The following is a 144179-nucleotide window of genomic DNA, read 5'->3' as shown; positions in this document are numbered from 1 at the left end:
AATAATGGTGAATGTGCCTTAGTTATGAGGTGTAGGAGGTAAAGGGTAACATCACTAATTACCTTGCTTAAACCGACTGCGGGCATCAGAAATGCCAATACCTGCCATCTCTGGTTCCAAAAGGTGCAGCTCTTCTCACTCTTCACAGCCAGACCCCAGTTTGCCTACACTTAATGGGAGAGCACAATGTGTCCCTGGGTGGATGGAATGGATACTTGTAGAGACAGCAGTTTCCCTGTCTGGAGTACATATTACCAATACTTTTAAGCTGAGGGGATTATTCATGTATACAGGCAGTGGTTTATCCCAAAAAATAAACAATGTTTAATAGGATTACTTTTTTTTTAAATGAACATTTTGATACTATACAGGTACCACTTCTGAAATTAATATTCACCTGGTGCAATGAGTGATCCTTGCAGGCCCTCTCCCCATAGCTGGAGTGCCGTGTAATAGGGAGTAGCAAACACTGAGGGCAGAGAGGAGCAGGTCACAATAACGCCTCTCTTCAATACAAAGTAGGAGACGTGGGGCATGGGTGCAGGACTGTGCATACAAGAAGGTGCTCTATTGAAAACTGGAGATACTCAACTGACTCATTTTCCTATTTTTTCCACCATACTAAGAGAGTGTTTTTCTAATTGAACTGCACCTAGCATAATGTATTATGGGGGGGTTGCGGCTACAAGCAAGAGTGTGCCTCTGAACCACACCTTGGAGATGTTGAAAAAGGCTCTTCATGAGCAGGAAAGACCCCCTGCATCAGTTTGTGCCAGTGGCATGCACCACACTTTGATTAGAATTTCGTCATAATAATATGCGAGAAGCATTTCAGCACCTGAAATGGTCCATTCTACCCCACAGTAAGTGATGGATTATGGGGCTGAATCACAGCTACTATTCAGTTGTTGGAGAATGGGGCTCTCTATCACTTATTCATCAATCATAAGCCCCATGTACAGGTTGATGGATCTTTGATGTCAACAGAGAGGTAAGGAGCTGAAGTCAATATGAAGCGTTATCAATTATCATTTCTTTTAGATCAGCGGGCAAAGAGAGTTAGTGTGAGTTAAAGCGTTTTATTTTCAAATCTTTTATTATGTCATTTTAATTAAGGTATTATTTTCCATGTCCCATCATTAGAAGTATAGAACCAATCAATCGATATTTCATAATGAGGTAAATCAATATATTAATCAATAATGCAATCGCTACAATAATAATACAACAAGCATTTTTCATGAAGAAACTCCCCTAGTCTGAATAAATCAAAATTAAATGCGAGAAGGAATAAAGGTGTCAGTTCAGATACCCATGACAGGTTCTGATGAGAGAATCAAGCATAAGCATGAAGCTTTAGCATATTAAGCTCGAAAGTATTCTCAGATCAAATAACAAAAATCAACAGACCAAGAAATATGCTATTACTACTCATGAAGAAATGTCTAAGAAACCCAGTAAAGAGTCTCCTCTCAGAGAGTCTGTGATAAGGTTCGAAATCTAAATCAATCTCTGCTCACTCTGCTCCTAGTCACGCACTAATATAAATACACATGTTCTACATTGCTGCATCAATATTCTTTCTTCTTCATGTTGACCATTAAGCTTTCAGCACGCTCCTGAGAACAGGTTTACTTCCCATCTTTTCACCGGAGCACAATCATCTTTTAACCATGTGTCCTTGAGTGCTTTGTTTTCAAAACGTCTTCCCAGGAATCATTCTCCCTGTCTTCTGCATTTTTTGCAGTGAGAACCTTACTAATAGTCATCTCGTACAATAGGTGCATATTCATTAGCTAATAAACAGTAGCTTCTGAAATTGCAACATCTGCAGCAAAGAGAAGACAAACATTTTGCACAAACAACTATTCAAGGTAGAAAACAGGCCTTTCAATATTAATATATTCCCTTAGTCATTCATGGCATCTTCGGTTATGTAAAGTTAAGAACTCCTTCTTTTTTATGCTACAGGCCTAAAGTTTTAAAGAAAGGTTGCCTACTACAGATTTTGCATTTAACACATTTCATTTTTAAACATAAGCTCTGCACAATATTTTTTATGAGGATTTGGCAAATGCCTATGGGCCACATGTAAGACAGGTTTTAGAGGTTACAAACGGAGAATCGGGTCATTTGTGACCGCTATAGAGCTTTCTGCCATTTACTAACTCTATTTTGCGAGTTAGTAACCTAATACTGACACGTAAAATAGGGTTTGCAAGTCGTTATTAGGAAGGGGTGTGTCAAGGGTGTCCTTTCCTAATAGTCAGTCGCATGGGGATGTAAGAATGCTTTGCGAGCGGAATGCGGTTGCAAAACATTTGAAGTTTACCACCTACTTAAAGTAGATAGTAAGCCAGTCGCAAATGGGAAGGGCTCCCCAGGTCACCCCTTCCACTTTGTGAATGTCAGCAAAAATGTTTTTTAAGAGCAGGTAGTGATACCAGAGACCACTGCTTACTCTTAAAAATTGAAACTAAAACATTTTTCTTTTTGAAACGCATCTCGTTTTCCTCTAAGGAAATTGGGCTGCATTTAAAAAAAAAGTTGCTTTATTTAGACGCTAACACAGACATGGTGGTCTTCTGTCCCCAGCAGTCCACCATCCGTGTGCTTTTTGCGATTCCCGATGAATCAAAAATTGCGACCTATCTCATGAATATTGATGAGGTAGATCAATTACTACCCCATTTGGCGGTGCAAAATGAGTCTGAGACGCATTTATACATCGCATTTTGTGAGTTCCTAATTGCGAGTCACAACATTGTCAATTAGGGACTTGCAAAATGATTCATGTGACCCTAGATTCACTATAGCAGTTCCCCTCTCTTATGGTTGAATAACCATCACAATTCTTTGCAAATGAATTTTTAGAGTACACTCTCACTCTCTGTTTCCATAGTTCTTTCAATTTCTTATATTATCTATTCTTTTTCTCTTCAATTTCTAACTCTCTCCTACTTTCTTTGTTTTTTTTCTCTAGTCTTTCTTCTGTTTAGACAGCATTTAATTATTTTGTATACAGAGTATATAGTTACCAAACAAATGCCAATGATTAGGACAGGTTTCAGACTGACTCTAAAAGGTCCTCCTCCTAGTGTTGCAAACCAATTACCAAAAGCAGAAGCTTCTTTATCTACATTTCTCACACCAGTAGTCTCTAATGGGTCTATTTCAGGTTTTAGTTCAGAAATGTTCTTTGCAAATTCCTCTATTTTTCTTCTTTTGTCTGGTATATACGAGCAGCAAATGTGAACCTTCAGAATCTTGAAGACTCTGCCTTTATCTGTCTGCAAAATATCAAAAACTTATCAATCTTGTAAAACCATTAATCTGATAGCCACTAACTCTGTGTTAAGAGCCAGAGAAGCACCGGGTGTATTAGTTGCCAATGTATCCACTGCTGTTGACAGATTTCTAATCTTCTCATCATTAAGAACTACTCCTACAGGTGGTATGAGTGCTCCAAAAATGCCTGTCTCAGTACTTGTGTTTCATCATAAACACTTTGTGTATGTCTATGAGACTGTGTCATATTCCCCGGAATAACTGCTTGTTCCCCTCTTGGAATTTGAACAGATCCTCCCAAATCTTCAAATGTGTATTCACAAGTACTAATCTAATGTGCCTTTGTCTAAATTGGTTCTACATTTTTAAACACATAACCTTGCTTTTTGTCATCTATCTGATTTCAATTTTGGATTGACCATTTTCTTTTCATGTTCAACTTCCTTCCAAATATTTTTAAAAACACCCTCTTTGAATTTGCCATGGAAAAATTGAGCTCTCCTTTGCTCTAAAGCCGAATTATACATTGTTTCAAATGGTCTCGTTAAACAGGTGAAATTCTTTTCCTAGGCCATGACATAACTGTAACTGTGGGTGATGTAAAGAAAGAAAACATTATTGATTTTTTGCATGTTTTTGAAGATTCATACTTTTCTGAAGAGAAACTTTTGAAAGAATCATGTTGTAATTGAAAAAAGAATATTTGATGCTTTCCTGTCTATATGATAAGCTAAGCCGAATGCTATATGTACTTGCATATGATAATCAGATGTGGTGATAGGTCACTGCATCTGCAGCTGAATAAGGTATGTGTGCACACACATACCAATCCTTAGCATCTAAAGCTTGTGTGTATTCCTGAGCGAGTCTAGAATAAAAGCTAGTGAAAAGCTCTTCTTTTGAATAATATACAACTGAAGTTTAAATTTTATTCCATTGATTATGTGTGCAGGTGTTGTGGTTGCAGGCGTAAATACAGGCATCTCTATCTCTGGTATGAAACTTAGACCAACTAATTGTGTTATGTTGCCTTATACAACAATTAAAGTGAAGCCTACAATGATCCACATCTAGCTTGGGTAAGGAAACATATGTTTGTCTACAGTCAGACCTTCAGTAGAATTGTGCAGCATTCAAATTTAATTCTCTGCCTTAACATTTACTTGTGCAAAAAAGAGCAAAATGTTTTGAAATTCGACTTGCAGTTATTTAATTCAGCATATATACAATAATCTTCTTGTGTAATCCCTATCCCTACTCTGTGTTATTCTAAATGTGCTATCTCTACTCTTTTACTGCAGGCTTAGCCCTAGAGGATTCTTCTTAATTTGTTTTGTTTTTAATAATCATTTTATTATTAATTGCATTCATTTCAGTCTCTTTTACTTCTTGACTTTAACACAGTTAATCACTTGTTGAAGATGCTTTCAGTCTCAAGTTCAAATAATAACGTTCTTTAAGCTCTCAATTGTAATATTTGTTTAATCAATGCTGTTGATCAGTGGCGCATGTCATGGAGGTTCAAATAACTCAGAGCTCAATTCATTTGGACTCTGATTTGAACCATTTGGCACATTTCTAGCATTGTAAGTTTAATCACGTGTTGAGTACCTTCAACAAGGTACTCTTGCTCTCTTAAATCTATTTTGTGTCTGCTGATCTTCTACATTCCACTTAAACCTCTAGATTCTGTTTATTTGATGATTGTGTGGGGTATACATTCAACTAACACACTTGATCTTAATGGCCTCCTACCACTTGGCCTTTCAAATCTCCTTTTTTGTCTTTCTCTCCTCACACACATTTCCTTCATCTGGGTCATTCAATTGTTATTCTGATGCTCAAACAGTTTCCCTTTATGGGTGCTTGCGTCTTGTGCTTTGGTAGCATAGTAGACTCTTCTTTTAGGATTTTACTGTTGGGGGTACGGTACCCCGGGTATTGGCCACGACTCCGGCAGGTCCTGGGGCCTCCAAAATTGGTGGAGAGACAGAGCTGATCCTCTGGAGCCGTTGTACCTCTTCTTGCTTTGGTGCTGTATCGAGGTCATAGGGAAGCAGCAAGTCGACAAACCAGACTTCCCGGGATTGGTGTCTGTGGGGTGCATGGGTGATACCTTCACTCCAAGGGAGCTTCTCAGTGATTTCTTGAAGGTTGAAGGTGCTTCAGGGTTCTTGGAGTCCTTGCAGGTTCAGGACGACACAGCAGTCAGCGATTGTTGAGTCCTTGGTGCAACTGACAGGGTTTGGCGTCTCTTTCTTCTGTAGCAGGGCTTCAGTTCGCGTGCAGCAGGCCATCTTTGTCCTGGTCTTCTTTTGTCCGATGAATCAGATGTTCAGGTATCGCTGAGCCACCTAAATACTGATTTTGGGGGCTTTACATGGGGAGACAGGTAGTAGCCAATTTGCTACTTACCTTTTAGTGTGCCTGCACACTTTAGTGACCACTTCCTGTGGGAGGAGAAACTACCCTATCCCTAATTGGAGGTTTTCTTAACATCGCAAGATAATGGAATTTCAGGAGAAGGGTTCACCTTGTATGCTCCGCCCTATGTGTGGTGCAGGCTAAGGGAGGACCCTCCTCCTCATGTAACAAATGTTCCCACCTTTCCTTCCACCAAAAGTGGAACAGCAAAGGGTGCTTGGCCTACCCCACTATCTGCTGTTGTGGATTTCAAAGGTAGTATTGCCTTTGAAGTTTCCCGCCCTGGAAGGCCATCCTGTCCTGAAGGAGGTTTGAAACACACCCATCCAGAGCAGGTGTTATTTCTGTACTCTATGAGTGCTGGCTCTTGTCCCATGAGTTCAGAACCTTGCCTGGTGGTGGCAGGCTGACAATAACTATTCAGGAACCACACCAGTGTTTGGTAGGTTTTCAGGGGACCCTCTAAAAGAGTCTCCTGTGTGAATTTATTAATAAATCTAACACTGGTATCACTGAGGATTTATTAAGACAAGATGTTTGGTACCAAACATCTTAGAAATCAGTGAAGCCAGCATGGAGCTAGGCAACTTGTGTTGACAAGTATTCAGCCTGTGTACTCTTTATGGCCTCCTTGTTCACTTACAATATCCCACAATAGACTGAACATTGTAGGGGCATATTTGCTCATGCTGATATGTCCTTACATAGGCTACAGGTGACCCTGCCTTAGGGCTAAAGGCCTGCAGTAGGGGTGACTTACCTATATCTTATGCAGTGCAGGGGTGGCATGGTGCACAGGGCTGTGTTCCATGGCAACTCTTCTGATTTCTCTGCACCAACGCATGCAGCCTTCATTGGCAGAGTACATAGCCTTGATAAGGGGTCTCTAGGGTGGCACAACTAGTGCTGCAGCCCCAAAGGACCCTCTTTAGTACCCATGCCCTAGGTACCAAGTGTACCATTTACTAGGGACTTACATGGGTAACTTAAGTTGTGCCAATTGTATACATTTTTTTAGGGAAAGAACACTGGTATTGGGAACCTGTTTAGTAGGGGACCAGTACACATCAGTCAAAGTTGGGTACTACAATAGACGCCCAGTTTCTCACCCACCACATTTGCCACACCTTTGCAGTAATCGAGGATCATGTCATCTGTAATGTTCACAAGTGAATTTGCAGATACAGCAGGAAGTCTCTCTGCATGACCCTTGTGGATTTCATGAGGCGATTATCTTGTTCTCTTGTCAGAAGTACTTCAAAGACTCATCAGAACCAATGGTGAAGCATCTCGCCATTTCAGAGAAGTGAAAGCACAAACATTTACCAATCGTGCCTTCAAGGTTCAATTTAATTCCTCCACTACCCCCAAAGCTTCAAGCCAATAGCTACAATGTAATCTCTCCTCCACTTGAAGAGCCACATAAATCATTCTAAAGATCTACTTATTAAAATGAGTCCCTTGGTCTGACCCCAGAGAAACCGGAACCATGTACCATGTTATGAATTCATGCAACAGCAGTTTAAGCACAGTGAGACTGTCATTTCTCCATGTTGGGTATCCTTTCACCCATGTAGAGAAAATGCACACTATAATTGGGAGGTATAGCGGCCTGTTCCATATAAGCATCCCGAAAATGTCCAACTGCATTCTCATAAATGGTCCACCTGATCTTCCTACTTGACTCATGGTTACTGGTGTTCTCCTTCCTACATTCATCTGTTGACACGATACACATCTGTTGCACAATTCTTCTGCTAGAGCTCTGAATCAGTGATTGAATCAATTTTGCCTAAACAACCTAACCACTGCATCCCTTCCATTGTGTGCAGGACCATGGAAATGTTGTGTCATAGGAAACAATAAACGGTCTGCCAACACTGTTCGTCCATCAGCTGAAATCCAAATCTCATTTTCTTCCTTAACACAACCTGCTCTGTTCCCAAACTAGTTATTCTGCTTCTGAAACCTCTTCTTGAAATGTTTTAATCTCTTCCCAAATGGCAGCTACTGACAAAAACATAGAAAAAACATATCCTCATATCCACAATTGCACAATATGTGGCAACTTCATCTGCAGATTGATTTCCAACTGAGACTTAATCGTTGCCGGTGCTGTGTGCCGTACACTTACCCACTTCAAATTCCTGGTGCAGCTGCAAAGCTTCCAGCTTATTTTTTCCCATTTTTCACATTTCTAATGGGTGATCCAGATGATGTCATCAACCCCCTTGTGACCATAACTTTCCAAAGTCATGGACCACACTAAGTTTATACTGACTATCTAAATAATGTAGACATTCATTTGTGCTGAAAGGCAATATGCTCTCAAAAGGGCAATCAATTCTGCCACTTGAGCAGAGGCCATACTGTTATGTGCCCTGGTTAGGCCCAAGTAATGGAGCTACACATTTTCTTACATTGTCCTAATTTTGTACAATAACATTTCTACTGTGACGTTTTACACATATTTGCATGTTCAACAATGTTGGATTACTTTCTCTGAAACTACTTTGTTTTTCACATCTAGCTTCGCACAACATTATCATACCTTGAACACCATGTACATGGCCATTTTATGCACTATGTACAAATGTCGTTCTATCTTTATCCACGAGGCAACAGTGCTATTGTAGTGTAGTCCCAAAAAGTACCCTGTAATGCCGAACCTACAACGATTATGAATAACATATACTGTGGGTCTGGTGGCAGACTGACACTATGTACACCCCTGCCGAATATATTAATTAGCCATGGTTCAAAATTGGCTAGCTTGCAGTGCCACTAGAATCTCCTGTTATCATAAAGATTAGTTTGTGCAACTTTAGAACACAATAACCTCAGACTCGTGAAAACAATATGTTACTTTTCACCCAGTCACTCGTGCTCGCTTGTTTTTATTCTCAGAGAGATACAGAGAAGAAACAGTCTAGCGTGTTTACAATAAGAATTTATTGTACAGTAGGTCTTCTCATGTAGAATAAGTGCGCTGTTATGACAGTAACACAGTAACAGATATATAGAGCAGGCAGTACAGTGAATAAGAAGAAATAGTATTGTTCTACCATTTTGCAATGGTCACGAACCTTTACATGTATATAGAATGCATTTATAAAATAAAGTGCGTACTCCTAAGATGCCTGTCTAGAGGTACCTAAGTGTACCTAGCATGTAAGTAGGTGTGAACGATCTAGTGAGCCTAATAGCCTTGAATCTAAGAGCCAAGAATCCCACTAGGATTTAGTCCACCCCCATACCTGAATAGTGAGATTGTGGGACTCCGTCCAGGTCTTGAGTTGGATACCCTGCAAGGGATGGTTAGACCACTGTCAGCTGGAGCGATGACATGCCGGAGCCTCATGTCTCTGGTCAGTGTGTCAGCTTTGAAGTCTCAGGTCCCTCCTGCTTCCTGAAAGCAAGAGGTGCTGTATTTATACAGTCTATGTATGTGTGTTACCCATTGTTCAGTATGAGGATGATGTTTGGGGATTAAACCTTGCTTGTCGATGGGAGAGGTGAAGTGTAACTCCTGGAGAGTGTACTCATTAATTGTTCATATGTGCTAAGGATGATGTCTTAGCAGTATTGAGGCATTATGTCCATACAAAGTAGTCTTTCCTTATTTGGAGTAATGTGCTTATAAGGGTTGTTAATATGAAAGGACGGGAGCTGATGGAGGAAAAGTGTTTGATGTTCCCTGGACCTATATTAGGGTCCCAATATCGAACATAACACTATCTACATATCTATAACATCGCTAATCTATGCGTATATCACAAAGGCTGAAGTAAGAACTGTGATCTTATGGTCTACTTTGTGATAGTCTTTCATTTATGTGGATAGTAACTACTGAGATGCTCCTACTGCTGATTTTAAAATCAGACAAATTTAGTTTTTTTAACAGCCATTTTTTAACTGTACTGCATTGTTTTGCACCCACCTTTGCTGCTATTCACAGTTGGAGAAGCTCCCGCCCTGTTTCTGCCACAGCTGGTGTGCCGATTGCACGTAGGGTGTTGTGACACTGACCTCACCTGATTTCACAAAGGTCTGCACACACCTCCGGTCGTGAGCGGTCCATTCGTTCCGCAGTCCAATACTAGTTCAATTCATGATGGTGCGGCCACACTGCAGGCGCGCCAGCGGGAAGCCCATTCTCACCCATCCATGCCTGGACCAGGCCTAGAGCCAGGAACTGATGTCCATTAAAACTCGAGCTTGTGAGGTACACAGGTAAGGAACTTCAAGATCTCGCACATGCCAACGCGAGGTGCTGTATCCTTACTCTGAGTACAGATCAACCACACGATAAGCAAATATGTGAGTTTGGATTCTCATTCCCAGCGCAACAGATGGTTAGGGCACTAGAAACAATCATAAGGAGAAGCTTTAAGAATCCCCAGGTCTTACAGCGGCACATTGTGGCCTAATCAATGTCAGATCGCTTGCTAAACACAACTATGAAATAGCAGACATTACATCCCTTTATGAATTAGATGTTCTGTTCCTTACGGAAACATGGGCCGATGCAGCCTCAGACACAGACTTTGTGATAGCAGCCCCTCAGGGTTTTCTGTCTTTTAGGGTAAACAGGCCTTCAAGATGGAAGGTAGAATGGCTGCAATTTACAGGGAGCAGATCGAAGCCACCTTCTCCCCAAACACCACTCCCTACTATAAAGCACTTTACTTCGCACCTGAACTAAATACAGAAAAAACCCTTTAGGGGCGTACTTTCACTAATAACCTAGATGTTCTCATGTAGCGAATTCTCTCCAACAATGAATTTAGTATTCTGGGCGATTTTAATGAATACCTAGAGGATACGGGGATAAAGAGACTGTCTCTCTCCAAGAGACTCTAGGGACATTAGGCTTATCTCAGATGGTGCACAAGCCTACACACAAGGCAGGACACACACTTGATAGCATTCTCGCATCTGTACTGGGCCTGACAGTAAAAGACATCCACCCTCTTATGTGGTCAGACCACACTTTAATCCTATTCGATTACACAATCCCAAAAGTTCAGAAGGGACTATAAACCTATAAAGATTGGAACAAGGTGATAAAGCCATTCTTCAATCCCAATTGGACAGGACACGACCAATTCTAAATGTTCCCTTGACTTAGCAGTCACCAAATACACAAATTGGTTAAATGAGTCCATTAGGGCCACAGTACCCATTGGTAAACATTTCTGGGCCCGTAACTTACCATTGGCCCCCTGGTGTACAGAGGCCCTGCGACAGGAAAAACAAAAATGCTGCAGACTTAAAAGACGTTGGAGAGCTAAATATGTCAAAGAAGACAGAAGCATCTATAAATCTGCACTGACTCAATGCAAAAACCTGCTGATTTAAAAAAAAGGCCTTTTTTACAAGGCAGATTGAGAGAGCCAAGAATGTGTCCAAAGAACTTGTTTGGGTTAGTAGAGAAGCTTTCGTCTGTACCTAAGAAAAATGCACCAAGAACAACCAAAGCTTTTGTGATGTTATTGCAGAGACCTTTAAAACCAAAGTTAAAGACATCTATGACTCCTTTGAAGCTACCACCACTTGCTTTCCTACTGAAATTTCAGATCTCAATGGAAAGAGTTTTCACTGCTTCTCACAGATTTCTACTGATCTAGTGGAAAAACATGTCAGAGAAATCAAGTCTGGATCCCATTAGACCCCTGTCGGCCCGCATTTCTGAAAGATATAGCAAGGGAGGTGAGCCCTGTGTTCACAGAAATTTTCAATAACATGTTCACATCTGATATCTTTCCAGCTCCATAGAAGGATGCGTCCATACTTCCATTGATAAAAAAACACCAATCTGGATGTATCTAACCCTAACAACTATCGCCCGATAGCTAGGCTGCCACTCCCAGCCAAGATAGTGGAGAAAATCATGAAAAAACAGTTAGCTCACTTTATACAAGAAAATGATTTACTCAATCCCTCCCAATTCGGTGTTCGACCAGAGCACATTGCAGAAACAGCATTAATCAAGGCCACCACAGAGATCAGGACTGTGATGGACAGAGGGGGCACTGCCGCCTTTGTCCTCCTCGATCTGTCAGCGGCTTTTAACACTGTGGATCATAACCTACTACAACTGCGACTGGAAACTTTAGGGGTTAAGGGTATGGCACTGGCCCTGCTATCTTCCTTCCTAAAGGAAAGTAGACAAAGAGCGACACTGGACAAGTTTAAATCAGCACCCTACCTCCTTCCATGCAGAGTTCCACAGGACTCATTGCTTAGCCCATCACTTTTTAACGTTTATGTATCAGAACTTGCCCCTCTGATCCAAGATTTCGGCTTCAGTCTCACTTCATATGCCGACGACACCCAGTTTGTGGTGGCAGAGTATAAAGACCAAGCCTCCCCAACATGGCAGTTTCAAAACTGTATGATGGAAATGAACCTGCGTATGGGAAAGCACTGTCTCAAACTTAACTCTGAGAAAACCGAAGTAGTGATCTTTGGGAATCTGCTAACCAGATGGGACAACCTTTGGTGGCTGGCGGAGATGGGGGAACTGCCAAATCCAAGTTCAAAAGGCGAAAAAACCTGGGTGTGCTGATTGATAACAAACTAACCTTATCTCAACAAACCAATGCTATTGTGTCCGCCGCCCATTTTCTGATTAAGAGTTTGAAGAAAATTCTACCTTAGATCCCCATCGACTCCAGAAGGACGGTAGTGACTACACTCGTCCAGTCAAAATTAGACTACTGCAATGGACTCTATCTGAATATGCAGAAGCAATACCAAAAAGAGCTTCAGATGGTATAAAATGCAGCCACTAGACTACAACTGAATGTCCTTAACTACGAGTCAGTAGCTAAGGAAATTCGAAGAGTCCACTGGCTTGAGGTGGCTCATCGTATCAAATTTAAGTCGCTATGCCTTGCATACAAGGTCCTGAACAACAGCGGACCAATGGTTCCTAAAAACGTCTTCTCTTGGTACCATCCAGCCAGACAGTTACGTTCCACAAGCGCCAGACTTATGAGGGTTCCAAGGATCCAGACCTCAAGTTGGGGAGGCCGAAGCATCTCATATGGCACAGCAAAATTATGGAACACTCTCCCAATTGATCTCAGAAGAACTATCTCACTTACCTCCTTCACAAACGGTCTCAAAACACGTCTATTTCAGAACTAGATGCTCCTTCCTGGGCCTACCACAGTCTTAGCGCCAAGACATCTCCAGGTATTTGTGCGCTCAATAAGTTTTATTATCATAACATGATTTCTATTATAAATAATGAGCATCCCAAAAGATTAGCAAAGGAGGCACTTTAGCTGACACCAAGGGTCCCTGCTGAGACTTCATCATGCAGTGGAGTGGCATCTTGTGAGGGGTGTCCAGTTCATGACCAAGTTGGGCTCCTACATTCTATCCTGCCAGGTAATGAGGTACAATCAGAGTAGGGTTTTCATATTAGGAGTACACCTGATTACTGCCTTGTTTATCTGCCTGCATATATACACTGTTTTAGCACCATGGTAGACCTATATCTACTATTCACTCTTTTGGTGCTTGTAATCAATTTCATCTGCTTCTACCTACTGATTATCGCAGCACATGTATTTTACACAAGAATAACATTGGTTCAATAAATCAATTGAAAACATCACACGGTGTATTCTCTGTATATTTCTCTGAGCACAAGTAAGCATGAGTGACTGAGCAAAAGGTTCCGATCTGTAACCACGATCCCTGATGGGTAAGGGTTGTCATGTTCAGTGATAGTAAGAAACCATTAATTCCCTTGTAAGTTTAGGTGGGCTTATGATGGCACTAAGAGCTAGCTGGTCTCTAGGCCAACATATCCTGCAGGGGTGCCCGGAATCATTCTAAGCACCTCACCCAAACTTTGTGTTGTCCAACAAATGCGCAGGTAGATTGATGTAATCAATACCAATTGTATTAGTAAATTAATTAATTTTTCTGTTATACAATTTGTGTTATATCCAAGTCAGGCGGTTACAGAGAACAATTTTGTTGTTAAAAACAGCGCAAACTGTAGCTTCCCGACAGAACCTACTTTACCTTAGAGTTCATACTTTGTCAGTCTGCTGTTCGTCAAATTTTGTGTTTTCACTCAAATGAGCAAAATCTCCCACAGAATGAGCAACTATCATTGTAAGTGGATGTCCTATCATTATGCTCTACCATTTATCAATACTGACACCAATGGCTGCAACCTCTTTAAGGCAGCCAGGAAATCCTGGGGCAACCCGGTCAAGAGTAGTAAAAAAATATACCACAGGTCTTTGTGAATCTCCATGTATCTGAGTAAGCACTTAGATAGTTTAGCCCTCCCTCTCACTGCAAAACCATGTGAACATGTTATTGTAATCAGGCATTCCTAGTGCCAGGGCATGACAGAGAGTTTCTCTTAGTTCTAGGGAAGCTTTCAAGCAATCGTTGTCCCATGGAAAAAGATCAGGTACATCTTTGTGCGTCTGCCTCTGTAAAGCCTTGGTGACTAGGGAAACGTTTGGTATCCACTGTCTACAGTAGCCAACCATTCCCACAAACATCCTAACTTCTTCCTGAGTTCTTGGTGGATTCATTATTCAGATGGTTTCAACTCTTTCCTGTGATACCTTTCTCATTCCCGTCTCAATTATGTGTCCCAAATATGGGAATTCTTTTTTGCAATATCGAAGCTTGCTTGGAGACACCTTATTCCTATTCTCAGCTAAATGATTTAGTAAAGCAAGTGCATCTTGTTTACAATCTTCTTGTGTATTTGATGCCGCAAGTGGTTTATCAATGTACTGCACGAGAACTGAATTACAAGGCAGCTACAGGATTCTTTTTCAAGATCTGATAAAAGATTTATGGACTCTCTGTATACACTTGTGGAACTCGGCTCCATGCCAAAATGTTATCTCTAAACACAAATGAGAACAATAATTGACTTCCCTCATGCAACAGAATAGAGAAGAAAGCTGACAGAGATACACAACTGTAAATCACTCTGTAGTGCAAAAAATCTGACTAAGTATTGTTGCTGGATTTAGTACCACGGCACAACATGGAACAAATATGTTGCTAATGTTTCAAAGATCCTGTACAATTCTGTATCTCCCATTGGGTTCTGTAAACCCATAGTAGGAGAATTGCTAGGGCTTCCAACAATCTCTTTTAAAGATCCCTGTTTTAGCATGTTTTCAATCACTGGTGTTATTCCTGCTACTGTCACTTGTGTTAAATTATAAGGTAGAGTCCTGTTTGGCTTTTCTGTAATTCAGGATGGTTCTAAACCTTTGAATAGTCTGATGTCCTTTCCTGAAAAGTCTCATACCTGTGAGTTTACTGTATCTTTACTTTTGCTTTCAAATCAGGAGGTAAATCATGTACTGTTCTAGCTAGATACAGTCCTATAGCTGTTCCTTGTCTGGCTATTTGAAATTCAACAATGTCATCATACATTTGCATTTGAAATTCAACACCAGCCAGTGTGCAGTAAATAGTGCAAATTAACTTGCACAAAAGATCTCTTTCCAACAGATTCACAACACTTGAATCACATATCACAAACCAATGGTGTTCATCAAATGAGCTTGTTTTTACAGGCACTTTTCCTGAAACTGGGCTTGTACAATTTGCTTATTTGGATCGGGTAGCTCCAGTGTCAATAAGAAATGGCACTTGGTGGCTATTACCTTCTCCTTCTACAAATGGGCCTCTTTGTTCTACTGCTAAGACTGTACCAGGCACGCCATTTCCCACCCGCAACAGACACCTTCATTGGGATTTGGCAGTGTTAAAACTCGTTTTCCGACAAGAGTAACTGTTGGCATTGGTTCTGTTGTTTGGATTTGTTCTTGGTACTTGATTAATATTGAACCTAGGAATTTCCATATTCTGTGATGCCATTGGAGATTTTGGAACCTGCATCATAGGAATTTGTGATTATACCTGCATTTGCATTAATTGTGCAGGCACCTGAACTGGAACATTCTGTATCTGCATTTGGGTTACACCTGTATTTGCTTATCGACATTCACTCTATTCAGATTCTGCCTACGCTCCCTCTTCCAATGTCCCATCTTGTTACCAAAATTATAAGGATTTGACTTCTTCAATGCTGCAATGTCTAGCCCAGAACTCAGGTCAATTGTAACACTTCTACCTCTACCCTATGAGATACCAACTACTCCGTGAGTAACCTGACCTCCAGCTTGAAAACCAACACCTTGCATTCCATGACGGTTTCTTACAATTGACTGGTTCTGCAATCCTTTGTGAGCTAGTTCTGTCTTTACAAGCATAATCTTTTCTGATTCATTTCTTGCTCATCACTACCGTATTTTACATCTCGTCTTAACGTCTTGTCTGCCAGCAAATCACATTATGCTGTCTGCGCATGCTGATCTCTGGTTGCAACCCAAGAACAAACTGTGACACAAAACTGCCATATCACTTTTCTTAGAATTTTCTTGTCCACTGTGCTGTTTAAACACCTGTAACAATTGTTCATAGTAAGTGTGCACTGATCTTTTGAGTAGTTCCATTGATTTTAAGCCAATCAATGTCTTTCACTGGAACTTTATCTGTTTGAACAGCTTCAATTGAAGCAGTAACACCTAGAGTTATTACAGTATGAGCTGCTTCAACAGGTGCAATTTAAAGTACTGTACATGGCTGTACCCCTGTTGCACTAGAAGTAGTATCACTATCAGTAGCTGTTATAGGGACCACATCTAGCGGTGGACGCAAAACAAATAAAGCATCCAGAATACCATCCCCACATTATTTTTTCATAAGCATTTTGCAAATTTCTTAATTCACGTTAGCACGATCATTCTCACCACTTTACAGATCCAAATAAAAATGCCTTTGTTGAAGAGGTGGGGACAGTGACATCTACACTCTGACTGGGCAGCAATCGGATAAGGGGTGGACATACGTATAAATCTCTGCAAAATCCTTTCTCTAATCTTGTGTGATGTAACCCAGGGTTTGCCTGCAATGCACTACAATGAGCATAAAAAGCTTACTGCCTCCAGTAGCGATCTGCAGGCACCATCTAGCCCGGAGTGTGTAATTATTACTACAGAGTGGACGAAACAGTTTTTGAACTATGAAGAACAAAATACTGTTCAACCCAAGCTCCAGCAATTTCGGCCCTCCTATTCCTCTTTCCACTACCATCAAAAACAAGTTTTCAAATCTTAACTAAGATGTATTTCCTTATATTGACTACGTGTTAGTGGCTTAACCTTCAAGAGAAAGTGGAAGGCTTAGTGTAGATAAATGAGCAGAGGAAGAAGTACAGATATTGTGACATTAGGATCTTGTTATGTGATTTCAGGATACCCTATTGTAAAGAACGGTTGCTTCTATGAGAATTTGCTGAAGGACATTTAGGAATACGGAGAAGTATTCTGGAAAGCAAGTTGGGTTGAGAAAATGACCTTTAAAGTATTGAACATTTAACTTTGAACATTACCACATACTTATAAATTGTTGTATTTAAACTTGGGGCTGAACCTGTGAAAGAGCAGGAAGAATTCAGGCAAGATTATGTTGCACATGAAATGTTCATACAATATGCGTCATAGGCGTCATATGCGTGGGAGAATGCCCAATTACAATGGTTAATCTGTATAATTTTGTAATTGAACTACCCAAAATTGCTTGAAATTTTGCACGGTAGAATTTTGCATAAATGTTTACATGTGAAAGACTCATTCACATAGAAACGATATCACAAAGAGACATTTTTTGCTCTAACTGGTCTCCTGCCAGTGTCTCATCAGACTTGTATGCCTGTAGTGCATGCTCACTTGAAAAAGGTCAGACAAGATACTGGAAAACCCCATTTCACTCTGAAAGTTTAATTTTGCAAATTTTTATAGAATGTTGTGAAATTTTAATGGATCAATTTCCATGATTTTAATTACTTGTAATTTAATAAGTTACTATATTTCTTAGTAAATATATGAACTGGCAATGATAGGAAACACAGAATAGTAATGTCTGATCAAGACTATATAATAAAAAAGTACTCTAAGAGTAATACGTGGAAATATGTGTTCTTTTCTATCCCTATTGTGTTAAATGTGTTAAGTGTAAGAATTATAATATTTTCAAAGGACAAAGCCTCATGCACCTAAAAGGATGGAATGCTTCACCATAGGGCTCCTCCCACATTGTTAAAGTTATGTACACATGTCGGCTGCTATCCTTATTGAAGGGGAGCTCTTAATGCCCTATGTGTGTGTTCTGTGTCCTGGAGATGTCCATAATGCAACAACAATAAATCCACACTTATGGACATTAAGAGCTCCCCTTCAAAAGGTAATGAGTGCTGGCTTACTAAATTATTATTTTTTTCACACATAACACATTAGGGATAGAAGGAGTGATGTTTGCCTCTTATTGTTCCTGGAGTACTTCTTGATGTATAGTCATGCATAAAGATACTCATGTCTTGTTATACTTCAGTTTCAGAATCACAGATTGTTGGTTACAGCTAAGGTATATCCTTGTGGAAAAAGGTAGGGCTGATGACCTTTTTCAGAGTTGCCCGGCGTTAACCGCCTCTATACCCACTCAAGTTACCAAACAAAGAGGCAGGCGCTGGAGACTGGAAGGCAGGAAACAAAAGTTTTATTCCGACGGAGCAGAACACATCAAATCAGACAACAGGGTATCTTCTCGAGGTGCTCTAACCGCATCTCCGAGGCCTGGCCTCTTATACACGAGTTTATTGCTTTATTACGTCAAACACATCTCTGTCATTACTTTGATGTAAGGAAAGACATCCTCGGAATCCCCGCTTCAGGCCCGTTCCCACACACATTTACAGTTGAAGCCCCCACCCCGGTCACAACAGGTGATGATTATCGCGCAGCTGGACATTCCGCCGATTCACGGAATGTATGAGGTCGATCGGATCTCATGGGGTGGGGGCTTTGATCAACTCATGGATCCTTTGATGGGGGAAGCTTCCTACTGTACAGGAGGGGGGGGGCAATAACAGTATCCGCAGGGCCAGGTGGCGGCCTGGGAACGAGTAAGACAAACGGTGCACAAAGGAAAGGGGGTTTTATCAAAGGATCCGGGACCATGAAAGGAATGGAGGGAGGTGTCACGCTGGGAACAGGATGGGGTTCCGAGGCAGAGCTGCGTGGAGAGGGGTTTATGACCCAAGGCATGTGAGAGCGGGGGCTGTCAGCGTGCGGGGGATGCTTTGCGAGGTCAGGAGAGAGAGAGAGAGACGCGCTGGCTATCAACGATGGGCAGAGGGGCCATGGTACTCAAAATGGCTGCCGCTCACGCGCATGAATGGGCTCGAAAAGGGGGCAAGATGGCGCCGATAATGTTGATGCTGCAGCCTAAGTTTTAACAGTCCTCCCTTTTCAACATATCTAGTAGCTTGCCTACTCAATATCGATCTTCATTAAATTCCTGACCTCGGCATCATATAATGCTCCCATGCGTTCATTTCCAAAGTCCACAGTCTTAGGGCAAATACAATTTGTACATAATGAACACAGAGGTGGCAGGCATTGAATTCCTAAGCATAGACCGCATATTACAACTACAGGAATCAGGATAATGGTAAACAGTCTCCAGCCCCAGTTCTTAACAGTACTCCAGAACCATCCACCAAGTGACCATTCTTCCTGCTCCTGGTGGACTTCTGAAGAGAGTCTGTGGAGATGTTCGGTGGCTTTGTACACTGAGGGTGAATTGTCCGGTATGTATGTACAGCAGCTGGACCCAATAATGCGGCATGCTCCACCATGGTCCGCAAGAACCACATCTAGGACAAGGCGGTTCTGGAGTGCCACCAAGCGGACCGCTTGAAGCTCGGCAGTGTTGTTAGCAAGGATACCAGCTGTGATGTTCATTGTTGTCTCAACTGCCTGAGTCAGATGTCGGATGGCACGGCTGTTTGCCATCGGGCCCCAGAGCGGAACAAGTCCCTTCATAGCATCGAGGAACTGTGCTCCTGTTGAGTCGGCTTGTTCAATGTCCTTGGCTCGTTTTTGTCTATGGTGATTCGCTGGAGCCACATAAGTCGGAGGAAGGATGAAGGAGATGAAACAAGTGCCCCCCCAGCCTTTGGGGAGCCAGGTGTAAGCCTTTGTGCCGCAGACGAAGTACATGTTTGGGGACGATACAAAGGAAGGTGGATCAGTGGAGTCCAAAGTTCTTGTAAAACGGCAAGCACTGCGGCCTACCAACTGTGTCCCAAGCCCTTCTATGCACATGTGGCCTGTGACGTTGATGACAGATAGAGCCACAGTCAGGGTGGCAGCCGTTCGTTTCCGTAGGTAGGAGAAGGTGGGTCTGGTTGGATTGTTGAACACCTGCATTTCAATTCGTTCTTTAGCAGGGATGTCCATGTGGATAGAGTCGTTGGAGGTCTGCGGGCAGAAGTGAGTCTTGGTTTTGTTTCGCCAGACCTCGTGGAAGAAATGCGTTATGGTTTTGCTGGAGGTGGCATTGTCCTTATAGCTTTCTTGCAGGAGGATCAGCCAAGCAAGGCAGGAGCTGTGAATTGAGAAGGGCGAAGGGATGAAAGGTATTGAATGTCCAGTGGCGTGGGGTAGCAACCCACAGATCCAACAGTTGGTGGCATTGGTGGCAAGATTGTGCTGGTGCAGCAGCTGTACAAAGGAGTTATTCCAAAACTCCTTTCGCCTCTCTCTGAGTTGAGGAGAGAGCGAAATCAGATAATGTTCCTTCATGGTGGTAGGCTGAGCAGTGGTCAGGAATGTTTCATGAGCAGGTGTATTTTCTTCCACAATCCAGAGTGTGGCCATGAGGAGAAAGCAGAAAAGGATTGTGATGAAAAGTGCAATTGTCTTTGAGCTGTGGAGTCTGTCTGTTTTTGGGTTTCTGTAGTGGGTATTTCCCGTTGCTTCCATCATCTTCTTATTTGGCGCTTCCATCATCTTCTTATCTGGCGCTTCCATCATCTTCGAGGTGCTCGGTAGCGGGCAGAACCACAGACTTCGTTTAGCTTCTCTCCGGGTGACCCTTGGTGGTGTTCAGGTCACCGTTCTGAGATTTAACTTAGTCCGTGGTCCCTCCTTTCGACGCAGGAAATACCCTTCTCTGGATGGCACAGTGGGATCAGAGAATTTTGTAAGTTCAAGTGCCTCGGTATCAGGATAGCAGGTTAGTGACGGTCGGTCCTTGTTCAGGAGCTCTTCTTGGTTGTCGATGCTTTCTGTTGTGGCCAAGGTCGAGGAGACCTTTTTGCAGTGGTGTGCGTGCAGCCAGTGCCGTTTCCCCTCCACTCGAAGAGCCGTCCGGGTGGTGATCAGTACTTGCCAGGGGCCCGTCCACCGGGGTTCCAGACTCTTCGCCCGCTGAAATTTCCGGATCAAAACATAATCCCCCGGTTGGATGTCGTGGCCCGGACCCCTGGAAGCATCGGTGATGGCCTGCTGCACCTGCTGATGAATGACAGACAGAGTTTCAGTCAATTTATACAGATAATCAGACATTAGGACGTCTGGGACGTCATGAATGGAAGTCGGTTTTGGTGCAGACCAGACGCTCATGGGTCGGCCGAAAACGACCTCGTAAGGTGTCAAGTGGTGCTTGGTGGGGGTGGAACGCATCGATAGCAATGCCAGGGGGAGAGCGTCTGGCCATTTCAGTCCTGTGGTAGCTACTATCTTGGCTAATTTTAATTTTGATGTGGCATTGTGTCGTTCGACAAGTCCGGCAGACTGGGGGTGGAAGACTGCGTGGAACTTCTGCTTGATACCCAGCCCCTTTAAGATAAGCTGGATGACTTTGGCTATGAAGTGGGGGCCATTGTCGCTCCATAAAATTCGACAAAGGCCGTAGCGAGGGAAGAATTCCTTTAACAGTACTTTTGCAGTGGCCATAGCAGTGTTGTCACGGGTTGGGTATGCCTCCACCCACTTGCTAAATGCACACACCACAACAAGTACGTATTTCAGGCCTTGGCATCTGTCTAGCTGGATGTAGTCCATCTACAGGACTTCAAACGGGTGATTTGAGACCCCAAACCCTCCCCGGGGAACTACAGTTCCTTTCCCGAGGTTGTGTTGCAGGCATATCAAGCTTTGTTGGACCAGACGTTTGGCGGAGTCTGTGATTTTATCATTGTGCCAAACTCTGGAGACAAGTTCAATCATGGGGGCTGATCCTATGTGGGCAGGGGAGTGTGCCATAGTCAGTATGGGAATCAGGTATGAGTCAGGTAGCAACCATTTGTTTGTGTCTTTTGTCCGCCAGCAGCCTTCGTCGTCTTTTAATCCCACCCGTGCCCATTCAGTCAATTCGTGTTGTGTGCTAGCCATTTGAATGTCTCTAATAGTGTCCCTAGCGTCAGTCCATTTTTCTGCTTGTGACCTGGTCATGTACATACGTGTTGTCGTCCTATTTTCAGCTGTCGTTCGAGCAGTGATGTCGGCTAGTGCATTTCCCTGTCCAATAATGTCTGTCACTTTCTTGTGTGCCTGGCATTTGATGACCGCAAGTCTTTTGGGGAGAAGGACAGCTTCGATCAAGGCGGAGACTAGATCTCCATGTAAGATGGGGGTGCCGTGTGAGGTCAAGAATCCCCTTTCCCTCCAAAGGAGCCCAAAATTGTGAACCACCCCGAAGGCGTACTGGCTGTCGGTGTAAATGTTCGCTGTGGTTCCTGCTGCTAGAATGCAGGCTCGTGTCAGGGCAATCAGTTCCGCTGCCTGAGCAGATCGTTGCGGGATGCGGGCTGTCTCGACTACAGTTCGAGCCGTGGTGACTGCATAGGCAGCTGAAGTGGTGCCATCGGGGAGTTTGATGCAAGAGCCGTCCACCCACAGCTCTCCGTCGGGGTCAGGAAAAGCTGTGTCTCTGAGGTCAATTCTACTTCTAGTCTGTTCGTCCGTAAGGGTCACACAGTCATGCACAGGGGGCGCATCGGGATCATTCTCTGGTAGGGGTAACAGAGTTGCTGGGTTCAGGGTGGTGCATCTTTTCAGGGTGATATGGGGTGCAAGCAGAGTCAACTCGTATCCAGTCAGTCGTGCACTCGTCAGGTGTTGGGTCTTGGGCTGGTTCAGAAGGGTGTCAACTGCATGGGGTACTAGTACCGTGAGGGAATTCGAGAGTACGATCCCCTCACTCTGTCGGATAGAGATAGCAGCGGCAGCTACAGCTCGAAGGCAGGCAGGTAAGGCTCTGGCTACAGGGTCAATAGTGGCAGAGAAGTAAGCGCACGGTCGTTGCTTTGGGCCAATGGACTGGGTCAGGACAGATAAAGCGCACCCCTCCCTTTCGTGAGTGTAAAGGGAGAAGGGTTTTGTGTAATCAGGGGTACCTAGGACAGGGGCCGAACAAAGGGCATCTCGTAATTCCGTGAAGGAGGATTGGCATTCAGTAGTCCAAGGGAGGGGGGAAGGGACATCTTTGGCTAGCAGAGAAAGCAACGGTTTTACAATGAGACTGAAGTTTGGCAACCACTGTCGACAGAAGGAGGTGAGGCCTAGTAGGGAGCGAACCTGTTTCAGAGTCTTAGGGACAGGGGTGTCAAGAATGGTTTGGATCCGGTCGGGAGTGAGTTTCCTTCCGTCTTTGGACAGGAGGTGGCCTAAGTAAGTGACCTGGGGTTGGCAGAATTGCAACTTTTTCTTGGAAACCTTGTGGCCATTTTCCGCAAGGAAGTGCAGGAGTTGGATGGTGGCTGTGACTGCCAGCGGAGTGGTGTCAGCCGCCAAAAGGATGTCATCAACGTACTGCACTAACACCACTCCATCGGGTAACTGGACTTGATCCAGCTGTCTCTTGAGGGCCTGGCTGTAGATGCTGGGGCTTTCCGTGTAGCCTTGGGGTGCTCGGCAGAACCTATATGAGCGGGCTTTTAGGGTGAAGCCGAAGAGATATCGGCTGTCTGGGTGGATGGGGATAGAGAAAAATGCATTTTTGAGGTCAATGACAATGAAGGTGGTGGCAGTAGAAGGAATCATACTCAGGATGGTGGTGATGTCTGCGACCACGGGGTACTGGGGTACAACCACTTTGTTGAGCTCTCGAAGGTCAATGATAAAGCGGTATGCTTTCTCATCTCCCTCTCCTTGTTTCTTGATGATGGGCAAGATAGGGCTGTTGCAAACGTTGCTAACCACTTCCTCTACCACTCCTGCGTCTATCAGTAACTGAATAATCTTTACCAATGCCTTCTCGCCCTCGGGCGATATCCGATATTGTGGAAGTTTTGGGAGTATCACGTCCGGTCGGACAGTAATGTGTACTGGGTCAATCATCATGCGCCCTACGTCCGAATCTGTCTTGGCCCACAGATACGGAGGCAGAGTGTTAAGCAGGGATGTGTCAGCGTCAGTGATGGAAAACATGCGTCGGGGAGGGCAATGTCTAAGCAGAACGGGGTTGTCGTAAAGGAAAACTCGAACTCCGTCTTGAGAACATCTAATTGTCGCTCGGAAGTGTTTCAATAAGTCAAGTCCCATAATGGCGTCAGGGCTATTGGAGGAAAGCAAAAACGTGGTGTCAGTGGTGTTGTTTTCTAAGTCGAAGAGGATCGGAGCGGACAAAGGGTTAGTGGAGGGCGTTCCATCGAAACCTGTCGATGTTATAAGTGAGCCAGACAAGGGTGCCCTTGGAATCAGTCGTTTAGATAACGCACTACGTGTTGCGCCAGTGTCTACCAGAAATGGAGACTTTGTACCCAAGACCTTAGCAGTGACATAAGGGCCTTGCTGGTCAACAAAGAGCTCGACTGGATCCCTCCCTTGCCCTTGGCAGTCCTATGCAAAGTCGTGGGCGTCATCGTAGTCAGATTGCTGGCACTGGTTCTGTCTGGGTCGATCAAATGTATTTGGTCTGCTTAATCTATCGTTAGTCGTGTCATTGGTGGGCCCTCGCTGCTGTCCCCTATTTCTCGGTCCACTTTTTATGTCCTTGGGGTCTTTATTTCTGATTATTTCCAAAAGAACCGGGCACTGGGATTTCCAATGGCCGGTTCCTTTACAGAAAGCACACTGGTCCTCTCTAATGTCTGTACGTCCAATGTGGGGAGTCGAAGTGCGGTCCTTAGGAGGTGCGGTCCTAGGGACGTTCGTCTGATAGTTTCCCTTGTATTGGTCTCGTCCTATAGTCACCCCTTGCAGTTGTGCAATCATCACCCTCTCTTTCAAGTCTTTCTTCTTTTTCTCTGTTGCTCTATCGTTTTCATTTTTCTGATGTTCGTAATATTGGGCCATCTGGAGGATAGCCGCAGGTTTGGAGGCTGCCCAACTACTCTCGCTGGCCCGCAGTTTCTGGGAGACCTCTGGTGACAAACCCTTAACATAATTCTGGACAAACAGATGGTGTCCGGTTGCAGTGGTCATGTCCTGGCCGCAGTAATCGGAGAACACCGTTTCAAACCGGGAGAAGTAGTCCGGTACATCCTCCTGGGGTTTCTGGCGACAGGCCGTTACTATCGACCAGTCCACTTTCTTTTCTGGAATCAGGGTTTTTAATTTCTGTACGATTTTGTCTGGGAGGTCTAAAATGGATTTCAAAGGCTTCTGTCCAGGTTCTCGTTGTCTATCAATGCCATCGGGTTGTGACCAGGTATGTCCAAACAGCTCATGGTGGTCGACTTTCCGGATTTGCTTCCACACATCAGCTGGTAAACATAACCCGAAAAACAGGTCGATGTCAGCTAGGGTCATAATGGTTGAACCTAGGGCTGTACCTAATTCAGTATAGAAAGCAGTGGGGTTTTTACGTAGATCAGGCAGAGATTTCCGGAACGTCAGAATATCTTGCCGATCCCATGGCTGGTAGACCCAGTTGTACACTACCCTCCCTCTTGCATCTTTGTGATTAACATCATCGTTAGTTCCTTAACCTCGTGGAGGAACCCAGTAAGGGGCAGCCTCTCGTATCGGCATCATGGCGTTAGATCGCTCAGTTTGTGGTTCGGTTGCTACGGATGTCGTGGGTTTAGCTCCAGATTCTTGTTCAGTGAGGTGGCGGAAAACCTCAAGCGTACACATAAGGAGGTCCGTCACATCACACTCACCCTCATCCCCGATATCGACCTTCCGGTACAGAGTCGTTAGGCTCTCGGGACCTTTGTCTCGATATCGGTCCTCGTATGCGTTCAAGACATGATAACACAGTCGTACGGTAAAATGTCGTCTGTGACTCCCTGTATACGAGTTGAACATATCCATGATATACTCTTCATCTTCCTTTCTTTCTACCAATGTCCTTGCTATCTTGTCAATCCCTGCTCGCTCATCTTTGCTCAATCTGTTTGTTCTTGCGGAACCAGCCCTTTGGGTCTCAGGGTCGCCTAACGTTGTCGTTTGTGTAGTATCTAATACAAGGAGTTCGGCCGGCACAGAGGCCATGGGGGCCGAAGCTGTGGCGCTACTCTCGTTTGTGCTTGGGGTAGCGGGTGCTGTGCTAAGGGTTGGGAAGGGGCGTATGGAGGTGGCATGTAGATGATCGGAGGACCTAACAAAAGATCATCGTTGGCTCGTTGTTTCAAGGGCAATTCAGGATAGAGCGTAGGGGGCGTTCTAACCGGACACTGGTTTGATGTTTCTATCTCTGGTTTCTGGTTGGCTTCCTCTCTTTCCTTAATCTCTTCTTCTAGTTTCTTAGCAGCTAGGTGGGCTGCCTTTCGCAGCTCTTTTCCCAACCTACTCTCATTTCTCTTTTTACGCTGTTCAGTTTCTTTGCGCCACATGCCAAGACTATCAAGCATAGTGGGCGTTGTCTTGTGATTCCCAAGGGCTGTTTCTAGCGCGCTTATTTTATCCTCGTCAAAGGACCCTATCAGTGGCCACTGACTTTCTCGATCCCTTTTCGTATATTTATGCCACAGCTTGCTGTATGCTATAGCGGTCAATCCATGCTTCATGAACATGTCCTTATTAGGGGTGCCTTCAAGTGGAGCCGGATGGTTCATCTCTAATAAGCGGTCCGGGCTAATCAGGCTACCAATCAGTGGGGAGAAGACAGGCATGACGGATTACAATAGGGACAAAAAGTCTGCACTACCTATCTTATCACTGCGTGCAAAGACTAGACAAAATATTTCTATTCTTCGTTGTTTGCAGGCAGTGAATACCTCAAGAACCAATATCGAACAGTCAATGTTCGGTCAATCAAACAATCAATGGGGAGAATAAGTAGGCACGACGGGTCACAACGGGGACAAAAGTCTGCGTTACCTACCGTTTCACTACCTGCAAAGAGAGAACCTGTTCTTTCCTGTTTGCAGACAGAGAATCTCCAGAAAACAATCCGCGAACAGTAGTTCGGGTTCAAACAATCAATCAGTGGGGGAGAAAAGATAGGCACGACGGATTACAATGGGGACAAAAGTCTGCGTTACCTATCCTTCACTACTTGCAAAGGGAGAGCCTGTTGTTTCTCCGTTTGCAGACAGGGAATCTCCAAACAAATCAATCAAAGGAGTAATACTAGTATTTTCAAAACAAATCAAACAATCATTTCGCAATTCGTCGTGTTTACACAACCTTACCCGGACCGCATGGACAGTTTCTTGTCTTCCGAATCCAGCGCCCGATCGTCCTCTATTCTTCGTGATCCTCGCGGCACTCCTGATGGTTCCCAGTCAGGACCGTAGATCACTCGAGAGAGGTCTGTTCGGAACCAGTGAAGTTCGGATGATCGGCTGTCAGACGAGGGTCTATTGGACAGGAGCTCTCCCGATCGTTGCAGTCGTTCACTCTGTCGTCGGGACCTCTCCCACTGGATCCACGAGTCGCTGATGGGCCCCACGTTTGGGACGCCAATTGTGGAAAAAGGTAGAGCTGATGACATTTTTCAGAGTTGCCCGGCGTTAACCGCCTCTATACCCACTCAAGTTACCAAACAAAGAGGCAGGCGCTGGAGACTGGAAGGCAGGAAACAGAAGTTTTATTCCGACGGAGCAGAACACATCAAATCAGACAACAGGGTATCTTCTCGAGGTGCTCTAACCGCATCTCCGAGGCCTGGCCTCTTATACACAAGTTTATTGCTTTATTACGTCAAACACATCTCTGTCATTACTTTGATGTAAGGAAAGACATCCTCGGAATCCCCGCTTCAGGCCCATTCCCACACACATTTACAGTTGAAGTCCCCACCCCAGCCACAACAGGTGATGATTATCGCGCAGCTGGACATTCCGCCGATTCACGGAATGTATGAGGTCGACCGGATCTCATGGGGTGGGGGCTTTGATCAACTCATGGATCCTTTGATGGGGGAAGCTTCCTACTGTAGAGGAGGGGGGGGGGCAATAACAGTATCCGCAGGGCCAGGTGGCGGCCTGGGAACGAGTAAGACAAACGGTGCACAAAGGAAAGGGGGTTTTATCAAAGGATCCGGGACCATGAAAGGAATGGAGGGAGGTGTCGCGCTGGGAACAGGATGGGGTTCCGAGGCAGAGCTGCGTGGAGAGGGGTTTATGACCCAAGGCATGTGAGAGCGGGGGCTGTCAGCGTGCGGGGGATGCTTTGCGAGGTCAGGAGAGAGAGAGAGAGACGCGCTGGCTATCAACGATGGGCAGAGAGGCCATGGTACTCAAAATGGCTGCCGCTTACGCGCATGAATGGGCTCGAAAAGGGGGCAAGATGGCGCAGATAATGTTGATGTTGCAGCCTAAGTTTTAACATCCTCTCACTGTTATACTTAGATACAGGACTTCATGGCAGGTTACTAAAATATACCAATCAAAGTACAAGAGAAAACAGTGCTTCTCCACTTACTTTCAGATAGGTATAACTTAATAAATATTCAATATCATGAATCAGACATATTCAGAAAAAATAATTACATGATACACGTTTGCTTTCTATTATACATAAACTTAGATTGTTTGTTTAGCAGGTTACTACAATATATCCTATTGACTGTAATTACCCACTTTGCCCAGCCGTCATCAGAGCCTAGTTGAAGTGCTGGGTCAAAGTGGGGGTGTCTGCTGTCTCTCTGTTCTCTCTTATTCCATTCTGCTACTCTCCATCATATGATTAATTTATGTGGCTCCTGGGTGGGACAGTGAGAAATGTAAGAGTGCATTACTCATCTTAGGCACAGAGCGGAGAGGATTTGCCCGTAAAGGGCTAGGGTTGTCGATCTCAGATCTGGGGAACTGAGTTTGAGCAGGGGCGTAGCACAGGCCCCCGCAGCCCCTGTGGTGTGGGGGGTCCTCGAGCTGCAGGGGGGGCCCTCAGCACAGTACTCCGGTTTGAGAGCTCCTGATTAAATCCGAAGCAGGGGGCCCTCCATGTACCTTGCAGGGGGACCCCCTCAACTTTCCTTACGCCACTGGGTTTGAGTCTCAGCAATGACTCTCAACATCCTGTGATTCTGGGCAAATCACGTAATTTCCAAGTGCCTAACAAAAAAAAAAGACTGTTTCCTTTTGTTATGTAAGTGGTGCTCATGTACAGTGCTCTGATGCCCGATACCTTCGGGTCAAGTTCGCACTATATGCACAAATGCAGAAAAAAAGATCCAAGGTTTAATGCTTTTTGACATGGAGTTTCCGTGTGTGACTGTGTGTGTGTGTGTATGTGTGTGTGTATGCGTGTGCATGTCTAAATCTGAGTTGTGTCTGTGTGATGATATCAGTGTAGCTGTAGGGCAACAACTGAGTCAATTGGCTTAGCTTCCCAGGCGGAAAGCTCTGGAGTAAAATTAAAATGTCTAAGCAGGGAAGTGTGCAAGGTGAGTTGAGGTTTGAAGCTGGATGGAGGACGATGACAAAATAACTGTCCTGTCAGCATTCTGATACGCACCCTTCTTTCATTAAAAACCCTGAAGTGTAGCACTTCTTCAAAGCTCTGCTCAGAGACGTTTCATGTTTAGTGTATTAAGGACCACTGGCTCTCGGAGTTGGTTTAGGGCTCGACTGAGCCACCATCTTAGAATTGTAAATCACTGTTGCTGGGATGAGGGCCACAGAAACATTACTTGTTCAGGTGGCCAATGATGATCCTTCGTGGCACAATAGTGCCAGTAGCTGGTTGGTGTTTGCTACATGTAGAACAGATGAATGAAAGATGAATGGAAGCTTAATGCATATTAGAAGTTCCAGTAAAGTAAGCTTTCCTCACAGAAAGATGGGATGCAGCTCTGTAGAAAAGGACCCTAAATGGGTGAGCACATTTATCCTACAGAAAACTGTTCTTGATGCAGAGCCATGCTAGTACTCCATAAGGGGCTACATTATACACCAGACAGCCAATAGCATGAGTTCAGATTGAAATACTCTCCTAGGGGAGCCAAAGCCCAATCTAGGTAGATTGTACATAATTGTTCAAATAGGTGTTGTAGACAGATGTGCTGTCATAGTAGAACTAAAGAGCACAACAATGAACAAAAAACATATGTCAAAGAAATCTTGACTTGTCATAACAACTAGGAAATAGCCTTCACGAGTACGAGAAATGTAAACAGTTTTCAGCTCAGAAAGCTAACTAATGTCTCCAGCTCCAAAACGGAGCATGTTTCAACGTCTGAAATGGGCACATCCTGTAGGCAATGTCAGTGTAGGCTAGGAAACAATGTTTCAAGACTGGAGGATAAGAAGGTCGGTTGAGTTGCTTTCTTGATTTCCTAGGAAAGACTGACTCCTTCCAGTAGCCATGTTGCTAAACTGCACTTAATAGTACGGAAAAAGGTGCTACATGTTAAGGGCTTGGTTGGAAGGAACAACAGCATAGAAGGAACACCCATTTGCCGATCTTTTAACCCTTGATTGAAGAAAAACATGTATTTATGCATTTTTATATAGCACGGACTTTACCCGAAGGTGTCAGAGCGCTTCACAATAGGAACAGAACTGATACATGAGAACATTACAAGGGAACAAAATACAAAAGCAAACATTACATTAAATGAAGCAAAAATGACAATTGTGATCCAACAAAATACAAGAGGTAGCAAACGGTGCATTACAAAAGTGACAATCGTGAACCAACAAAATAAAAGAGGTAGCAAACGGTGCATTACAGTAGGAAAAAGTGACGTGTGCGGGTTACAAAAGCATACAACGTAAACATAGAGGTATAATACTGCAATATATGAAGGACACTCAAGCACAAGAACAAACGTTACGAAGGCACTGGTGGCACTTGTGCAGATATCAAAAATAAACAAATGTAAGAGGTAGAAAACAGTGTGATACTAGAGAAAGTGACTGGTGCATGTTACACACAAGTACCAAACACAGGTAGAAAGATAATACTGCACTAAATGGCAGACTCTCAGACCACAAGAACACACTGGGAAGACACTTCCATAGTCATGTAAAGTAGATAATTCTATAATGGAAGGGCTTCCTTCAGTTAATAGAGAGTGTCTTTGAAGGAGGAGAACTTTGAGGTTAGTTTTGAAGGCCTGGGAGGAGGTGGTGGTACGGAGCTGCGGTGGAAGGGAGTTCCAGATTCTTACTGCGTTGCCTGAAAAGGATTGAGCCATTGTTCTTTCCTTCTTGAAAGTGGGAGGTTCAAGCAGAAGATTTTCCGCATTTCGTGATGGTCTAGATCCTCCAGAGAGTTTCAGTTTATTCACCAGGTAGCGAGGAGAGGAGGAGTGCAAGGCTTTGTGGGTGATACAAGCAGTCTTGTAGATAGCTCTAGCCTCAATTGGAAGCCAGCGGAGGGTGGATAACAACGGTGTGATGTGGTTGCTTCTTTTGGCCCCATAAATGAAATGAGCTGCTGAATGGAGAACAGATTTAAGGGGGACAGGTGGGATTTGGGGAGACCAGTAAGAAGAGAATTGCAGTAGTCAAGTCTGGAGAGGACCAGCGATTGCACTAGGGTTATAAGGTCCTGCTCCAGGAAGAAGCGTCGGATTCCCCAAAGAAGGTGCAGATGGTATTGAGCCGACTTAGCGATGGAATTGATGTGGGGGGGTTAATTGAGTTTTTTGTCAAGAATGACACCCAGGGATTTTGCGCTGTCGGCAATGATGGGTTTAGTGTTAAGTAGATTCAACTGATCCATCCATGATTGCACCGGGGGAGGAGAGATTGAAGAGGAGAAGAGGAGGAATTCTGTTTTGGAGGGATTCAAAATCAGTTGGTGAGTAAACATCCAGTTATGAATGGAGTCGAGAGTAGAGCTTAGGATAGAGAGATCGTGAGTGGAGGCAACCTTGAGGTAGATTTGAGTGTCGTCAGCATAAAGATGATAGTGGATCCCGGATTTACTTAGGAGATTTCCTAGTGGTTCTAAATAGAGATTGAACAATGTGGGTGCAAGAATAGAGCCTTGAGGAACACCTTGATCTACCGCCACAGGAGATGAAAGACTGTTTGCTATTTTGATCATTTGGGATCTATCAGAGAGGAAGGAGGCAGACCATTTAAGCACAGTGCCCTCCATGCCCATTCTCTGTTTAACAATGTTGAGGAGGGTGTTGTGATTAACAGTGTCAAAGGCTGTGGAAAGGTCAAGGAGAATTAGAAGACAGGACCCCCCAAGTCGAGGATCCTCAGCGCGTCATCAACCACTTGCAATAGGGCTGTTTCAGTGCTGCAGTTTTGAATGAAGCCAGACTGGAAATTGTCAAGAAGCTCATTGTCCTTGATATGACGAGAGAGTTGTTTCGCTACACATCTTTCTGTAATCTTCGCAAGAAAGGGTAAGTTAGTGATGGGGCAGAAGTTGTTGAGGTCGGACGCATCAGCAGTTGGGTTTTTAAGAAGCGGGGTGACCTGCCCAGTTTTGAAGGAGACAGGAAGGGAGCCTTGATAGAGGCAGAGGTTGACCAAAGTGGTCCAGTAGGTGAGGGAAAGGGTACAAAAATCAATGGCAATGGCACTGGGGATGGGGTCCAGATGATGGTTGGAGGGCTTTGTTTCGCAGATGCACTTGAGAAGGGAATCTTCAGATATGGGGTCAAAGTTTTGCCAAATGGCTAAGGATTTGGACTCCTCTGGAGGGGTAGGATGAGCGACATGATTCACAAGTGATTTCACTTTTTCGTCGAAGAATATAGCGAAATCGGCTTCTCTCTTTGCAGAATCCTCCCACTTGGAGGATGGGGGAGAGCAGTCAGGAATCTTAATGAGATCGAATAGTTTTTTAGGTCTGTTTTTGGCTGAGTCGAGGAGAGTTTTGAAGTGCGCCGCTTTCCCAAGGAAGATGTGTTTGTGGTACTTGGATCTTGCAGAGCGAAGCATGGACAAGTTATCGGCGGAGGGCACTTGCCTCCATTGTTTCTCTAGGAATCTTAGTTGCTTACTTTCTTCATAGAGGGATTTGTTGAACCAAGATGCTGAGGGGGTGGGCCTTAACCTTTTGCTTTTGACTGGAGTGACGTTATTAATTTCGTCTGCAAGCCCATTAGACTCCAGATGTAGAAATCCAGAAAAAGGTTCAAACATCTCTAATGAAGAACCAGTGAAAAGAAAAGTAGCAAGGTAAGAAGAACGCAAAGAAAAAAGGGAATACATGTATTGCTACATATCCAGCACTTGGAAATGCCTCATATATATGATGTTAACATCAACTGACATCACATGAAAGCACCCTGTACCATCATGGATCGGGAACCTCTGTTACCATTTTTTTGCATCCCACCATCTTGGAGAGGACTGTTTATAAGACTAGATTACACCCACTTCCCATAACTCATGATGTTCACCAGGTAGATGAATATGAAACCCGAGTTTGACGTGTGTTAGCCTGCACTTTATTTTATGATCCCACTGCTCCCACCCATGTAAGGGGCTAAGTGGCTCAAGGAACACCCCTACGGGCTGCTGCAAGCACGGAGACACCACTGCTGTTCAGGTGGCATGGCCGCTTGCACAATGCCAATCAGAGTGTCAATAAATCAATCAATCAGAGGGTTTATAAAGCATGGGCCTCAAGGCACTTTTGAGGGGGGGTTGCTGCTCCTGTTCAGTCAAAGAGCCAGATCTTGATGTTCTTCCTGAAGGTGTGGAGGGTGGGGGAGCGTCTGATGTCGACGGGGAGCGCGTTCCACGCTTTGGCTGCTACATAGAAGAAAGCTCTTCCACCTGCTCTAGTTCGGTGGATGCGGGGGGGTCTCATAGAGGGCAAGGTCGGCAAAGCGTAGGTTCCTTTTGGGTATGTGGAAAGAGACTCTCTCGCCAGGGCCGGAGTGACTACCAGACAGTTTGGAATGCTGCCGAACTGGGGGCTGATTTCACTGCGGTGGGGGCTGATTTCGTTCATGGAGACCTGCGTGTGCTTCAAAATAATTAAAGCAAAACTAATTTAGTTTAGCACACACAGGTCTCCATGAACAAAATCAACACCCAGCTCAGCAACATTCCAAACGGCCTGGTAGCCAGTCCGGCCCTGTCTCTCGCTGAGGTATTTGGGTCCGAGGTTGTGAAGTGATTTGTAGGTGTGGGTGAGCAGTTTGAAGGTTATCCTCTTCCCGAAGGGTAGCCTGTGGAGGTTTCGCAGGTGTTGGGTCATGTGATCATGACGTGGGGTGCCGAGGATGAGTCTGTCTGCTGCGTTCTGGATGGTCTGGTGCTTGTGCATGAGAGTTTTGTTGATTCCCCAATAGAGGGCGTTGCCGTAGAACAGTCTGCCTGTTATGAGAGCATGGGTGATGGTTTTTCTGCTTTCGGCGGGGATTTATTTGAAGGTCTTGCAGAGAACCCGGAGGCAGTTGAACCTGGTGGACGCAACAGAGTTGATCTGGCAGGTTATGGTGAGGCAGGAGTTGAGGATGATGCTAAGGGTGCGTGATCTTTCTGGATGGGCGGGCTTCCGAGGGCGGAGTGCCACTAGGTGTTGTCCCAGGCGGAGGTAGAAGGTCTGAGAATGAGGACCTCGGACTTCTCTGAGTTGAGCTTCAGGCAGCGGCTTTTCATCCAGGTCGCGACGTTTCTCATTCCTTCTTGGAAGCAGAGTCTCTTGGGGTTCTTGGTGAGAGAGAGAATGAGCTGGGTATTGTCGGCGTAGGATACTATGTTGAGCCCGTGCTGCCTGACGATGGCGGCGAGGGGGGCCATGTAGATATTGAAAAGCATGGGGCTGAGTGATAATCCTTGGGGTACTCCGAAGTTGATCTCTGTAGTCTCGGAGAGGGACAGGGGAGTCTGCCCTCTGGGCTCTGCTGGAGAGAAAGGAGTGGATCCAGGAGAGGGCGGTTCCTCGTATCCCAGCGTTGTGCAGTCTTGCAGCAAGGGTGTGATAAGGCCATACCACCTGTCAATGTGGACAGTGTTCCTTCAGCCCAAGCAAAGCCTGTAGTAAGTTCCCAGCTCTGTTCTCACCACATTTACAACACATGGTAGTAGCAGATTACATTTATGCTAAAAAAAGATGAGGTAAGAAGCTGGACCCTCATCTGAAACCGTGTCTGTGGGCACTTCACACACGCTATACCTCGACTGGGTAATAGGTTTTTTTAAAGGAGAGAACCTGAATACGACTTCCACATAGCGGATCTGCACATTCCCTAAGCCAGGCAACCAGTGAATGAACATAACTATTAACGATGTTATGGGATACTACATGACTCCTTTGACTAGCACTGCATTGGAAGCCTCGTGGTGTGGAGACCATCTAGAGCAAGTGTGTTGACCCTTTGGACGAAACACTTACTCCCTGCTCCTGCTGTAACTGAAGGGTGATATAGTGGCAGCATAGCACACAAAAGAAAGGTGCCGGCAGGATGTGCGCAGTATGTTTGCAACAGGTTTAATGTACTTTCACGGCTGTTCATAACTAATGCGGCCCTGTTGATTGTAAGTGTCTTTTTAGGCAAAGACAAGTAAAAGAAAGAGCTACTGACTGAAGGGAGACACCCTGCCACTTTTATGTACAAAAATTATTAATGCCTGGAAATAGTTTTGTTTGGAGATGAGGCTGTTTTGGGTGATTAAAGAAGCAGGCGACTTTGCCCATTCCCAGGTCGGAGGTGTGCAAATTTGAGTATCTTAGAATGGGCTAATGTTAAGGTCAAATGCACTTTTGCAGCAGACCTCAGGCCCATAAAATACTGCATAATTCTGATACCCATAGCCACCTCCTGTGAGCACTGCGCTCCTGTTTACCCGATACAGCACCATGTCTGTGGTTAGCGCAGAAGAAAGGAGGAAGGAATAGTCGGTCGCTGCTCTGCTGTGGCAGAATTCTGGCCGGACACAACTGCATTACTAATTTACCATCTTTACACATGGCTTTTCATGAATCCTATTAGTCGACATAAATAGTCCAGAACCAGCAACGACTAAGACATTAGGTGTGAAAACGTATCAAAAATGAATAAACACGTGTGCTGCACTTTTGAACCCTGTTTGAAATGGCGCAAATCATTCATGCGCGATTAGTAACCCTCACACATGGATGGAATCCTTTCGAAAGAAGGAGCTCAGATCCATTAGCTGCCTTTTGATTGTTTGCACACATTTGTAGCAGGAAACAGCAAGAGGTTGTATTTAAAATGTAACTGTGCTGAGAACGCTCTTGCCATGCTGCCCTGCAGCGGGGGCACAGCGTTGCCTTCAAGAAACTCTTTCGACCTCTGAAAGCCCCAAAGTCAAGGACGTGAATGTGCGGATTGGGGCTTTACGTCGAGTGAAAGAACACAAACTATGCCAGCAAAAGGAAAGAAAAAAAAGTGCGTGGGGCTGTTCACTCAACCTTAGAGCAGGCAAATGATTCAGAGGGAAGAGGGAAATCGGTGACTTGATGGAATGCCAGGGCATGGATGGACACAGGCTCAGCTCCTATAGGAGAAGCGCATTCAAGAGTGAATGAAAGAGGTGGGAGGCACGTGCTATGAAGCGAGATGTGACCTTGAAACAGAAGTGCTTTGTCATTGGCCTACAGCGTTTTTGCTATCTATATTCATACCGATCCAGGGAGCCTCTTGAGTTTTACCTTCAGAACATGCAAGACGGAACTGCTTTCACTGCTTGCCAACACATTACAGATTGTGTTCAGCATTACTGAGCACTCAAATTATTTCGGGATTTGCCTTTGAGATAATTGCTTCATCCTTTGTTCACCCACAGTGTTTGAATTTAATTCTGATAGTACAGTCTAGGCTAGATGGAAAAATTAAATTGTTTTGTGTCAGGGACTTAAGGGCTGGAATTTACGAGAACATTCAGAATAATGCCTAAACCTTTTTAGTGAGGTGGTAGGGGCCATATTTACAGAGGAAAGACATAGCTGTGCTAGGTTGGCAAAATGTTTGCCAATAGCTGATGTGGAATTGTCATGTAGAAACCAAAGGTTAAAGGTGTATGACCCGCAGTGAAAACATGAGGGAATTTCTATTAGCAAATCAATTTGCAAACAGGGAACAACCTGTCATCCCTTTATGATGAACAGCTGGCCCTTCCTGGTAGTCAGAAGCAAGGCTATGCCGAAGGCCAGGGGTCAGCTCGGACTCAATCATATAACTGACAGGGCAAGTCATAAATAAGCGTTGCTTGAAAAAGGTAACATTCACACATCAGCATGAAGTGAATTTATTTTTCACTCTCCATCTAGAACGAGAAATGAACATTTAGACCTTACTTGAAAAAAAACAAATGCACTTTACGTGAATATATTCTGTCCAGTCATCGTTTTACACACTGTTCACAAACACGTCCTAACCCTCTGTATTCACTTGCGTTTTGTGTAGTTATTTGTGCAATAACAAGAAGGCAATGAGTATTCATTCAGCTCTTTTGTCAATTTGAAGTGTCATGCTTACATCTTGTCTGCTTTAGATCGAAGAAATACTGCAAGCGTCCCTCTGAGAACTCCATTTAAGGTTAGCTCTGGGCACCCCACCACCCAGCCCTTCTTTCTCTTCAGTGCAACATCACTGTTTTGGCCTCTTACAGCCAGAAGCAACTAGGGTTAGGACTTTGGGTCCCCCTAGACTCCACCTAATCACTTTGAATAATCCAAGCATTGTTCTCTGCTCTGCCCTTTTGTACTCGTGAGAAATCTATGACGGGAGGCCGCAAAGCAATCAGAAGTTACCAAGTCCCAACAGAGTCAACTAGGGTCTTAAGCTTCTAATGTTGCCATACTGTGAAACCTCAATCTTGGGACCAAGTATCCCTCTATGCAATTAACTCTCAGAGTAAAGAAACATAGCTGGTCAAGTCTAGCCCTAGGCTGCAAACTGAAAACTCAGCAAAGCAGCAAATACCGCATCATTTATCAATGTGCGGTAAGTGCTTTTTTATTTCAGAACTGAAAAGTACTTTAATATACTCATCACTTAATACGACACTCAAAATTACGGATATGTACAAAATGGCAGTTATAAAAACAAATTAGAACACCTTCTAAAGGGCTTCGTTAACTGCATGCGATGCACAGTAAAGGAAGCTCACTGGTGTCAAACATTTTCCAAAAGAGAGTCTTGGCGCTGTAGGTCCGAGACATCTTTGACATAACGCCTAAAACAACAATATCCCCACAACTGCCTACAGAAAATAATATAAGGTGTACTATTATAAAAAGTCAGACCTACAGCCTACTGTGAATGGAGTTCACAGTTCAATTAGCAATGAAAGTAAGACTTTTTAATATAAATTAATGTTTTAGTTTGTTGCCTATATTATGAAGATTGTTAGACCTGTCAGCCGTGGGGTGGGCTTTCCCCAAACATTTTGTCTTCACCGCTCATATTTCTGCTGATCTTGTTTTTGCTGGCCTTAGGACTCTGTGCACTTTAACACTGCTTACCAGCGCTAAAGTGCACGTGATCAATCCTTGAACAATGGTAACACTGATTTATCCAACATTGGCATATTTAATGTACTTATAAGTCCCTAGTAAAGAAGTGCTACATGTATCCAGGGCCTGTAAATTAAATGCTGCAAGCCTTGCCAAGTACCACGCATCAGGGGTTAAACAGATGCATTTTATTGTGGTGGGCCGTATCACAGCATTAAAATGCATTAATCACGCATTTTGACCACCTGTGCTCTAAATGGCTGCGACTGTCAGAGCTGTATTTACAGCAATGCGGCGTCTCTGTGGTCAATGTGGGATGCGGCAGCCATCATGGGGCTGCACAGTCGGCTCCTGGGACAAGGCAGCTCTAGGATCACAGGAGCAAAGTCATGCCGCCTTCTCTCTCATCAAAGTCTCCTTGTAGCCTGGCACTTCTAGCCTTCCAATGCACTGTTGCCACACTCCAAGCACAGCCACCACCATCTTTCTACTGGAGAGTGGTGGTAGTGGGGCGATTACTAGCATAATTAAAGTGTGCAGACGCGAGAGTGACATGTGGTCTGGACCAGATATGCTTCATCAAGAGAGGAAGTTTCCAGTGCCTGGACACACCCTCCCCAGCAGTGTACCATAAAGGACCCAGTTCAAGGTGAGTCCAAGGGGTGCCCTGTGGGAGAGGGATTATCCTCTGTCCCCTGCAAGGAAAGGGGTCAATTAGAACATCTCACGGCGCTGGTTATACAGGACCCCCAGGCTGGTAAGGCTCCGCCTCTCTGACATTCACGCATATATCCGTTAGAGTACATTAGCTGCCCCCCTGTTTTCAGGGGGGCAGCTAATGGACTCTAATACATTACTTAGAACCAAAACCCCCGACCCGGGGAATTCAGTTTTGCAGGGAAGCACTGGAATGGGCCTTAGTAAAATGTAAATTTACGTTTTCTATACTATTGGTTAATAGTGATTTATGTACTTAGGGGAGTTTGGGGCCGAGCTGGGTGGGGTCGGGGGTTTTGGTTCTAAGTAATGTATTAGTTCTGGGGGAGTGAGGTTATGAGAGGGTTGGGAAGTAGTGACAGTGTAAGCAGTATTTGTGTTGTTTTTTATAATTTTCTTAGTTAATTTAACATGGATTGGTCAGCTGAGCTGGTTTTTCTATTTGGTGTAGAACCCCTGATGAAGAGCCTGGATTGGCTCGGAATGCATTGGGAATACAGCATGTTCACTTCATAATTGATTTCCCTGGAAAAACGTGCCGGTGCACAAAGCCCGAACAGGCATGCAGTCGGTAATTGAAAAGAAAGATACAGGTGTAATCACACAGTCTCTGGAGTGATGATATGAACAAAGACAGTTTAGTGGATAAAAAATCGGATTAAACTATGGAATCGTTGGTTTACTTGGAATACCGAGACAAATGTAATCTGTTGTGGGACAAGTCCCTACCTTTTCGCAGTGCGACTTTAAGGTTTAAGTGCTCTGTTTTGCATACCTTTGGATTATGCTGTGGTGGAGGCGATCCACAGTCACTGCTCGCACGCATTCATTAATAAGTTTCATAAAAAAATTTCCACTTAACCCCTTCCATGCTCATGACGAGCTCAGCTCATCATGAGGCACACTGGAGCTGTGCTCATGACGAGCTGAGCTCGTCATGAATAAAGCTAAATAGCAATTTCCAGCACAGGAGGGGAATTGCCTTAGGGGAAGGAGTGCACTCTCAATCATGTTTGTTTGACAAATAGAAAGTTGCCATTTTCTTGCCTTAGCCATTTAGTACCTGCAGCCTGTCTCTGGGTCACATGAGTTGGTGTAGCTGACTGTTGGGCTGTTTGTGTTACTCCTAGACAGTCACACACAATAGAAAGCATGGGTGTACCTAGATGGGCCATCCCTAGAAGGATGTAAGGGCAGAGCTTGGCACAGCCCTACTTACACTTGAAGCTGTTGTGTCCTGTCTCCACACAAAGGGTTGCCTATCCCTTACAGTTAGCCTGGAGCCTGGTAAAACCTCTAGAAGCTTTGCCAACTTCAAAGGAGGCACGTGGTATAAATATTGGACCTCAGGCACCAACTCTTCAGTACACTTCTGGACCTGTGGACTCTGTTAGGAAGAAGGACTGCTATGCTGCTGAAAGGACTACTACTCTGCTGGATTGCTACTATGAAGGACTGCTCCCTGCTGTGGCGATCTGCTCCCTGTTGCTTGAATGAAAAGGACTGGACCTGGGGCTAGAAAGCTGCCCCCCTGACTAGAGCCTCAGGGTCAGAAGGCTCTAACAACCTTGAACCCAGTACCTGGACTCTGCCATCTGCTACTCCTACTCTGACAAGTGGTTCTATCTAAGTCCAGGACCCTCTGCTGCATGGACTTTCCGGACGCAAGGACCTTGCATTGCAGTCCACAGCCTGAATCAGAACTGCTGCAGCATGGCACATCTCTGCAAGCCCTTGCAGTGCACGCCTCTTGTCAGGATTGTCGACGACACTACAGGACCTCGCATCGCAGCCCCACAGCTCCTCTGAAACAAAGCAATTCTTCAGCTGCATAACACATCTTTGACACCGGACTTCACATCACAAGCCCTCATTGTTGGGATCCTCAAGGGCGACGCATGGTCTCGCACCGCAGTCTCACAGCTTCTCAGAACTGATACATTATCTCAACTGGTCAATGCATCTTCAACACAATACTATGCAACTCTTTGCAACTAGTGCCAAAGGTACTTTGTTCAGCTGTACTAAATAGGTCCCTGTAGCCGGGACATGCTCCATCACAGTTGGCCTGAACTTGTGACTTTGACCCGGTCTAGCGCGACTAGGTTTCGCCAGTTGCCGCTTTGTGCATTTTGTAACTGTTTTCACTGAACACTTTAAACTTACATATCTCCAGTTCTACTGATTGGATTTTTTTTGTCATTTGGTCTTGTTTTATTTATTAAAATGTACTCTATTGTTCTGAATTGGTGTGAGCCTTCACTTGTGTTGGTTTGTCCCTAAATTGCTGTTTGAAATGCTGCATAAATACTTTACACATCGCCTTTAAGTTAAGCCAGACGGCTTTATGCCAAGCTACCTGAGGGTTGAGCATATGTTAATTTGGGGTTTGCTTGTGACTTCACCCAGACAAGGATTGTGGTTTGTGCTTGATTAGAGTTTCATCCTCCTCAACTAGTAACGCATTTTTTTACAAAAAGTGTTTTGCATTCTTTATTGACAAGCTAAAGCCATTGGTATTTACACATTTCTAATAGTGAATGAAGAAGGGAGCTGCACTCAATTTCAACTTGTTTTTAGAAATATTGTTTCGATATGTGTGCGTGCTAGATTAGTGCCTGCCCACTAATGTAAAAAATGTATGTGGCCTGGTGAGTCACCAGGACTCTAGTACGCACTACAGAAATACTAATTCTCCTGTATTTCGTTTGATTTATTTTCATCAATATTTTAACTTATAAGAACATCACATTTACATTTTATGTTCATACATTTTTACGTGCAAGATCAGTAGGAAAATGTGTTAATAAAGAATTTTATGATTTTCCTGCACTTCTTGGTAAGAACTAGTTTAGTAAACACAGTTCGTTGATTTAAACACCTCCGAAAGCAACAAAAGTAACACATTTTCCTTGTGTCTTTTTCAAACAGACCCCCGACGAAGGGGCTAAAGCCCCGAAATGCATTGGGTTTTTATTTCTATTTTGCTTTGGAAAATGTAAACTTGATTGTATTCACAATGTTATACTAATGAAATATTTACTGATCTTGCCAGTAAAAATGTATGAACATAAAATGTAAATGTGATGTTCTTATAAGTTAAAATATTGATGAAAATAATTCAAACGAAATACAGGAGAATTAGTATTTCTGTAGTGCGTACTAGAGTCCTGGTGACTCACCAGGCCAAATACATTTTTTACATTTCTTAAAGTGACATTTTGGTAATAACTAGCTTCTCAATGGAACACCCTATTTTTGTTTTGACTCTAGACTCTAGAAATCTCCCAGTACCTGAAAAAGAAAGAGTCCAATGGATCTTCCAGTATGCACCAAAGCTCAACCCTGGGGGCTACAACAGCATCTTCTCCCAAGACAACTAATGCTTCTTCCGTGAGACTTATGGCTACTTCGATAACTGTGATAGTGTACCTGCACCTTCTGGTGCACTGCAGTAAAAATATTTTCTGTCCTTACTTTTTTATATAGCGTTTCTTTGAAGCTAGGACTTCTTTCAGGAAGTTCCTTTGATGAAGCTGTACAGGCAATCAATCTCTGCTTTTACATTTCCTTCTTTTACTTTTTGATGCACCAGCTAGGCAGCTATCTCTCTCTATTTAAGCCAGTGCTCCTGTCCTTGGGGGACCCACAAGCACATGATTTGGTACTCTGTGTGGGGCGGCCAGTCTCAATGGTTCAGGCCAGCCACTTCCTTCTGTGGTCCTGTATAGGTGAGATAGATTTTTTTGCTACTTCTGCCTGCCTGCTCAGCGATCTCAGGTATGGGAAGCGGGTAAAAGAAAACCCACACTACAGGACACGTTCTGTAGGTTGAGGGGTCCCCTGATGTGGGTGAGGTTTGACCCCTGATCCCAATGGTCACAGGACATCAGGCTATGGGACCTCCAACTAGGAGTAGTAGTAGATCTTTATTGACTGATTATTTAAAATCATTACAATTCGAGATTTGAAACCATATACACATTAATTCATACACAAAAGTTATAAAAGGAAAGCTATATAAAATACCTTGAAAATTTCCATAAAACTACCAGCAGTGTTGCTACAATTGTTATGATGCCTTGAGGATAATATGCTGTACTGGGATCATTGATATTGTGTATACACATCAAACAAAGTAAAGTTCACATCAAATTCCATATAATAGCATGCCCTTTACCACATGATTACATCATTAAAATCTAATTCATAGATCTAATAAAATAGGTAAAAGTATAATATGCTAAACATATTCTTAAAAGGTTCCGATCAAACAATACTATACTGCACTCTACCTTGATCTGGTGTAAAGTGGAACCTATGCTGTAGAGTGCCTATGTGCTTTATGTTAAACTCACTTGTTACATAGTGAAATCGGTGCCTACATGCGTACCTTACCAAGTGGGTTTTAAGTCCTGGGTCAACATGTTATCAGTTATGCGAATAAACTTAACATATTAGGTGATTAGATGAGCTGATTGACTGCAACAACAACATATGATAGCTTGACGGCAGGTTCTCACCCCCTGGTTAATAAATTCAGGTTTCAACAGAACTTCCAGCTCTTTTACTAAGTGTGGGCAAATGCACACTATGTGTAATAAGGTTTCATTTGGGGCACAACTGAGACTGCAGCTGTTGGTTGACCATTTTTGTATCCATACAGGAGTTCCATCCTTTGTTGGATATCTATCAAACCTTAGCCTGAGGAATTGGTCCCTAATTAATGATTGAAGGTGTGTTAATAGATATGGCTGAGGCTCTATCCTTTTTATCAAATTGATGACGGACCAAGCATGCTTTTTCCCTTCAGTAGCATCCTTGTCCAAAAGAAGTGATTGAAAACTAGTTGAACAATGTAGTGTTCTCCTTAAGAGAAGCTGCATTTATATCCAAGTGGCAAGAAGGTTGAAGATTAAATGTCTGAAGACTCTCGGTTAAATAGTTTCTCCAGACCATACCATAGTCATGTTTTATTAGCTCTTGCCAGCACTTTTTTGCAAAAGTACCAGGTTCAGAAGAATACAAAAGATGTAAACTTTTTTTAAAATACCGATTGTCTCACTAGGGTTTGTCTGATCAAGCCGAATTCTAGTTGTGCATTAGAATAGCCAATATTTTTCAGAATATTAAAAATAGATTTAAACACTTTAATTTGTAAGATGTCCAAATGTTTGGAGTCTTTGCCTCAAAAGATTAGTGACCAACACGCCAAAGAGAGGATCAGCTTTACCTTCATGGTCTGAACTAAAAACTCTTGACTAGGACACAGAAGCTTATTTTCCAGTGTTCTAAAAGCAAATACAAGAGATGTAGCCTTTTCTATTAAAATGGTTTTGAAAATATACTCTATGTCCAAATGTAATTCCTAAATACTTATAATTTTTAACGGATTCGATCACTGAACCATTTACTTTCCATTCTCTCATTCCAGATTTGGAGTGGCCTATCGACATTATTTTGGTTTTCTTTATATTTATTTTTAGGCTATTGAGGATGATATAGTTATTAAATGTGTCTATTAGGCATTATAAGCCAATTGGAGTACGACTAAGTAATATGGTGTAATCAGTGTGTTGTAAGTGCTTTATGTTGGTACATAAGAAACATTTTTAAAAAGAGAGCCAGCTAATACACAACCTTGATTTAAACCACTAACATTTTCAAAACATTACGTTGTACATCTACAGTCATTCAGCTTTACCCGAACCCAAGTATTTGTGTATAACAATATTATCATGTTCAATAATTTCAACAGAACACTATGCTGCCAGTTTTGTCCAGAGTAGCTTGCGCGGAACAGAGTCAAAGGTGGCTTTTCAGGTATACATAACAGATATATAACTTTTGACCTTTGTATTTTGGCCTTTCAGCTATCAATGTGAGGGACAATAAGTTTGTAATTGTTGATTATCCTCTTCAAAATCCAGATTGGTTATTTGGGATACCTAAAGTCACTGATTCAGTTAATGAGTCGCAGGAGCTTTGCGATGATATTGCAAGCTTCTTCCACTCCAAAATCTCTGACATTCATACTTTCCTCAAATCCCTCAACACTGAATTGGATACCAATAGGGCATTCTTGCCCCCTCCCCCCCCTTCTTCCCACAATGAGACCCCTGAATTGGGCTCCCCTCCCAACTTCTCCAGTTTCCCTCATCTGACGTAGGATGAATTAAATCACCTTCTTGATGCCACTAAATCATGTTCGCCTCTTGATCCCTGCCCTCTAAAAATCTTGAAGTCATGCAGAGAGGCCGTCCTTCTCCCCCTCTTGGAGGTTATGAATAGGGCCATCAGTGAGTGGTCCTTTCCAACGCCATGGAAACTGGCAGTTGTTAAGCCTCTTCTAAAGAAGCCTTCCCTAAACCCTGAAGTCCTAAAAAACTTCCGGCCAATATCTCTGCTTCCAGCCCCTGCATGGGTTTCGTGCTGCTCACAGCACCGAGTCTGCCCTCACTGTCGTAGTTAACAACATCCGCTCTGAGGTGGACAGAGGGCAGACTACTCTATTGGTGCTGCTTGATCTTACTGCAGCATTTGACATCCTGTCCCCTTCAATCCTGGTAGACCGGTTGAAGGGGATAGGGGTGGGGGGGAAGTGCCCTGAGTTTCCTATCTTCCTTCCTCTGTCAGAGACAGCAAAGGGTCAAGCTCGGTAGCTTTCTATCTTCCTCTCAGGCCGTGCAATGTGGGGTCCCTCAGAGCTCTTCCCAGAGCCCCCTGTTATTCAACGTCTATGTAACCCCACTTGCCGAGGTAATAAGTTCTTTTGGGTGCCAAATACTGTCGTATGCAGACGATACCCAAAATATAATTTCCACCACCTCACCGACCAAAGAGGCTGCCTCCAAATTTCGAACGTGTATGGAAGCAGTCTCGCAATGGATGGTGCGTAACTACCTAAAGATCAACGGAGAGAAGATGGAGGTTCTAATCTTTGGAGGAAACCATAACATCTGGTCGAAAGATTGGTGGCCCCCTCTTTGGGAGACTGCCCTCAACCTACCAACTCAGCTAGGAACCTTGGCGTCCTCATGGATTCTGCCCTCTCCTTTGACCTTCAGGTAAACAGAACAGTATCAACCTGCTGTAACACCATCCGGATGTTGAAAAAGACCGCCCCCTACCTGTCACCTATCGCCCGCAAGCAGTCAACAGTTGCCCTGGTATCTTCCAGGCTTGACTACTGCAACGCGCTTTATGGGGGCATAAATAAGAAATCTCTCCATCGCCTCCAGATGGTTCAAATTTCTGCAGCCAGGATGGTCCTAAATCTACCTAGGTTATCATCTGCAACTCAGGCTAGGAAGGATCTCCATTGGCTACCTATACATGCCAGGATTTCCTTCAAACGTATCTGTTTGGCTCACAGGGCTGTGTTTGGATCTGGCCCTGAAGGTATAAAGACTCTTGTTAGTCCCTATTCTCCCAAGAGAAACCTCTGTTCGTCCTCAAGAAATCTGCTTGCTGTGCCCAGATTTAAAAAGGCCAAATGGGGAGGAAGAGCCTTCTCTATTCTGGCCCCTAAAATGTGGAACAACCTCCCCCCTGAACTTTCCAGCCAATCCTCTTTGGTGATTTTCCGGAAGCTTCTGAAGACTTGGCTCTTTTCTCAGGCTTATTAATTCATCTTCTTCTTTTATTTTCATATACCTTTATGTGTGGACTGCGCCTTGATGCCCTTTGGGTTAAGTTTGCGCAATATAAATAAACTTTCATTCATTCATGCATTCATTTGATAATGTGCCCCACTCATTGGGATCGTTAATTAGGCTTGTTGCAAAGAATTTAACATCCACGTCTGTTAGGGCTATTAACCGATAACTGACTGGGTTGTCTGCTGAACCACTCTTTTAGATAGGTTGAATAATACTACCTTGCCAGGATTCCGGAACCATTTTAGTAGTTACTATATCTTTGAATAGTGGAGTTAAAATTCTTGCCCATAGTCAAGTCAAGTCACGTCAAGTCAGAGAATTTATATAGCGCACTACAAACCCAGAGGGTCTCAAGGCGCTTGGGGAAGGGTGGGGGATTATTTGTCGAAAATCCAAGTTTTAAGCTGTTTTCTGAAGGATAGGTGGTTTTGAGTGAGGCGGAGGTGAATGGGAAGGGAGTTCCATGTTTTAGCTGCTAGGTAGGAGAAGGATATTCCCCCCATGGTGGATTTGTTGATGCGAGGAATATCAGTGAGGGCTTGGTTGGAAGAACGTAGCTGGCGGGATGGGGAGTAGAAGGATAGACGCGTGTTGAGGCATTCTGGTCCAAGTTCGTAAAGTGCTTTGTGTGCGTGGGTGAGGAGGCGGAACGTTATCCTCTTATTGATAGGGAGCCAGTGGAGGTCTTTTAGGTGACCGGAAATGTGGTCTTTACGCGGTATGTCTAGTATGAGTCTGGCTGATGCGTTTTGGATGCGTTGGAGTTTTTTCTGAAGTTTTGCGGTGGTACCGGCGTATAGGGTGTTTCCGTAGTCCAGGCGGCTTGTAACCAGTGCGTGAGTGACCGTCTTTCTGGTTTCGGTGGGGATCCAGCGAAATGTTTTTTTGAGCATGCGGAGCATGTTGAAGCAGGATGATGAAACTGCGTTGACTTGTCTGGTCATCGAAAGTGAGGAGTCCAGGATGACGCCCAGGTTCCGTGCGTGGTCAGTTGGGATGGGTGCTTTTCCTAGGGCAGCTGGCCACCAAGAGTCGTCCCAGGCAGAGGGAGAATTACCTAAGATGAGGACTTCTGTTTTGTCTGAGTTCAGTTTGAGACGGCTGAGTTTCATCCATTCGGCTACTTCTTTCATTCCTTTATGTAGGTTGGTTTTGGCGGTGTTTGGGTCTTTGGTGAGGGAGAGGATTAGTTGAGTGTCATCAGCGTAGGAGATGATGTTGAGGTTGTGTTGGCGTGCGATGGCCGCGAGGGGGCTCATGTATACGTTGAAGAGGGTGGGGCTGAGTGAAGATCCTTGTGGTACGCCACAGATGACTTCGGTGGCCTCTGACTTGAACGGTGGGAGGCGGACTCTCTGGGTTCTTCCGGCAAGGAATGAGGTGATCCAATCCAGTGCTTTTCCTTGGATTCCGATGTTGTTGAGGCGTTGTAGAAGGGTGCTGTGGCAGACTGTGTGGAAGGCTGCGGAGAGGTCAAGGAGGATGAGGGCGACTGTGTCTCCATTGTCCAGTAGTGTTCGAATGTCGTCTGCTGCTGCGATGAGGGCGGTTTCAGTGCTGTGTTTGGCTCGGAAGCCGGACTGTGAAGAGTCGAGGGAGTTGTTGGTTTTCGAGGAAGGCGGAGAGCTGGTTGTTGACTGCTTTCTCAATGACTTTGGGCGGGAATGGTAGGAGCGAAATGGGGCGGTAGTTTTTGAGTTTGGTGGGATCAGCTGTGGGTTTTTTCAGAAGGGCGCTGAGTTCGGCGTGTTTCCAGCTTTCAGGGAAGGTGGCGGATTTGAAGGAGCAGTTGTTGACGTCTCGGAGATAGGGGGCTATGATGGAGTCTGCTTTGTTGAAGATGTGGTGAGGACATGGGTCTGTGGGGGATCCTGAGTGGATGGAGTTCATCAGGCGAATGGTTTCCTCGGTGGAGATTGGGTTCCAGTCATTAAGGATGTTCAGGGGGGGTGAGGGTACGGCAGAAGGTTGGGTGGGTTGGTCTCCGGGTTGGTTGTCGAAGCTGTTGTGGATGTCTGCGATTTTGTCGTGGAAGAACGAAGCTAGGGAGTCACAGAGGGTTTGAGAGGGAGTGATGTCGTTGGAGTTGGCAGTGGGGTTGGTAAATTCTTTGACTATGTTGAATAGTTCCTTGCTGTTGTGAGCGTTGTTGTCTAGTCGGTCTTTGAATGTGGCTTTCTTGGCAGTCCAGATCAGTTGGTGGTGTAAGCGGGTGGCGTTTTTGAAGGCGTTCCTGGTGCTGGTGTTTGGGTCTTTTTTCCAGGCTTTCTCAAGGGAGCGGCAGAGTTTCTTGGATTTCTTAACCAATAGGGCCAGGTGCTCCATTTGCTCTAACCCCACCTATTATTGTTTTCGACATTTCCTCCTTTATAGCTTCAACTATTAATACATTTTCATCACGAGGGATTTCTTTCACATTGCTCCCACAACTTATGTCGATTGAGTTGACTGAAATAGTTCATTGCAGATTATTAGGCATGTCAGTTTCTGGTAAGACACTATACAACTTTCAAATTAAGGTTTCCCATCCTGATTCATGATTATTTGCACTATTGTCCCTCATGCTGCCATTTTCCAGGTCATTAATTATTCTGCAGAATGCTTTTGGATTGTTGGTTTTACAGGTATGGTGCAGTTTTGCCCATATTTCCTCGTAGTGGGACCTTTTAACCTTCCACATCTCCTGTTTGTACCTTCTTCTCAACCCTTTCAGTAGGAGTAATTTAGAGTATTTGACAGAACAATTTGGTTATTTATATATTGCCATAATTGCTTTATTAAATGTTTTATTTTGTAAATACAACCTGTGCGAGTACCATATATTGTGCGTTGGCCTAATATGATGGACCCTAGATGAAATATTAGTTGAAAAATTTCCATTAACAATGAACACAAATGGGGCCTTATTTCCACCATGGATTTTCCAATTGTGATTTGCAGGTTGCCAAGTTCATTTACTTCTCTGCAAAAACTATAATCTCAAGTTGTTTGGATAACTGCCAAGTCCGTCTTGTTAAATTGTAAGCAGTTGGCATTTGCTGGAGTTTTCATGATTTTGGATGCTTGAAAACCGCTAATGACAACATTATAACTTGTGGATTATGATCGCTTTCCACATGGGGGACAACATTGTACCCACCAATTCCAGTTGCGAAATTCTTTGAAATGATAGTGTAATTGATTCTTATTTTTTTTTTTGTTTTGCAGACTTAAATAAAGCGCCAACTTGACCCGCAACCGAATCGCCTATCAGAGCGCTTTACATAGCACCAGTTACGTTACATGAGGACACATTTCTTTTGTTAGGCATGGCGAGATTAGTGATTTGCCAAGAATCACAGTATGTTCAGCGTTGTTACCGAGACTCGAGCCCAGGGGCATATTACCAAGGGCCTTATCGCCGCTTTAGCAGGACTTTTTCCCGCTAAAGCGGCGATAATTTTATCGCCCAATTACCAAGCTGGCGCTAACACCAGTTAGCGACAGCTTGTAGGCGATAGCGAGCATTTTGGTGCCCGCTTTGCATGTCAGCGATAATTATCGCTAATGACATGCAAAGTGGGCGTGCCAAAAAAAGTCGTTAACATCGTTATCGCCTATTACCTACAAAGGCGAAGCGATGGAAATATTCGCGCTAAGTGCGCATATCTCCAAAAGCTAACACCTGCTAATACCAGTTCTTAGCCATGTTATCCAATGGGAGGTGGATAACATGGCTAAGAGCTGTTTCACGCTAATGCGTGAATATCGCTGTATTGTCAGCAATATTCACGCATTTCGCCTGATTTTTATCGTTTTTGAGATAAACCTTGCTAATAGCAAGTAATCTCAGCAATAAAAATCGGTGAAGCGCGGCGATAATTATTTGGCCGCTATCCCTACTTAGCGATAATTATCGCTGTTTGTAGGTAATTTGCCCCTCAGTTTTGCAGGTCCGAGTTCGAACTATCATCATGCAGCAACATTAGATAACATGTATGCAATTGGGTGCAGCACATCTTGATTATATCTAAGCTTGAAATTGCTTGAAAATTGCCAGGGACCATATGCGTTGTAAAATCATCTGAAATAAGCAAACTAGTTGGAGGGTGTTGATGTATCAACATTTGTATTACTTCCCAGAAAATTGAAAGTTGGGTTATTTTAGTTGATCTCTTTGTACTCAAGTATACATGCATCAATATGATTGGGTTTGTGAATGCATTTTGATGCATAATAGCCATGTTACTTCAAAGTCAATTACCTGTAGTTTGGCATTTATATCCAATGAAACATAAATTGAGAGGCCACCTTGAGCTCGTCCGTATGTAGATGTATGAGTTGCAGAAATTGAATGCTCTTCAAAACTAATAATGAATATGGGTTCAGTTTTCCAAGTTCCCTGTAGCATTAAGATTTCAAAGCTCTGCAGAAAAGCGACATTTCTCTGTCTTCCAACATTCTGGATGGGCAATGGACATTCCAGGGGTATATGACACGTTATTTTGCATGCCATTACTTCGCCTGCCTTTACTACATGGTTATTACTTAGCAATAACCGTTACTACGCAAGTTTTTAGTTCGCATACCATTACATTAACAGTGGTAATGTATACGAAGTAAAAACGTGCCTAGTAATAAAAATGGTATGCGGATTAACATGCCATATTAAAACAAGCATTTGCCAATGCAATAGGTCTCGCATTTGCGAGAGTTTAAGCTATTGCCATTGTAAATGATAATGCCATTTATTTATGGGTTGGTTTTCAAAACAGATAAAAAAGGCATTGCCATTAACAGTGCCAATAGCTTAAACTTTCGCAAATGTGAGACCTATTGCATTGCAAATGCTTGTTAAATCATTGCTGTCTTGCTCCTTCTGACAATAAAGTGATGTCCCGCTGCAACTATACACTGTAGAGTAAATGTGAAATCCACACTGAAAAAATGAAAAAGAAAAACAATATACAGTTTTCAAACATTTCATTAAAAAAATTAATGTTAATCACTATTGACATTTTGTGTGGTTTAAAGGGTGTAGAAAAATGCTGATGCATCCCTCCTTGCTTAGAATGAACTTCAGCAGTGCAATAAGTGCAGTGTGCCCTCATTAGCCACTTTGGATTTACATGGAACATGAATCATTAAGGGTCAGAAAACGTAATGATTCACGAGCTCGTGTTCTCTTTAGTGACCTGCTTTTCAGACTGTAAGCTGGCTCTGGCAGATGGCCCAGTGACATCACGACTCAACTGTAATGATTCACTAGTGAGCAATGATTACACGACTAGACTAATGTGAACATTAAGTACCTGTTCAACCACAGATAATACAGACGTCCATGTATTACAGTGCTTATTTTTGAAAAAATATAAGTGCCAGGACCCAAGGTATTCCACTGTAGCGGGCACCATCTGCAGCTCCTGCCATTGCTGCTGAATGGCAGTGCAGCATTACCTACTAACAGTCACATTTCATTTTTTTTTTACATTTTGGACTACTGCAGGTCCCCCAAGCTGTAGGGGTGGTCTGGAAGCCCAATGTTATCATTTGTAATACAATGAATTGCTAAACACTTGTGCTGATCTCAAAACATAGCCTTACAGTGCCACCATGAGATGTGCCATCAAAAACATATACCGGACTCTAAAATTAAGTGCGTTGGTACCGAGCACTGGCAAACATCGCCACAAATTAAGCAATGGTGTATTGTAAAAATACTGAGGCCGAGCTGGTGCAAAGGATTGCGGCACACTCGGCACAGGGACTTTATGTCAAATCCCACTCGCCACTGCTTGGCACTACTGGGGAAATCAGTGCCCCCTTGTGGAGGGTTCCCCGGTATTTACCGATCCTTTACCTACAGTGTGCCCTCTTGTGGTGGGGTCTGTGGTATTCAGCGTTCCTTGAGCTACAGTGCCCCCTTGTGGTGGGGTCTTTTCCTAGTCCAAATATAAGGGTAAATTCCTACAATTGATTCTGTAATTCAGGATTAGTTTATGGCCCATCTAAATGCATGTATTTGTGAACCTAAGGGGATCTCAGGTGGGAGTACAGCTTTGTGAACAAGGCTCTTTGATCACCGGCAGAGCAAGTAAACCCAAGACATCTGAATTGAAATGTATATTCTGGAAGCTGAAAAGGTTCATTTGAAATCCCATAGAAAGGTTAGGTAAATGGCTGAAGATGTTCCTTCAGCAGTGGTCTGTTCTGGCTCCTTTGAGCGGTCAAGTGATCTGCCCCGTCCTTGACGCCATTCTACTTTTGACAGTCCTTGGCTGCCCACGTGACCTTCGCAGGCGCCCGAGACTTCCAACTATAGGACAGGCCCACATCTAATTGTTCCCTCTGGGCCTTTGATGCTCTGAGCCCTCGGTGGCTTTAAACACCTGCCTGGCCCTTTCTTTGCAGCACATTGTGACTTGTGCTGGGCAGTGGGCAGCCTCGAAGAGTCTGGTACACGAACTTCAGTGGAAAGATCACACTGCGTGGGGTTCTCCAAGCACTCCCTTTGATCACAAACACACAATATGCTGTGATTCTATTGTGAGCAGCCTTTTCATGGACACATCACAATCCGGTGTGTTTCTGTCCAATTACTAAAGGGCTCAACGACTTATTATTCAAAAGAAATCTGAAGTGCTGAACTGAGTGACCGAAACATAACTGCTAAAGGGGTGAGAGATGAATAGGCATCACGGGTTCCGGTCATGGCTGGTTTCAAAAGATGGGCATTACTGAGTGTGAAGTTTGCATGTGTGCTGTGCCTGTGCAGTCTACCTGTAAACATTGTGTGATCCTGGGAAAACTACCAGCTCATTGCACTTCTGTTTAAAACACACTCTCCAGAGACAGGGTAAATGCTGGTGTTACCTTATTCATATAACACTTCCTCGTGAGCTTTGACTGTATCCCTAAGAGAGGTGAATGGGCCCACCTCATGCTCCTGTTGTGTTCACATATGCAGGGTTTCTTCCCATGGGCCCTCTGTAGGTATGCTGGACTTGTACTGTGTTGACTATTATTTGCAGTTCTCTGACCTGTGCTAAATTTGAGACTGTGGCTTCCAGTGCTCTGCACCGCATCTAAATTTGCTGACTTATGACAGCCAGCCAAATGGTGGTGACGTTTGTCCAATTTTGTGAGGAACACAACAACAGTTGTTTAGTATTTCTATATTCATTAGAAATGATGCACTCCTGCTGCCCAAAGCTACAAAAATAGCTTGGATGTCAGATATTAGTTATCTGTAACATATCAAAAGTCTGAATTACCATTAGTAGCGTAATGAGTGGAGCACGCTGCTATGGTCTCCTGGCAAAAGCCCTGGCACTTATTTATTCACAAATTAAGTATTCTGTTGAAATCGTCTTGAGACCTGAACTCCTCACAGCACACCTGATTGACACACCAGCCCCCAGGAACTGCTGCATAGGAGGCTTGGACGGCAGCGCCCTGCTGGAGCCTATGGCGAAGGGGAGGGGGGCAGCAGTGTCTGTGTCTCTGCTGTGGGGCTAGACTTTCATGCAGTAACTGAGGTCCCTGCGCTCCAGAGACACTATGAAAACCACCTCAGTCTCACAAGGGATGCACATCCAGGTGGTCCGGTCTGTACTTGCCAAGTGAAGAGCTGAGTGGACAGGAGGCTCCTCTCAGGGCAGGGTGAACGGAGGGACATTCGGCCCTGGATGGAAGAGCACACACCTGTCTCACTGGCGCATCTAGGACCTGCCACCCCTGAGAAATAGGGCCCCCAGGCAGTGAGCCAGACCATAACATAGCGCAATATTTGATGAACTTCTTATCTGAACTGCCATAAAACCTGTGAACTTTCAAACAATAAAGATTAAAAGTTGTGCTGTTCAGTCAAACCGAATTGTTATTCCCACTAGAAAAACAATCTTCTTGGGGTGGGTTCGGGAAACCCTTTAAATATTGCTTGAGCCGCGTGCTCTCTTGTGCAGTAGGGCGGGGGCTTATATTACAGCTGTTCCTAGTTCTGATAGTTGTTGCTACAGCACCCCTTTGTGAAGGCCTTACGTTTTTGCAGGGCCGAAGTTAAAACCTTCTGCGAGGCCGCGCACAGCTCAGACACCGCCGGGAAACTTCTGCCCACCTTAATTTCGCAACAAAAACAAAAAAAAGTGCATGTCCTACAGAAAGACGCCTAAAACAAGCCCAGTCCCAAAATATAATAAAAACAAAAAGTGCAGCGGACAAAGCGGGAGGGGACGGACCGCCCATTACGCAATATCGGCTGTCTGCCTGCACACACAAACACGCATGCGTGCCCATCGCCTGTCTGTTTCTCTGCCGAAAGGAGACAGGAGGTGGCACGCGCGGACAGGAGATGTGCCCGCGAATGGAGTGCACATCTCCTGTCCGCGCGTGCCACCTCCTGCCAGGAGGTGGCACGTGATTGATTGTTGCTGCCGGAGGGACGCGTTGGAGTAAACTGGAAGTGGAGTAACAACCAGACAGACATGTTCGTTTGAGTGAAGCTAGGCGCCTCCGGTGTGCTAACAGAGCTCTCGTCAGGATGATGGAAAAGAAGCTTGTCTAACACATGACTTTACCCGCGAGAGCGGCTGTCGACTTTAAACTACCATATTTTTAGTCTTGTTCGCAACAAGAGACGGATACCACTTTGACCTACTTTTGAATTCGAGAAGATTTTCGCTGTTTGCAAAGTGACTCACACATTCAAGTCACTTATTTATTCATTTATCTGGACTATTTTATCCGGTTCCGAAGTATATGGATCCTTCTAGTTTGGACTGAGATTCCAGAAATTATATGAAAGTTTAGCGAAAGCCTTGAAAAAGTCGCGAAAAATATATGGCGACGAAACACGTGTCGGCTGTCCCTGTACCAATGTTTCAACCTAAGAACATCTGTAATGAAGATTGATTGCTGGACAGAATACACTTTATGAAGTTTCTGCATTCAATAAGGTTGCTGGTTGGGCTCAATCAGCTATTTACTTGTTTGTTCGCTGTGCTCTGTCTATGTTTCTTAATGAGATGGAGGAGCCTCCCCCAACGAGAGCCCGGTGAGGATGGTGCGCGAGGGAAGAGGCAGAGTCAGAGTGGACCCTCGGGGGGCAACTTCTGATTTGGCCTCATTATTCCAGGGCCCGTGTGGGTCAGAGTGCCTTAATTGCTTTCATGGTCAGATGACTCTAAATATGGGCATGTTTATGGCTACAGCACCAGTGCGCCCCATAGTGTTTGGGGGAAAGTTCTTCTCCTATCTTGGGCGCAAAGTTATTACAGGAGCCAGAGTGCTCCCAGGGGCATACTTTATTTTCAGAGTCTAGGTGGCTCCAACGTGTTACCAGTGATTTAAGAGAGCCCCAGAAGTGGCACAGTGGTGCCAGGAATTCCCCAGCTGTGCAGCACTTAGTTCCAGCTGCAGCGTTTAGGCCCCATGTGATGGTTCCCAGCTGCCCAGCAAGTAGTGGGCAGCTGCAATGTTTAGGTTTTGCGCAGTGGCGCACCCTTGACCATCGCTGCTTTGGCAGCGCGCCCTGACATTAAGGACACAGGGCATTTGAGCCCCTTCTTGGATGGCCAGTTTGCCAGGGGGACTGGTAAATGTATAGGGCGCAAAGCCCTAATGTGATTTATGTGGTTAAGTGATTATGGTGCTAGAAAATGTAATGCATTTAGTATGTTTTACGCACCCTGTTTTGATACCTCTACATATGGTTTATGATTAGGAGGTTATTTTGCATTTAATGTGGTTATGCTAGTGAGATTATGTTTCACTATGTGAGGTACGCCCCTAATGTGAGTTATACTTAGGAGGTAGGGTCTTAAGTGTTTAGACTAGTGAGGAGATTGCATAATTTGTTTATGCTGGTGAGGTTGGCGCAGGATGTAATTTGCGCCTGATGTGACTGTGCAAAATTGAGTTTATGTTACAGGTTGAGGTGGAGTGCAGTGATTACCAGAGGCTACTGATTGTGTTTTTATGATCCATTTTTACTTGTACCAATTTCTGCTAAGTGCTAATCCTGACAGTGGCCCACGTGACCCTGTCCTGTGTAAATAATCCCTTGTGAATATTGTCAGTGCAAGTTGGCACAGTGTATGTTATGTGTTTTCTATTCTAATGTGTTTTGAGAATACAAAGGCTATTTTTATATAACATTGTGTGGAGTTCTTTTTGTAGTGTGCCTGGGATGTTGTTGCTGTGTGGGTGCGCGAATGTTTTACACATTGCCTCTGGGATAAGCATGACTGCTCGTGCCAAGCTACCAAGGGGGTGAGCAGGGGTTATCTTTGGGGTGTAACTCCCTTGCCCTGACTAGAGTGGTGGTTTCTGACTGGCTTTGGCGCAAGCCTTAGCCAACCAGAAATCCCATTTCTAACAATTACACGGTGTTTTCTTCTGTCTTTGTGTATCATATCTTTGATAGTTTTGGCTGTGCTCTAGGAGTTTTCTCAATGCTCCCAGACTGTTTCAAGAAGTCGGCAATCAGTGGCCAAGAGATGGTGCGGCTAAGTTGTTTTCGTTAATCCACAACCAAAGTAGCAGGGGAAAAGGTTGATGTATCTGTTGTACTAACCACCCGTTTAGCCATTGACTGAGTTGATAAATTAGGATCAGAATTAATGGCAGTTTCATTTGATTCTGTTTGATCCAATCTCTTTTTCCACCGTTTTGTTTGATGCGGTTGTGTGGCTACATGAGCGCGACCAGACCTCATTATTACCTTTATGTGTTCACATTCTCACAAGCTTTAAGGCGTTAATATTATAAGGTACACAGCCATGTCAATTTAGGCTGGGTTTGTAATAGTTATTGGAGGATCATTAATGACCAATGGAGATTATACTACTTGTGAGGCTGCCACCCCTCTCCCCCTGCCGGGGGAGATGTTTGAATGTTGATTAGAAATGGATTGGGTGGTGGAGGCAAAAGCACAATAGGATAGCTTCAAATAAATATCTTTTCCACAACTTTATTGCTGTTGTGTTTGACAAATTTGACCTTAAGTTATTCACCCCAATATTTCACAGCATTTCCTTAAGACATGCGATGCATCGTTGCTGCAAGCCACACCCGATCTGTGATGGGACGCTTCCACAGCACTTGCTGATATATAGTTTTCCTGCACACTATGGACTCTTGCTTACAGTCTTATATTAAAACTGATTTTAGACACTTAAGACTTAATGCTGTCTTCTGCTGGTACGATGTAACAAAAGGGAGTGCCGGGGAATGACCGCTTGACCGAGTGCCGCCCGCATTCACCCCAACACGGTAGCACAGCACTAGCCTTACCCACCTTGCACTTGCCTTAGGCTTGTGCTAGCTCCAGTACCTTCTTGCTGTTCCCGCTGGTGATGGGGTCTTTATAGGAGCTTCTGTGGTATGGAATGGCAAATGTGGGTCAGAGGCATGCTGAATTGGCTGTGTTAACTGGGCTAGGCTGCACCAGCCCCTTGATGATGCCAACCAGAGATGCAGGATCTGTGGTCTCTGGGAATATGAGTGTTGTCTCTGGAAACATAGAGACTGCTGTTACAATGCTTTCTGGGGCTCTCCAGACCCTTCCACCAGTAAAAGCTGCACACTAGGAAAATCTGGCCAGAGTGGGCAGATTGGACAAAGCTGGCGGCAGCCACCCACGAGGGCTTGCTTGGATGCGCTGGCGACCAGGCACCAATGAGAACCGAGTGCCGGGAAGGGAAAGTGACTGCCTTGTAGCTCATGGGCACCGGAACCAGCTCCGTCAAAATTTTCAAGGAGAACCTCAGGGCCTCGGGTGGACCATGCCAGTTTAGGGCGGACCGAAACAGTCTGGGCTGGAGTGGAGTTAGAGTGGCCTCACTGCCTTGCGTGTGATGTCACTTCATCTGAACACCCCATCTGTAGCTGCACTCGGAACCCCCATTGGAGGATTTAGAGCCACATGTGTGCCACTTAGTGGGTGGTTCCAACCCTCAAAGGCACTCTATAGTACTGGAAGTGCCACACACAAGAGGCTACTTCATTAACTGCTCTCCTGCCCTGTTCAGCAAATCACATCGCCCTGTTTTCACTGGGCTCCAGTGGCACCCTCCAGCAACCAGGAGTGCTCTGGTGGGGCCTGCTGACCCCCTACTTATAAAGATGATGATAATCACTGGTGCTTCTTCACATCCTCTAGCACGGCTGAATCCTCCTCTTCATCAGATGTTGGATGAACAAGTTTAAGCCTGTCCTCCTCAATCCTTTCACAAGTACCGAGCCGTCAGTTACTTTTGTGGTGCCTGATGTCTAGCAGGGGACTTTAGCACTCACTCTTGGGCACCAGAAGGAGGAACTGTCTTCAGAAGTTCATCATTTTCAGAGAATATCCCTGCTTTATGGTGCCCGGCAAGTTCACCCTATCCTGATTAGGAGAGGGAGTGATTGAGATAAAGCCTCTATCTCTGTGGATAGAATCCATAAATGTCCCAGGGCTACAAGTCCCATGATCAGTGCACTGGATCATCCACCTGTGTGTGTTCCTTCTCTTCTTTTCAGGCTGTCTTCCCTGCAGAGTAATTTAAAAATGAACATGAAGCATTCTAGAAACTTGGAGTCCCCATCTAGTCCAGCAATAGCACATCACCTCTCCTTCCCTGAGGGGCACTTTCATGAATTAGCCCACTGGCTGCCAAACCATTTGCACAGTATTCAGGTAATAAAGCAAGTAGCACACCTCTCCTCTGAGAGACTCCATCCACTCAGGTCTGGTTTCTTCATTTTAAACGTCAACATATAGCTCAGTTATGGCTGGAGCCAGAGGTCTGCATGTTCTTACTTAGTCCCATGCAGGAACATCATGCATCTACTTGACAGAGAGGTGCTGCAAATCGTATTACCCTGATTTTACTCATCTACCAGAAGAAATATAATCTCTCAGGATGGGCCTATTTTTAAGGTAAGCCTCGATCAACCAGCTTGGCAGCCAAGTAATTACCTTTTCATAGCAGAGTAGCCCACAGCATCAATTCAATTAAGGCGGTTTCAGGGAAATATGCACAAGTTTATAATTACATCAGTAGACTATTATGTAAATGTGTAAATGTAAATGTGGGTGTACTTGTAAAGCGCACTGCGACTCCATGGAGTATCCTGGCGCTGAAGACAGCTGGGGAACCCGTCCTGGTTTTCCCTGTGAGATGGTCCCTTTCTGGGTATCTCCAATGTGAAACCAGGCATCCCCGGCGTCTGTGGGGGGCCGTTGTAGAGATGAGGCAAGCTTAATGCCCAGAGTTGCCAAGTGTGTTCCCTGGTTAGGGTAGGCACCGAGGCGAGAATTATCAAGTCAGTTTTGACCCTGGTCCACGACCCTGCCGCGTCGGGAATGGAACCCTGGTCCCGGGCCGTTCTCTGCTTACGGGTCTGCCGCCTCTAACCAGTGAGCCACACCACTCCACTATTATAAAGTACACGTACACATAATCTTAATATGAGTTTGAGGCCAAATAACTGATTGAAAAGGACATATTTATGAGCTGGCTACCTCATACCAATTGTAGGCTACAATTTAGGCAAAACTTTACCCAAAGTGTAAACCAGTTTAAGCACTGCAGAGCTACGATGCAGCCGAAAAGAAAGGGTTCGTGTCTTCTTGGATTCACACCTCAATTATAAGTTGTTATGAGATCACAGTCAATTTAACCTAACCTTTTTAGTCACAGTGTTACCTTTATGTAGATGTCAGGCTGAGTCAAATATTCTTCTTCATTCATCCTGTCTTTATATGCATATGAAGGTGTGTCCATATGTGAACTTAACAGACCTTCTTGCCTCAGTGGCTCCTCAGGGACTTTACTTTAAACTGTAGGCACTACCATTTGATATAGACGTTATAGTTGTGAGTTTCCATTATGCGGATCACACCCATACCAGCGGTCCAAAAGGCATATGTCCATAAGCAAAACAACTGTGGGTTTAGAATGTGCTTCTTTACTGCCTTCCACAACACAAGGTATGCTTGGATTTACCATTACTCCATTTTCAGACGTCATTATCTCAACAAACATGAAATACAGAAAACAGGAGAGTGATGAATAATACATCACACTAATGTGTGATATGTGCACCTCGTAAACACAAGCTTCCTCTAAATACTGCCTATCTTTAGTCCTCTTTCTCATGCAGAAGAATACTACCATCACCCTGAGAATAATAACAAAGTCTCAGTCACACTGATATTTCAAGAGGTGAACCCTCCTCCATCAAAAGCAGCATATCTATGATAATCAAATATCATAAAGATAGCCACAGCCAGACCTCAGGGAAGATGGCATAATCAAATACAAGAAACAGTAACATTACACCCTTGTTAGATCCTGTTACTGAAGAATTAAGAGACCTTGAAAAGTCCATGCTAAAAGTGAAAACAACAAATGGAGGTCATGAACTTGCGTGGCTGGAGGATGGGTGCCATGGAAGAAATTATCGCATAAGGAGTTGGCAGTTTGCCCATTCGGAAGGGTCACCCCCGATTTCTGCCTTCTGTTGCTGAAACCCATGTTTTGTTAGCCTTAGAACTTTGTGCACTTTACCCCTGCTAAACAGTGGTAAAGTGCTTGTGCCCTCCGTTTCAAGCATTTTAAAATTGGACTAAACAAGATGATGGACGGAGTGATGACACTTTTGAAACATTCACCCCCAGTCAAGAGATCTGGATTAAATCCATCATTCTTTTGATCTCCATGCCACCCCAGCTTGGACCCTGCCATATGCAAATCAGTTGCAACCCTACTTCCTATGGGAGCAGTCCAGCATAAACTGCCAGGCCAGGTTCTCCCTGGACCGGAAACAAGCATCCTGGGTCTGGTTTCTGGGTATCACCCCTCATCAGCCAGGCTAGCTTGAATCAAGTGGCACAGTGAGCAAGGGACTCACGTCTGGGCATACCCTTGGCGATTTAGGGTGAACATAGCAACCACAACAAGATCACAGACTGAGTGCTGAAACTTTCAAACACTGACCCCCAGGAAAGAGATCTTGACTCTTCTGTCCCAGGATACTTATTTCTGGTCCAGGGAGTGCCTGGCCTGGCCTGTCAGTTCGGGCTGGACTGTTCCCATGGGGAGCAGTGTCAAGACTGATTTGCATATGGCTGTGTCCACACTGGGGTGGCATGGTGAGCAAAGGAACGATCAATTTAACCCAGATCTCTTGACTGCAGGTGATATTTGAAACATTTCAGCACTCGGTCCAACATCCTGTTGTGTTTGCTACAATTGGTATACACCTTATTACGACCTTTAATTTACTTCTATTCTTTGGTATATGGTCCCACATGTCTCCAGAGCCTATAAATGATATGCTACTAGTGGGGTGGAAAACTCATTGTGACCCCCACTAATGTAGCACTGTAAACCATACCCCTAGGCCTGTACCTGCATTCTGGATGTGCAATTTTAAACTGCTGTTTTGAGCTGGCAGAGAACCCTCCCCCGCCAAAAAAAAAATGCTTTTTACTCCTGCAAGACTGGCCCTCCCATACATTTTCAGTGGTTGTCACTATTGTAGTATCCTACTCAGCCTGGGTACCAACTAATGACTACCCCATACAGGGAGCTTAGAATAACATGCCTTTATTCTACTGCGTGTCACCTCGAACTCAACATTCTAAACCTGAATTCACTCCACTATGCTCTAACGCTTGGGTAACCGTTCCATTGAGTCCATCAGGAGTCACAAGGGTTCCGTCATTGCTAACTCACATGGCTCTACATCTCCCCCTCTGTTAAATAAAAAAAATGCTTTTTTAACAAATATATGCAATCATAATTCTTCAATGAGTCCTCTGATCACACATCCCAACTGTGTTTTAGGAAACTGGGGACAGGCAGTTGAAGTGTCCATAATCTGCCTTGGCGATATAGGAACAACACCAATCAGGGGGTCTCCAATTGTCCTTTCAAACCTAGTCTCTTTATTGAAATCAGTGTCTGACGAGTGATAAGCCACATGTCAGAAATGCAAGGAATCTTATGTGAAAGACTTCCCAGAACGTTGGACAGTCACCATGTGTCCTTTGCTGGTTGCAACATGAAATGGCTCAGCATTGAAATGATAGGACCAAAAAACGGGTGACCTCTGCACACCGTGCTGCTGCACTGCTGTAGATGAGGATACTGACCTCACAAAATTAACCTAATTCACCACTTTTTACCAAGTAATCCATAGTAATCTCTGGTAATCCACACCAGTAATTGATAGTTCATCCATTTTTGTAGTAATCACTCTGGTGACAGCAATGGTGATTTAGAATGCTTTCATTTTATTACGCATTTTCAAATGTCGTTTGTTGCCATAAGCTTAAACAAAGACATGTGCTTGTAACATTACATAATCCGGTGTTTTCAAATCAACCCAATGCATTTCGAACAATAGTTCTTTGTCAGGGGTACTAAAAGTAAATCAGAAAAAACGACATGAATAAACAGTATTAGATATTACATCACAACAACTAAAAACGACATCACCTTTTGAATCCTCAGCGCCCTGCTGAAACCCCTTATGTGTGTGCTTAAAGAACACAAAACTCATAAAAAACAATCACCTCCCCAACATTCTCTTGTTTTTCTTTCCACCCATTCTCCACGAGTGAACCAATACTAACTGTCTGCAGCAATCCGAACCTCCCATTCATTGAACCCGTTTAAGCAGCCTTGCACTTTTTACCTCGTTCCACCGAACCGGCAGTTTGTTTCTGTGTTTGTCTGCAAAGTGATGGCTCCTTTCCAATCATCGTACACGTTCTTAAAACCACACTTCACACGTTTTCCCAATCAGTACCCAATTAGATTGGCCCCGTAACCCACCCTGCGTCATGGTTTGAAAAGAATGATAAATCAGTGCCTACCATTCCCACAGTGCACCGCCCTTGTGAACAAGAAACAGTGAGCATTACTCAAATGAAACACATATCTAATCTTACAAAAACAAAAAAGTCATAGTGAACATAAACGAAACTTTCAGTTTTTTTTGGTCCTTTCATAGAGTAGCTGTGCAGGACGTACACAGCGCTGTTATGCACACATACAAGTGGCAGTCAAAGCTTATAATTAAAACTAAAGAAGAGAAGGTGTGCACTCGCTACTCCTCATGTACTTGCATCAGCATTGAAATGAGCATCAGATTTCCTGTTTCTAGCAGCAGGTAAGCAGGGTGAGGCAGGGCGTGGGAGGGTGGGATGGGTGGGAGAACCTGACAGATAAGGGGATAGGAAAAAATAAATGCATCCTATTCCGGCGTCTATAGACATTCCCCCAACCACGCTTACCTTTAAGGCCTGCTGCTGATTTCTAGGGTGACGGACAAGCCCTCTATCTCTTCTAGTGAATGTAATGCTCTTTCCATATCAGCGCTTATCTGCACATTCTTTCATTTTTCTTCTATCAAAATAGGATTATTCATCAATAATCCCATCAGGTGATGTCCATTGTCAAGAGGACTGAAGAAGTCAGCAGCAATTCTTTCCCATGCATGCTTTTTCTATTCTGATATTTTCAAGGTGTATTGAGTGGATTTTCATGAAAAGCAGTTGCTTAGATGACAGGCCTTAATGTTTTTCAACTCTCTCCTCGAGATGTGGAAACCAGACGTGGTCTTGGAGTGCTTGTTTTGTGACAACGATTCCACGATGTCCTTCATGGGCCACTTCAATTATCTGTTGTTGCAGACTCTCTGGAATAACAATTCTCAAACCTCTTGGGATAATGCCTTCTTAAGTAGCAGACACTTCATCTTTGACATTTTGAAACTTCTGGAATTCACTGTCCCTAATAAGAGGTTGAGTGTACTGGGTCCAGTCTGGTGTCCAATAATGTCTTTCAATTGTAAAGTGTCACTATCTTTACTAGTGGCAGTGCCAATTTGTTCCAATGAAAAGGCAACTGGCGTGCTGGACTTCACAATTACATTTATGTAGGCTTCAACTGTCTCAGAAAGGGTACCATTGCACTGTAGAAACACTTGTGAGAAATAGTCTGCAAGATTTTGATCTTTCCCTGGATGGTGCACTATTATTTTGTTGTATTTTTGTAATCATAGACCCCAACATTCAATGTGAGGAGGGATCTTGACCTTTGGATTGCCAAAGATGGTCAACAATGCTCGATGATCCGTCACAAGCACAAAAGGCTTTCCATATAGGAATACATGGAAATGTTCTCAAGCCCACACCACTATTAAACTTCGTTTTTCAGGTTGTGAATAAACACATTCAGTCTGGGACAGACTTCTGCTTGCGTATGGCACAATATGCCTACAAGCATTTAGGCGTACTCTGCACTGTACAAGGATTGAGCCTACCCCGAATGGGTTAGCATCAACAACAACCCATGTATGAATCTTTAGGTTAAAGTACTCCATTCCAGTAGCAATCTCAACAGCATGTTTAATCTTCTTATGTGAACATTGAATTGAAACATTCTTTTTCGTCAGGTCTCTCAACGGAAAACTTGCGGTGGCAAAGTCTCATGTATATCTAGAGCAGTAGCTGGCCCTGCCAATGAATGAATGTAACACGGAAACATCTTGTGGGAAATTAGCAGTTGACAACACCTGCACTTTAGCTGGGTCGAGTATCATGCCCCCATCAGAAAAGATGTAGCCAAGAATTTGAAGTTTGTATTTTGAAACTCACATTTGTTGGCATTCCCAGTCAAACCTGCATCTTCAAGTAAATGACATGGTTGCATGAGAGCTTCGTCATCCCCCTTCTGTGTAGCTCTAAAAACCAATTTGTCAACACTATATTTAAAAACATTCATGACAGGCTGTATGATACGTCAAATGATATCTTGAAACAGCTCGGCAGCTGATGACACACCAAAACGTAGTCTTTTGTCATGAACAGACTGATATGCGTTGAAAAGGTTGTAATATCGCTGCAACCTTCCTTAAGTCCCCACTGATGATATCCTTTATTCAAATCAAGGCAAAAGAAACACATTCGCACCATTCAATTCGTTTATCATGTCGGTGATGTGCGGACCTGGAAGTCGTTCTCGTTCAATTGCCTTGTTCACTTCATGCATGTCAGTGCAGATGCATATAGTTCCTTCACTGTCCTTTTTGGGCACTACCAATATGGGAGAAACCCAGGGCATTGGACCAGTGGAACGTTCAATGATAATGTGTTCCATGCTCATCAGAGTCCTCTCTTAACTTCACTTGTTTTTCCACAGATTCCTTCTTAACTCTGCTCTTCTTTCCACAGATTCCTCTCTAAACTTTACTTGTTTTCCACAGAATCCCTCTTAACTTTGCTCTTCTTTCCACAGATTCCTTTCCTAACTTTGCTTGTTTTTCTACAGATTCCCTCCTAAATGTGTTCTTTTTCTACAGATTCCCTCGTAGACTGGTCTTCCCCACACCCACTTTTCCACACACCCTGCCCCTCCTTCCTCTCAGCCCTTCCCTCCTCCCTCTGTCCTCACCCAGTGCCCGACCCCCTCCCAGGTAACCTATTTAATGGAGGCCAGTGCGCAGGTAACCTTGCCAGCCTTCCCCTGCACCACCCAGCAGGTTAACCTCATAGCTTTGTTCTTTCCCACAAATTCCCTCTAGACCGTGTTCTTTTTCCACAATTCTCCCCTTAACTCTATTCATTTTCCACAGTTTCCTCTTTGTTCATTTTTTAAACAAATCCCCTCTTAACTCTGCTCTTCTTTCCACAGATTCCTCTCTTAACTTTACTTGTTTTTCTACAGATTCCCTCCTAAATTTGCTCTTCTTTCCACATACACCTCTCCTAACTTTGCTCATTTTTCCACAGATTCCTCTCTTAACTTCACCTGTTTTCCACAGATTCCCTTTTAACTCTGCTCTTCTTTCCACAGATTCCTCTCCTAACTTTGCTCATTTTTCTACAGATTACTCTTGTACTTTACTTGTTTTTCCACAAATTCCCTCTTTACTTTGCTCTTCTTTCAACCCATTCCTCTCCTCTCCTCTCCTAACTTTACTGTTCTTTCCACAGATTCCTCTCTTATTTGTCAGTCTCTCCTTTACACAAGCGCAGTGGCTCTGGCAATGTCTCGGAGGTGTGGCAGGCAGAGACTGTACTCTAGACTAACATCTCTGTGGACTAGCAGTGGCCTACTGCTGTGTGTCTGTTGGTGCTTTGCTGTGGCCCCACACAGTCTGCCCTGGAAACCACAGACCTGAGCAGTTTTGCCAGTCCTTGCCCTCGCTGGATGGGTGTCACATTTTGTGTGACCAAGCTCTCCTCAGCTGCGGTGTTCTTGCTCTTTTTCTTTCACGGCTGGTCCTGTCAGTTTATCATGGGAGTTCGCCTTCCTTCCAACAGTGATGGTAAGCAGCCAGATGGGGGCTCGCCCTCCTCTTGAGCCCATACCAGATTTGCTGCTTGTGCCCCGGTGACCAGTGGTAGGTGGGAGCCACCTTCACTGGTTCTTCCAGCCTGTTCTGGGGCAGTGGGGCTACAACATTCAGTTCTGGCTCCCTCCGACCGCGCCTCCCCCATGGTACCTACTCATTCCAGGCTTGGACAAAATGCTGCATATGGTGTCGTTGTGGCTGCGGCAGCTCCCATAACCCAGTCTGACACCGCTCTCCTCTCAGGCAGGGCCTCTTAAGAAGTTACGCACCTGACTGTCTCCTCACAGCTACGCTGCTGTGCTCTCTGGTGAGGCCCAAAACCTTTCAGCAACCCATGAAGACCACACGGGGAGGACTAGCCGTCCGTTCACAGGTGGGATAGTGCTGGTCTCATCCTAAGTTAGGGATTCTGGAGTGCACCTTAGGGATGGTGTTGAGGCATGATGCGGGCAACCATCCTCATTGCCAATGTAAAGACGGCCTACATGCACACAGTGGCTCTTTACACCAGCATGACTGGTGACACCTGTGTTAGATGGGTGACGGGTGGGTGTTAGCACGACCCCTAAGGATGGGGTGAATCAATACATGTGAAGGACATCACAGTAACACAATACACTAATCTGACTGGTACTAAGGACCATAGAAGTCGGCTCGGTTGAGAAAAGTTCCAAACGGTGAAAGGAACACCCATGAATGGGTGGAGCTACATGTGAAAATCAACAGGCAAACAAGATAAATGTATTCTGCATATTTATCATTGTCTGCAACCTATCGTTTATACCGTTGTAGCGCTTTGTAAACCGATGAGCCACACGACCATAATTCAGTCATCAGACATAATACGTGACATTCTCTAACATATATTATCAGACATCTCCGTGTTTCACACTACATCAGTGCTCCAAAAACAAACCGCCATCTCTAGCTTTCAACATAAACCTTGTTCAACATCGAGGGGCAGATTTACAAGCCCCTTGCGCCACTTTTGCGTCACATTTAACATGGGAAAAGTGACGCAAAAGTGGCGCAAGAGGCTTGTAAATCTGCCCACTAACGTTTAGTGGCTCAACTAATACCAGAGGCAAAGGAGCCAAGAACTGCAGCGCGTGAGTCCCCTCAGCTGCAAGTAAACAGGATCGCCGACGCACAGGGGTCTTGCAAAGGGGCTCGCTTGACCCCGTCCTCAATCATCACGTCAGCTGCGCAACCATTAGAGTCCGTTCCAGGTGGCATGTTCTTCTCATATGTGTACCTATTGATTTTGTAGTTATGTAATTGTAGCGTCCAGCTACAAATAACCACAGACACCAGGGCTTATCTTCAGGAGCTTTATTCCATGCATCTTACTTTCTCCATATCCCTACTCTAACTGCCCACTTCCTAAGTCCGCTCCTCCTCTTCCTCTGACCCCCTAGCTCCGCCCACACCCAACTGCTGGTATGCTGACTTCACAACATCTCCCCCCTTTGTAACAAAACAAACAAATAAACTGACTTCTCAGTCCATCTCCACTATCAGTCTCTGGGATGGACGTATGTCGTGATAAGTATTCGCCAATGGTTCGTCTTTGACTAGACAAGCTCGGTTGTGGATGTCTGGAGGGATGGGGCCTTCAACGTCTGGGGTGCCTCCGGTGAGCTCAGTTTGATATCGGCAGTCTGTCCCCCATTGTGACTCTCGCTCACGTGACGCTCGGCCTCTTTTCCACGGGGATGTTACTTTAGTTCCCTTCCAAGTGTCTGTATGTGTTTTCGCTTCATTTTGCCTTGTCAGGTCGAGACCAACACTGTCTTCCTGTTTAGAGTCTGGGATGCCAGCCGGTGAAGTATGACCTGGGGAGGCCATCTTGGTATGACTCGGAGATTGAGTGGTTGCCTCGGGTTGCTTCTCCCACTCCTGCTCGCACCTGATCCAAACAAACCTTGGAACCGGCTGGATAGTTGTGTGTTTCGTTCTTGTCTGATGATGACTTGGCTCTCCGGGCGTGCCCGACTTCCTTTGCGGATCAACTGGTTGGTCCATCCTTATTTGAGTGCTACTGGCCACGATATCTGTTTCCCCTTTGTGGGACCAGGACCAGGACCTTCGAGTCAGTCTTTCTGCCCCTACCCGGGGTGACGGTGTAGTCTTTGCGTCGTAAGGCACCTGTGCTCGATGTGGCAGGTTGTCTGGTGGAGTAATCGAGTGTGCATTGTCATTGGGGCTAGACACGTTGTTCTGAACAGGAAAAGTGTCCCTTGGTTCGCTGATGTGTTCAGGTGCTTGGCGCCATGGCCGTTGTCGGGACCACGATTCTGTCGACTCAACGGATCGGACCGAGATGTTATCTAAGTCAGAGGGGTCCTCACTCACTTCCCGCTGAGAATGTTTCTTTAAAAATGTTGCGTGTGGTCGTTGTCGGGACCACGATTCTCCTGATTCAAAGGATCGGACCGACATGCTCTCTGAATCAGAGGGGTGCTCCGTTAGTCTCCCCTGTGAGTGCTCCTTTGGGAATGTCTTACCCGGTGGTCTTCGGAACCGGGTAGTCCGTGACGAGCTGCTTTCCGTCTCGGAATTGTCTTTGCAAGGCTTCTTCGTGTGTCTGTGTCGTAACATTTTCACGGTTGTCTCGTTTGGGAGATTGTTTGAGGATTCCGCGCTTGTTCCTTGCGCTTGATCCCAGGCGGTTGCCTCTTCGTTCTCCTCGTCTGATGTTACCCATCCACGCTCTGTTTCTATGTTGTCGCGGGGCCCAGGGATGCTTTGAGGCCCATGACTGTGTGGGTCTTTTCCTCTCCATTTGTTTGGTGATCTAGTGTCTCTGATCGGTGGGGGGGTGCATCCTTCTGCTAGCTGTTTCCTCGGGCTTATCTTTGCCCCTTGGTGATTGATGTTCCAACGTCGATTTCCTGTCTTGATCACTGCCGCTCCTCCTATTGTTTGTCTCTCTCCCCCACTGGTTGTGCAGAATGTCGTTTTGCCCAGGAGTGCAGTCTGTCCCACTGGACGCTCCCTCTTTGTCAGAGTGACGTGTGTTGTGCGGTGACTGACTTCTTGAGGGACTCCTGGAGGATGGATGATTCCGGGGTGACTCCGAGTATTCTTTGGTTCTCTCCGAGTGGCCAGACGCTGAGTAGTCTGACTCTGAGCATTCCATGTTACTGTGCCTCCTCCGCTGTCTTTTTTGTCTTTTCTCTGGCCTGCCTTCTCCCTCTCTCTTTTTGTGGTTGTTGGAATTCTGGGTTCTCTCTTCCCAGGTATTTCGAAGTGTTGTACTCAGATGCACATCCCTCCATTTGCCTCTTGTCTGGACGTGCATCCCAATTTCAGCTTTCTTGATAATTTCTTTTAGCGACCAATGTCCTCTAAGTATCTTGCGGCTTGTTTCGGGGTTTTCACAGCCTTCGATTATTCTGAGCCGAACAGCATCCTCATTCGTAAACGTGTTGAAATGACAGCCTTGAACCAGACTTTGCAACCGAATGATGAAATGCGGCAATGGTTCGCCTGGTTCCTGCCGTGCCGTGTTGAAGACCATGCGATTGTGATCTACCTCTGCCTGTGCATTGAGATGGGCATGGAGTTCCTCTTGGAGTTTGTCATAAGTGTCTGCTTCTTCCTTGGAAAATGTTCTAATTGGGCATCGGCCCCCGGGACCCACCAGACGGAGGAGTAACAGTAGACATTTTCTTTCCCTTTGCTCACCGTTGGCTTTCAAGAAATCGTCCAATGCTTCCAGCCACCAGTGCCGTTTGAGGTCCTGAATCCAATCGTCACTCTGTGCCACTGGGGGCGATACTTCAAGATGTGGATTGAAGCATTGAGTTACGTCTCCTCCCGCCCTGAGAGAAGGAAGTCCTGACCGGTCGTAGACGCGGGACCTTGTGCTGTCCATGTTTCCTTGGATTTCAGGTGCTTCCGTTTCCGTTTTAGCATGAGCTTGCTCACTAGTCCTTCAGTATTCGGTCGATATTATATTCCTGAACTTGTCCCTTGTTGGTGACAATGTTGGATTTCCCTTGCTTGTTGTTTCGCCACTGCACAGTCACTTGCGTATCCCACTGTTTGCGTTTCCACCCGTGCTGACCTTAGTTTTGTCGCTGCTTGTTCGTTGAGTCACTCTTGTGGTTGCTCGTGCTTGTTGATTGATACACTCTCGCGTTAGCATGTGCTTATTCTGGTTGGTTGCCAAGATTCGTGCAATGTTGTCCACGTGTCGTTGTCCTCGCTTACTGCTTTTGCATTTACCAGCGTTTGTTTAGTGGCACATACCAAGGCTTGTTGACTTTTACGCACCAACACGTGATTGTTTGCCTGCACCAGTGCTTGTTTACTTGTCTTCCCCAGTGTTAGTTTGGTCACTGTCAACGCTTGCTTCCGTTTGTTGATTTGCACGTGTCAGTGCTTGTTTGTTTGCATGTATCAATGTTTGTTCGCTCTGGGCCAATGCTTGCCCTTACAGGCACCAATGCTTGGTGACTTTCCTTCACCAATGCTCGTCTTCTTAGATTGCTTCTTGCATTTGCATGGGCTGGTTTGTCGTCTTTTCGGCACTTTATTAATATTCACTTGCATGCACCAACGCTTGTTTGCATGCGTCAATGTTTGTACTGTTGCCGTCACCAATGCTTGCTTCACTTACAGTTGCCAATGTCTGTTTATTCTTCACTTGCATTTGCCAATGTTTGTTTGCATGTGTCAATGTTTGTTTTGTTAGTCACTAATGCTTGCTTCACTTGCCTTCGCATGCACCAATGCTCGTTGATTTGCATGTATCAATGCTTGTTTACTGGCATGTATCAATGCTCGTTGATTCACCTGTCTCCGCATGTACCAACGCTTGTTTATTTGCATGTACCACTGCTTGTACTGGTCTTCGCATGCACCAATGCTCGCTGATTTGCATGTATCAATGTTTGTTTATTTTGCCAATGCTTGTTTCTTGTAGTCGCCAGTGCTTATTTATTTTGTCAAAGTTTGTCTCTTGTAGTCGCCAGTGTTTGTTTGTTTTGCCAATGCTTGTTTCTTGTAGTCGCCAGTGCTTGTTTGTTTTGCCAATGCTTGTTTCTTGTAGTCGCCAGTGCTTGTTTGGATGTCTGTTGCCTTTGCCAATGGCTGTTTGGTCTTTGCCAATGTTTGTCCTTTGCCAATGCTTATTCCCACTGTTCGCCTGACTTAAAGATGGCCGCCGCTAGATTTCACAGGGATGTCCTTCCAGCTGCCTGACTCTAAGATGGCCGCCGCCCCTGAAATCCCGGCTTGCACGAGACTTTCACTTTGTTCACTCACGTGGCTCATTCAGACCCAGCAGACTCAATCGGGACTCACCGGCCGCCGGTCCCAGGGACATCAGCACTTCTCCCGGTCCCCACGCTGAGCCACAGGTGAGGTTGGAGCAAATTCCCGCTTCGCTGCGCTAGGGGGGCCGCTTCCACGCGTCGACAGCGTGTCAAAGACACACGCATCAGGCGTGAGGTTCCCAGCGCTGGGGTCACTCGAGCTCCAGCTCTATCGCGCTCGACAGCGCTTACCGCCAAATCTTCTGGGGGCGATGCTCTTCGCCCGGGGGCACTCTTTTCCGCTTCTTCAGCACTGTGCAGAGTCGGGGTGGGCTCCCGACTTCTGTTCTATGTGACCTCTGTTCTGTCTGCCGATGCTGCAGCAATGTCGCGTTTTGGCGCGCACTGCTCCGACTTCTCGAGCGCTTCAACGCTCGTACTGCGGCTCCCTCTCTCCTTCCCCAAAGCCTCCGAGGGGACAGGGCCACCGGCTGCCAGCTCCTCTCTGGGGCAGCTCCGTGCAACGGCGGTTTCTTCTTCTTGGCGCTTCCTTCAGCAGCGGAGCTCGTTTCTCGACGCTGTAGGAACAGGATGATTCCACGAGGTGCTGTGGCTTGTGGGGTTTTGCTCATCCCACCCTCGTCGCCAGTTGTAGCGTCCAGCTACAAATAACCACAGACACCAGGGCTTATCTTCAGGAGCTTTATTCCATGCATCTTACTTTCTCCATATCCCTACTCTAACTGCCCACTTCCTAAGTCCGCTCCTCCTCTTCCTCTGACCCCCTAGCTCCGCCCACACCCAACTGCTGGTATGCTGACTTCACAACAGTAATTAAGCTGCCAGGGATAAATGCTCGTGTAATAACAGCTCGAGCGTGCATGCGTACATGTGCGGACGGTATACGGTTCCTCGATGTCAGCGTCCATCACTAAAAATCTGCCATCCCTCGTTATTTCCCTAGAACAGCATTCAGAGGAGTGACAGTATACCAGTACTTTAAGTTGAGTTGGGGAGGGTCTCTAAAGAGGGCGTAGTGAAATATGTTTAACTAGGGGTCCTTTCCAAGAGGCGTGGCCTTTTGTAAATAAGGACACGGCAGAAGACCTGAACTAAATCTTGCTCTTCACACAGTGTGCCACCTGGGTGCCTCTCTGTGAGTTTTACGCTATGCCTCCAGGCGCGCTAAAACAGCCACCACATACACCGAAAACAAGCAAGACGTTTTGGATTTTTCAGAGTTTCTTGGCTGTATCAAATAAATAACAATGATATCGTTGTGAATAGTTATACAATTAAAAATATTTCTATTCCTAAATCATGAGACAATGAATTAAACATTATTGAGGTCTGTGGAAGGGGTGGTGGCCTTCAGAATGTCTTAGACACTCCTGTTCTCCCTTTAACACCACTTTAAACTGAAGCCCCTCGCATCCTTCTGAAATCCACCACCTGTATAGCTCACAGGGGCACTTATGCGACCATTACTCTGTAGGCTCTGCAGAGTGGATGTGCATGTAGACTGCACACCTTTATAACCCACTATAAGAAACAAGCCTTGCTTTTTGCCTCAACGTCGGTGCTTTCAAGTATGCACCACCAATAGCATCCACTACCGGTAGTCACTCAGACAACAGGATCGACTCAGTTGAAAGACTGCACTGTACAAGAAGGAATAAGTCCCATGAAAAAAAAACTACAGACACTCAATATATTGAAAAGAAAATACTGGTAGGTAATGCAAGGTGTATTAAAGCATGTGAAATGTAAACTGGAAATTCATTGCTGACAGGGTAGAACTTTTTACAGTCCTTTTATAGAAATCTATAATTGTTTTTGGCTGCAAAGTTAAGGGCATGAATATGGAGACGGATAGCCACCAGCTTTAATGTCCGTTTTTAATTACTAGCGGGTCTGAGACCCCGAGGGACCTGGCCCACTTAAAGCCACGAATTCTACTCCTCTGAATGCTGTTGGGAGTTGGAAGGGGTAACGGGGTTTGGGGGAGGGGGGTAACGGAGAGGGATCTTGTAGGGGGGTGGTCTTTGAGGAGGGTCCTGTGGGTAGGCCAATAAGTAGATATTTTCCACAAGACCTTTCCGAAAAAGGTGATGACAAAGACATCGTTTGAAATAACCTTTCGGTGCCTATAACTGTAGGTAAAAGGTAGCAAAACCAAATCATGGTACACTAGCGAAATTAATACATACTATTACACCCAACGAGCCCATAATGCAAACTCATACACATATATATTTGCCTGACGATAAAAATACGCCACGAATAATAAGTGCACAATTCAAGAAAAAAGCAACCTGTTTTTAGCCAATTCAAATCCATAACTGGCTTTTTCAATGTATGAGATGCCTATTCTCACCATAAACACATCTCAGTGACAGGCTGACATATTACGATTCCAATCTAAATCCCTCTTTTAAAACTGCCCTTCCGTGCTTTGAAGCAGCCTTTGAAAGGCATTAGAGCCATGCAAATGCACAATATCATGACATGACTTTGATGGTGAATGTTGACTAAAGGTCATACGACAAATTAGCACATCGCTGTTTTATTGTTCACTTTACGTGTATCTTGTCACACATGACCATTCAAATGCTAATGTATTTGTGCCTGCGTTTATTATTACAGTTTTGTCCTTGAGGTTTGACCTCGATGATGTTCTTCAGTCTCGAACCCTTTGTCATGTACACATTTAATTAAAGGTAGATTGGAAATGTCCAGTTTTCAGCTCATTTCTGAACAACCTATAGTTTGATTCGACTCTCATGCTAGTTGCACAATCAGGCATTAGCCGTGCAAAGTGTCTTTAAAAAAAAACTTAGGGCCAGATGTAGGTGGCTAAATACTGGTCCGTAACGTCGAATTCAGCGTTACCGACCGGTATTTAGCCACTCCTAATGTAGGTAAGGAATCAGTAAATAAGGAATCGGTAAATACTGATTCCTTATTGCTCTTGCATTTAAGGAATCGGTAATACCTATTCCTTGAATGCAATGTAGGAAGCACATTAAAGAGTGCTTTTGAGCCTTAAGAAATCGGTAATTACCACCAACTTCAAGTTGGTGGTAATTACCAATTTCCTTTAAAAAATCTCTTTTTTGTTTTTTGTTAAGTGCCTTATGGCACACATTCATGCCCTTAGTGCATGTATGGGCGCCACATGTGCACACATGCACATTTCAGGGGTGCAACAGGGTGTTCTTTTGACACCCTAGCATGCTTGAAAGTGCTCCCGCTAATGTCTTCACATTCATTCCAATGGGCCTCCAAGCCCATAGAAATGAATTGGTAGGTTTTCCTTATTACCGAATCTCAATTACCTATTCGGTAATAAGGAATTCTAAGAATTCAGTATTTTTTACAGAATCTTTACCTACATAGGAAATACTGATTTCTTAATAGCGAATCGGTAAAATTTGCTATTAAGAAATCAATATTTCAGATTTGACTACATCTGGTCCTTAATTGCAGGGGGTGTAGTTTTTATAAGAACCGTTTGCCAGTATTGCTGAATGCCATGGTTGTCGAATACAAAGTGCTCCCTAGTCTTCATTTCAGCTCTTTGTTTCACCACACTACACTTCCTATATTTTGAATTCACTGTTTCAAGGTCTTTTCATCCCTGTTTGCTACCTGTGTTACTGTTTTCATTTTTTCCTCCTTCTATCTCCCATTTCAAGTCTTCCTCTCTCTTGATCTGAATCAAACTCGGTTGAAGAAAAATGGGAGTTGTCTTCAAAAATGAGTGCTGTTGTCAGCCACCAGAATCCACTGGCGCAAAGTAAGCACAAAGTTCTGCCGTGAAGTTCAAGCCATTTGAAAGATTACTGTGTAATGAAGAAATGCAGAGATTGAGTAAAACATGTCTTTCATGAGTGGTGTTGGCATAGAATGTAAATGGTAAGAATGGGCGTAACTCGCATACTTGTGTGACGCATAATCACGTGGAGTTACCCAAAAATCTGCGAGATTATGGGAAACTATGCAACAGAAGTTATTCTGCATTTAGAACTGTTTTATTAGGGCAAAATGCCCCATTGCATCCATAATGGAAGCGAAATGAATTTTTCTCTAAGAAATAGTGCTGAATGCAGGAGAATTGGGAGCATGAGCTGCCACTTGCGCTTGCTAAATGTACACTTAGGGTAATATTTCACACCAGCTAACTACCGCCACTTAGCACAATTTTTTTTTGCAAAATGCACCCTTGCATCCGAAATTGATGAGAAGATGCATTTTGAGCTAAAAAATAGTACTAGATGCTTGAGAATTTGTATAACGACTGTGAGCAGTCGCTCACACTCGCTAAATATGCTCTTGCTGTTGAAATTGTTCCTTCAAATTACTCTAAATTGTGCAAGCAGACACAACCCCGTTATTGATTTACCAAAATTACTCTGATTGCTCTACCATAATTGAAATTCCACCCAGGCCTAATGACAGAAATCTTAAGTTCTTTGTGCAATTGTTCACTTTTCTTCAGCCTATTTTAATGTTTTTCAATACTTCAGCATCTTATTTTGTTTTCTTATACAGCTGGTCCTGATTCACAAATGTAAACTTTAACTCTTACGGAGATTCTGCAGTCGTAAAAGTACTATTAAAATATAGCTTGTGAATAATAAAAACGTAAATTTACACAAAAGTGTAAGTTTGCCTTTGTGAATCATGGCCCTTAGTTGTTAAGACATTGTTTTATAATGTTTTCCCTTTTTTTTTTTTTACAATTTTATGACATCTCATAGTTATTTCTCATTTATTCTTCATTTAGTGTGTTTAACAATTTCTTTTTTTTTCAATTGAGCATGTGGAATTAAAGCACCTCTGAATTTTGGTTTGTAGATGATTACAATGAATGAACACCAATTCTCCCTCTGTTTGTACAGCCCAATACAATTATTTTCTTACCATGGCACCAAGGAGAGAATTATTAATGAAATATAGCACAATGTATTTTTAAAAAATATATTTTTATTAAGATTTTTGCAATTTACTCCCGGGGTATCAGTACAGTAAATTACCAACATAAACAGGACAACAGAGATACAAAGTTTCAAAGGAGATAAAATACAACAAATCATAAGACCAGGCAGAGACTTGAGCAATATTATCCGAAATAATCGACCAAACCTACCAAAGACAGGAAATGTAGGCGATTATCCTTGAGCAAAAAATATACCATAAATCAAATTCAACATAATTCAATTAAACTTTAGCAATCTATGACTGCCGTATATTGGGTTACCCCCGTATTACTTTTCTAATCAGACTGCTTCTTTCCATCTTGTTATAGGGGCCCAGGTTTTCCGACCCACCAGTTTTGCTTACTTTCCCCTTCTTTCATAAATCTCCCTCTCCAGCAAATATATATAGAAAGTAATCGGGCCAACCATTGTTGAAAGGTCGGGGGGAGGGATCCAGCCATGCAGAAGCGATGTTAATTCTCAAAACCGCTATAGCGATAAAGAGAAAATGGGGAGCTATCTCATTTGGCCAGTTACTACTAAATCCCAACAGAATTAATTCGGAGGTTAATGCCAGTTTTAGGCCAAGTGAGTAATCTAAAATTTCCTGGATTGCTTCCAGGAGACCTTGCAGGCGAGGGCAAGATGCAAACATATGCACTAAATCCGCATTGGTTCCCCCGCATCTAGGACATAAAATCCCTGAAAGCCCGCCCCACTGGGCTATTTTAGCCGGAGTGTAATATAACGAAAAGGCAGGTCTGTAATGTTGTGCCTGGAGTCCAGCTGAACACAAGGCAGTCTGGGCTATCTCTAAAGATTTTATAAGTGCATCCGGAGCAGCCCCCACATGTTCAGCCCATTTGATCCCATGCTTGATTAGGTCATCTGGCTTCAAGCTGATCAATTCCGCATATATTAACTTAATAGATCCCCTGTCCCTACATAACATAATATCAATAATGGCATTAGTATGAAACCCACTAGACCCCCCTAATTTTCTTGCCAAAGAAACTTCGCAACTGCAAATATTAAAAAGAATTGCCCCTTTCGAGCCCAAACTCCATCTGAATGTCTCTAAATTGAAGGACCCCTTCGATCCCAATTAAATCCCCAGCCTTTCGAACCCCCTTTGTAGCCCATCCTGCCATGATCTCATCTGAAAAAATTTCAGGAAGGGAGGAATTTTTATAAAACACCGTATAATGACAAAGTCTCCCCAGGCCTAGCTTCTTTTTTAGAGCCCCCCCATATCTTAAAGGTAGCTAGTAATGTCTTAAATTTCATCCTTTTATAATAACTTGGCTCTGTAAATTTCCAAAAGCACTTCTCAGCATCTGCACCTAATAGTCATTTGTAGACATCTGGGAGCTCAGTTTCCCCTTCCATATCCCCAGAGCCTGACCCTACTAAGATCCCCATATATTGCAATGCGGCTGCCCAATAATAGCTTCGGAACTCAGGAACTGTGAGGCCCCCCTTATAACGTAGCAATGACATAAATTGTAGGGCCCTCATGGTTTTCCTGTGTAAACCGATTGACTAAACCCTCCAAAATAATAAACCAAGATTTTTGAAATTCAAAAGGGATTGCCCTGAACAAATAGAGGATCTTTGGTAAAAACATCATCTTTATGACATTACCACGTCTGACCAAAGAAAGATGAAGATTATTTAGCCTATCAAAATCCAACCTCGCCTTCCTAATTAAGGGTTCAATATTTTTAGCCACCAGCTTATCCAAGTCAGAAGTAACCCTTATGCCTAAGTATATTGCTGATTCCGTGACACCGGATCCTCATAATCAACAAACCAATTCTTTATTATTTGAGTTTTGGATCTATTAAGTGCGTATCCACTCTATATACCAAACTCTGATGCAATAGACTCTACCGCATCCAATGCCATAAGTGGATCTGTGGTAAGGATAGCCACATCGTCCGCAAAGGCGAGGATTTTCGAATTAACCCCCTGGCTCACAACTTGGGAAATTCCGATACTGGACTCAAATAGCCTTATTAGAGGGTCCATATAAATGGCAAAAAGCAATGGTGAAGACGGGCACCCCTGTTGTGTACCTCTTTGTATATTGAAAGGAAGAGTGTACTTTCCATTTAGGGCTAAAAGCAAGACTTCTGAAAAGTCAGGGCCAATTAAGTCCTTAAAAATCTAATAAATTTCCAGCGGGATCTGATCCGGACCACCTGCTTTCCCAGAGGGCAGATTTTTCTCAGCATTCCAGATCTCATCCTGAGAGAACACCTTCTCGAGTTCATCTCTGTCCGAGATGTCTACCCTCTGTATATCTACCTTGCCTAGAAATTTGCGAACATCCGCAACCACCACTGTTGGTCCTCTACTGTATAAACGCTGGTAAAATAACCTAAAGATTTCCCGAATACCCAAAGCATCAGTTATCACCTTTTTATTGCCATCATAAACTTCAGAGATCTCCCCGGCTGCCATTTTTTGCCTGACCCTTACAGCCAAAGTGTGTCCCACCCGCTCATTAAATTCTTAGCAGTGCTCTTTCTTGGCCAGAACTATCTCTGCTGCCCTCTTAGCGATATGTTCTCCTGCCTCAGCCTTCTTTATAGCCAGTTGACCTAGTATATCATCGATCCTTTCTCCAGTGCGAATAGCAGTAGCTAAGTCTTCCTCAAGTTTATTTAACTTCTCCTGAATTAACTGTGCCCAAAGTCGTTCAGTCTTTTAGCGGCGTAAACTATAACTTAGTGTTTCTCCTCTCACCATCACTTTAAAAGCATCCCAGATAATACTAAGACTAGTACTCCCCTGGTTGAAGTCCCAAAATTCCTTAATCCACCCTTTCATAAATTCTACATAATCTGGGTCATATAACAGCCTTCGCTCAAACGTCCATAATACGCTTTCCTTCTTTATCATAATAGAATTAATGGTCAAAATTAGTGGATTATCATCCGATATGATGCGAGGGAGCTTCTCTATGCTGGAATTAGTAATAATTTGTTCTGAGACAAAAAAATAATCGAGCCGGGAGACTGTCTTATACGGAAAGGAAAAAACATGTATTACCTGACTCAGAAGGTTTCATGTAAATAAAGGACACATTGTCAGACATGACCATAGGTCGGTCAAGCCGTTGTTCCCGACTAAATTAGTTAAAGCATAGCCAATCTTTCTTCTTTTCCCCACATGCATGCTTCCCGGCAAGCCCCAGTATGTACCTAAACCATTAATATCAAAATCCCCGCACATAATTATTGGTGTAGGCTATATAGCCAGGGTGGTATCTAGGGTTTCTGAAAGTTCTGGGTCGTCACATGTTGAGCCATAGAGTGAGCATAGTGTAAATTTAAAATTATTAAGTAAGCATTCAATCATTACCCAGCGGCCCCATTGATCTGCGAGCTTTTAGAGAACCCTAACATCCCTCCTCTGAGTAAGAATTGCCACCCCATGAGTTTGTGAGCATTATGTGGTATGTGCCAGCAGTTTGAACCTAAGCTGTTCCCTTATACGCGCTCTACTGCCCTCTATATGTGTTTCTTGGACACAAAGGAAGTCTACCCGTAGGGATTTTAGCTACATTGCTACTTTATTCCTCTTATTCTGATCATTGAGCCCACAGATGTTCACTGTCAGAACCCGCAGACTCATTTCTTCAACTTTCTTTGAACCTTCCAATAAAACCTTCTTACAGCTAACCTCTTATAGTCTGCCTTTCCATTCGCGCTCATTATGTATGCCTTCTTGTATAGCCTAGTCAAACCATCTGATTCTGATGTCCTTTCATTAACCTCACAATTTGAAATTCCTTAACCCCTTGGATGCTAATGACAAGGGTAACTCGTCATGCACTTACCATTCATTTCAATGGAAATTAGAGGAGTATAATAATATTGCCTTAGCACTAAAGAGGTTAACCGGTGCTGAGACCCCACCCTCATTCTTCGATGAAGCCCCCCGGCTCCCCCCACCTCCAACCTCCCTTACAGGCAATTAGGTCACACAAGACCTAAGTGTGGCCGAGCAGACTCCCCTCCCAGCGGCGCCAGACCCCCCTCACGTGACCCCAGAAAAACCACGCCACATCAAACGCTTCAGACTCCCTAACCAAACATCTGTGACTCCTCCTTAACACATAAAATTAAGACCCCACCCCAGCCCAACAGATTACAGACAGATTACGTCAAAAGATAAATTCAGTGAGAAGCAACACAGCGTTCTATTACTTCATTCCCCATACCTATGACCCAAGCCAAATTCAATATCTTATTGGTATCTAACCATACTAAGTTACCTAAGCATTTAGCATCAGGCATTTATCAGGAATTTATCATTTTGGGGAAAACACTTTTATCATCCAAAAAAATACATTAGTCCTTTCCGACATCCCCATTTTCCCTTACTGCTGCTTTGGCCAATGCCCTCACCTCCCATGATTCAGATATTTCAGTAAGGAACTCTTTGGCTTTAATCTCAGAAAAAAACATTCAGACCCTGCCCTTATATATAACCTTGAGCAAAAAGGCCTCACAGCCCACTCTTTGAAATGGAGTGATAAGTTGGCGTAACCTCCATCTCCGCTCAACCATTGTGTGGCAAAAGTCTGGCCGAGCGAAGAAGGTATGCCCCTCTACTGTTCTTTTTGCATCAGGTCTGGCTTGATCTATGATCGCCTGCCTAAGCAAAAAATTGCCCATGAAGACCAATATCGCTCTGGGTCACTCTCCCGGATTTTTGGACTGAGCTTTTCTAAACATTGGAAAACGATGTGCCCGTTGCACTTCCATTTCCCAGTTCCAGTGGGCCAGATATGGAAAAGCAGCCTTCATTAACTTTACAACAAAAGCCAAAACATTCTCCCCTTCCACCTTCTCCTCAAGACCTAGCAGTCGGACATTATTACGGGGCTGCCGGTTCTCAAAATCCTCGAGTTTTCAGTCCACATCCCGTGAATGTTTTTCCTGGGCAGCGCGAAATATATGCATTTTTTCCACCTCCTCCTCCACAGCTACAGTTCTTGTTTTTACCTGGGTTATCCGCTCCGACATGTCAGAACATAGCTTACTTGTTTTGCGAATAGCCCCTTGGAGCTTCTTAGCACCAAGTTGCGACCTCTTACTCTCTTGGCACGCCTCACCCTGCATCTGTTTAAGAGTTGCATATAGTAGCTCTAGTGTCATAGGTGGTGGAGTGTTCCTAGCAGCGTCGGATCCACCAGTGCCTCTGGAAGGCCCACTACCAGAGCAGACTGTAAGAGATGAAGCAGAGTAATCCCATTCTAGCCGTTTACTGGCCGAGTCCAAAGATCGACCTTTTACCCTAGTCCGGCGCCTAGAGTTTTTAGACTGGCTGTAATGCTGCTTCTCCGTAGCCGGAGATTCCTCCCCAGAAACACTCTCCTGTGATGATTCCTGCTTGCTAATCTGAGATGTATCAGAGTCCGAGTCATCATTTAATGAGAAAAACGTATCTACATCAGGTGAAAGCAAAGAAGCACTTAACCAGATTGAGGCAGGCCCTTGGTTGTCCTGATCACAGGAGGCGCTGCTTGCGTTCCCAAACTCAGTTTCAGGTGGTTTCATATTATTTACCAAATTGCTTGTGTCCTTATCTATCATCTTTTCACTGCTTTTATTGTTAATATGATTACTCGCAGCACAGGACATTATAGGCGATTTTTCCCCCTCCGATATCGATATTAGATGCAAACCACCTGCGCCCTCTGCCCCATTGTCAACAGGTATCCTCACTTTGTTAAGCTCTGTAGAGTCGGTGTCCCACTGTGATGAAAGTTCGGAGGAAAAACTACCAATCCCAGAATGCACCTGGATGGCAGTGGAAAGAGCAGTATTCCCCGAAGCCTGAGCCAGAGCTCCCACTTGTGAACCAGTTTCTGTTCCTAGGGACAAAGTCATTGCAGGGGGTGAAGGTGGACAAATCGGGGGTATGCAGGTAAGCTCACAGGTAAAGTCATATTGCCAGGATCTACCACAGTCGAACTTGCCATCCCAAATGCCTCCATTACAGACGGTTGGCGCAAAGCACTCTCGCTAATGTTTGCCATCCGTAACCTCGTCCCACCAGCCACACCGACATCACAGCCTCTACTCTCCTCACCTTTCTTTTTTGGACCGCCACGCTAGTGTCTGGCCTTGGTTTGCTCCAGGATTTACACCTGAGTTGAAGGACTGGGTTCTTTTGGACCCAGCGGTGCCAGGGCACAACACCTGAAACCTTCGTGGGTAACCTGCTCCGGCGTACAAGTCACAGAGACACGGGACACTTCCTTCGACGTCAAAGATTCAAGGTTTATTTGCTGCAGGGAACACAGAAGTCACAGGAAGTACATCGAGTGTAGTTCGGGGAGACTGCTTCAAATTGGTTCTGTGGATCGCTCCTTTTATACAGTTTTTACCCATAAGACAACATGGTACACAAAAGTTTACAACCCGGTTCCCACCATCATCCCCCAGAGGGGTCGCTTTGGTCGCTTTCAAACACATGAGGTCCGGATCATAAGTGCGGAAACATTTGGCGGTTCCCAACTGTAAAAACCCATCTTCCCACCATTAGCAAATTCCAATCAGCAGTAAAGTAGATTGAAAATAGGAACAAAGACAGGTGCAAAGGAAGACGGAGACAGTGGGGAGATCGGAAAGGGTGTAAAAAGGGGAGGTGTCGGAAAGCACGAGATACAGGCATCAAAGGGACGTGCCTAATGAGATGCACGGCTGAGACAATAAGCCTGTGAGGCAAGATGAGCCTCGAGCGGCGCCACCTGCCTTACAGTAGCATCCCCCTCGTCATAAAGACACTTACAAAGAACATGTGTCTTCCGCAAATATCTTGGGAGTCCCAGGGTCGCGAAGCGGACAGCGTCCGTTCGCTGGCTACTTGAGGGCAAGAGACAAAATGGATGCCGTATCTAAGATGGAACCCGTGGGTACAGATGAAAAACCCACATGACAAACGAACGGTTTAAGTTAGCACAGCGAAACTGCGCATACTTACTAAACTCGTCATTTGCGGTTCATAGATACCAGACTCGACCATATTCGTGCGAGTCGAAAACACCACTTACAATTGTCACGGAACCTCAGACGCTCCTTTTGCCCTCATGTAGGCAAGCACTAGTCGGAATCATATACGATATTCATCAGACCATCGAGATGTTGTTGTAGCATAGCTCTGTCCAATCGAGTCCCCTTGGTAACAGATGGTTGTCTCATACACGTTGTAGCACAGAGACCACATAAGGCAGGACCACACTGCACACAAAGGCAACACGTGAACAGGAACACTACCACAACTCCGATGATCATCAGAATTTTCCAACCCCAAGTCGACATCAGGCCCCAAAACCATCCAAGTAGCGTCCAATCCCCTACATCCACGTGTATGGATTCGGAGATCTTATGCAACTTCGAGATGGCTTGATAGACAGTAGGAGCATTATCTGGGATGAAAATGCAGCAGCTCGAATGGATCACCTTACATACCCCACCGCGATCCGCTAAGACGACATCTAAAACCATACGGTTTTGTAACGTCATAAGTCTCTCCGCCTGAAGTTCTGTGGTGATATTACCAAGGGCACTGGCAGTAACATTAGCTGTCGATTCCACCACTCGAGTCAACTGTCTCAGGTTCCTACTATTAACCATAGGTCCCCAAAACGGGAGGAAACCCTTGAAAAAGTCTCCTGCCTCTTGACCGACAGTATCTTCTTCGCTAATTATGCCTCGTACAACTCTAGTCTTATGATAATCGGCATCTACAGTGAACGTCGGAGGCAACAGATTTGCAATGAAACATGTACCCATAAAGTCTGTGGGCAACCATGTGTATGCACGATCATGACAGATAAAGTAAGTACCCTTGGCAGCCAGAAACACAGGGGACGGGGTCATTGGCACAACGTAGGTTTCAGTGCAAGCACTGTCTCCAAATCGGGCTTGCGGACTTTGGCCACGACCCATGAGACACAAATTACCAGTGTGGGGTACGACCCATATTGGAGGCGAGCTTTTAAGCTGCTTTTCACTAGTGAACATACTGTATTCCCCTCTACTTAGGACCCTATAAGCTCGTACCTCTTCTTCAGGGATAAGAAAAGGATCATGGATCTCATCTTCCATATCCTCTATTGCCATTGATAGCAGCTTCTGATACGAGGTAGGACCAGAGTTGGGGGAACGTGGTTCTCGATTGGGGTGGAAACCCAGTGCGCTTCGAAACATTGTTTGGAATGCTCGAGCTGACCCTTGGGAACTATACGGTAACACCAGATACGGAATTCCCTTACCCGTAGTATGTGGCATCAACCCACACACCCAACAATTAGTAGTGTTAACCACTAACTGATGCTGATGGAGGAGCTGAATAAAGGAATTGTTGCGGAATTCTACACGTCTAGCCTGCTCGTGTTCCGGTAACATGTGAAAGGAATGAGGAGAAGCAGTAGTGGTAAGATTAGGGTGAGGAGTAGGAGTAGGGGTAGCAGGTAGGAAGTAAAACATAGTGTAATACACCCCACCCGTCAAAAATGCAGAAGCAGTCAAAAACAATACAAACAGTTGGAATATAAAACATTTGGTACGACTGAGTTGCTGCAGCTTGAATCTGTATGCCTGAGCTCCTTCCAAATCATTTAGCTTCGAAAATGCCATTCCCTACGACCGTCCGCAACGTTTCTTGACGCACTTCGTTCTGTGCAGCAATAGTCAATCCCCAGGAGTTCCTAGGAACCGACGGCCTTTAACCTTGCGTCAAGACCTACTGTCCAGAAGGAAGTACGCGCGCGGCCCTACGGCCTTCAATACACAATATGTATATATATTAGCACAATATTTCTCAGCTGTGGAAGGAAAAAGATACAAGGAAAAAGCTCGACATATGTACAAAAAATTTCAATGATATGAATGTTCAAAATTGATCATGGGAAACGAGGATATTGCAGTTGTCAATTACAGCAACGCAAGAAAATTTTATTTGTCCTTAGTGTGAGATCGCAAAGAATATCGATGTTTCCCAGGACGTGTCTGCTCGTCGAACAAAGGATCTATTGAAGAGACAGCGTCCTGCTGATCAGTTCGTTGTTCTGGTCTTGAGTCTTTTGCTGACAAATGTTCGACAGTGGCTTTCTGCTGCGCTGAGTGTTCTCCAACAAGCTGTGCGTCGCTAAAAGGTACAAACGCCGGCAATGTTTCTGTTTCTGTTGACGCAATGCCTTTCCTTACCCACGGGTCTGCCGGCAGAGGAATAGGGACTCGCTTACAATGGGTAGCATGTACCCAATTTTTCCGCCCCTCGAGACGAACGGCAGTCCTTGCGGCCAGGAGTACCTGGTACGGTCCGGTGAATCGGGGGTCCAGATTATTCTTGCGTGAGAAGTTGCGGGTAACCACCCAATCCCCGGACTGGAGCTGGTGGCCTGGACCCTCCGTCTGCGTTGGCAAGGCGTCGTAAACCTGTTGGTGAATTAACCTCAGTTTAGCAGTCAAGTCATGCAAATAATCAATCAACATCGGATACTCAAGATCAGAGAATATTCCTGGCCTAGGAACCCCCCACACATTCGCAGGACGGCCGAACACTATCTCATAGGGACTAAGCCCTATTCGGGAGTGTACAGTCGCCCTAGTTGACAGTAATGCTAGAGGCAAAGCATCAGGCCACGAAAGTCCAGTCGTAGCCTGAATCTTCGCTAGTTTTAGTTTAAGGGTGCCATTGTACCCTTCAACCAATCCAGCTGACTGGGGATGATTGGCGCTATGGAATTTCTGATTAATTCCAAGGCCCTTACACACGCTCTTCATCACACTTCCAACAAACTCACTTCCGTTATCTGACCACACGACTCTAGGCATTCCATACCGAGGAAAGTATTCCTTCAGTAGGATTTTCGCAGTAGACAAAGCAGTATTATCCTTGAGGGGATAGGCCTCGATCCATCGGGAGAATGCGCACACCACAACCAAAACGTATTTCAGGTTATTGCATCGCTCCATATGGATGAAGTCCAATTGGATCACCTCAAAGGGATACGAAGGAGGAGCAAAACTGCCAGGGGGAGTTGGGGTTCCTTTGCCAGGATTGTACATTAGACACACCATACAATTCTTCACCAGACGTTCAGCACACTTTGTAATGCCATCATTCTTCCACACATCGGCCAACAACTTGCAAATGCCTTTCGCGCTAATATGTGCTAACCCATGTGCCATTGTCACAACGGCCAGCACATACGCATCAGGCAACATCCATCTTTTCTGATCCGACAAATCAATCCAACAACCATTCGCATCCAACTTTCCCGTACTTTCTTTCCACTTCATCTTTTCAGTCTCAGTGGCCTCATTCTGAATTGCTTTCACACTCTCAAAAGTATCTACACACATACTTGATTCTGTAGGCCACCTAACCGAACTCGTCACATACATTCGAGTACTAAGGTTCCGGGCAGTCTCCTTAGCAATCTCATCTGCAAACGCATTACCACGACCAACATCATCCGTCACTTTACGATGCGCACTACATTTAACAATCGCAACTTGTGCAGGCAACGTCAATGCATCCAAAAGATCGTTCACAAGCTGGCCATGCTGTATTTTCGTGCCATGCGACGTCAAGAAACCACGCTCTCGCCACAATCGTCCAAAACTATGCGCTACACCGAAGGCATACTGGCTATCGGTGTACACATTCACACGTTTCCCTTTTGCTAACACACATGCTCTAGTGAGAGCAATCAGCTCTGCAGCTTGGGCAGAATTCTGACTCAATCTCGCAGTCTCAACAACAGTATTCAACGTTACAACAGCATAAGCAGTAGTCACATCGCCATTCGGCAACTTAAAACATGACCCATCCACATACAAAGTGCCGTCCGGATTTTCCAATGGGGTGTTTTTAAGGTCCACTCGACCCTTTGTTTCCTCTTCCGTCCGCAAGTAACAGTCATGTTCTGTTACTTCATCTGACTCTGCACTAATTGGTAACAAAGTTGCCGGATTTAGGACATTACAACGTTTTATCTGAATGTGGCTTGCCAGAAGCGTCAATTCGTACCCAGATAACCTCGCACTCGTCAAGTGCTGAGTTTTCGTACGATTCAACAGAGTATCGACTGCATGCGGAACCATCACCGTAAGCATATTATCCATGACCAATCCTGCTGATTGTCGGATGGAGACCGCAGCTGCCGCAGTTGCTCTCAAACAACTCGGCAATGCTCTAGCTACTGGGTCTAAGGTCGAGGAAAAATATGCACATGGACGTTGCTTACCACCAAAAGGTTGCGTTAAGACACTCAAAGCACAACCTTCCCTCTCGTGAACATATAACGTAAACGGCTTACTGTAGTCAGGGGTACCTAACACAGGAGCCGAACACAATGAATCACGCAGTTCAGAAAAACTTTTCTGACATTCTTCCGTCCATGGTAAAGGAGTTGGAACATCCTTGCACGTAAGAGCCACCAATGGTTTCGCTAGCAATGAAAAATTAGGAATCCACTGCCTGCAGTACGACGTGATACCTAGAAAGGCACGCACATCTCTTTGGGTTTGTGGCACAGCCATTCGCGCAATCGCTGCAATTCTCTCTGGGGTCAATCTCCTTCCCTCCTTTGACAATGAGTGACCTAGATAGGTTACTTCTTGACAACAATATTGGAGTTTAGAAGGTGACACCTTGTGATTTAACTCACAGAGATGTTGCAGCAACGACACCGTAGCAATTTTGCAAATGTCCTGAGTATCAGCAGCCACCAATAAGTCGTCGACGTATTGGATTAAGGCCGCACCAACCGGCAACCTAAACGCATCCAGTTGACCCTTCAAGGCTTGACTGTAAATAGACGGACTTTCACAGTAGCCCTGAGGAGCGCGTTTGAACCGGAAGCTACGTCCACCGAGAGAGAAACCGAAAAGGTCCCTGCTCTCTTCGGCAATCGGGATGCTGAAAAACGCATTTTTCAAATCAATCACCGAAAACCATGATGCAGTAGCTGGAATGAGAGTCAGTAGCGCCGTGATGTCAGGCACAACAGGAAATTGAGGAACCACAATTTTATTTACCTCCCGTAAATCGATAACAAAACGATAAACAGGCGGTTTTGTAGGATCAGTACGTTTAAGAATGGGTAGTACAGGGCTGTTGCACACGTTTCCCCGAGTCTCCTCAATAACATCTTTCTCGATCAAATCATAAATGATCGCTAACAGTGCTCGTTCACCATCAAGGGAGATACGATATTGGGGAATACGTGGCAGCCGCACATTAGCTTTCAACTGAACAACATAAGGGGAGATATCAAGTAGGCCCACATCATTTGGACCCGTCGCCCACAAAGACACAGGAAGAGAATTCAATTCCGGTGGAAGCCTATCGAGAGACAAATACATAGGAGAGACAACCCTCTCTCCTAACGTAAGCTTTACACCCGCAGGAGAACAATACAATGTTGCATACAAACGTTTAAGCAAATCCAGACCCAAAAGATTTTCGCCACAACCAGTGGTCAAAATCAACGGAGCTTCGAGCTCACGTGGCCCAATTTGAAGGGGCAAAGGGCGTGAAACTGGATTGCTAACGGGGGCGCCAGAGAATCCAACGGAAACATTTGTTAAGCCAGACAAAGGTGCGCCAGGGAGTTTCGAATGCATAATAGAACTTTTCGCTGCACCAGTGTCCAACAGAAAAGGCTCAACGACGCCCGATGTAGCAACTGCGACGTAAGGCCCTCTCTGATCAACCGGAACTGATACCACTCCCTCTCCTTGTCTTCGGCTGTCCTAGTAATTACTGTCGTCAGTTCCCTGATCGACGTAATAATCGTCTACATTGTACTGCGCAGATCGTCCTTGCGATGATCCACGTTGATCGAAACAATTATTAGAACTAGATGAATTGTCTGAGCGATCATTTTGAGCACCACGACCTCTACCACGTGATGCCTGCTGTGCACCACCACGGCCTCCCTTGGACGAATTACCACTATTACGTTCATTCAGAGCAGGACAATTGAATTTGATGTGTCCCTCTTGTCTACAATAAGCACATTGATTATACCCTAACGAGGATCTTTGGAAAGAGGAATCGTTACGCGACTGCGATCTATTCGATTGAGACTGCGATCTATTCTGTTGAGGCGCATTCTGATTGGAACGCGGCGGATACGCTTGTTGCAACAACACTTTAGTTTTCAGCTCTTTGGTCTTTTTGTCAACACGGTCATTCTCTTCTTTCTCCCTATTTTCGTAATATTGTGCCGTAGCCAATATCTGAGCTGAAGTAGAAACAGCCCATGCACTTTCCGAATTCTTTAATTTATAGCTCAAATCGGGCAACAAGTTCGACACAAATTTATCCACGAACAACCTCTGTCCACCCTCAGTACCCATATCCTGTCCACTATGATCAATGAATGCTTCTTCAAACCTCGTAAAGAAGTCGGAAACACTCTCATCTTTCTTTTGTTTACAAGCTGACAACTTGTCCCAATTTACCCTCGTAGCTGGCATAAGCGTTTTCATTAACGTAATAATTCTTTGAGGGAGAGCAGTAATCAGTTGATCGGGCTTAGTAGCAGCCACATGTCCAGCATCTGCCGCTGCAATGGCAGCCCAATCACCACCTAATTCATTTGCGTGATCTTGGTGACGGATCTTAGCCCATACCGGCTGCGGTACGACGTTGCCAAACAACATATCGATATCGGCAAGATTCATCACCGTAGCATCTACGAGCTGCGATAATTCCTTATAATACCCTGTAGGATTTTTACGAGGATCGGGCAAAGATTGCTTCACCTGAAGCACTTCCGATCGTTTCCATGGAAGGTGTATCCATACTCTCTCAAAATGTGCCGGTACTGGATGGGCAGCATTAGTATTATCAACTGGTACCCAAACCGGCGGAACTTCGCGCATGGGATATTGGCCAGACTCGTCTTGTTTTTCAATATCCTCAACAAACAGTGCATGAGGAATGGGAGCGGGACGAAGGGATAGCAACTGCTCAATAGCTCGTCGGACATTAGTATCTACTATCAGTCCGGTTGCGAACTGAAGCCGGAGGTTAGACAGGGCGGTCAGCACCTCGTCAGGCGCATTAGCCGCTATCTGATCATGTAGTAACTTACACATTTCGTCAAACACATATCTCTGAGTTGGTATGTTGAATTGACTAAACGTTTCAAGAACAACTCGGGGTGGATTTCTCTGCGGATTGTCCATCCAACCCATCGCCATATTATATAGCGCAGCGCGTTCCCTGTTACCAGGAAGCTGGCTACGTCTCTGAGGACCATCAGAACCAGCAGACCCAAAAACAGGTCCAAGCGACTGAAAAAAACTTGGTGCAATAGGAGAATTACGACTACGAGTAGAGGGAAAGAGATAAGACACAGGACTAACAAGAGGAGGAGTAGAAACAGTAGCAACAACGGGGGTTAACAACACAGGAGCAGTAGCGGGAGCAGGAGTATGTGGAAGCGGAGGAGCAGTAGGAATAGAAACAGACGAAGGAGCAGGAACAGTCGGAGGAACGGGTGCAGGTTGAGGAACTGGTGGAGGAACAATAGGTGGAAGAACAGGTACGGCAGGGACCACAGGAGCTGCGGTACCCTGTACGTACGGAGGTGGCGACTTCATAAGATAGGACATTAAAGGATCCTCAACTGCCTCTTCCTTCTTATCCGACTCCATAGGTAAAGCAGGATAACATTTATCTATGGTCATACGCTGTAATCTCTCAAACACTTCCTTATCCTTATCCTCCTTATCACGCTGAAACTGCTCAGCTTTCTTTACAATGGTAGCAACATTATCTCGCTGACTACGTTTATTTTGTCTGATTTCTTTCTGTCGGGCTTCTTTGCGCCACAACCGAAAGGCATCAAACATGGCCGGCCTTGATTTACGTTCGAACAACTTCATCTCTAGGTTATCTAAGATCGACGCCTCGAAGCTACCGTGAGGTGGCCAACGAAGATCGCCATCTTTCTTTGTATATTTAATCCAATAATCATTAAAAGCAATCGGGCCTAGCCCATGTTTGCTATATAAGTCATAAGTAGGAGTTCCAACTGGAGGTATCGGACACGAGTCCTCCAGCAGGGAATCCGCACCACAAGGTCTGAAACAACTAAATAAAGTACTGCGACCAGGCATCTTGCACACTAGCCGAGTTTCACAAACTTCAAGGGTTACGGGATTTACCAAGTCCCAGCAAAGAACAAAACCCTCGGTTTTTGGCGGCTGCAGTCGTCAAACAAATACAACAACAAAGTACGCTAGCAAAGTGTCACCGACAAAAACACTCACACAGCGTGCACAACAAAGACACTCGCTAAAGTGTCAACAACCAAGGACTATGGGAGCGACCCACAAATACTTAACTCAAAGATCGATGGCGTCACCAGGAAGGCCCGTCTATTGTCTCGCTCTACCAAGGTCTACGCCAGGCGCCAAAACAGGTCTACAGTCAGGGCAGCAGTCCGTCGCAGCCGTCAGGAGGCGGGAATCTTCGCGGGAAAAGTCTTCGGGCCACTTATTTCGACAACAGGATCGATGAAGCGGGGTGCACCTTCCCTCGGAGATTTCACACGAAGTTCCTCACGATCGTCGGGCTTGGACCGGTACCACTGATCGAGCCCCACGTTGGGCGCCAACTGAAGGACTGGGTTCTTTTGGACCCAGCGGTGCCAGGGCACAACACCTGAAACCTTCGTGGGTAACCTGCTCCGGCGTACAAGTCACAGAGACACGGGACACTTCCTTCGACGTCAAAGATTCAAGGTTTATTTGCTGCAGGGAACACAGAAGTCACAGGAAGTACATCGAGTGTAGTTCGGGGAGACTGCTTCAAATTGGTTCTGTGGATCGCTCCTTTTATACAGTTTTTACCCATAAGACAACATGGTACACAAAAGTTTACAACCCGGTTCCCACCATCATCCCCCAGAGGGGTCGCTTTGGTCGCTTTCAAACACATGAGGTCCGGATCATAAGTGCGGAAACATTTGGCGGTTCCCAACTGTAAAAACCCATCTTCCCACCATTAGCAAATTCCAATCAGCAGTAAAGTAGATTGAAAATAGGAACAAAGACAGGTGCAAAGGAAGACGGAGACAGTGGGGAGATCGGAAAGGGTGTAAAAAGGGGAGGTGTCGGAAAGCACGAGATACAGGCATCAAAGGGACGTGCCTAATGAGATGCACGGCTGAGACAATAAGCCTGTGAGGCAAGATGAGCCTCGAGCGGTGCCACCTGCCTTACAGTAGCATCCCCCTCGTCATAAAGACACTTACAAAGAACATGTGTCTTCCGCAAATATCTTGGGAGTCCCAGGGTCGCGAAGCGGACAGCGTCCGTTCGCTGGCTACTTGAGGGCAAGAGACAAAATGGATGCCGTATCTAAGATGGAACCCGTGGGTACAGATGAAAAACCCACATGACAAACGAACGGTTTAAGTTAGCACAGTGAAACTGCGCATACTTACTAAACTCGTCATTTGCGGTTCATAGATACCAGACTCGACCATATTCGTGCGAGTCGAAAACACCACTTACAATTGTCACGGAACCTCAGAGTCCACTACTGAAGCCCCTGGCAGTTCTTTCAGCTGTTTCTTCTTTTCTTTTCCTCCAATAGTCACCTCACTTTGATCTTTATTAAGAGAACCTTGCTCTTTTGGAGTCTTTATCAATTTTGGTGCCATTTTCCACCGCAACCAGCGTTGGAGGGTGTGAGCAATGTTTTGTGCAGCAAGTGAAAGCAATAACTGCTGCAGGAGCAGCAGGAACCGCACAACACTGTGAGACCTCCCACAAAGACCGTAGCGGCGAAGGAGGTAATCCAGCAATGGAGCCCGACTCTGTGAGCGTTTGTTAAAGCGCGAAAGTAAACTTAGCGGGAGACCCAAGGAAAACATATCCAGCGCGGCATGTTTTAACCATTACACGTCCATTACACATCATTTTCTAGCGGGGGTGCTTAGAGGTGGAGAAAGCGGTCAGCGATGCCTTCCACGGTGTCAAGCAGCAGCCATCTTGCCTCAGCTTGCCGAAATATAGCACAATGTAAGTAAACAAGGAAGCACTATTATTTCGATTTTGTAGTAAACGTATTGGCAGTGCACTTTTGGGTGATCCATTTTCTAAAGCACCATTGCTGATAGGTAACCTTGCACTTTGTCCAGAATTAAATATTTATTTGTTTCATAGTGCCAGGCCAGTGCTCTTGTACCTTCCCAACTCAGGGGCAACTAGGCAATCCTTGAAACAAATATAGCTGCTGCCATAACCCGGATACTACCTCAAGCTAATTGAACTGTCAATGGTCTCTTTTTTATTAGTCTTTGACTTTCAGCAACAAGAGGGTGGAGCAGTCAAGGCTCACTCTTGGAGGTTGATGTAGGGGTAGAATACCTAGTTCGCTGAGCACAATTATTACTTATACTAAATAGACTGTACATACAGTGTAACTCAGTGTTTTATATAGAAAACACGTTTTCTTAGGTATACATGATCAGTAACTTTAAGAAGTTAATTTGCATCTCATTAAAAGGGGAATTCATAGTAAATACTATCTATGTTCAAAGGGGTAAGAGTCAGGATGAATCAGGGTTACAATTATATTATTTTAACCCTGGGTAAACCAAGTGCTCTTCCTGCTGTCTACTGGTGTAGTAGTGTGGGTGTATATCCTACTGTTCATAGACTCTTGTGTGAGTTCAGAACACCCAAATTGTTCAAAAGTCATTGAGGTGTGCGGGAGCACACTCACATAGGACAGGTGGGGATCTACTGCAGCATCACTCAATCTTTTAGTGGTGTTCAGAGGGTCCGAGTGTTGACTTTGACCTGCAGTGCTATGAGAGAGAAAATGTATTTATACTGATACAGTTTTGGTGAAGGGTCATAGAAGAAGGCTTCAGTAGGAATCACTCTGGTCTCATGGATGATAACAGACATGAGTGGTGGGGTCATGTCTTCTTTGAAGCCTCTGGTTATCGCTCCAGGGTTATTGTTTCACACGTACAGCCTCTTGCAAAGGGGGATCAGGTGTGATGGGACACCACAGAGGTTACTATTCACATGGCTATGTACTGCTCCACATCTTCAGTACTCACAACAGTGACTAGCCACCTCACTGGGTTCCTATCACAAGACCAAATGCCAGCCTTGTACATGCTCAGTATTGGACTTACAATGCTGATGGGCAACCTTATAGAATGCCTTTGCTGGGTCACAAACTTGTGATGTAGAGTGCAGGGGCTCACGGGAGTCACACAGACACCTCTCATTGGATCCCACAAAAGCCTTGGGGCTGTTGTACTTCAAAGAACAGGATGCTCTGATGTTCACTTCAGGTCAGGTTAGGCTGTCGAGTGTCAGTACAGACACATAAAATATTAAATTGTAGTAGAGCAACGCAGGTCTTAAGAAACCAAAGCAGTCTACCCCTTTTTAAGCAAAGTTCAGCATCATGCACCTTTGTCACATCCTAGGAATTTGGTCATAGCCCCCAATGGAAAACTTTCATAAACTCTATAGTTGATGTGGATCTTTCTCTACATTTTTATGCAGAGTGTCAGTGAGGAGAAATGTGAACATTTAATAGCTGTGGGGAGCTCACTTAAATCCAATCTTGGGGAAAAGTTCATATCTCCACTCCAAATGTCCAATTACATTAAAAGGTTGCCCCAAACATTTGAAGGTAACATATCTTTACAGAGTTCATTTCTGTTTTAGGTAGCAACATCTTTATGGCAGCCATTTGGGGATAATATCTTCACCTTCCCCCCTGAAACTCAAACTAGACAGATTCTGCTAACAGCATAGAGCACAGGATGCAAAGGCAGAACGTCTGCATGTGGCTGCTTCTTATCAAGGGCTTGAGGGTTCAAACCTACCTCATGTAATTCTCTATTAACTGCCCCTTGCCAAAACTGCAAATGTTTTAACTGAAAGTGTTCATGGAAATGTGACTTTCATGTTTTCAAGGACACTGCCAATGCACAGATCAGTCCTCTTGACCTTGACCCCAAGCTCCTGGTCACAGGAGGAGGAGAGCTGAGGGTTGATCCAGCTACAAAGAGCTGCTTAACAACACAGCACTCTGTAAGTGGTTGCCTGAATTGATCATGTCTCAGGGATGTATTTCAACCATGATCCCCTTACACAGGCACACTCCATTTAATTTGGCAGACATGGTGACAGCTTCACCAGCATCCGCCCGCCAAACCACAACACAGGAAAGAACCCAACTACCTCAGATGAATCTTCCTCAACACCCGCTCCGCCCACCATCACGCCATCGAGCTATGGGACCTACTCGACTCAAAGTGCCCAGACGTCGCCTTCCTGACGGAGACCTGGCTGAACCCCGCCTTAGCACCCGACATCACCATAGCTATCCCGGGTGGTCACCAGATCACCCGTAGAGACCGCACCAATGGAGTTGGAGGAGGAATCGCCATCATCCACAAGCCCACCCTCAAGGTCTCTACCAACTCCGACGACACCCGTAACACCACGAACACCTGCACTTCCAGATCCACACTGACCCAACACCACCCTCAGAGGAACCCTTGTCCACAGCCACCCCGGACCCTGACCACAGTTCAGCGACTCCATCGCCGACTTCATCAGCACACATGATCTCGCATCCACGTGCTACATCATCATCAGGGACCTGAACTTCCACCTCGAGAACAACAATGACACCAACTCCACTACCCTGATCGACTACCTCGCTAACCTCGGACTCAGACAACTCGTCACAACACTCACTCAAACCGCCGGCCACACCCTCAACCCCATCTCTGCACGCCCCCATGTCTCCCTCAACCACACCACCAAACTCCACTGGACTGAAAATTGCTGTATCCACTTCACCTTCAGGAAGCCCACCACGCACCACCGAACACAACAGATGTCCCGCCGCTGCTGGAGCAAAGTCACCGAAGACCAGCTAACCACCACCCTTGTCCATAGTCCATACTCCGTCCCCACCGACGCCGACGCCGCCACAGCCACCCGCAGCCTCAGACAGTGGATCTACGACTGCTCCAACACCCTTGTCCCGCTCAAGAAACCCTCCAACAGTCATACCAGCAAGAAAGCCAGCTGGTTCACCGAAGACCTCCAGGCCTCCAAACAAACAAGCAGAAAACTGGAGAAGAACTTGCTCCACGAACGAACACCGGACAACTACGCAGCCCACAAGAACACCACCAGCAGACATCATCACCTCATCAGATCCGCCAAAAGGACCTCATTCAAAGACTGCCTAGACAACAATGCACACAACAGCAAAGAGTTCCTCAAACCCAGCTCTAACACCAACGACATCCCATCTTCGCAAGACCTGTGGGACTCGCTGGCCACCTTCTTCCACCGCAAGATCGCCAACATCCACGACAGCTTCAACGCCACGACCATCCCGAAAACCACTGATACCTCTGCCCCCATGACCACCATTCGCACCAACCGCCTGCTCTTCTGGACCAACATAAACAACGAGGACACCAGCAAGATCATGAACACCATCCCCTCCGGACACCCTTAGACCCATGCCCACACCACATCTTCAACAAGGCCAGCACAGCCATTGCACCCCATCTCCGGAAAGTAATAAACATCTCCTTCGAGACACGAACCTTCCTGGAAAGCTGGAAGCATGTTGAGATCAACGCCTTACTCAAGAAACCCAAGGCGGACCCCAAGGACCTCAAGAACTTCCGGCCCATCTCCCTGCTCCTGTTTTCAGTGAAGGTCATCGAGAAAACCGTCAACAAACAACTGACCCGCTACCTCGAGGAGAACAGCATCCTGGACCCATCCCAGTCCGGGATCCACAGCAACTACTGCACTGAAACCGCCGTCATCACTGCCGCAGATGACATCAGGGCCCTGCTAGACAATTGAGATACAGTGGCCCTCATCCTCCTGGACCTGTCAACCGCCTTCGACATGGTCTGGGACCACACACTATGATCACGCCTCCAAGACGCCAGTATCCAAGAGAAGGCCCTGGACTGGACCACACCCTTCCTCTCTGGCAGACCACAGAGCGTCTGCCTCCCCCCTTCAGCTCCGATGCCACTCAGATAATCTGCGGCATACCCCAGGGCTCATCACTCAGCCCAACACTGTTCAACATCAACATGGCACTCCTCAACCACATCGCCCGACAGCACGACCTCAACATCATCTCCTACGCTGATGACACCCAGCTGATCCTCTCCCTCACCAAAGACCCCCACACCGCCAAACCAACCTCCACGAAGGAATGAAGGTCGTCGCCGAATGGATGAGGAACAGCTGACGGAAGCTGAACTCGGCAACACGGAGGTCCTCAGCATTGGATTCACCCCTTCGGCCTGGGATGACTCCTAGTGGCTGACCGCACTGGGAACAGCCCCAACACCCACCGACAACGCACACAACCTAGAGGTCATCCTCGACTCCACCTTTTCCATGACTAAGCAGGTCAACGCTGTCTCCTCCTACTGCTTCAACACCCTCTGTATGCTCCCCAGGATCTACAAGTGGATCCCCACCGATACGAGAAGAACCGCCATCCAGGCCCTCATCAGCAGCAGGTTGGACTACGGAAACGCACTCTACGCAGGAGTTTTGGCCAAACTCCTGAGACGGCTGCAACACATCCAGAACGCCTCTGCATGTATGATCCTCGACATCCCCCGCAGCCACATTACACCCCACCTGAGAGACCTGCACTGGCCCCCCTCACCAACAAGAGGATAACCTTCCGGCTCCTCACCCACGCACACAAAGCACTCCAAAACACCGGGCGAGCGTACCTCAACAGGTGACTCATCTTCTACACCCTCTCCCGCCATCTCTGCTCCGCGGGTCTCGCCCTCACCGCAGTCCCCCGCATCCAAAGAGCGACTTCTGGCCACCCAGGCCCTCATCAGCAGCAGGTTGGACTACGGAAACGCACTCTACGCAGGAGTTTTGGCCAAACTCCTGAGACGGCTGCAACACATCCAGAACGCCTCTGCTCGTATGATCCTCGACATCCCCCGCAGCCACATTACACCCCACCTGAGAGACCTGCACTGGCCCCCCTCGCCAACAAGAGGATAACCTTCCGGCTCCTCACCCACGCACACAAAGCACTCCAAAACACCGGGCGAGCGTACCTCAACAGGTGACTCATCTTCTACACCCTCTCCCGCCATCTCTGCTCCGCGGGTCTCACCCTCACCGCAGTCCCCCGCATCCAAAGAGCGACTTCTGGCAGCAGATATTTCTCCCACATGGCTGTCAAGACCTGGAACACCCTCCCCAACCACCTACGGCTGACCCAAGACCTACTGACCTTCACAAGACTCCTCAAGACCTGGCTCTTCGAGCAGAAGCAGCACCCCCCCCACCACCAGCACCTTGAGACCTTCACGGGTAAGTAGTGCACTTTATAAGTGATATGATTGTCATGCTGAGTATGTCTCAGGTAGTACAGTGTCTCTGCTAAAATGTGGCTCTCTGGGTGCAGATCCGGGCATCCCTGAGGGCAAGGAGAAGCCACATATAGCAGCAGGGGAAGGAACCCCAGCCTTTTCCTGGCTTCTTATAAAACTTTGCTTCCAATCATATACAGAAGCTTGGAGAGGCACAGTGGTGGGTTTATCCCTTTTCATACCTAATACTGCTGCTTTGTTTGGATTCTCACTGGGAATCATAGCTTGCTGGTTCCAATGTGCAGGACCACATTACTTTTCTGCTGCTGCCATAGAGCCTCTGAGTTGTCAGCAAAGGAAGCAAAGTAAGTAAAGAAAATGTTGTTTCTCTGTGCATGTCTATTTATGAGATTTTATACGTGTTTGCGAGTAAATGAGATCGAGTGAGATTGTGTGTGAGAGATTTGAGAGTGTCAATGAAAGTGAACATGAGAATCTGGGTTTGAGAAAGTGTATGAATAAATACAAGTGAGTGTGAAGGAGTGAAGGAATGTGAGTGCGTAAGAGTAAGAAGTAACGAGTGATTGGAAATTGTGAGAGGGAGTGGAAGTGAGTAAGGGGTGTGGCTGTCAGACCCTAAAATACTGTAAGTATTACTTGACATACATCACCTATTAAAAAAATGTTGGTGCTGGTATACTGGTGGTAATTCTTAGCCTCAGAGAGATCAGCTATGTCATATTTGTCCTGATGGGGCAGGTTTTGGAAGCAAAGCATGATAAATGTTTGTTCTGAAATCATGGATGTAATTTTCATATGGACCATTGATGGTATCCAGACAGTGTCAGTGGCATAAATCTGATACTGGAATATTGTATGTATCCACATAAATGCTGGAAATGGCATGACATGGGGAATTCCTAATATATGGGAAACTTTCTAGGCAAATCTTTTTTTAAATGGGGGGAAATTTCTGATAAATATTACAACCCACCTCTTTCAAAGATCTCAAGCAACCACTTGCACCACCCCAGTCCTTTCAGTTTAAATATTCTTATTAGATATTTAAAAATAATTAGTTGCATTTATATTATCTTCGCTGAAAGCACAGTTACCCAATGAACATACAGGAGAGTAGAAATATCACAATGTATGTATAAGATATATATGAATAACAGAATGGGTGCAAACTTACTTTGACTTTGTCACCATGGTGTCCAGTATTTGGATGCAGTCCACTTTGTGCACTTTGTTGCCATTAAGGGGTCATACAAGTTATAAAGCCGGTATGGCTAGGCGGATATGGAAGAACCGGTCTAGTGGTAAAGTCAGGTTTCCACGGTCGTGAGGAGGGTGTACTTCGTGCAGCTGGTGTAAGAGTCTGTGAGTCTCATTTATGAGAAGCTTGCACCACGCAATATGGTACATGCGTGATGCAAACCTCTAAATTAGATTTTTGAAGAAATGCAAAGCCACTTTGCGTGGCTCTGAGTGTTTTCAAAAATCTGGAGTAACCCAATGCAGTGCAAATTGCTGCATTACATTACTCTACTGTGGGTAGGCTTTCTGTGGGCATTGCATGGTTGTTCCCACGCAACTCCCATGGATTTTGACTCATCCCCAGATTTAAAAGAACTTGTAAACCTGGGGATGTGCTAAAATCATACTATTTCCAAGGGGAGGTGTAACGAGGAGAAATGTCTCCATTTCTCCTTGTTTTTTAATCTTTCCATGTGTGCTGCATTCTGCAGCACACATGGAAAGAATAATATGCCTCCCAGGATTTGTTTTGTGCAAGAAGGGGACACTTTTTCACAAAAACAATCCAGCATACAATACAGGCACCCTTGGGTGCCTGTGTTTGTGTCAGGCTGCCCTGGCAAGGGGAAGGACAGGAATGTGTTGTATTGCCTTAAATACAGTGCATTCTTGCCCTTTTCTAGTCACACAGTGCAGCACAGCGAGGTGACTTGCTGCTCTGCACTTTGTGACTTCCTCATAAGTGAGGCCCAATGAATCTATAGTACTAGTGAAATGCAGAAGAGCTTGGTTTCTGCTGTCCTTTGTATGTATTTGCTCGTGCTGGTGTGGGAATTAATTTAAATACAATGGTTTAACATCTCTATCCCACACCAAACAGGGTTGATCCCCACTCTTTGTGTGGGCCTCACTCCTTGCATTAGACTATTACCACCACGTTTGAGGAGATCAGGAGCTATAATGAGATATTTGATTTGTTTTAAGAATTTTATTTTCATTTTAAGGTTTAGTAGGATTTTTCTTTCTTTTATTATTTGATTAGTTCATGGGCATCATTCAAATTAAATATTTGATAAAAAAATATTAGTTAGAGCAGCCATCAAGTAAGCAATACAGGTGTTCCATAAAGGAAATAATCCCTATTCTAAAGAATGGGGCAAAAATAGTTGTCAACAGGAACACATTAAGAGTTTAAGTTCAAAGCAAGAGTCAGAGTGAGGATGAAGTTCAAATTCAATCAATCAATATCAGATAAATCTCCCATGAAGGGAAGTTCACAAAAACAATCTAGTTTAATCCTGCAGTGGCAGTAGTGACTGCAATCAGCAAAGCAGGTCAGGTAGGATTGGAAATTAGCCTTCAGCATAAAGCCGTTGGAATCAGGCTTCAGTGCAGACAAGTAACAAGGTTCTGGACAATACCAGGGAAGAAGTGGGTAAAACGATGCTAACCTACTCTAGGAACATGCATTAATATAAACTGTTCTGGATCTACTCCTCCCATTTGACCAATGGGATTTCAACTCTTCTTGAGATCAGTCTCATCTCATTCTTTCCCACGTTCCTTCTCACAAAACTTATAGAGAATTACTTTGAAATATGAAACAATACCTTTTATACTAAGATTATGTATGAGATCTTTTGATTGTTAGACCTCTTTTCTGATGGATATGAGCACATTCTAATCAATCCTCTAATAAAATAATTGTTTTGGCTTTATAATAGCCTCATGAAATTGTAACAATTGCTGTAACGGACATTATTCAATTCAATTCAATAATCTTTATTTTCATTTGAAAAACCATAAAAGATTGCATTTAATATAAAAGAATCACACAGCAACATTTCAAAGGGTATCCCGCCCGACGATGCGCAATTATTGGGAATCAATGTCCCGATATAAGACCTATTTTAGATTTTAAAAGACAATAGATATAAATAAAATCCTGTCAATAAATACATTTTACAATAGAATATAATTTTAGCAATATTTAAAACCACACATTTGAATGGGAAGTACATTTTATATTATAAACAATTAATGGTGCTTTCAATAATATACAAGGTTCAATGGCACCCAGCTAAAATAATACATAGTGGGACATAGTCCCTCTAGTATAAATCCAACAAAGTACAAATTTAGATATACATTCATTAAAATTCACTAGTTCCTATAAGTATCTAAAATGTCAGCCCTATTCTCTTTCTTATTAAATCAACGCCAAAAAGATATCTGCTTACACTAAATACTATTGCTTGTGTCTTATCTGTTCGCAGTATTCTTGCCGCCTCACAACATGATCTAGTACCCAAGAGCTGGCAAATGGGTTTAAACCATTTCCTCCTCATGTGTGTATAAGCTGGGCAGAAGAATAACATGTGCAATTTGTTCTCTTTTGCACCAGTGTGGCAGATATCGCAACAACCATTGTTTGTACCCCCAGCGCTGCAGATCCATTTCACTGTATTTGCATTAATCTGTAAAATACTGTAGCAAAATGTAGGCAAGCTGTAGTTGTATTTCATCCAAAAGGACTCAAATTTACCATTTGGTTTCATGGGAAGGAACCTTGTGGATAAAATGCCTAGTTTTGAGCTATGAGACGAAGTATCTTGAATAAAATCCCAAGATGTCTGTTTCAGCAGTTTTTTTGACCCTATTGTCAATCCCCGAGGGACCTCCCAAAACTGTTTTAGTCCTAATTTATAAAACCAATCATGAATATGATTTAACCATGGCAACCTTTTGCCATTTTTGATTCTAAAAATTTCCTCTAGGCCTTCTCTATAATAAATAAGTTCCTCTATTGACCACAGACGGAGCCAGAACAATAGTGGTCGCAAAATTGCCTGCTGTTCAGTGCGACGGATGTTTAAGTCCATCACTATTGGCATTAATGGTGTACGCATTGGTAAGCTTAGCAGTTTCCTAAGAAATTTGTTCTCGTGCACGATAAAATTATTCGTTATTGCATGACCCCACAGTTCAGCACAGTAAATTGCATGACCCCACAGTTCAGCCCAGTAAAGGCATCCAGATTGCACCCTATATTTATATAACTCAAGTGCAGGAGAAACAGCTTTAGACAAACTGTTCTCATGCTTCCTTGCTATTGGGACTGAGTTTTGGATTAATATTGTTTTGCTTTTTTCTAACTGTGACCTCCAATTCATTTTAGAATCTAAAGTAATTCCTACATAGTTAAAATTTAGCTCATATTCTCTCTTCTCGTTTTTGACAGTTAAGTTTAAAAAAAAAAATTGGTGTGTGATAACTGCAATGTGTTTTGTTTTGGTAGAATTTATTTCCAATCCCTTTGTTTCACAGTAAATTTTGAAAGTATTTAATAAGCTTTGCAGATCTTTAGGGGTTTGTGATATTAAAATTGTATCATCGGCAAATAAAAGTGCCGGTACTGGCACCCCCCTAGCTTGGGAGAATCATGTTCGCAGCCCAAGAGATATTCAGGGATGTCATTAACATACAAAGAAAATAAGGTAGGGGCCAACACGCATCAATGCCTTACCCCCCTTTTTACTTGTATACGGTCTGTAGGTTCGCCATTTGGCCCCCATCTAACCCTTGCAAAATTATCCTTGTGTAGTCTAATGATCTGCTCAAGGATTTCCCTGGGTCACCCTGATCTCTTAGTGCTTTCCACAGGAGATTTCTGGGTATGAGGTCAAAATCTGACTTAAGGTCTTCAAAAGAAATGTACAAATGAACTTTCTTAACCGTAGTATACTTCTAAATTATTCGAAGAAATCAAAAAACCTGGTCAATTCTGCTAGTTTTGGCTCTAAAGCCTGCTTGATACTTAGATAAAATACTGTACTCCCCAATCCAATTGCTCAGTTTATTTAAAATTTGACGTGCATATATCTTTTGTAAAACATCAATTAAGCTAATTGGTCGATAATGCGACGAGTCATGGCGGTTACCCTTTTTAAAAATAGCTGCAATCTCTGCACCCCTCCAAGTTTCAGGAATCGGTGCACCCGATGCAACTGCATTACATAAAAGATTAATGTAAGGAGCCCAGACCTCTTTCTCATGTCTCATGTCTCCATAAATTGCCTGGTAAATCGCCTGGTATCTTGTCTGGTCCAGATGCCTTCCCTGGTTCTTCTGCGTTTATTGCCACCATCATTTCCGCCATACTAAACTGTAATTGGACATCACTTGAGTGAATTTCATAGTCTTCATGATTGTAATCAATATTTTTATTAGAGGATGAATAAAGTTGTAAAAAGTGAGTTGCCCAGGTGTTTGCATCAAGGAAAAGGTCCTTGTTACATTTCCCTCTTTTGTTACCCTTAGATATCAAACGCCAAAAGGTAGCTTGGTCATTTATTTTACCTGCACTGATCAACTCAGTCCAAATATTGTCTTCTCAGTTTTTCCTAGCCTGGGTCAGTACCCTCTTGAAATAAATCCTTTTTTCTCTTAATGTTACCATATCCTTAACCTTTGTTGCCTGAATCAAACGTTTGTTTGCATTATGGCACTCTTTGTTATACCATGGGTTCTCTAGTGTTGCTGTCTCAGATATTCCCTTTTTAGATACCTTTGGAACCTTACTTAGTATTGGTACTAACTCTTCTTCCAATTTATCATGCATTTCCATAATTGGAATCTCTGTTATTGGTAGGTTTACATGCGGAGAGACTACTTCTACATAAATGTCATCGATCTTTTTAATAGTCATTTCATTAACCAAGACCAAGGGTCATCTAAGCGCTCTTTGATTTTTCGATAATAGTGGCTCAATTGGACTATGACTGAGGTCACATTTCCTTTGGGGACTTAACTGAAAAAGAGAGGATGAGAGCGTCAAACATAAGGGATAATGGTCACTCTCAGTTCTATCCTCAATTACTAGATCATATACCATAGACCAGAGGGGGATAGATACCAATATGTAATCTTTACAGCTTTTAGACCTACCCGAAGTAAATGTTGGTACATTTGGGCTATCAGAAGGTAATCACCCATTACAGGCGCGTAAATCATGGGCTAAGACCAGCCTTAGCAGCTGCGCAACTGCGCATGTACACAATACTACTGGGCTACTAAGTGAAATGTTATTGGCCAAGTCCTCATCTTTAAAAATATTTTCAAAACCAACCACAGGTTCGAATTTGCGGTTGAAGTAATCCCCGATAATTATCAAAGCACTCTGGTTAATCATGGTTAAAATTTGATCCAGGTGCTCGATTACCTCCAGTTCTCTACTTGCTGCATTTGGTCTGCTATATATATATATATATATATATATATATATATATATATATATTACCTACTGGCGGTCGCCAGTAGGTATATATAGTTAGGATTTTTTCTCTATGGGACTTTTGAAAGTTATATGTCTAATAACTTTGGCGTTTGTGGACGGAATCGGCTGAAATTTTCAGGAAAATGGCACATTCTGTTTCTGAGCAGCCCCTGAAAATCTGGGGGGGTTTCATCAAGGGGGGGCCGAGAAAAAAGGGGGTCCCAAAACGCATTTTTCCCATTCATTTTTCCATAGGGCGTTTGGCCTCACTTTTAGCTCGAACGGCTGAATGGATTTGCACGAAACTTGGCAAAATTGTAGGGACTGTTAGCCCGATGTGCCTTTGCTGGGTCTCAATATATGTGCTCCAGTGGATTTTGAGAAATTAACGTTTTAAAAAACAGATATATCTGTGACAGCGCTCCATGTAGCGCTCCGGTTCGCGTACTTTTCGCGTAACGGAACTTTGCGAAGCAAAGCTGATTGGCTCTCCGGTGTCTGTCAACATTCTCAACAGTCCGGAGCGGCTGCCATCTTGTCTCTCGGTAGGATCGAGAGACAAGAGGAGGCCAAAACGAAGGGGCAAATGACCACAAGGGGGCATAGTAGATCCTCCCTGACCCCCTAGGTTTGATGTGGAGGCTTTGAAAGGGCCCCGCGGGGCAAAAAAAAATCATTTTTTTTGCGTGGGGTTCGCCCGGTACGCGCACCGGAAAGCGGTCCGGGGAGCGTACTATAAGGAAACAAGAATGATAGACTTTTTAAATATTGTATGTTTATTGATTGTTCGTTTTGTTTTTGTTTTTTTATTTACGTAGCAACATGTAGGTACCAATGCAGAGTCTAAAAATAAATAAACGCCGTCTCCTTTGTAGATATCTTGCAAGTTGTTTCAGAAGTTATTGTGGTATATGGAATTCATACCATAGTCTGTCTGGAAAGCCGAAACAATATGGAGGCAGGAGATGATAAAGAGATGTTAAATACACATTGGAGATAATATAGTGGAAGAAAGGAAGTAACTATGAGCAAACTTACTATGTAACACAAAAAAGTTGCACAGTATATTTAAAGTCTGACTTTACATTATAATCAATTTGCTAGTAGTTTACAAAATACATATAAAAATTAATAATGTCTCAAACTATTTTTGAATTACTAAATTTAAATTTATTTTTCTGATTCGTTTTCAAAATTAAAAAGAACTTCTAATAATTCATTGTAAGAATTTTTTTCATTTTCAATTAGGAACTCTATTGATTCTACACATTGCAGAAGTTCAAAGTCCCGTGATTCATCATAGAATTCAGAGTCAATTTCTGTATCTGTGTTGCTTCCTGCAACAATTTCCAAGTTAGTTTTGTTCTCTCCTTCCATTTTTGTGCTGTAAAATGATTTTAAACAAAATATATCAGTACAGATAGGGCACTGTTGGGTTTAAGTACAGACAGGTAGTTTGGTTTTTTAAACAGTGATTTTATCTTTGGGCAGTGTATAGTATCAGACTGGAAGTAGAAATATAAAAAAGTGTATGTGATAAAGCCTAAGTAAATTCATAATTATACAAGACAAGCCTAACTCCATCCATAACTATAACAGAAAGTCTATCTTATTCTATAACTATTACAGAGGGATAGTATAACTTAAAGTGCACAACATACTTCAGTTTTTAAAATAACATCTTACCTTTCAAAAAGAAGTTTAAGTTCTCAGTTGAAATGCACTTCAGGAAGTAGTAGTCAAAATGGCTATGTTTCTCTCTCTTTCTTTATATATATTCAGGTACATAACCAATCAAATGTCATGATATAATAGTAGAAATTGAAAGTAACATTTTAATTGGTTGTCAATTCCAACACTTCATATGTGTTTTGTGAAGTAATTTACCTCAGGGAATTTAGAGAGGTCTACATGCTAAATGGCTAAATGGAATTCCAACCAAATTTGTGAAAATGGTAGGGATTGGTATGTAGTATGAGCTAATGTATAATTGGTGAAAGTGTCTCCAGTGGTTTTTCTGTAAATTACTTTCCCACCTTTTTTGAGCGAGTGCTTTTCAGTGCGTGTCCCGGTACGCGGACCTGCAGCGTTACGGGAGTCCTCCATTTTGTGTTCCGGTAGAATTGAGATACAAGATGGAGGGTAAATAATGTTCAGAATGGGTAGAAGGGGGCACGGTAGATGTATCCTGACCCCCTAGGTTTTCTGAGGGTGGCTTAGGAGGCTCATATATGTCAAAAAAAAAATGAATTTTTCGCGCTGTTAGCTGCCGGTACGCGAACCGGGTAGCGAACCGGGAAGCGAACATAAGTGAAAATTAGTGAAAAAGGGTACATTCGAAATTTCAAAAGAGTAATTAAAGTTAAGGTAGCTCTGAAAAGAGCTTTTGGGTTCTGTGTAAGTTCTAGGTACGTATAAGTAGGTACCAATACACAGTCTTAAATTTTGTATGAAAACTCTGTTCCCCTCATCTGAGAAGTGCACACCATCTCCTCTGTAGATATCTTGCATGTAATAACGCAAGTTATTGTTGTAGATGGAGCCCATTCCATGGTCTCTCATGTAAGCTGAAACAGACTTATTTACATGCTTCCTCGATTTCTCAATTTGTGGACAAAATTGATTGGACCACCTCCATTTTTGTCTTTGGCATATATTGGAATATACCAAGGCAGTTTGAGGAAAAAGTGCCATCAATTGCTCAAAGGTGTCTTTTAAGAGCATTTCCAGACCTACCCCAGTCAAAGTGCCCAAATCATTTCCTCCACAGTGCACTATTATGAGGTCAGGGTTTGGCAAATGTAAAAAGGTTTTCACCAATGGTATCAATTGGTGACTTTTCAATCCTCTTTGGCCAATTCATTTGATTTCCACATTTTGTAAATTGAGGTTGTGTAAATTTCTGTTATCAGCATACCTATGAGCCCAGTGGATGTAGCTATGTCCTAGAATCCAGACAGAAAACATGGCGAGGGGAGGTTCTACTGCAGTCAGATGAAGTGTGGGAATGAAATGGCAGTTGAAACAGTGGAGTTTGTAAAGAAAAAAACTGTGGAGTTTGAGTGCTAATGATTCATTAGCAGTGATTGGTGGATTTCCATTGCTGAAAACAGAAAGTTAGGGTGCATGGATGTGTTCTTTGAAAGATGTAATTTGAATGGTTAATAAAAAATTATGTTATGAAAGATTGCAGTGGATTAGCAGGTGTAGTGAGAGTTCAGAGTTCATTTGAAACATTGTTGTGTGAACTTGTAAACATGAGAGGTCTGGCAGGAGATAGTTGCTATGGAAAAATGGCAGAAAGGGCAGAGGGGGGAAGGGTGTTGATTTGAAAAAAGTGAGGGAAGAGTTTTGATTGGCTGACATGAGAGATATGTGTGATGGATATCAGCATTTCAGTGCCTTTGTTGGTTCCAGCCTCTGGAGTGCATACCTTTTGTTCTGCTAAAGAAAAATTGGTGTGTTTCTGAGACTGTTTTGAAATTCAAAAAGCATTTGTTAAGGTGAGTTATCGTTTCTTTATTTTAGATAGAGACTAGTATGCTTTTTTGAGAAAATAAGAAAGCCAGCTGTGCATTTAAAATTATGTTTTGAGTCAAGTGTTTGCATTATGTTTTACCAAAGAAGATTTTGCATTCTTTTACCAATTGTAATTGCAGATAACAAGGTGTGGTTGTACATAGGAGCTGTGCTGTGTTTTCAAATTATGATCAGAAAATCGTTTTTAAGGAAAAGGAATGCTTTTAAAAATTATGAGAATTTATTTACTTGCGATGTGACTCCTGCAATGCGTCGCTTTTGCGGAACAGATGCATGATGCATCTGTGTTGGTATTGCTCCATGCTGCTCTACAGTGTAGATGTTAAAAGTGATGCATAAGTGGTGCAAGGGCCTTGTAAATACACCCCTATGTGTGCTTAGCCATTTCAAGTCACTTCCCCCTTGTTCCAGGGCCTTGTAAATACGTCCCCATGTGTGTTTGGTCATTTGTAGTCACTTTCCCCTTGGTGCAAGGTCCTTGTAAATACGCCCCCATGTGTGCTTGGTAAATTTTGATTTTGATTGTTTGAGTTACATAGCCATGTTAAAAGTGATTGAAAAAAAGGTGCAAGGACCTTAAAAAACATTTTCATGTGTATTAGGGCATTTTAAGTCAGTTCCCCATGAATGTAGGTATATAATTGTTTTACATAAAAGGTTTAAAAACGTTTTTTTGAAATCAATTAGGTTTCTTGATATGTACTGCTAGTGTTTCATAGGTTGTTTGGGGCATATTTACAAGGCCTTTGAGTCCCTTTGATGTAATTTTTCCAATTTTAATTTAAGACATTTCCCCTGGAGCAAGGTCCTTGTAAATACGCTCCCATGTGTGCTGGGGTAATTTAAGTATTGATAGGGTGTGCTTCTATATAGGACGTAGAGTACATCTGCACAATGATATAAGTAAGCTGAAGAAATACAGGTGATGTGATTGTTGAATGTGCAAAAATATTTGCACGTTTTTCAATTATATCACTTGTGTTTCCTAACATTACGAATCACATTGTGCAGATGATGTTTAGGCGTGTTCAGGGAGATAGAGGAGGTCTGGCCTTTGTTCAAGAGTGCAGTGGACATGATTCACTTCATTGGTAGGCCTGTACATGTATTATCACCTCTGTACTCTTCAACAAGCCTAAATTTCATCTGCAACCCTGAGTAGGCCTCACCTCAAACAAACTTCTAGATAGTCCACACCTTATCGTCATCCTGAATCAATCATTTAAAGTGTTAGGGGCAGATTTATGATGGATGTGCGCCTATTTTGTGCTGCTGTTGCGTCACTTTTATAATGCAGGAGAGATTTTCAAGATGCACCATGTTGCAAGATAGCAGCAGCGGGTCGTGGAGGGAGTTACGGTGGGGCAGGGAGGCGAGGAGGGGGAGGGGCAGGGTGGAGGGACCTAAACACTGGCATATGTATTATTGCAGGTAAGTACACAATTTAATGTACGTCAAGTTTCATGTGGGCTTTTTGTTGCAGGGTGGGCAGTCATTTGCATGAAAGCCCTGTAATACTATCACTATCACAGTAAAATTAAGAAGATTTCACTGAATCATCTTTATAGCATTGCTGAATCAAATCCTTACTGTTATTGATTTACTGTTTGGTAATAGTGGTTAATAACATTTTTTATTATATTTTACCACAGATTCAACTGCAGATTATTTAGAAATTAGAAAATGCCGTCTAAGGATAGAATCCGAAAGGCTACGAAACGTCAAAGACAGCAGATTACTAAATGCTTGCAGCAGTCCTCTACATTAAAATCACGTCAACGCACGAAGAAAGCTCTGGGTAAGAGAAAGAAATCATTCCTTAGAAACATTTGTAGAAACAAAAGTATAACTACAGAACAAGTTTTAGTCCAGAAAAAGAGAGCCAATTTAAATGGAAAGGAAAGGCACGTCAAAAAAGTTTCTGCTAGAGCAGGAGATAACTCTGTGCATGGCAGTAGAAGGGAAAATACATTCAGGAACATTCGTAGGCGAATGTTCCGCAACAGGGTAATTGTCAATTTGCTAAAACAATTTAAGAAAGGCCAACAGAAAGTGGCATTTTATAAGAAAAAGAAAAATGTAGAGAAAATTATTGATCAGGCTTTCGAAATTAAGCGAAAGTTATTTATTTTGGTAATTAATAGAATTAGGAAACTAAACAAGGTAATTTATGTTTTCAAATCAAATAGTAGATGGAAGAGAGTAGTTAATCGAATTAATTTTTGTGAAGTTTTCTTAGGAGAATGGATGCATAGTTCAAATAGTGAGGCATTTTTTAATGAGGAGAGTTATTTTCAGGACAATGATTTGGTGCATGCAGTTGACAGCAGTGGTCGAGCATATGAGGTAAAAGATGGTCGTCCGGTTGAAAAAGAAAAACTTGTGTCTGCAGATGCAGAAGAGGTGTCAAGTGATGAGGTTTTAGGGAGACGTCCTAAGGGACCAGTGTACACCTGGAGGTGTAGTTCTATTTGCAGTGTGCGACAGGATTTCATCAATTTGCTTTGTGATTTTATACGGACATTTAATAAGAAAAGTTTAAAACAAAAAATAAAGTTGTTGCAAGAATTAGATCCTTGCAGAGTGAGACAAGTGACAGGTTTGCATGGTCATTCACTGGCTTGTCTTTCCAGGAGAGTATGCCAGAGTGTTTTTCATCATTTCAGGATGCTAGCAGTGCATCATAATAAAGTGAGGAAATTAGTTAGAATGTTGTATTATGCTAAGAGTCCAGCAATTATGCTTAAACAATTAAGCAGTGCTCTTTTGCATGGTTCTGAAGTAGATGTGAAGAATATTTGTCAAGAAATTGAGTTCTGTTACTTTGCTGGTAAAGAGAACAATGTTGAAATTGACCCACTAGAAGAAGGTAATGTGGAAGAGAGTGTATAGATTTTCAGTACACATAAGTTTCACAAGGAAATTTCCACGTTTATGGTGAAATCAAGTGAGAGGCCTAATTTCACTTGTGTGTGTTGTCGACGGACTTATTATAAGAATCAGACTAAGTTAGTGGATTTATATGCAAAAAGTGATATGGAAAACAATAGTGAATGGAAGGATTTTGCCACATACTTGATGGTAGAAAATTGTTTTGATTTAGGAGCGGACCAACGTATGTGTACTTATTGTTATAACAAATTAAACCAAAACCAGATGCCTGCTAGAGCGGTTTATAATAATCTGGAATTAGTTGACATTCCTTCTGAATTGAAGGATTTAAATACTTATGAATCTATTTTGATTCAAAGTGTCCATCCCTTCCAGGCTATTGTACGAATGGAGCCAAAGACAGGGAAATTGCCTCCATCAGATTTACAGAGAGGATTAAAGGGAAGAGTTGTTTATTTGCCTTTAGATTTGAAGAAAAACATTAATACAATTGGAGTAGAGAAAGTGGAAGAGGAACCTCTGGTTATCATAGTTAATGGTGTTCCGACAAAGAGTAAGAAAATCTGGCAAGATTTAGTGGATGTTAGAAAAGTCAAAAAGGCAACATTGTATTTGATAAAAAATAATGAGTACTACAAGAATGTATGTGTTGCAGAAGAGGAAGTAAGTGAAGAAGAGGACAGCGATTTGTGTGCTGGACAAATTGAGAAAGTAGAAGCCTCTAAAAATGAAGAAATATATGAACATTATAGTGTTCATCCTTTGCATTCCAAGGAAGTCATGGGGAATGCTATTGAGTTGTTTCAAATGAAACAAGCCAAAGGGAGTCCCATTATTGTTTGGGAGGAAAGTTTGGAAGCTCGATGTTTCCCACAGTTATTTTCCACAGTTCGAGGAGGACGATATGATGAGCGACCTGTTCAAATTCCTGCTTCAGAATACCGGACTTTACGATTGTATGCAGTAGATCCCTGGTTTCGTCAATGCATTCCCTATTTATTTCATCTACTGTTTGAAAGTGATCTCTCTGGATTGTCTTATGCAGTGAACCACATCTTGAAAAGTGGTGTACAACTGCGAAATATCTCGGCAAGGGACTTTATGGATAAAGTCAATGTGCAAGACAGTATTTTGGATTCTCACCTGATTAATCTCATGGCTTGTCAGCGTGGTACTAATGAGTATTGGTACCGCCGTCATGGTGACTTAAAATGTATGCTGAGGAACTTAGGAACTCCCACATGGTTCCTCACTCTCAGCTGTGCTGAGTATGGCTGGGAAGACTTACTTAAATTTCTACGAGAGGCAAATGGAAACATTGAAAATATCTAATTCAAGACACCCGGAGAACTGTGCTCTTTGGATCCAGTGAATGTATGCAGATACTTCAATCATAGATTTGAAGCTATGATGTCTTTCATCATGAACAAGAAAAATCCACCTCTTGGAGAGGTGTTGGATTTCTTCTGGAGAAAGGAGTATCAAGCAAGAGGTGCTCCTCATATACATATGCTGCTATGGATCAAAAATGCACGCAAATTTGGAACAGATCCGGATGACTTAGTGATGAGTTTCATAGAACAGTATGCTACATGTGCTGTTCCAAAGACAAATGAAGATAAAAGTCTAAGAGAACAAGTTTTACGGTTTCAAAGCCATCGTTGTGGAAAGTACTGTCGTCGTAAATTCAGAAACAAGGACTAGTACTACACCAAATGTCGTTTTGCATTTCTACGGTCGTTGATATCAAAAGGAAGAGTTAACAATTTGATGTCTTCGCTGCAACATAATGTGACAAGGAAATCACCCAAAAACACATACAATTTGAAAAGAAACGAAGAGTCCAAGTACATTAATGACTACAACCCAGTGATTTTGTCCATGTGGAATGCTAACATGGATATACAGTTTGTGGCTGACAACTGTATGGCTGTGGCTCGGTATGTGACGTCTTACATCACCAAAAAAGAAAAGACAGAACTGAAGTATATGTGGGAGGATATTTCCCATGAAAAGAGCCTCAGTAAGAAGTTGTACAGTTTCAGTCTGAAGATGTTGTCGCATCGAGAAATCGGAGCTTACGAATGTTCTGACCGGTTATCTTCAGCAAGTCTCTATGTCAAATCTAGGAGTATCATTTGGGCGAGTCTTGGTCTTGCTGCAACGCGTAATCGAGTTCTGAAACCTGTACGGGAAATTAAGTATTTGGCGGAGAAGGAGCCAAGCAGTACAGATATTTTGAAGACCAACATGTTGGATACATATTATCCAAATAGAAGCAGTCACCTGGAGAATGTTTGTCTGTGTGATGTTCTACAAAATTACGTTTTCAAGAGGAACATCAAAGAAGATATTGATAAAGGAGTGTATGCTGTAATTGGAAGTGAGGGGTGTCTGGTCAAGCAAAGAAAATGTCATTTGGTAAATCATCGAAAATTGAATTGCGAATCTCCAGAAAGAAAAGAGTTTTTCTATTTAGCTCTTTTGCAACTTTTCAAGCCTTGGCGTGCAGAAGAGGAACTGCTTGGAGATTTCCTCTGTTACGAAGACTCTTTTAATGCAGCCAAGGAGTCCATAGAATGTCCTGTTTTTCCAAAATATCTAGAAATGTTGAATGCAGAAATCGAGCAGGAAGCAACAATTGCAGCTGAGATTGCTAGAGACAGTTCTCAGGACAGTCAGAGTTCTGTTTGATTGAGTCAGGATCCACTAGGAGAACCAGTTATCGAAAATGAAGCTGCCACAGCTATGATTGAAGTGGAAAGAGCCATGGCACATGCTCAGAATGATGCGGTTAACTTAGAAGATTTGGAAAGACAACTCAACGTTGAGCAGAGGAAAATATATGACGAAGTTACCAACCAAATTGAGCATGGATTAAGTCATGAGAAGAAAGAGTGCTCATGTACGTCGTTGAAGCCTGTCCGACTGTATGTGAGTGGAGAAGCAGGAACTGGAAAAAGTTTCCTCATTAAAGCAATTTCATGTTATCTGCAGAAAAGAACTGAGTCATCGCTGTCTTGTGTTGTCACTGCTCCAACTGGACTGGCAGCACATAACATTAAAGGGATTACTTTGCATCGGCTACTGATGCTGCCAGTGGAGCATGATAACAAATTACAATACCACAAGTTATCTGGGGATGCTTGTTGTGAAGTATCTAGAGTCTTGAAGAAGATGAAACTTCTTATCATTGACGAAGTAAGCATGGTTTCCAATGTCATGCTTGCCTTTGTGCATTTGAGAATGCAGAAAGTTCTTAAAACAGAGTATGATGTGTTATTCGGTGGCAAACACATCATTGTTTTCGGTGATCTTCTGCAGCTGACACCAGTGAAAGGACAACCAGTGTTTAAACTGCTTACACATGAAGATACCAAGAAGTTCCTAGGGAGCATTGGCAACGTTAACATATGGTTAAACTTCAATTATGCTGAGCTGCGTGAAAATATGCGTCAGGCGAAGGACGAAGATTACAAGAATATTCTACAAGATGTTAGAATCGGGACAGTGACTGAGCGTGGGAAAGAAGCTTTACATGCACGATTACTGTCAAATTTGTATCCAGAAGAAGACGTTCTGCCAGAGGATATTTTTCAGAAAATTACTCAGAAAAAGTCTGGAATATGTTTGATGCCAACTCTTGCAGAATGTTCCATCTTCAACAACAAAATGTTGAATTTAGAAAACCAAGAGATTGTGAAACTGGAAGCTATTGACAGAATAGAGCATATGGGTACAACAATTGTTTTGTCTGAGAATTTGAAATCTAAATTGGATTCATTAGAGAAGACTGCATCTAAAACTGCAGGTTTTGAAAAGACTCTGAATGTGTGCTTAAATTGCCGTATCATTTTGAGAAGGAATTTACATGTTGAAAGAGGTCTGGTAAATGGATCAATGGGTAATGTTGTTGATTTTGAGAAATACAGAGGTAGAGATGGAATTGAATTTTTAAAAATTAAATTTGATGGCATTGAGGAAATACAGCTAATTGGTTGTTGCACAGCTAGGTTTTTGCTTGTAAAAGACTTATATGTTCGCCGTAAGCAGTTTCCTGTTTGCTTGGCATATGCGGTGACAATTCATAAATCGCAAGGTTTAAGTGTAGATACTGCTTTAGTGAATATTGGCAGTTCTGTGTTCAAAGAGGGTATGGCTTGTGTAGCATTGTCACGAGTGAGAACTTTATCGAGATTGTACTTGATTGACTGTGATGTCACAAACATTTGAGCGGATCTAGATTGTGTTAAGGAATACAATAGGTTAAGAAGAGAGTATGCACCACATTTGCCTCAATATCCTTTGTTTGAGAAACGTGTGGTAGGCCGTAAAGGAAGAAATATTAGTAATAGTAGGGAGGTTGAAGCAAAAAGACCAAAAGTTGATGAACCAAAAATTGTAAGCAGGAATAAAATGAATTCTGTTGAAAATGTTGTTGGTTTTCAATTTGAAAATAGTTCTGGTGTCAACTGCTATGCTAATGTAGTGGTTAATGTTCTCTTTTCACTAGAGACTTTAAAAGAACAGATTGTGATCAATTCGGAACAAACTTTATGCTGTTTGTTGAATTCTGTGTTAGAGAAATGTAGCGCTGATAGAACAAGAGTAGAAAGTGTGTCTGAAATTCGTTATCTGTTAGACGATTGTTCAGGTCAAACACAATTCTCTCAAAATATTCAGCAGGATTGTCAGGAGTGTTTAATGTATATGCTTGATGTATTGCAAGATGAAGGTGTAGATGTAGATTATCTGTTTGACCTTTCTTATCAATGGCAGCATGATTGCGAGAACTGTAGGCTATCAAGTACTACTAGTGTAGACTCAGAAAGATTTATATATTTAACTTTGCCTGACAGTAAATCAGTATCCTTCAATAAGCTAGTAAAGGCAGCCGATCAAAACATGGAGTGTAGCCAATGTAAGTCTGCAATGTTGTCCACGTTAATTATACGAAGTTATGGCCAGTATGTCATTTTAATGTTCCAACGATGTAGGCCTGATGGAACTAAATTGACAACTTTAATTAATAATTTTGTGGCTTCGCTGTTGTCAATAACAGGAAGGACTTTTGTAACTACAGCAATTATATATCATGACGGTCCTTCAACTACTTCAGGACATTACACAGCTTATTTGAAGTCTGGAAATGGCTGGTTATTCTGCAATGATTCTGTTTTAACTTTAAAAAAAAGATTGCCTTTCTACCTTCAAAAGTCTTACCTGGTGTTCTTACAACCAAAATTTTAGGAAAGGAATCTTGGGATTTGTTCTGAGGAATTTCAAGAGGTTCTAATGGCTCCTACTCTATATGGCCTTGTGGATAAGTGTAGTACAGAGCGAAAACTGTTTGTGTTTATAAGCTAATTCAAGCAGCAGATCAAAACAAGGAGTAGAGGAAATGTAAGTCTGCAATGCTGTCCACATTATTTATGGAAACTTATGGGTGAAATGTCATTTTACAATTTCAACTACATAAACTGGATGAAAATAAGTTGTCAAGTCTAATTAAAAATGTTTTGGCTACACAGTCATGGATTTCAGGAAGAACATTTGTAACTGCAGCCATTATATATTATGATGGTTCTTTGACAACATCAGGATATTACACAGCTTATTTGAAATATAAAAAAGGCTAGTCTTTCGGCAATGATTACCATTTTAGTATGAAGCAATGTTGCCTTTTGACTTGTTTTCAGAAGTGAGAATTTAGGGTAGGTAACTGGATTATAATGATTCTAGGTGTTGCTGTAATTTAGTATGCTGTTTTAAATTGCTTTGTATCTCTAATTTTTCTTAAAACGATGGAGTTTATCTTTCAGAAAGTGGCGGGCAGAAAATAGTAACAGCACAACAGAGTATAAGCTGTTCATAGGACATCCTTTGACGTCATAGAAAGTAAGTTACTTTTGAGGAGTTCTGATTTCTGATTAGTTATATTATTTGGGTTTTTTAAACACAATTATTTTGATTGTGTTTTTTTTTCCCCGCTGTTATATGATGAATACCTTCAACTCACTGTTTTCAGTGAAATTTGATATATTCTGAGAAAAGCAAAAATAAACCATTAAATATGTATAATTAATTTTGTACTTTGAATTGTGATTTATAATATGTATTCATCTTGTCTCATGCTCACTCTTTTTTTACTACCTTCTATTAATGTAAAATTTTTTGTTCTTTCTTACACAGATTAAAAGTATAAAAATGACAATTGACTACGTTAACGACAATTATAAGGTAAGTGTTTAGTACTCTTTACGTTACATCTCTATCACATTTAACTTTTATTAGTTCCACTGCTTCATTTCTTTAACCCTTAGTTTCCTGCCTTTGCTACTTCCCTCATTTCTTTTTCTATTACTCATTTATACTACTCTTTCCACTCCTTTTCTCAGTCCCTCTTTCAACAGTAACTGTGTGTTACTCCCTCTATTTGTCTTTCTTTTAACATTACTCTCTGTTTACTTACTCTTCTTTTTTTGTAAAAAAAATTTTTTTTAGTTCGCTTCAGGTTCGCGTACCGGCGCGCGAACCAGGAAGCGAATCAAAAGAAATAGAGGTTGCTAGAGTGCTAAACATTCTAGCAATTTTTCATAAAGGGAAGGTAGTTCTGAAAAGAACTTTTTTTTATTATTTTTGTTGTTTTATATTTTTTTTGTGTGTTTTTGGGGGGGAGAAACAAAAATGATTCATTAGAAAGGGCTCAACAGGAGCAACAAAAAAAAAAGAAAATTTAGTTTCTGGGACGTTTTGTACATTGATGATGTTCATAAGCTCTATTGATTAGAGTTACACTCCTCTCTCCACAGGAAATTAATTTTCCGCAAGTTAAACATGTCATTTTCATTTGTCCAAAGTTCTTCTGAAGATTTGGGATCGTTTCCCTTGCCTCTGATTCCGTCACTGCCACTTCATTGGTGGATGTACTGGCAGGTCGGGGGTTATCCACCAAATCTCGTATTTGGGCAGCACTGTAATTCATCGGGTGCCACCTCTCCATATGGTGATGCATGGTTTGATTACCATAACTATATTGTGTTTCGGTTCCTCGGGAGAGTACATCGTGGCAGATGAGGCAGGTAACGTACCGGGCATTTTTTTTTTTTTTAATTCTTTATTGTCAGGAGTTCAAAAGAGATATTCATACTTTCATTCGTTAGTTGCATTTACATATCATTTGTAGGTGTAAACATAAGAAAAGAACACAACATATCGCGTGTCCGCAACTATCAATGTCTGCCACGGCCATGCATTGGAACAGTTAGGAGAAATGAACATATGCGGATCATGGCCCCATTCTGCTTCTTATCCCTAAGGTATTCCCCTACAATACACTTCTGATATGTTCGTCTGAGATTGACAATTTGAAGTTTTAGAAAAAGCAAACATAAACAGTAAAACCCAACTATGGTCATCATTGAGCAATTGAATATTTCCATTCACATACACATACAGTTCTCTACAGGTACAATTAATCAGTATTTCTCCTAAGGTGGCGTTGCGTTCCCGCATCCTCCCGACCTCCCTCATCATCGTGCTGGCATATCCTTACTACTAGCCTTCGTCATCCTCTGATTCTGAGTCCTCACCCTCCGGCAGGGCCTCACACGGTTCCCCCCTATATTTGTTCCATGGCGTCCACACTTTATTCCACTTGCGGGGGCATGCCCTCAACACGTAAACTGCTCTTTCTCTCACCATTAGGAGGTCCATATTCCTTATCCACCCTGCCACCGTTGGCAACTCCGGGGCACCCCACCTCTGCGCAATGTCTCGTTTGGCCACTGTCACCGCCAGTGTGACCCATAGTTGTTCATATCTGTTTAGGTCTGTAGGGTCCCAGACGTTCAGCAAGCACTTACGGGGTTCCGGCAGGACAGACATATTGATGGCCTGCGAGACTGTGCGCATAACCTGCCTCCAAAGTTCCATGATTTGAGGACATTCCCATAGCGTGTGGAGGAGAGTTCCCTCTTCCCCGCATCCCCTGAGGCAGTATGGGTGTGGTGCCCTTTGTATTCTGTGAAGTAGTGTGCGGGTGTAGTAGGTGCGATGTAGAATTTTAAGCTGCACCAGGCGGAATCTGGCCGAGATGCCTACCTCCCGCGGTGAGGCAAGCGCCTCGTTCCACTCCGTGTCATCCATCTCCCCCAGCTCACCCATCCACTTTTCTTTAAGTCTCTGTGTGGGATCCGGCAGGTTATTAATCAGTTTTTTGTACGTGAGTGAGGTCGCCTTCTGCTCCATAAATTCGGTCAATAGCCTGTCTTCTAGCGGTGATGATTCTGGGAGCGTGGTGTCTGGTGGGATTGCTTGCATTAGAGCATGGCGGATTTGCATATACCGATATGTTTCAGAGGGACCCATACCGTATTGCTGTTGGAGCTGCGTGATAGGGACGACCGTGCCCTTGTCCCAGAGGTCCCCGAACACCGATATCCCTATGGTATCTCATCGTGCGAACCCCTTACAGGTCCGCAGGTTACCCAGTGTTTTAGTGTCCCACAATGGAGTCAATTTGGTAATTTTACCCTTCCACCCCAGACGTGATTGTGCCGCATGCCAGAGCGTCGCCGTGTGCAGCGTTGGGCCCAGTAAGGCCTTTACTTGCGGGTAGTTGTACAGCACTGAGAGCATGCCTTCCGTCCCCAGTTGCGACCAGTCCGCCTTATATGCGGGGTCCTCCCGTGTGGCATGGATCCAATGATTAACAACCTTAAGCTGGGACGCCCAGTAATATAGTTGGAGATTGGGCAGCGCGATCCCCCCCTCGTACCAGCTCTTCACCAGTTTATTCTGCGCAATTCGTGCTGGGCCATTGCTCCATAGCAGACTGGAAACCAGTGCCGCGACCTGTCGGAAGTATCGTGGGCTCACCACATAAGGGGAGTTTTCGAGTACATAGAGAAACCTCGGCAGAGCCATCATTTTATATAGCGCCGCTCGTCCTAGAAGGGTCAGCGGCAGTGTAGCCCAGTATCTGACATCTGCACGTAAGCGTTGCAGAGGTGGCTGCAAGTTTTCAGCATAGAACTGCGTAGCATCGGCAGTCACAAAAATACCCAGGTACTTAAATGAGGTGGTGGTTATCTTGAGGGGACATTCGGCTGGAAGCACTGGACCCGGACCCTTGAGGACATAAAGTATGGACTTGGACCAGTTCAGGAGGTAGCCCGAAGCCTTGCCGTGTTCATCGCATAGAGCCAACAGAGCAGGGACCCCTTCATTTGGTCCGATCATGTAGATCAGCATGTCGTCCGCATACAGGGAGACCTTGTCCTCCCATCCGTCCTCCCAAGTGATGCCCCTGAACAGTGGCGTCGCTCTGAGCAAGATTGCCATTGGCTCCAGCACCAACGCAAATAGAAGGGGTGATAGCGGGCACCCTTGTCTGGTTCCCCGCCCTAGTGGAAAGGTCGATGATATGTGACCATTTGCAACCACCTGCGCCACCGGCAAGGTGTAGAGTAGTCGCACCCATGCAAGATATTTAGGGCCGAAGCCCATTCGGGTCAGGACAGCAAACAGGTACTCCCACTCCACCAGATCAAACGCCATTTTTGCGTCCAAGGAGAGTATCACAGCCTGGTCTGTAAGAAGATGCGCTCGTGCTAGCACCCCATGCACCCTCCGTAGGTTCAGCGCTGTGCTCCTGTGAGGCATGAAGCCCGATTGGTCTGGGTGTATCAGGGTACTCAGATGCTTAGTCAGACGACTGGCCAGGAGTTTCGCTAATAACTTTGCTTCTGTATTGAGCAATGAAATAGGCCGGTACGATGCGCAATCTGTCGGTGGCTTGGCTGGCTTGGGGATGGCCACGATAGTGGCCGTGCGTTGGTCAAGCGGAAGCAGTGCCGTCTCTACGCTCTCATTGTACATGTCCAAGAGAGGCTTGGCCAGCACCGAGTCCATCGCCTTATACCATTCCACAGGAATGCCGTTGGGGCCCAGAGCTTTGCCGGACTGTAATGCCTGAATCGCTAATTGGATCTCTCCCTCCGTCAGGTCTGTATCAATTTCCTGCCGCGCCTCAGGAGCGAGCACAGGGATAGAAATGTGGCTGAGCGAGGCCAGGGCCTCCTGTTCTGTGACCGAACGTGTTGGTGTGTATATCCCCTGGAAGTGGTGCGCTAGTGCGTTTACAATCCGTTCCGGGTGCGTCTGCAGCTGGCCCCCAGCATCATAGAGTCGTTGTATCCCCTTGTTGCTGCCGCCCTGCTTGTCCAGCCATGCTAGCATTTTCCCTGCCTTATCTCCCACATCATATATGCGGTGTGCGGTGTTCGCAAGGTGCCCTTTAGTGACTGTGGTGAGGTGTGCTTGGTGTTGTTGCTGTCGGAGCAGTAACTCGTGTGCGGAGTTAGGGGTGGGGTCTGCCATGTGGGCATTGTTCGCTGTGTGTAGTGCTAACTCTAAATTCGCCAGTTCAGCTCTGGATTCCCTTTTATGCCCAGTAATGGCCGATATGGATGCTCCTCGTAGGACCACCTTGTACGCCTCCCATAGTACCGAGGGTGAGGTGACCGAGCCCACGTTTTCGTTAAAGTAGTGTGTTGTAGCCAATGTAAGTTTTTTCCTGACACCAGGGATCTGCAGATAGTTTGGATAAATCGGGTATACTCTAGCGCGCTTTTGTTCTTTGGTAGAAAGGTGAAGGGAGATCGGGGAGTGGTCAGAGATGCCTCTCGGTAGAATTTCCAGCCCGTCTATGGAGCCCAGTCCCACCCCTAGAAAGAAGAAGAAGTCAATACGTGAAAGGCTGTCGTGGGGGGCTGAGTAGTGCGTGTAGTGCTTCGCCGTGGGGTTCAAATGACGCCACACATCCGTGAGGCCCATGGCAGTCAGGAATCCAGGAAGCGTGGCAGTCCCTCTCTGGCGATCCTGTACGGGAAAGGTGTCTAGTAAGGGGTCCGTTATAGCATTGAAGTCTCCCCCAAGGATCATATCACCTTCCGGGAGATCAATGAGAAATTGCCCAAGAGCTGGCAGTGCTGTAGAGTGAAGCGCTGGGGGGATGTACACAGACACCACATTTAAGGCCCTCCCCTCCCATTGGCCAGAGAGTGCCGCAAAACGCCCCTGATCGTCTGTCTTGTGGCTAGTGACCAGAAATGATGAGTTTTTCTTGAGGAGTATCGCGGTGCCTCTGGAGCTTGTGGTGAATTCAGAGTGTACTGCCATCGTGTAACCCCGCCTGTTCAGTGCTTTGCAAGTGGTACCCGCTAGATGTGTTTCCTGGAGTAGTACCAGGTCAGATTTATGGCGTTTGATGGTTTGCAGTACCAAACCACGTTTAATTTTGTCCCCTAATCCCCTGACATTCCAAGTAAGTAGTTTCAGCGGGGGCACCAGTGTCATCACAGGGGCGCCCTCAGCGGGTGCTGCTTGTGCTTGTTGTGCCATTTGGGTTTATGACCCAGGATGCCAATGGGCAGCAATGTGGTGAAGCCAGTATGCGGAGCTGCGCGCCGTGGTGTCAGTCGCTGACGTCTAGCAGTGTAACTGTGCCTTGTACAATCATAATGATGACCAGTAACGTTAACTTTAACTTTAACAGTAAAATTCTTCCCCCCCCCCCCACCCCCTCCCTGCTCCCCTGCGCCACGGACGAAGTCCCGCCCGCATCCCCAACTTGGCAGAGTGCTTTTGTCCCCTCCCCATCTAGTCTTACTTGCTTGTGGGGTTGGTGAGTCCCCTACAGGCACCGGCCTCAGCCCGCCCTACTCAGTTCCATCGGCCCGGGGTCCCAAGGGCCGTATCCGTGTCATGTCGTACACAGCTCAAGTAGTCAACCCCTGCTAGGCTGACCGGAATCAAACGGGTCTCGTTCCAGATCAGAGTCCAGTCCCCCGACGGTGCCCCGTTCAGTAGTTGGGCTGGCTTCCTGGTGTTCCGTCGTCCTCTCGTTGCGGCGGTCTTGGCGTTCCTTGTGCGGGCGCTGGGGTTTGCCCACCGGCCTCCAGCCGTCCAGCCATTCTCGTGCCACCTCAGGCGTGTCGAAAAACCACGTCTTCCCCTCAGCCACAATCCGCAATTTGGCGGGGAAGAGCATCGAATAGGGCAGGCCCCTGTCACGTAGCGTCTTTTTCACTTCTGTGAAGGATTTTCTGCGTCTGGCCACTTCGGCCGTATAGTCTGGGAAGAAAGCCAGGGTAGAGTTTTGAACCTTCACAGGTGGTGCCACCCTTGCTGCCTGCAGAATGGCGTCTCTGTCCCTAAAGTTGAAGAGTCTAGCCAGCACCGGCCGCGGGGAGGCTCCCGGTTTGGCCGCACCCCCAGGGACTCGGTGTGCTCTCTCGACAGAAAAGAAGTTGGATAGGCCTTTAGGCTGCCGTTTGGACTTGATAAGGTCTTCGATGTAAAGGTCCATGGCGCCCTTCCCTTCCGATTCCGGAAGGCCTAGGATGCGGACGTTGTTTCTTCGTGAGTGCCCTTCCTGGTCATCCAGTTTTTCTTGCAGTTGCTTGGTGGTCTTGTCCAGTCGCTCCATCGCCACCTGTAGATCTGAGGTGTCTTCGATGAGTGACTTCGTGACCACCTCCACCTGGGATACTCTCTCCGACATTTTCTTAAAGTCCGCTCTCAGCAGGTTCACTTCGGTGGAGATGGTGCCCACTGTCGCCTGGACCTCAGTGAGGGTTTTCATAATGGCTTCCAGTGTAACTTTCCCAGTCTCATTCGTGTCTGTGGATGCGCCGGTGGAGTGACGTCCTGGCCCCTGCGAATGACCGCTCTGGGTATAAGCAAATTTGTCAAGCCTCGCCTGCGTCGTTGTACTCCTCGTGTTTTTGCCTGCCATAATGCTGCGTCGGGCTCTGCACCGTCCGGTCCGGTCAACTGCTCTTGGCCCAGCCTCTCACTGATTTCACCGTCCCCTGGGTATGCGCCGTTGCCTCAGATTGCAGGAGTTCGGTTCGTGACGCACCAGGGCCCTCTGATGCTAGGCCTGGGACACAATCTGCTTGGGGTTTAGTCTCGTTGTCCCGCCACGTGCGTGGCCTCCACCTTCTTGGTTACTGCAATGCGACTTGATAGGAGGCCGCGATGGCCGCTGGCGGTAGCTGGGTTACGGGCCCCTCGCAGGCAGCATTTGATTGCGGCGGCGTCCCTTCCACGTTGGTCGCACCGCCGCTCTCCAAGCCTTTATGAGCGCTTCAGTCGCAGGTGCTTCCAGACTGTAAGTAACCTTCCCTCCCCATGCAGTCTCAGGCCAGAGTCCAATTCACCGGGCTGCGGGGGGGAGCTGCGTGGTCCCAGGCGCCTGTCGCCCTACCTCGTCATGCGCGAGGGATGCCCGCCCGGCTGTGTGGTTTCAAGATGGCTCCTTCACAATGTATGGCCGCTGCCGTCTTCGAGGGCGCCCACTCCGCGTGTAGGAGGGACTGTCGCCCAGACCCTGTTGCGGCAGTCGTGTTCGCATCCGCTGACTGCCGCGCTGTGCAGATGCCGCTCTGATACCTGTCTTCTGGCGGTGGATCGCGGGCGCCGGCTAGGGTCGACGTCCTCCGGCCGGGCAGGGTGGACTTCCGGTCGGGCATGTCCCGCACTCCAGGCCGGTGCTGCTGGGCAGGTGGAGGCCCCACTTCGTCGTCGCCGAACGGAGCACTTTTCGGTGCCGGATTTTTGCCGGGGGAGGCTCAAAGTGCGCCGCTTGTTTCCCGGAGCCGATTTCACTCCTTCGGGCGGGTTAGCGTGCGGATGGGCATACGGATGATTACGCTGGCCGGTCAGCCTTGTGGAGCTCCCGAGTTAAGCTGCCGCCATGCTCGGCAGTTGGCCACGCCCCCCCAACGTACCGGGCATTTACCTTTTTTTGATGTGGAGGAAATGAAAAAAATTGCCAAATAAAATTTTCTTTTATATGGGACCTCCTTGGCTGTTCTTTTAAAAAAAACCTTGGGGCATATTATCAAGCCTGTGCGCTAAAATTATCGCCGCTTTATCGGCCAAAAACGGCCGATAAAGCGGCGATAATGGGCTTGATAATATGCTCTGTGGAATTCCAATCGAAGCCCATGTTAGATGTGAAGACATCTAACATGGGCTTCGATTGGAATTCCACAGAGCATATTATCAAGCCCATTATCGCCGCTTTATCGGCCGTTTTCGGCCGATAAAGCGGCGATAATTTTAGCGCACAGGCTTGATAATATGCCCCTTGTCCCTTGCTCCTGTTCCTCTTCTTCCTCTTCTTCCTCCTCTTGTTGGAGGATGACCTGAGGAGGTGGTCCACTCTTCCTTGGAGGTGGTGGTGGTGCTGGGGGTCCACCAGCTGCAGCTACTACAGATGCCATGACTGAACAAGCAGAAACAGGTCTTTCTCTCATAAAAATGAAAGTCAGAGTGAGGAAAAAAGGTGGGACTTTCATCATTTGGGAAAAAAAAAGTTCTAAACCAATGAAAAGTGTTAATTTTACGTCATATGATCAAGCGTTCCATCATTAGGAAACTAAAAGTAAAATGAACCAATGAAAAGTTTTATAAACTAGTCACATGACCTGATATGCTTACGTTACGCGCTCCGCGCCGCGCCTCGGATCGTTTCCGGGGCTCTGCGTTTCGCGCCTTGGTTCGCGTTCCAGAGCGCTTCCGGGTGCGCTAACGCGGCGCGTCATAAGGCGCATTACGCAGTAACGCGATACGTTGCGATTATGCGACGCGTCACGATGTGGATTTCTAACGTGGTACTTGCACTAACGGAACGTTTACCGGTTCGCGTACCGGCAGCGAAACAATAAAAAATAATTTCAAAAATTTTTAAATAAAAAAAATATAATACAAAAATATAAAACATTTATATTTGAATTAGAATAAGAATACATTTTACAGCTTTTGATATTTACTATTAAAAAACCATTGAAATTCACTGAAAAAACCATAGGTTATAGACCATATATAGTTAGGAATTAGCCTTTACAAAACCTTGAAAATTCACTGAAAAAACCATAGGTTATAGACCATATATAGTTAGGGATTAGCATTTACAAAACCTTATTTTACTCGCACAAAAACATTGAAATTCCCATATATAGTTAGTTGCACTAACTATATATCGCGCACCCGCAATCCACTGCTGATGATGTCACATATTACATCATTCATGACATGGTCAGTGACATCACTGATGACATCATCCAGTGACTGTATGTTTCTGTAAAGTTAAAATATGTCTTACATATTGAAGAATGAGTGGATGTATAAGTGTCTGGATGAAGGATTTAGTAGGTGCATGACTGACTGTATGAGAGAGTGATTAAATGTGTCTCACTGAGTGCATGGGTTAGTGACTAAACTGTCTTAATTTGTGCATCATTATATCTGTTGTTCTGTAAACTGCTGCATGTGTTGATCAGTAGCTATATGAGTAAGTACATGGGTTATTGATTGCTTGCCCAAGTATTTGTATGGGAGAGTGAGTGTGTGTGTGGGCGTGGCTGGGAGGTGTGTGACTCTGTGCATAGATGTGTGAACAGTTGATTCACTAGATGTATGGGTTCAAAACTGCATGTGGAAACAGCTGTATGGGTGGTTGACTGTGTGCATGAGTGTATTGGTGAGTGAATGGATATCTCAGTGCTATATTTGGAGAAGTGTGGCTCACTGGTTAGAGGAGTCATACCCTGAAGCTGAGGTCAGACCCGGGACCAGGGTTCGATTCCTGACGCGGCAGGGTCCTGAACCCAATTGTCCACGGACTCGATAATTCTCGCTTCGGTGCCCACTCTAAGCACGAGTTCACACTATGCAGCTCTGGGCAACAAGCTTGCTTAATCTCCACAACGCCCCCCCCGCGGCGGGATGCCTGGTTTTCACCTTGGGGATGCCCAGCACGGGTGGTCTCACAGGGAAAAACCAGGATGGGTTCCCAAGGCAAGCGCCGAGATGCCCAAGGGTAACATCGAGCGCTATATAAGAACATACATACATACATACATATATTTCAAAGTAAGTACATATGTAAAACACAGTACATGTGAGAGTTGACATATATAAATTACTGTGTATAAGAGTTAGTGAATGTGTGAGTGGCTGCATGGATCATTGAAAACTTGTATCAGTGATTGTATAAGAGAGTAAATATGTGTTAGAATATGTTTGAATAAGTAAGGTGTGTATAACTGTATAGTTGAGGTGTGATTGATTCTTTGCATGACTGACTAGGTGTATGAGTAACTCCATGGATGAGTGACAATCTGTGAGTGTCTGTTTACTCTGAGTGTATCTAAGGTTATATTAGAGTCTGAAGAGGTTGATCGTATTATCACATGAATGATGTCATCAGTGATGTTGTCAGTGATGTCATTTGAGTTGTCAACAGTGATGTCATCAGTGATGTCACTGACCATGTCATGAATGATGTAATATGTGACATCATCAGCAGTGGATTGCGGGTGCGCGATATATAGTTAGTGCAACTAACTATATATGGGAATTTCGATGGTTTTGTGCGAGTAAATTAAGGTTTTGTAAATGCTAATCCCTAACTATATATGGTCTATAACCTATGGTTTTTTTTCAGTGAATTTTCAAGATTTTGTACATGCTAATTCCTAACTATATATGGTCTATAACCTATGGTTTTTTCAGTGAATATATATATATATATATATATATATATATATATATATATATATATATATATATATTACCTACTGGCGGTCGCCAGTAGGTAGTTATAGTTAGGATAATTTTCAATGTTAAATCTCAACATTCTATTTTGAATAACTTTGGCGCCGGTTGACGAATCTGCCTGAAATTTTCAGGAAAATGGTCTCATGGCGGTCCGGTCCTTCCCTGAAAGTTTGGGGGGGATTCGTCAAGCGGGGGCCGAGATAAAAGGGGGGTCCCAAAACGCGTTTTCCCCATGTTAATTTCCATAGGGCGGTCGATTTCACTTTTAGCCCGAACGGCTGAATGGATTTCCACCAAACTTGGCAAAATTGTAGGGACTGGTAGCCCGATGTGCCTTTGCTATGTCTCAAGATATGTGCTCCAGTGGATTTTGAGTAATTTAGGTTCAAAAAAATATATATATCTATAGCCGCGCTCCCGTGCGCGCACGGGAGTGCGCTCCAGGCGCGACACGCGACTTGCGCGCAGGAAGCTGATTGGATCTCAGTTGTCTGTAAACATTCTAAACAGTGCGGAGCGGCCGCCATCTTGTGTCTCGGTAAAATCGAGACACAAGGGGTTTGAAAAAAAAAGGGGCAAATGACCATAAGGGGGAAGAGTAGACCCCCTCTGACCCCCTAGGTTTGATGTAGGGACTAAAATAGGGTCCTGCAGGGCATTAAAAAAATTTTTTCGTTTTGCGCGGGGATATGCGCTCTCCCGTGCGCGCACGGGAGTGCGCTCCAGGCGCGACACGCGAATTGCGCGCAGGAAGCTGATTGGATCATAAGGGGGAAGAGTAGACCCCCTGTGACCCCCTAAATCCAGGACTATATTTATGAAGGCCTTGCGCTGTTAGTTTTGCGCTTCCTGTGCGTCAATTTTTGTGACGCACCAGCGGTGTAAAAAAATGCGCATTGTTATGCAATATTTAAAAAGTGACGCATCTATCTAGATGCGTCACTTTTTAAATATAGTGCAACGAGGTACATTTTATTACACTGCTGGTGTTATGCGTCACTTTTCTGTGCGCACTCCTTATGACGTTCCAGATGTGTCATATTTAATGTATGACGAATCATGTTGCAGATACAATATGGCGCAGAGTTTTAAAAAGTGACCCATGTACCTAGATGCGTCACTTTTTAAAAATAGCGTCAGGTATAATGTATGCAGAGGGGGTGTTCTCCCGCAAAAAGCTTTGTAATAGCGACGCAGTGAAATCTTTGAGATTTCACTGCGTCAGTTTTAGGATGCTGTTGCGTCAAAATCTTGTGCCTGCTTTACAGCAGGTGTTAGACTGAGGCAAGACCTTTCATATGCTGCTTTCCCCATTTGAAAGGACACATTACTGGAGTTGCGTCACTTTTGTGACGCACTCCAGCAATGCGTTACTTGGAATGTCATAAGGAGTGCGCACAGAAAAGTGACGCATTGCACCAGTAGTGTAAAAAAATGTGTTGCGTTGCGTTATATTTAAAAAGTGAGGTATCTAGGTAGATGGGTCACTTTTTAAAATCAAGCGCCACATTATATCTGCGTGAGGTATAATGCATGCAGAGGGGGTGTTCCCCCACAAAAAGCTTTGTAATAGCGACGCAGTGAAATGTTTGAGATTTCACTGCGTCACTTTTAGGATGCTGTTGCATCCTTTAAATATAGTGCAACGAGGCACATTTTATTACACTGCTGGTGTGATGCGTCACTTTTCTGTACACAGTCCTTATGACATTCCAGATGTGTCATATTTAATGTATGACGAATCATGTTGCAAGGAGTTACAGATACGTCAGTATTTCTGACATATGTGTAAACATAAAAGTGATGCGAGGCCGGCGCAAAATTTTGACGCAATAGCATCCTAAAAGTGACGCAGGGAAATCTCATAGATTTCAGTACGTTGTTATTACCAAGCTTTTTGCGACGGATTGCCCCCTCTGCATACATTATACCTGATGCAGATACAATATGGCGCAGAGTTTTAAAAAGTGACCCATGTACCTAGATGCGTCACTTTTTAAAAAATAGTGTCAGGTATAATGCATGCAGAGGGGGTGTTCCTTGCAAAAAGCTTGGTAATAATGACGCAGTGCGTCACTTTTAGGATGCAGTTGCGCCAAAATCTTGCGCCTGCTTCACAGCAAACCTTTCACATGGTGCTTTTTCCATGTGAAAGGACACATTACTGGAGTTGCGTCACTTTTGTGACGCACTCCTGCAATGCGTTACTTTTGTGTTTAGAGATATGTCAGAAATACTGACATATCTGTAACTCCTTGCGAATTGATTAGTCATATATTAAATATGACATATGTGGAATGTCATAAGGAGTGCGTCCAGATAAGTGACGCATCGCTATTTTCACGTAGCGATGCGTCACTTTTCAGAAATGAGGCCTCCAGTTTATTCACTGTGTCATAAATTTCTTTTCTAACACTCACCTTCTTTCAGTCCTCCTACTTCACTTCCTTTCACCTCTCATACCTTTCTGTTCTTTCTTACTCATTCTCCTTTCAATTATCAATGCACTATATTTCACTTACTCTTCATTTTTTAAGATTATAGCTCTTTGATGAGAATTGGAGGTAGTTCTGAAAAGAACTTTTGGTTTTCTTCTTTTAACTGAAGAGGAACAAAAACAGGGAATAGAAACTGCTCAACAGGAGCAAAAAGAAAAGAAAAAAATTAGGGGTGGGAAGGGCAGTGATGGTTCTCTAATGCCCGAACCATGAGCAGGACACTTTGCTCCCCATAGGTGAGGAGTTGATTGCAGTATCTGCATCTGACGACCCCATGGTTGAATGCAGGTTGGATGTTTGCTACCTGCCCCTGAGATTGTTCTCTTCCAGAAGAAGTTGCTCCTCCTGTTGATGTAGAGGCCCCACCTCTGGGAACCTCCTGTGCCAGAGCCCTGACACTTTCTCGGGCAAAATTCTGGGGGTGCCTGGTCTCCACATGGCGAATCATAGTGAAGTTGCCAAAAGAGTATTTTTTTGGGGGGTTACCCCGTGACAGGACCTTTTTGCAGATCCTGCACTCTACTTTTGGTGCATTCACCTTCTTCTGGTCTGCTGGGAATTTAAAGAATTTCCAAATGAAATGTCCCTTCACCTTTGGGGTAGGTGGCTCTTCATCAATGAAGTCATCTTCACTGCTGGATGATCTGGCAGCCATGATGAATCCAGGAATATGGAGCAGCAAAAAAGGCAGGTCTTTCAGTCACAAAAGTGAAAGAAGAAGTGAAGGAAATGGGTGGGGATTTCATTCATTGTAAAAAAAAACTGTTAGCAACCAATGAAAAGTGTTATTTTAGGGTCACATGACCTGACGCGCTTACGATGCGCGCTCGGGTGCACTTCCGGGTGCGTTTACGCAGCGCGATCGTAGGCGCTTCCGGGGCGCACACGTGGCGCGATCGTAGGCGCTTTTGCGTGCGTTTAGGCGCCGCGCACGTATGCGCTTCCGAGGGCACGTACGTTGCGCGCCGAAGTGACGTCATCAATCTTTAATAGAAATGCATAATCATTTTCCATATTAAAAAAAACAAATTTTATTTGTATGGTACGAAATGTTTTGCATTATTATTAACTTTTCATTCATATTTTTTTTTCACGAACGACAGTTGCGCTCTGGGTGCGCTTTCAGATGAGCGCACGGAGAAGCTTACAGGAGAGCTTAGCTGAAAGCTTCCCCGAGCGCACACCCAGAGCACAAAAAAAAAAATTATAAAAAAAATGAATACTGAAAAAAAACAGCAAATTGTAAAAAAAAAAAAGGTTAGAAACTCGATATACAAAGGAATTAGCATTTAAAAAACCTATGAAATACACTGAAAAAACCATAGGTTTCACACCAGTTATAGTTAGGAATTAGCATTTAAAAAACCTTTGAAATTCACTGAAAAAACCATAGGTTTCACACCAGTTATAGTTAGGAATTAGCATTTAAAAAACCTATTAAATTCACTGAAAAAACCATAGGTTTCACACCAGTTATAGTTAGCTGGAAATTTTACTGATATAAAACCATTGAAATTCCCACGTTATAGTTAGTCGGACTCACTATAACTTGCGCGTGCAATGCACTGCTGATGACGTCACATATTACATCACTCATGACATGGTCAGTGACATCACTCATGACATCACTGATGACACCATCCTTGTGACATAGTGACAGACCTCCTCTCAGTGTAAAGTAACCCTTGAGACACATATTCAAAAATAGAAACTGAAATTTTTAAAAAATGGACATACCTATATCAGTTACAACAAGCAATTCTGTACTTCCACTATCTATATACTCATCCACTCATTCACCAACAGTTCTATATAGTCACTCATACATATACTCACTCATCATATGAAGAGATACACCTATACATTCTGTTACACACCGACATTCATCCAAAAGTTACTCACACACATATTCACACGTGCAAATAAACTATTGAACAACCATTTATTTGAAAATAGAGTTATACACACACTTCCACCTTACTTCTATTGAAAATTACACATATTTATTCTCTTAAACAATCACTTATAGAAACACATACTTATTTAAACAGGAAATCTTACAATCTCTTACTCTCACATATACTCAGTTATATACATCAATATTCATATATACTAGATTAAAACATATGTAGTTACTGATAAAGACACTAGTGAGACAGTCATTCACTCACTAACAAACACATATAGACACTCATCCACCCATACAGTCCTGTACATATGCTGTCTTCAAAACACATACAAACAAAGAGTCAGTCACTCATGCATCTATGTGCTAAGTAATACCTCCACCAAACCATATAGACACTCATACTAATACTAATAAAAATATCAAATAACCCATATACATACGCATGTAGCTACTTATCAACACATGTAGCCACTTATACACAAAGTGAAACACTAATATATGTATTTAAATATTTAAACATAACTCACTAATATTTATTTTTCAGAAAGACACATATTCACTGGATGGTGTCATCAGTGATGTCATGAGTGATGTCACTGACCATGTCATGAGTGATGTAATATGTGACGTCATCAGCAGTGCATTGCACGCGCAAGTTATAGTGAGTCCGACTAACTATAACGTGGGAATTTCAATGGTTTTATATCAGTAAAATTTCCAGCTAACTATAACTGGTGTGAAACCTATGGTTTTTTCAGTGAATTTAATAGGTTTTTTAAATGCTAATTCCTAACTATAACTGGTGTGAAACCTATGGTTTTTTCAGTGAATATATATATATATGTATATATTCGATGAAAAAACCATAGGTTATAGACCATATATAGTTAGGGATTAGCATTTAAAAAACCTTATTTTATTTGCACAAAACCATTGAAATTCCATATATAGTTAGTTGCACTAACTATATATCGTGGACCCGCAATCCACTGCTAATGATGTCACATATTACATCATTCATGACATGGTCAGTGACATCACTGATGACATCACTGATGACATCTCAAATGACATCACTGATGACATCACTGATGACAACACCCAGTGACTGTATGTTTCTGTAAAGTTAAAATATGTCTTACATATTGAAGAATGAGTGGATGTATAAGTGTCTGGATGAAGGATTTAGTAGGTGCATGACTGACTGTATGAGAGAATGATTAAATGTGTCTCACTGAGTGCATGGGTTAGTGATTAAAGTGTCTTAATTTGGCAATCATTATTTATGTTCTTCTGTAAACTGCTGCATGTTTAAATCAGTAGCTATATCAGTAACTATATGGGTTATTGAATGGTTGCCTAAGTATTTGTATGGGAGACTGAGTATGTGTGTGGGTGGCTGGGAGGTATATAACTGTGCATAGATGTGTGAGCAGTTGATTCCCTAGGTGTATGGGTTCAAAAGTGCATGTAGAAACAGCTGTATGGACAGTTGACTGTGTGCATGAGTATATTGGTGAGTGAATGGATATCTCAGTTCTACATGTCAAAGTAAGTACATATGTAAAACACAGTCCATGTGAGAGTTGACATATATAAATAACTGAACATAAGAGCCAGTGAATGTGAGAGTGGCTGTATGAATCATTGTGAACTTGTATCAAGGATTGTATAAGAGAGTAAATATTTGTTAGTATATGTTTGAATACATAAGGTGTGTATAACTGTATATTTGAGGAAATGGAGGTGTGATTGATTCTTTGCATGACTGACTAGGTGTGTGAGTAACTCCATGGATGTGTGACAGTCTGTGAGTGCCTGTTTACACTGAGTGTATCTAAGGTTATATTAGAGTCTGAAGATATATTATCACATAAATGATATCATCAGTGATGTAATCAGTAATGTCAAATGAGAAGTCAGTGATGTCATTTGAGATGTCATCAGTGATGTCATCAGTGATGTCATTTGAGATGTCATCAGTGATGTCATCAGTGATGTCACTGACCATGTCATGAATGATGTAATATGTGACATCATTAGCAGTGGATTGCGGGTCCGCGATATATAGTTAGTGCAACTAACTATATATGGAATTTCAATGGTTTTGTGCAAATAAAATAAGGTTTTTTAAATGCTAATCCCTAACTATATATGGTCTATAACCTATGGTTTTTTCATTGAATTTCAATGGTTTTTTAAATGCAAATTTCTAACTATATATGGTCTATAACCTATAGTTTTTTCTGTGAATTTCATTGGTTTTTTAAAAGCTAACATCTGTAGCTGTAAAATGTATTCTTCTTTAAATCCCAAAATATATTTAGATGTTTATTGATAATTTTTTTTAAAATTTTTTTTTTCTTCGCTTCTAGTTCGCGAACCGGGAAGCTTTCCGTTAGCTCATCTCGATGCCGCGATCTAGTCCGCGAACCGGTCAACGTTACGTTAGCGGAACTGTGACGCGTCGCGGAAGCGCGACGTATCACGTTATCGCGTAATGCGTCTAATGACGCGCCGCGTTAGCGCTCCCGGAAGTGGTCGGGACCGCGAACCGGAAGCGATCTGGGACGCGGCGCGCGCCGCGTAACGTAAGCGGAACAGGTCATGTGACTTGTTTATCAAACTTTTCATTGGTTCATTTCACTTTTGGTTTCCAAATGATGTATGACTAGGTCATGTGACCTAAAAATAACACTTTTCATTGGTTCAGAACTTTTGCTCTCCCCAAATCATGTAAACCCCTCCTTATTTCCTCACTCTGACTTTCATCTTGGTGAGAGAAAGACCATTTTGCTTGATCTGAAGAATGGCTTCTGTACTGGCTGCAGCTGGTGGAACCCCACCACCACCTCCACCTCCTCATAAGAAGAGAGGACCACCTAGTCAATTCATCACTAACAGAGAGGAGGAAGAGGAGGAAGAAGAAGAAGAGGACAGAGAGGAACAACAATTTGTCGAAGAGTTGCCCCGGGTTTCAAAACGAAAAACCAGTTTCATCTGGCAGTTTTTCTCCATCCCTCCTGGATCAAAGAAGGTTAATGCTAAGTATGCCACCTGCCTCATCTGTGATTACAGATTGTCGAGAGGCACAGATAAGAAATACAGTATGGGAAACTATACGATGCACCGACACATGAGCAGGTGGCACCCCTTAAACTACAGCAGGGCTGAGTTAAGGGATCTTCAAGACAATCCCACGTCAACTCCTGTGGCCAGATCGACCTTCACAATGTCATTGACGGGAAGAGAGGCACAAGAAACTGTGCCAAACATCCAACCCAACTTCCAGCATATGAAGTTAAGTTGTATATACTGTGGTGCTATGCTATCATATGGCAACATGAGCGTCAACCTGATGAACATGGCATACGAAAATCATAAATGCCCTAATGCACCCAAGAAATAATTTTTTTTTTTTGCTCCAGTTGAGCCGTTTTCAATGCCTGTTTTTTGTTGTCTCCCCTCCTTAAAAAAACACAAAAAAAACATAAAACAGTTCTAAAAATACAAAAAAATCAAAAAATGTTCAAAAAAAAAAAAAAAAAAAAAACAACAAAAACAAAAAAAAACAGTTCTTTTCAGAACTACCTCCCCTTTCAATCAAAATTGCTAGAATGTTTATCACTCTGGCAAGCTCTATTTCTTTTGGTTCGCTTCAAGTTCGCTGACCGGTTCGCGAACTTTAAGCGAACTAAAAAAATATTTTTTAAAAAAAAAGAAGAGTTAGTATAAGGGAAGTAAACAGAGAATAATGTAAAAAGAAAGACAGCTATAGAGAATAAATGAGAGATACTGTCAATAACATCATCAGCAGTGCATTGCGGGTAAAAAGAGTAGAAAGCATTTACCTTATAATTCTTGTTACCTTTTTTTAAATATTTTTTCATACTTTCAATCTGTAAAAAAAAGAACAAACATTTCCAAAAATATTAAAACATGTATTTAAAAATTAGAAAAGACAAGGGAAAAGGTTCAAAAACAAACAGTTTTTCAACAACTTTGACATTTACAGAAGTCTCTGCTTCTCTACGTCCCCTACACAATCCTAAAGATATATATTCTAAAGAAACTGTATCTTGATGTTGATGAACTGAGCCCTATTTTGGAACATGATTTTTTTCTTGCACTGCTAATGTCTCACAATAGTGATGCAATAGCAGCGCAAAAAAGATGTAAAGCCATCATAAAATTGTGTCTAACATTGTAAATGCTTGATTTAAGATGCAAATAAGATGTGTGCTTTCAAGAGCTTTCTTTGAGATGAGGCCTCTTTTCTTTTTTTAAAAAAAACACTACCCAGAAGTACAGCACTGAAAGCATTAAAATTGATATTTACAGAACTCAGCTTACCCATATGTACCTCACAATTCTAAATGTATATCATAAGGACAAAAAGCATAACATTAATTATACATGTTAAATGGTTTCTTTTTGCTGTTCTCAGAATGTATCAAATTTCACTTAAATCAGTGACTTGAAGGTATTCATCATGCAACAGCGGGGAAAAAAAAACACAATCAAAATGACTGTGTTTAAAAAACCCATACAACCTTCGAAATCTGATTTCAAAACTCCTTAAAATTAACTTACTTTCAATGACGTCGAACGATCTCCTATGAACAGCATCCACTCTGTTCTGCTACAAATATTTTCAGCCCGCCACTTTCTGAAAGAAAACCTCCATCGATACGTAAAATATGTTACATAGAAAAAAAGACTTCTCTCATTATATCACATGTTTCCACTAGGCCAAATCATGTTGCCGCGATTCGCAAGTCTTGTTATTCTTCCAATCAAATCCCGACATTTTCTATTTTCGCAACTTTCAAAAATAAAATATTTGAGATTATTTTCACAATCCTGGACTACTAATAACTTACTCTTCTTTGTCACTCATGTTCTCCTTTTCCTATGACACTGATACTGCTTACTATGAAGCAGACTTACTTGCATTAAGTTTATATAGTTGGATTTTTAATCTAGACAGCATTGCAGACTTACATTCCCTCTACTTAAAATTTTGGTTTTAAAAACACCAGGTAAGAATTTTTAAGGTCAAATGGCAATTTTTTTTTGAACGTTACAACAGAATCATTACAGAATGACCAGCCATTTCCAGACTTTAAGTAAGCTGTATAATGTCCTGATGTTGTTGATGGACCATCGTGATAGATAATTGCTACAGTAACAAAAGTCCTCCCTGATATTGACAGCTGAGAAGCCACAAAATTTTTTATTAAAGTTGACAATTTTGATCCATCAGGCCTACAACGTTGGATCATTAAAATGACATACTGGCCATATCTACGTATAAATAATGTTGACATCATATCACATTTACATTGGCTACACTCCATGTTGTGATCCGCTGCATTTACTAGCTTATTAAAGGAGACTGATTTACTGTCTGGCAAAGTTAAATATATAAATCTTTCTGAGTCTACACTAGTAGTACTTGATACCATACAGTTCTCGCAGTCATGCTGCCATTGATAAGAAAGCCCAAACAGGTGATCTACATCTACACCCTCAACTTGCAATATATCAAGCATATACATTAAAAACTCCTGACAATCTTGCTGATTATTTTCAGAGAAGTCTGTTTGACCTGAACATTCATCTACTAGATAACGAACTTCAGACACACTTTCTACTTTTGTTCGATCAGTGCTACATTTCTCGAAAACAGAATTCAACAAACAGCATAAAATTTGTTCAGAATTCAACAGAATCTGTTCTTTTAAACTCTCTAGTGAAAAGAGAACATTAACCACTACATTTGCATAGCAGTTGACACCAGAACTGTTTTCAAATTGAAAACCGACAACATCGTCAACAGAATCCACTTTCTTTCTGCTAACAATTTTCGGTTCATTGACTTTTAGTCTTTTTGCAACAACCTCCCTACTATTACTGCTATTTCTACGTTTGCGGCCTACCACACGTTTCTCAAACAAAGGATATTGAGGCAAATGTGGCGCATACTCTCTTCTTAACCTATTATATTCCTTAACACAATCTAGATCCGCACAAATGTTTGTGACATCACAGTCAATCAAGTACAATCCCGATAAAGTTCTAACTCGTGACAATGCCACATATGCCATACCCTCCTTGAACACAGAACTGCCAATATTCACCAATGCACAGTCTACACTTAAACCTTGCGATTTATGGATTGTCACCGCATATGCCAAGCAAACAGGAAACTGCTTACGGCGAACATATAAATCTTTAACAAGCAAAAACCTAGCAGAACAACGACCAATTTGCTGTACTTCCTCAATGCCATCAAATTTAATTCTTAAAAATTCTATTCCATCTCTATTTCTGTATTTCTCAAAATCAACAACATTACCCATTGATCCATTTACCAGACCTCTTTCTACATGTAAATTCCTTCTCAAAATAATTCGGCAATTTAAACACACATTCAAAGTCTTTTCAAAACCCGCTGTTTTAGATATAGTCTTCTCTAATGAATCCAATTTTGATTTCAAATTGTCTGACAAAATAATTGTTGATCCCATATGCTCTAATTTGTCGATAGCTTCAAGTTTCACAATCTCTTGCTTTTCTAAATTCAACATTTTGTTGTTGAAGATGGCACATTCTGCAAGAGTTGGCATGAGACATATCCCGGATTTCTTCTCAGTAATTTTCTGAAAAATATTCTCAGGCACAATTTCTTGTTTGGGATATAAATTTGACAGTAATCGTGCATTTAAAGCTTCTTTCCCATGCTCGGTCACTTTTCCAATTCTAATATCTTGTAGAATATTCTTGTAATCTTCATCCTTTGCCTGACGCATATTTTGATGCAGTTCTGCATAATTGAAGTTTAACCATATATTGACGTTGCCAATGCTCCCTAGGCACTTCCTGGTATCTTCATGCGTGAGTATTTTGAACACAGGTTGACCTTTTACTGGTGTCAGCTGCAGAAGATCTCCGAAAACAATGATGTGTTTCCCACCAAATAACACATCATATTCAGTTTTAAGTACTTCTTGCATTCTCAAATGCACAAAGGCAAGCATGACATTGGAAACCATGCTTACTTCGTCAATGATAAGTAGTTTCATTTTCCTCAAGACTCTGGAAACTTCACAGCAAGCATCTCCAGATAACTTGTTGTATTGTAATTTGTTGTCATGCTCCACCGGCAGCATCAGTAGACGATGCAAAGTAATACCTTTAATGTTATGTGCTGCCAGTCCAGTAGGAGCGGTGACAACACAAGACAGCGATGACTCAGTCCTTTTCTGCAAATAACAAGAGATTGCTTTAATGAGGAAACTTTTTCCAGTTCCCGCTTCTCCACTCACGTACAGTCGGACAGGCTTCAACGATGTACATGAGCACTTGTTCTTCTCATGACTTAATCCGTGCTCAATTTCCGTGGTAACTTCATCATATATTTTCCTCTGCTCAACGTTGAGTTGTTTTTCCAAGTCTTCTAAGTTAACTGAATCCTCCTGAGCATGTGCCATGGCTCTTTCCACTTCATTCATAGCAGTGGCAGCTTCATTTTCGATAATAGGTCCTCCAAGTGGATCTTGACTCAATGAAACAGAACTCTGACTGTCCTGAGAACTGTCTCTGGCAATCTCGGCTGCAATCGTTGCTTCCTGCTCAATTTCCAAAGTTAGCATTTCTTGATATTTAGAAAAAGCAGGACATTCTATGGACTCCTTGGCTGCATTGAAAGAGTCTTCGTAACAGAGGAAATCTCCAAGCAGTTCCTCTTCTGCACGCCAAGGCTTGAAAAGTTGCAAAAGTGCTAAATAAAAAAACTCCTTTTTTTCTGGAGATTCACCACTCAATTTTCGATGGTTTACTAATTGGCATTTTCTTTGCTTGACCAGGCATCCCTCACTTCCAATTACAGCATACACTCCTTTCTCAATATCTTCTTTGATGTTCCTCTTGAATATATAATTTTGGAGAACCTCATATAGACAAACATTCTCAAGGTGACTGCTTCGATTTGGATAATATGTATCCAACATGTTGGTCTTCAAAATGTCGGTACTGTTTGGTTCCTTTTCTGCCAAATACTCAATTTCCCGGACAGGTTTTAGAACTCGATTTCGCGTTGCAGCAAGACCAAGACTCGCCCAAACGAGACTCCTGGATTTGGCATAGAGACTTGCTGAAGACAACCGGTCAGAACATTCGTAAGCTCCGATTTCTCGATGCGACAACATCTTCAGACTGAAACTGTACAACTTCTTGCTGAGGCTCTTTTCATGAGAAATGTCCTCCCACATATCCTTCAGTTCGGTCTTTTCTTTTTTGGTGATGTAAGATGTCACATACCGAGCCACAGCCATACAGTTGTCAGCCACAAACTGTATATCCATGTTAGCATTCCACATGGACAAAATCACTGGGTTGTAGTCATTGATGTACTTGGACTCTTCGTTTCTTTTCAAATTGTATGTATTCTTGGGTGATTTCCTCGTCACATTATGTCGCAGCGAAGACATCAAACTGTTCACTCTTCCTTTAGAAATCACTGGTCGTGGAAAGTTGAAACGACATTTGGTGTAGAACTTGTCCTTGTTTCTGAATTTACGACGACAGTACTTTCCACAACGATGGCTTTGGAAACGTAGAACTTGTTCTCTTAGACTTTTCTTTTCCGTTGCGTTTGGAACAGCACACGTAGAATACTGTTCGATGAAATTCATCACTAAGTCATCCGGATCTGTTCCAAATTTAGGTGCATCCTTGATCCACAACAACATATGTATATGAGGGGCACCTCTTGCTTGGTACTCCTTTCTCCAGAAGAAATCCAACACCTCTCCAAGAGGTGGATTCTTTTTATTTGTGATGAAAGACATCATAGCTTCAAATCTATGATTGAAGTACCTGCATACATTCACTGGATCCAAAGAACACAGTTCTCCAGGTGTCTTGAATTCAATGTTTTCAATATTTCCATTTGCCTCTCGTAGAAATTCAAGTAAGTCTTCCCAGCCATACTCGGCACAGCTCAGAGTGAGGAACCATGTTGGAGTTCCTAAGTTCCTCAGCATACATTTTAAATCACCATGACGACGGTACCAGTACTCATTAGTACCACGCTGACACGCCATGAGATTAATTAAGTGAGAGTCCAAAATACTGTCTTGGACATTGACTTTATGCATAAAGTCACTTGCCGAGATGTTTCGCATCTGTATACCACTTTTTAAGATGTGGTTCACTGCATATGACAGTCCAGACAGATCGCTTTCAAACAGGAGATGAAACAAATAGGGAATGCATTGCCGAAACCTAGGATCTGCTGCATACAATCGTAAAGTCCGGTATTCAGAGGCAGGAATTTGATGAGGTCGCTCATCATATCTTCCTCCTTGACCTGTGGGAAATAGCTGTGGGAAACACCGAGCTTCCAAACTTTCCTCCCAAACACTAATGGGACTCCCTTTGGCTTGTTTCATTTGAAACAACTCAATAGCATTCCCCATGACTTCCTTGGAATGCAAAGGATGAACACTATAATGTTCATATATTTCTTCACTTTTAGAGGCCTCTACTTTCTCAATTTGGCCAGCACACAAATCGCTATCCTCTTCATCACTTACTTCCTCTTCTACAACATACACATTCTTATAGTACTTATTATTTTTCTTCAAATACACTGTTGCCTTTTTGACTTTCCTAACATCCACTAAATCTTGCCATATTTTCTTATTCTTTGTCGGAACCCCATTAACCAAGATAACCAGAGGGTCCTCTTCCACTTTTTCTATTCCAATTGTGTTAATGTTTTTCTTCAAATCTAGAGGCAAATAAACAACTCTTCCCTTTAATCCTCTCTGTAAATCTGCTGGAGGCAACTTCCCTGTCTTCGGCTCCATTCTTACAATAGCCTGAAAGGGATGGATACTTTGAATCAAAATAGATTCATAAGTATTTAAATCCTTCAATTCAGAAGGAATCTCAACCAATTCCAGATTATTATGAACTGCCCTAGCAGGCATCTGGTTTTGGTTTAATTTATTACAACAATAAGTACACACACGTTGATCCGATCCCAAATCAACATAATTTTCTACCATCAAGTATGTGGCAAAATCCTTCCATTCACTATTATTTTCCCTTTCACTTTTTGCATATAAATCCACTACCTTAGTCTGATTCTTATAATAAGTGCGTCGACAACATACACAAGTGAAATTAGGCCTCTCACTTGATTTCATCTGAAACATGGCAATTTCCTTCTGAAAATTATCTGTACTGGAAACCTGTACATTATCTTCCACATTACCCTCTACTTCAGGGTCAATTTGAACATTCTCATCTTTACTACCAAAGTAACAAAACTCAATTTCTTCACAAATATTCTTCACATCTATTTCAGAACCATGCAAAAGAGCAGCACATAATTGTTTAA

The sequence above is a fragment of the Lissotriton vulgaris genome, chromosome 4_1 (genome assembly GCF_964263255.1).
Source record: "Lissotriton vulgaris chromosome 4_1, aLisVul1.2, whole genome shotgun sequence".
NCBI lineage: Eukaryota > Metazoa > Chordata > Amphibia > Caudata > Salamandridae > Lissotriton > Lissotriton vulgaris.
The sequence above is the reverse complement of the archived record's forward strand: the minus strand, read 5'-3'. Positions refer to the sequence as shown.